The sequence below is a fragment of the Ornithodoros turicata genome, chromosome 2 (genome assembly GCF_037126465.1).
Source record: "Ornithodoros turicata isolate Travis chromosome 2, ASM3712646v1, whole genome shotgun sequence".
Lineage (NCBI taxonomy): Eukaryota > Metazoa > Arthropoda > Arachnida > Ixodida > Argasidae > Ornithodoros > Ornithodoros turicata.
The window spans coordinates 142485699-142601695 of record NC_088202.1 but is presented as its reverse complement, the minus strand read 5'-3'; the positions used below and the strand labels follow the sequence as shown (position 1 = coordinate 142601695).

The 115997-nt window shown below is 45.8% G+C and overlaps 5 protein-coding genes and 1 non-coding gene across 15 annotated transcripts; 3 read left to right on the top strand and 3 right to left on the bottom strand.

The window, feature by feature from the left end:
• Positions 1-1039: 1039 nt before the first annotated feature.
• LOC135386271 (protein masquerade-like) lies at positions 1040-27739 on the bottom strand. Of its 2 annotated transcripts, none has more exons than XM_064616090.1 (8): positions 27520-27739; positions 18965-20431; positions 17306-17641; positions 15856-15974; positions 14123-14214; positions 9923-10200; positions 9024-9178; positions 1040-1245 (listed from the first exon to the last, which is right to left on the bottom strand). In XM_064616090.1, exons 1-8 carry the CDS (start codon positions 27602-27604, stop codon positions 1078-1080), a joined length of 2700 nt encoding a protein of 899 aa, XP_064472160.1. In that variant the 5' UTR covers positions 27605-27739; the 3' UTR covers positions 1040-1077. The 2 variants fall into 2 exon arrangements, with proteins under 2 accessions (XP_064472160.1, XP_064472159.1); XM_064616089.1 differs by having other exon boundaries at positions 15856-15977; positions 27520-27737.
• Positions 27740-28083: 344 nt separating this feature from the next.
• Positions 28084-28156, bottom strand: Trnat-ggu (transfer RNA threonine (anticodon GGU)). Its single transcript has one exon. It is a non-coding gene; the product is annotated as a tRNA-Thr (tRNA).
• Positions 28157-34999: 6843 nt separating this feature from the next.
• LOC135384179 (uncharacterized) lies at positions 35000-38748 on the top strand. Of its 2 annotated transcripts, XR_010420279.1 has the most exons (5): positions 35000-35493; positions 36355-36495; positions 36601-36712; positions 36773-36989; positions 37073-38748. XR_010420279.1 is itself a non-coding variant. In XM_064613398.1 (4 exons), the coding sequence occupies exons 1-4, from the start codon at positions 35191-35193 to the stop codon at positions 36838-36840; spliced, it is 624 nt and encodes a 207-aa protein (XP_064469468.1). In that variant the 5' UTR covers positions 35000-35190; the 3' UTR covers positions 36841-38748. The 2 variants fall into 2 exon arrangements, 1 of the variants encoding a protein (XP_064469468.1); XM_064613398.1 differs by having other exon boundaries at positions 36773-38748.
• Positions 38749-45095: 6347 nt separating this feature from the next.
• On the top strand, positions 45096-56884 carry LOC135386269 (CRISP/Allergen/PR-1-like). 3 transcript variants are annotated; one of them, XM_064616083.1, is made up of 9 exons: positions 45096-45199; positions 45700-45958; positions 48686-48773; positions 49619-49788; positions 49874-49971; positions 50123-50244; positions 52967-53107; positions 54426-54703; positions 56637-56884. In XM_064616083.1, the coding sequence occupies exons 1-9, from the start codon at positions 45111-45113 to the stop codon at positions 56721-56723; spliced, it is 1332 nt and encodes a 443-aa protein (XP_064472153.1). In that variant the 5' UTR covers positions 45096-45110; the 3' UTR covers positions 56724-56884. The 3 variants fall into 3 exon arrangements, with proteins under 3 accessions (XP_064472153.1, XP_064472155.1, XP_064472154.1); XM_064616085.1 differs by lacking the exon at positions 45096-45199 and adding an exon at positions 45216-45327; XM_064616084.1 differs by lacking the exon at positions 45096-45199 and adding an exon at positions 45389-45443.
• On the bottom strand, positions 56500-78347 carry LOC135386270 (PTB domain-containing engulfment adapter protein 1-like). 3 transcript variants are annotated; one of them, XM_064616086.1, is made up of 12 exons: positions 78268-78347; positions 74632-74706; positions 71478-71542; positions 65491-65562; positions 64888-64986; positions 64108-64245; positions 63431-63547; positions 63187-63288; positions 60880-61002; positions 58514-58643; positions 58207-58358; positions 56500-57300 (listed from the first exon to the last, which is right to left on the bottom strand). In XM_064616086.1, the coding sequence occupies exons 1-12, from the start codon at positions 78326-78328 to the stop codon at positions 57220-57222; spliced, it is 1215 nt and encodes a 404-aa protein (XP_064472156.1). In that variant the 5' UTR covers positions 78329-78347; the 3' UTR covers positions 56500-57219. The 3 variants fall into 3 exon arrangements, with proteins under 3 accessions (XP_064472156.1, XP_064472157.1, XP_064472158.1); XM_064616087.1 differs by having other exon boundaries at positions 74632-74761; positions 78207-78324; XM_064616088.1 differs by having other exon boundaries at positions 78207-78324.
• Positions 78348-78569: 222 nt separating this feature from the next.
• On the top strand, positions 78570-94970 carry LOC135386268 (SH3 domain-binding protein 5-like). 4 transcript variants are annotated; one of them, XM_064616081.1, is made up of 12 exons: positions 78570-78747; positions 78926-78988; positions 79073-79201; positions 80387-80542; positions 82801-82931; positions 85239-85304; positions 86311-86353; positions 87761-87946; positions 88010-88111; positions 89629-89867; positions 91506-91674; positions 91731-94970. In XM_064616081.1, the coding sequence occupies exons 1-12, from the start codon at positions 78664-78666 to the stop codon at positions 91737-91739; spliced, it is 1377 nt and encodes a 458-aa protein (XP_064472151.1). In that variant the 5' UTR covers positions 78570-78663; the 3' UTR covers positions 91740-94970. The 4 variants fall into 4 exon arrangements, with proteins under 4 accessions (XP_064472151.1, XP_064472149.1, XP_064472148.1 ...); XM_064616079.1 differs by having other exon boundaries at positions 91509-94970; XM_064616078.1 differs by having other exon boundaries at positions 91506-94970.
• The last annotated feature ends 21027 nt before the right edge of the window (positions 94971-115997 follow it).

The window sequence follows — 115997 nt, the reverse complement described above, 5'->3', positions numbered from 1 at the left end:
CGCGGAATTATTTTTCACGTTTTTCGCGCACACCTCCAAAATCGCGAATTTAAGTTCCCGCGAATAACTCTGGCCATATGAGGGCGAAAATCGTTCGGCGTTCGATCGACGCTATACCGCGACTACCAGACCCTTTCTACTCCATGTAGCGTAGGCAGTTTAAGCGAGCGCAGAAGATTGTTTTATCCCATCAGGCGAGATGAAAAGAAATGAAAATTCACCATGCTTTTGTTACTCCTATAAACGCTTTGCACTATACATGCAATATACCACTACACCACGAAGCCAGAACATGCCTTTCCCCGCATTCTCAAAAGCCAGCTTGAATGATAGTACCACATCTCAACCAAACTGGTCAGTGCCCCGAGTGATAATTAATAACAACTGCTAAAATAAACTGGCTAACCTGCACACGGCCAGTGCTATGGCCTCCTACAGGGTCCCTAAAGGCCATTTGACACGGCCTTTCCTCCCATCTCTGTGACGAGAAGAAAGGAATAGACCTACAATGCCGCAATCCACGTGAACAACGAATGTCTTAGTACGTGCCCAAAATATGCCCGAGTATTGACGGCGGCACGATATGCAAGAGCAAAGCACTCCCGGAAACCTGTGTCGCGAATTTAAAGTTCTCGCCAATCAATCCACAAAGCAGGTCTGCTCGAAAACGCGAAAATATTTTCCACACGGAAAAAACCACTTCTACAGTATCCGTCGCTACAAGGCGCGTCACGATAAACCCAGTCATAGCACACGTTCACATACAGTCAAACTCCTTTATAGCGAACACCTTTTTAGCGAAAATACCACTACAGCAAATTTTTTTGCTGTCCCGCTGGAGCCCTATAGGTCCAATAATGGACATCCTTTTTAACGAAAATACCTTTACTGCGAATTTTTTTTTGCAGTCCCCTGAGTTTCGTTGTAAAGGAGTTTGACTGTATATGTAAAATGCCGTGATCGTGCTATGGAGTCCACCAGGGGCAGACCTACGTTGAGAACTCTTCGGGACATGAGTGCGCAGCGAAAGACGCCGTGATGAAGTGACAAATGAAATGTGGTTTAATAGCAATGGGACTAGAGGTTGTTGACACTGATGATCTGATTGATCCATCCGATGAACGAAGACACTTTCACGTAGACTCCCGGAACGTCAGGTCGCCCGCAACCGAAGCCCCATGACACGAGACCCGTCAATTCGTAGAAGCCGTCCACTTGGCACACCATTGGTCCTCCACCGTCACCCTGTCCGTAAAGAGAGCACTATGGTAAATGTCCAGGAAAACACTAGTGGGCACAATGCAGAAAAACCGTGTCATTCCTGTGGCAACCTACGTTGGTTGTCATAGAAATGTGTATTTCTGTGTTCGCAGATTAATATGCCGCTTGCGTCGATCCCGTCGTATGTATGTGTGTAGGAGTGAGAAAAATGTAAGAGTGAAAAGGGGGGATATGTTTATTACGAAAAAAAAAAGAGGCAGGCAAAAAGGAAAGGTCAGCCAGGCAGAAGCCGACTTGCTATTCCTTGTAAAAAAAAAATAATAACAGAAACAGAAAAGGAAAAAGACGCAAGCGGCACATGGGCAGCAGGGGGGATGAGTGAGAGAGTGGTTGGTTTGTCCTTTCAGATGACGCGCCCTTGGAAGTCGCTGGGGAGGTGTGTTAGCTTAGCTCAATAGACGAGTTCAGAAAATCCCAGAGTGCTTAGCTTACTAATACGAAAGAAACGGTTGAGCCTCATATGCACCAAATGCTCATAACCTCCAAACGCTCAAAACCTCCGAACGCTCATATGCACCGAAAAAAAGTTGGTGGTTTTGAGCGTTTGGTGGAAATGAGCAGGAGGGGAGAACCTGCTCATAAGCACCAAACGTCCAGAACATCCGAATGCTCATATGCACCGAAAGGCGGGTGACCACAAAGGCCGGGTCTTCCTCTCCCGCATTTGGAACAAGGTCATAGGGTGAGAAAGGTGGAATGAATGGCGATTACCAAGACTTGTCACTTTGAAGTTTATGTAACAGCTTGGTCCTGCTTGTATGTAGCCAGAACGAACAGCGCCTTCTCGTTTATGGATTTCAATTTGACCTTTATTTTCATAGACATGGAGGCAGCCTAGGACAAAAGACTTGATTCTAGCTCGAAAGGCACTCGGCTCCCAGGGCTGTAGCAACAAAAAGCGTGGTCCCCTCCGAACATATGTCCGGGTTCACTTACAGTGCAGAAGCTGGAATACGATATTTATATAGGGTTTATATTATGCATACATAGGCCTGCAGTGAACATTTGCGCAAAACCCTTCTTTCGAACAAGAGAGAAACCAGGAAGGTAATCCAGAAGATGTGGGTTCGATGCCTACAGCTGGCTAACCTTTTCAGTGACTTTCATCTTTCATCCTTCTTTCGAGCCTTGTTCTTCGCAAGTTGGTTAATCAATGCATCATAGTCCAGAGATATGATAACCATGTTTTCGGTTGACTACGAACTCAGAAAGCCTGACATCTCTTATGGTTAATTGAGCACAGGATATTCTTGATCGGTCACTTTCATTGTGCTGAGAGTTCTTTCAGCATCAGCGACAGTAGCTGGTGTGGTCAGAAAATAGAGTGCTGACGCAAATGCATCGTGTACGTTAAAAATAGTTTGGCGTCTCTTTGTTTGGCGTCCTCTCTTTTTCTCAATGACACAAAAGGATATTCCATTATAAGTTCGCTGGCATCGATGTCTACCCTTTTTACTTCAAAATTTTTGCTGCGATTCTCCAGTTCAAGTTCCCATTGACGCTGCCCCAAGTTGTTAGCGTTTTACAGAAATCCAAACAACTTTTACCACTCCACGAGTTGGTTGACAAAACAGAAGATATGGCCTGATCAGTGAGAATAAGAAAGAACTGAGATTTGAATTTTCGTTCTGCAGAAAGACGACTGTTCCTTTTTATTATTATTTTTTTCACTTTTAGGAGGACGTAGCAGACATTGCAGAACTGCTTCATGATCTTGTCGCGTTGTCTGTACTCCGCAAAATAAAGAGAGGAACAGAAAGAACAGACCCAATTTGTACAATACAAGCGGTGCAGCAAATGGAACCGCTTTTATGTTCCTCATTAAATGGCGTCCAGCCTTTATTGTTCATTAAGATTAATGCTAATTTAAAAAAGCATGTCTTCAAATTTCGAACAAATGAGGAGTGCGAATGATAGCATTTGATTGGCTATGATTCGGTTTATCAGATGTCCACAACGACGCTCCTGTATTTTTGGGCGCACGGAACCGCGCGGGACCATTTCTTCCGCCACGCAACCAGGGACCAATTTTTCCGGGACGAACTTTTCCGGGACTATTTTTTTCCGAAACTCCATCCAACATGCTCTACACATTCTCGCTCCTATAGTTATTCTACCTTCGGTCTGGAAGATGACTGGTTTGGTTCTTTGGATGATTGGTTTTCAACTCATTTCTGTTTGCTCACCGTTTTTAGGCATTCAAGAACAACATTATTTCCTCTTATAAGTAGAACTCGGAAATTAACGTGCCAAAACCATGAAAATAGACAGATATTTAGACAAAAAAAACCTAAACAGGCAAGAACATGCAAAAACAGACACGTTGTAGCACATGCCAAAACTACTTCTAATGTACGCTTCACGACACAGACTTTATACTGTGGAACTGTAGCGAATGCTACAGAACCATTCGATGACGCCAGTGCCTGACTGCGACGCTGTGCAGCGTCAATCCTCCTTCCTGCACCGCTAGTTCAAGCTCACTGGGTGTTATCGTTGAACCTCTAACATATATTCAGTTTAATGTTATTTCTTCAGTTTATTTTTACTACTCGTTTTCTCTTGTGTTTATTCGTTGGAGTCGACGGCGTTCAATGTTGATATCCGTTCATCGGCCACATTTTCTCTTACACGTTTTGTCAACCACACTCTACCTCAGGTAGGCGAATTTAATTCACTGTGGTGACGATGAAAGGTCTCGCCGTTGTTGGCCTCACAGAGGTGGGCAACGTCACGACTGACGGCCTTGGGGAATGTGCATCCTGGTCGACTTCTATAGGAACTGTGCCGACATATGATTTGGTCGAAAGACATTTAATCGAAGATCGAAACGGCAGCGGTCGTTTGATCGATTTTTTATTGGTTCACTTGGAGTGTTGAACGCCGGAGTTCTAAATGCCGTTATCCTAAGCAACATTTAACTGCGTGTAACCCGTTTGCTCGTAAACACATTCCTCATGCTAGCCCACTTTGTCAAATAATAATTATTTCAAGTATTAAACATTCTTGGCAAATAAATAAAAATAAATTAATGACATTTTTCGATTATTTATTCCTGTTGAATGTGGATAAATTGTAACTGTATTATTGTTTCTGACAATCAACTGACCATTGTATAGGAGAAAGAACAGTTTTAGTTTATTTACTTTTCGCCTATGTGCAGGTGAATCTAAATTTAGTTCTTGCAACAGACATGTAACCGAAGAAGTCCTTCGAAACCTAGACAAGATAAGCAGGGCAGCAGATCTTTGTACTTTCTCTATTTTTTCGGATAGCGTGCATGTGTAGTGACCCAGATTGCAGATGCATACACTAAACGAGGTTGAACTAAGGTTTTATATGCTGTTAATTTAATATCTTTCGTTGTGCCATGGCGAAATTTCCTTCTTAGCATCCACAGACTTGGAGTGGCTTTCGCGCACATATGGCTATCCCGTTTCAGACCGTTCCCTTTAAATATGTCACCAGCAATGAGAAGGGTGCTCAGAAGAAACACAGACTATCGGCTGCTCCCAACCTGGGGCAACATTCTTCAACATGTGTCCGACTAGTTCGTAAATTACAAACGTCTGCAAGTAACCAGCGGTCTCCCTGCAAAAAAAAGAAAAAGAAAAGAAAAGGAAAAGAAATAATAATAATAAAAATGAAAAAAGCAGAGTACCCTGATTGCCAGCTCCGTATGCTCGAGTCAAAAGTTACAGAAAAAGAGGTGAGGATGACACAGTGCATGCAGTTTTGAACTCCCTTCGAACAAACGTCTTTCGAACAAACGGCATCGATCAACCGGCTTTCGATCAAACGGTTTTCGACGAAGCGGCGTTCGATCAAACGCCTTCGATCAAACGTCATTAGACCAAACGGCGTTCGACCAAATGGGCGGACACTACGGCGTTCAAACACCAATTGACTCACGATAGATAAAAATAAACTTCCATAAAAATTCGTTCTGACTACATACAAGCAGGACCAAGCTGTTACATAAACTTCAAACTGACACATTAAGCGGCCTTGGTAGTCGCCATTCATTCCACCTTTCTCAAACTATGACCTTGTTCCAAATGCGGGAGAGGAAGACCCGGCCTTTGTGTTCTCCACCAGCTCCGGTGGCGCAGCGGTAACGCGTGCGCTTGGAGACTGGGAGGTCCGCGGTTCGAATCCGCGGGCCGGCTGTGCCGTCTGGGGTTTTTCCTGGGTTTCCCTCAGATGTGTAATAGGCGTATGCCGGCACAGTTCCCCTGAAGTCGGCCCAAGGATCCTCCCCCCGAGCGGATTCCGCTCGGTCTTCCACTTCACCCTTTCCTCTCCTCCTCTCCACCACCTTTCCCTTCCCGAGAAACATGCCGCCTAATCAGGCAGGCAGACCTCTCGGGTTCCTTCCAACGACACTCCTCCCCCCTCCTCCCCCGCCTTTGTGTTCTCCCGCCTTTCGGTGCATATGAGCATTCGGATGTTTTGGACGTTTGGTGCTTATGAGCAGCTTCTCCCCTCCTGCTCATTTCCACCAAACGCTCAAAACCACCAACTTTTTTTCGGTGCATATGAGCGTTTGGAGGTTTTGAGCGTTTGGAGGTTATGAGCATTTGGTGCTTATGAGCTACTACCGAAAGAAACAGGTGGCCTCCAAAGTGTTTCGATTTCTCTCCTACCGGTCCATTGTCCACGACCTGTCAAGGTCAGCGAAAGCGAAACGTGAGGGATTATTCTTCGTTCCTCCACTCAGTAAGTGCCCAGGATGCAATGCGTGCGCAAGGAGCAGTGGGATTTTCTGAACTCGTCTATTGGTAAGAGCCCTGGACCGGTAATCCAGAAGATGTGGGTTCAACTCCTACAGCCTGGGTAACCTTTTCAGTGACTTCCATCTTTCATTATTAATTTCTTAGGCACTTTGACGCTTTCTATGCATTTGTCCTTTCTATGTGTGTTCCAGCCAGCCTCAGAACATTGATTTCTCATGTAAATGCCCAGTTGCTCACACAGGATACCGCGAAGCAAACAAGAAACGGACAGCACGTTACGACGTGGCAGTCCTCGAAACAGCCAGAGAGCGGCAGGAATCGCACCCATACCTCATGATTGCCGGCCAAGTCAGTATGAACACGGGAATCCGAAGTCCAGAAATGGTCTTGGGCAGACCACATGGCCAGACAGACGCAATGAGTTACAGTCAAACTCCTTTACAACGAAACTCAGGGGACAGAAAAAAAAATCGCAGTAAAGGTATTTTCGTTAAAAAGGATGTCTATTATTGGACCTATAGACTCCAGCGGGACCGCAAAAAAAAAAAAAAAAAAACGCTGTAGTGGTGTTTTCGTTAAAAAGGTGTTCGCTATAAAGGAGTTTGACTGTATTGCAAACATCATCATACATTTGATCACAAAAAAGCTCAATTAACCAGGTAGAGCCCAGGTTGAGTTCATCCTTAATCTAAGATTACCAGAATACGAACAAGGTGCCCGAGTATAAGCCTGCCATTGCTTCAGATGGCCCGTACTGTCTGACTCTAACATTTTTTTAAAGTTATGAGATGCCCGCGTCACATGTATTACTTGTAATAGTGAATTGCTACAATCAACAATAGGGCATACAGTTGGGAAATGACTTTGGAACAGCATCTGTTATGCGTCGCATGCTACTTTGATGTCTTTCGTGACGCCACTTTTACTCAACGAATCATCGGCGTGTTAACACAAAAAAGTTAACTTAAGTTAACTTAAGTTAAAGGTTTGTGCCTTTTGACCTCTTGGTTGCCGATACAAAGGCATAGAAAATATAGGCGATGTCAAGTTGCCGGTGGTGAGTAAATCAAAGAGTGATATTAAACGGTAGGAACAACTTATTTATTTACACATGGTAAACAAGACTTTCGTGCACGAGACTGCACTTCTTCAGGTTACCGTGCCACGAACGAGCTGAAGCATGGCGCCCATTATCTGCAACGTCATAGCAAGCGTCGCCGGTGCGTATGACACGCGAGGCAAGCTGCGCAAAAAAGCCGCAGTAGAGTGTGTAGCGTTTAGCACGAAAAATGACATTAAGTGCTCGACACCGTTCGTCTTAATGCCATTCGTGCGGTGCCACACACTAAGATATTTAATGACATTTGTCTAAATGACTTCGCCGCAACTTGTTCGTCGATGAAATGCCCACTCTCGCGCTCCCGTTGTCTACGCAATTTTATTCTCGCATAAGACCACTTCCGACCACGCAGGACAAGATTATTTCGCGCAATTATTTCATAATTTGGGGTTACACGGGTACTCTTTGTCGAGGGACAAGCTGGAGTTTGAAATTTTCACCGACAAAAGCAAAAGAATGCATGACTGCGCCAAAGGGGCGCCATCGACGCAGGTTTAATGTCATTACAAGCTGACAGGTGGCATGACATTCGTGGATAATGTCATTCGTCACCCCAATTGCATTGGACGATAATGTAATATGTTCTGACCACGCGGCATAGGTCAGAAGCAGAAGAAGGTTAAGTGATGCGTTGTCCTTGAATAAAGTCACTTGATAGTTAAGCAGTCGTCCTGTTACGTTGTTTGTTCACCCAGTTCGCATCTTTGTGATGTCTCGGCGCACTCGGATGACCAACATCCCAAAACCTTTTCAATCAAGAACAATTAACATTGCAGTTATGAGAAACTGAGTGCACGCAATGAATTTCTTCATCGCATATATAGGAAACTCGAGGTGTCCAACTTCGAAAATTATACTGAGACTTCCTGTGCTTTCAAAAGCAAAAAAAGAAAAAGTGAAAAAGTGTGCGGCAATTTGCCAAACCCAACTGCAGTTCGCTTCGGAAACAGCTCTGACGTGACTCCAGCGGATTCGACGAGGACGGCTGCCGGCTTCGATTGAAAGGCGTACGTCGCAGTTAGCATCCAATATAAATAGTAGCTCGATGGAACGTTTCGACCCACAGATCCAGAGCACAGATTTGTCCTCAAGCGCAGCCTTTGGGTGGGCGAAAGCAAAATATAGGTTCCCGGATAGAAAAAACAAACATAAAAATGAAGCGCTCCGTCCCGCTCCTGTCGACGTACTCGGTCCTGTACCATTAGCGCTTAATTGTGGAGCACACTATGAGCCAGTACCAATTATTCCAATTTCTTGCTCTTATACAAAACATGAGGCCACGTCGAAATACAGGGTGTGTGCAGAAAAACATGACCCGCATTTTTACATGTAACTCGTTGTCTACTTAGCCGAGGAACTTCCGGTGGCGCACGACGGCGTATTTATGCGTGCGAAAGCTACAAAAAAATCCTGGAAGCCATACTCAGTGTAAAAAAATAAACAGAGCGCGAAAACATGGGCTTCCATGCATTAGAATAGGGCGGTCATGATAGTGCATGGTAGTGCATTTCGGTCTAATGAGAGTTATGTGCAGGCACCGCTAGGGGTACTGCCGATGAGCATCCATGTGGGACATTGTTTCGATTTATGCACCGATAGCTCCCCTAGCGGTACTTGAACACAACTCTCCTACGAGCACCGTGTTGCCCTTTCACATACACCCTGTTGTGCACCATGTTGCCCTATTCTGATGCACGGAAGCCGACGTTTTCGTTGTTCCGTTTATTTTTCAAGCTGAGTATGGCTTCCACGATTTTTCTGCAGATTTCGCACGCATAAATGCGCCATCGTGCGCCACCGGAAGTTCGTTAGTTAGGTAGGCAACAAGCTATGTGCCTAAATGCGGGTCACGTTTTTCTGCACACACCCTGTATGTGCACGCGTACCTGACAGGCATCGTTGCCGTCCTGTCCTCCAGCGCAGTACGTGGATGCCGGTAATATAAATAGTTTCTCGGTGACAGCGTTGATCTGTTCCGTGCAGCGCTTGTCGTCGACGATGGGCAGATGCGCTTCACGAACCTTCAGGGAAATTGGGCCGTCTGCGCAGTCAGGAAAGAGGGTGAAAAAGAGGAAAATTACAATGTCCATTCTGTTCTACCGAAATGGATCAGCACACAGGGTATAGTGGGGTGCCCAGGGATGAAATGGTAATGGGTATATACCAATCATTAGGTTATACGGGCAGGCGTACATTCTTTGCAAGAGAGTTGGTGATTACCCGACAAGTAATTACCAAAGAGTAATTAATCATTCGCTTAATTACCGTTTTTTCGGACAGCGGCGAGATAACAGAACTGGAGGCAGTTATGCAAACACATCCAAAATACTAAAAGGAGTACGCATTTTGAGGTAACCATTGTCAGGTTCTCAGCACCAACAAATAGTACATGAGTCTACGCCCCGAAAGGGGGCTGTCCATCTTAGCGCTTAGTTTCGGTTTTGGCTGATCTGCATGGCGATATCTGGTAGCGGACATGTCAATGTACGCTTCGTGGCTTCCCCCAATTCTGCAGTCTCCCACGTGCTTGAAAGTCTCCAATGACAGAACAGCTAAATGAATTTTAGTTTATCAATCATCTGACATGGTTAAACACTCCCTTGAAAAGAATGTTCGCGAGCCCTATCATTTGCAAATGGCACATGTGCTGCTCTCTGGCCTTTTTTATCAAATAATCTGTATCCAATAAAACACGTACACGGCATACCCTATATGTATGCTGCTGCTCATATCCAAGCATGGGAAGCATAGCCCGAGGGCACAAGAAACATATCGCTGCTCTTACTTTCTGAGATGTATCCATATCCAGTTACAGTGCATCTGTTTCCCGGTGTCCTGGAAGATCCTCTGGCAGGTAAGCAGACGACACAGACTCCGTCATTCATTTGGAACGGGTTCTGCATCTTGAGCAGAGCGATGTCGTTGTCCAGTGTCTGTCCGTTGTGATTGTGGTGAATGTAGGTTGTGGCAACCTGCTGTGTCTGGGCTCCAGGACTGCCGACAGCGCTGCCCAAGTCGTGGTCTCCGACGCGAACGAAGAAGGTCTCGCCATTACGTACCAAGCTGCGTGGAAAAGAGCGCTCAGGCCAGGGTTGCGGAGCAACCAGTGCAAAAGCCCCCAGTTTGGGAACAAACAGAAGGACGACACTAGCACACGGCTCTAACCACCGAAAGTTTAATTTCCAAACCGCATGTCACAGACATATCAACACACTGCGGGAGAAAAATAAGAGGAAAAATTTAAAGCGCCCAAACGCATGTCTTTACACTGTGGAGTTGCATGTGTGTGTACTTTACACTGTGGAGTTTGTGCACCAGCAGGTGGTGGTGATGGTGAAAGGGCTTGCCGTTGTCGGCCTCACGTAAGTGGGCAACGTCACGACTGACGCCCTGGGGGTGCGTCCTGGGCCGACTTCTAGGGGAACTGTGCCGACATATGTCTGAAAGCGACTGAGGAAAACCCAGGAAAAACCCCAGACAGCACAGCCGGCACGGGGATTCGAACCCGGGTACCTCCCAGTCTCGACGTGACATGGCCAGCACGCTAACCACTGAGCCACGGGAGCTGGTGTGCACCAGCAGGCCTGCATATACTCGATTCATACTGTTGGACCAACCAGGTACAACGATTTCTAATACGTAACATTCTATCTTCTAACCTACTCATAAGTAATTGTAAATGTGCCTGCAATTTACAACGAATGGTAGAACACGGTAACAGCACACAAGCTATCGCATGTGTAATTGCGACAACCGTAGCATCTCTTGAGTTTGAAGAGTTCCGAAACACGAGTTTAGATTTGAAACGAGTTTTAATAAAGAGTTGGAACAAGTTTGAGTATATGTCTCATCCTGTTCTTCGCCGATTCCTCGTTCAGTTTCTTCCTTGCTCCTGAACTCTTCCATCTCAATGACACGCTACGAGATGTTCATCGGGCGAATGTTTTTTTTGGATTCCGTCGAGCATATAGTAAAGTAGGATCTCGATGATACGAATCTCACGGGGTAGCGGAAAATATTCGTATCAAACGAATTAAACGAAAATAAAAATTGAGGCAAGAAAATAGACAGTGACTGTTCATTTTCCGTTACTGTCAGTGAACGAGGTCGGTCGTAACGTTCTTGTGTCTCCGTTTCTGATCAATGCTGACCAAATTCGCGAGATGATTCAAAAGACCCAGCGGCGTCCGCTCAAGGTCGTGCTGTAGACTGGGAGGTGATGGGTTCGAATCCTACCGCCGGCTGTGCTGTCTGAGGTTTTCCCTGGGTTTTCCGAAGACTTTCCAGACGAATGTCGGCACAGTTCCCACTGAAGTCGGCCCAGGACGCATATCCCCTGTCCCCCACCCCTTCCTGCTGTCCTCTCTCCATCTGTCCACATCTGTACGCCGCTCATAGCCACGGTTGCTTCGCGGCGCTAACACGCAATCAAAAAAAATAAAAAATCAAAAGACCCAGCACGTGCTTTCCATCCACCCCCCGCGAGTCGCGCGACAGTGTTCTAAAGCGAGCTTCTCCTAAAGCACGCAGGCGTTAGGTGAAGCCGACTTGCGGAATAGTGACGCGTAATGTTGCCCGAAGTTGTCCTGATATGTTCCCTCCACGTGTTCTGGGTCGCTGTTTTCCGCCAGAGCGATGTCACATAGCTGCGCGGTTTATTGCTGCGAGGGGGGGTAAAAAGGTCAAAACAGAGATAAAGTGATAAGGTTCCGGGAAATGCAATCCCTTTGATCTTATCTCCTCCACCACCACCAAAGGGAAAGTCAGTCATTGCTTGCATTGCGCAACATGATGTAAGCGAGTTCGTGGTGAGGATCGCCCCCACCTTTTTCGAAAGAAGGAGCAGCGTGACTAGCGCGCTCTCGCGTCACGGGGGGAACGACCTCTGCCGCCATCCTCGGCTCGTTCGTATCATCCGTAAAGGCAAGATAACGCGTTCGTATCATCCGAACTCGAATACATGGGAAGAATAGGCATTCCGGCCGGGACCGGAAAAGAATTCGTACCATCCGTGATCGTATCATCGAGATTCTACTGTAACGGCATGCGATGTAGGATATCGTAGGAACGGCCACGGTGCAAGCAACAAGAAAGAAAAGACCACTGCTCTGTCTGTTGCACAGGACACAGGTGCGCGTGCCATCGCCAACCGTTGAGCTGCACGAGAGCGTGTGGAATAAAGCATTCTGTTCCACATCATCATCATCCACTGCCCACTTGTCTCTTATTCGCGATCTCTAAAGCTTCATACAAGGTCTAATGCAGGTTCAGACTGATGTTCAAGTCGAGGCATTTGTCAGGATACGATACCCCAAGCAGCAAAATGTACTGAAAGTCGAGTGCAATAGGGGTGGACGGTATGTGTCTTATCAATGTTCTTTAGTTTCAAGAGTCTGTTCAAGGCCTTCCACCTACCCGTCCACCCCTATTGCACTCGACTTTAAGTACATTGTGCTGCTTGGGACGATACATAGCCTATACTTGGATTGTGTATACAAGAGAATTTACAAGACCATAATACTATCCAAAATGCTTCTATCGCGATGCTCTCATTCCTATTTTTCCCACATGGTACCAAAGCTATCCCGTGAGTGCGGTGTTTGTGCACCGGGTCCTCATCAGCGATGCCTTCCTTTGTAAGAGCACATAAAGATGTATTTCCAACGTGAACGTCGAACTCTTTTTCGCCGTTCAGTCTCCTTTCCCGACGGCGACGATCATAAGCGGACGGGATGGTATGGAACGGCTCGTTTGCGCTCACCCCGCAAAGCGCGCCTCTACATAGCCCGCCTGCCGCTATGATGATGACCCTATGTCAACGGAATCTGTGACGTCGCTGTGAACACGCCCCTGACCATTCAACGGCCTCCCACACTCAGGGGCGGATTTTAGGGTATGTCATGGGGGGGGGGGCGGTCTTAAGGAAATTCCGTGCTTTGCGGCACAGCATCGTCCAGGAGATAGGGTTTTTACATAGGGAACACAGCCGTATGTGGGGGGGGGGGGCGGTCGCCCCCGCCCCCCATTAAATCCGCCCCTGCCCACACTGCGCAGGCGAAGGCGGAGCAAAAGCGAACTTGCGAAGCTACAAAATGGCGCGGAACGTGCCCCTGCTGTAATCGACGACGACGAAGAACAAGACGAGACAGAGTAGGGGAATACAGTATTTGTAAGTAAGGCTGTTCACTCTTCGTTAGGTTGCCTGTTGGCAGTGAGTGCCTGTCCTTGTCTCCGTGTTTCTTCTCCTTTTTGCTTGTACTCCCACACTCTTAAACCCTTCTAATATGTACTACCAACAAGCCGAGCAGTTCGACCTGCTCAAGACGGAGTCCATCTCGTCTTGTTCATCGCCGTTTCTTCGTCCAATTTGTCCTCGGTCTTAACTCCTCAGAGTCACCAATAAGCTCTAGAAGCCCCCAAACTCAAGGAGATGCTACGTTTGTCGCAATCACAATTACACAAGCTACATACGAGTAGCTTGCATGCTATTACGCATGCATTATTTCCTTGCCCGCCCACGGGACCGGTTCGGTGTCACTCTGAACAAAATACCTGGGGGCTTAATCGCTTCATCGTCGTTACGGTCGTTACAAGCTAACGAGTGGCGGGAAATTCAAAAAGGCGCGCGGGAAATTAAAAAAAAGTGGGCACGTGATAAAACACGTGCACGGCACTCTTCGCGCGATACGTGAAGGCCGTGGTACACGTCACGCGCAATGTGTCACGTGCCCATCTTTTTTTAATTTCCCGCCACTCGTTAGCTTGTAACGACCGTAACGACGATGAAGCGATTAAGCCCCCTGATTGGTTACCCACACTGTATATTTTAATGCGTACTATATTGCAAGCATGCGGCATCTACCTTGAATTTATATATTTAAATGTGTCTGCGCTAGGCCATCGTCTGCTTCCCTTTGTGAAACAGCAGAGCAAAATACGTGGACTGTATGTACGTCCGCGTCATCATATGACCGAGTATGCTTACTTTGTGACGCAGTGTGCAGCTGTTAGAACCCACTGGTTGCCGATGAGTGCTCCCCCGCAAAGGTATTGATTCTTAGTGTTCACCAGCGCCGCCTAGCATAAAAAACAACAAAAATCAAGCGATTAAGCAATCAACAACGATCAACTTGCGTGACGTAGTACTAATCTTATCACTTCTAACCAATCTTCGATTTCCGTGACCAGGCTGCGATAAAGTGCTCGGATGGAGGACCGCGAGGGAAGCAATAAGTGTTGGACTCGTCGAGGGGGGTGAGTGCGACAGGGTAGTGTGTGTCGCATAGACGGGTGCTCACATAAGACCCTCGTTCGCACATAAGACGCATATTAGTGTAACTGTACGCAGCTACCTGGACCGCGCGTTCCCTGGAAGAGCGGACTCGTTCATATTCGCCCCCAGACCAATGCAAAACCGATTTCTAAGTGGTGCGCTGCAGTGGCGCTGACGTCAATAATTGCGTCGTAAACCGTTTATAATAAACCGTTTATAAAACCCGATCTTGAGGCACACGTTGTGCCTGGTGAGATGGGGCCTCGCAAGCGGCCACCACCTACACCAGAGGAGCTCCTCGACCGGAAACTGCGCACGGCGACGGGACAAGTTGCTCGGACATGCTGGGGTGGTGCATGGTGACATTTTATCGCACGATAAATAACCCTAAGGTGGGCACAAGCATTCCACAGCCAAACCGCTGTGGCATTGCTCGTGGTCTTGGTTGGCCTGCAGTGGTAAAGCCTCAAATTATTATTACCTCGTTATACACCTGGTGGTCCTTCAAGCAGGCCATCAAACCATTAGATCCTGTTGGAAATGTCCCAAATTACGATAGGCCATTAGACCTGGTGGTGTAACAAGAGAACCAACAGGCCATTACACCTGGTGGTCCAACAAGAACACCAATAAACTGTTAGGCTATTGGAAATGTCCCAAATTACGATAAGCCATTAGACTTGATGGTCCATTAAGATGAGCTTGATGGATTTTTCGAGAGGGAAGACCAAGTCTGTGTGTCGCTTCAATGGCCCATGAGAGAAACTGGCATCCTCAACCCAATACTGAAGCACGACGGTAACAAGGCCGGCAATAATGCAAAGACGTTCAAGAGCGTCGCATAGGTATAGTGCCGGCGCAATTGCGTTCTTGTGTTCATAGTGAGCTGCGTCGTGTGTTGCGACGTGGCTATCTGTCATCGCAACAAAATCTGGTCTCTTCTTGTACGTAATGTCGTGAGTCTTCATACACGATGCTTCGCATATCGTAGAGAACCAGCGAAATGGTTTCTGCAGTTTGTTTGTTCCTTGTCCTGCCAGCAATCACCTCCCGAAGTTTGCCTTCATTGCTTCAGAACACACCTGTACTTGTGGTATTCGTACGGGATCACTTTGCGCCTATACTCTGAGGCGTTCTTATAGTTCTACTTTAACACAGTACAAACCCCTTTTTCTTTCTTACTTCCGGTGTCAGCAATCTTACTACCTTGCCAGCTCCCAGCACCTTCTAGCGAGTCCAACATTGCTTTCCTCGTTGCCCGCTAGTCGGGCGCTCATGTCACGAGCCAGGCAGAGCCGTTTAAATGGCTCTGGAGCCAGGTCACGGAAACGGGATATTGGCGAGAAGTGGCGAGAACAGTTACTTTAGATGAACAAGTACAATCACTGATGGTCACAAGAAAACTCAATATCATGGCCGAGAACGTGTAAGAAAAGTGTACAGACCTGCCAACACCACTCCCCGGGCAAAGCGTCCCTGCCGCCGATCACCCTGGGATGATCTCGATGGGAGTTACCTTTGATACCACAAACGGATGGACGTCGGCTGGTACTGCGAACAGGTGCTGCTGTAAGGTGGTAGATTGTGAAGATGAGGTACCCCTCAAAACAAGCCACCGAGACGACAAAATCATTACAAAATGTAAATTGGTTAATGGTAAAGTGTGAGGCTATGTGCAACCGTTCAACGCTGATTTAAAGTTGATTTTACTGGCACTCTTTTTCTTCTTTGGGAAGGTGGATAGTGGAGCTTGGAGATCAACAACCGGCAAAGGGTGCACAAGAAGAACGCGGGTATTCACAACGATAAGCGAGATTTTATCTATCATCAGCGATGGAGAGTACTTGAAGTAGCAAGTGCTAAGTGCTGCTTTAAATGCACTTCAAATTGTTCTTTAAGTACTTTTCCGTCAAGCACTTAAGTACCCAGCTGGTAATACAAAAAAAGTAAAGAAGTACTGTCTCTGTCAGCAAGAGAGCAGACGCCGGATGTTGGGAGTATGCCGGAATTCCCTCTCTGGAAAAAGGCAAAACAGTCGAACTCGCGGAAACAAAGCAGTATGTCTCCTCTGCGCGCCCTCTCACGCCTCCTCCTCCTCCTCCTGTTAGGGAGGGACGTCACGCTGATGTCGTTGCCGCCCTGGCCTCCGCAGCTGCAGAAGCAGCGCTGATCTTCAATATTCGTTGATTTAATATCTAAGCGCTTTTCGCACGAAAAAATTTGCCAGGTAGGTACCTATTCAGATGCCGAATATAGTGACATACCAAACAACTCAGAAAACAGGTGCTGATGCCGGGATTCGAACCTGCGCCTTCTGATCTGTGCGTTCGAGGCTTATGTGTTTGTGACCCGCTTAAGCTAATTTCTCGTTGTTTACATAATGATATATGTTTCATAGATGGGTTTCCGGATGGACTGTCCCTTTAAGTACATCCGCAGTACAGGACTTTGCACTGTACTTCAAATACCAATGATGCCAGGTACTTTGTGCTTTACTTTAAGTACACTTTTGAGATACTTTGCCCATCCCTAAGTTGCACAGCATCAGTACCGAAATCTGAAGTTTGTCATAGCTCAGAAGCAGAGCCGTAGCTAGGCAGGTTTGCGCCCGGGGCAGGGTAAATCAAAAGCCCCCCCCCCCCCTCTCCTACTGCCGTCAGACGCCCTATAAACAAAAAAATGAAACGCTTGTTTGCGCTGTCGAGATCGTACATCATTCAAAATTTCTTCGTTCCCACGTTATCTTGTCCAGCCAACCTTCTAGGGCCTGCCGTTCGGCGCCCTCTCAGGCGAGGGCGCCCGGGGGCGGCCGCCCCTCTCGCACCCCCGTCGCTACGGCTCTGCTCAGAAGCTCCTATTACTCGAAGTCAGGACACACTCCTGTCCCTAACTCACGTGTAGTTGTGACCGCTGGAGTCGACGGACGTGGTGGAACTCTCTCCCCTGCCTGGTCTTTCTGTCCTGCCGCAGGATCAAAGGGGAGTGGCATCCGTTGCACTTGATCTTTGCTAGCGCAGCACACGTGACCATCTTCTCTGCACTTTAGTCCCGTGTACAGGGCGTTCTCTCCGAAGCAGGTGAAGCCGAGAAACTCTGCCACACATTCTCCGGGGCAGAAGACAACGAGGGACCCTGGAGGCGGACGTTCTGTGTTGGGTGGCACGGGACGCTGGGGTCCGGGCCGAATACCGTGGAAAGGCGGGGTCATGGCGGACGTGTCTGGTCGGAGCCCTTTTTCCATAGGTAATACGTGAATGAGAAGTATACCAATGAAGTCATTGAAAAAGAAAGACAAAAGCTCGACGCCCACAAGTGTTCGGAACGTTTGCACGTGTTGCGCGCTCCAGTGATCATCTAAGGTATACTATACTTATATACAAGGAAGTTTTGCACATGAGAGAGCGAGAGAAAAAGTGTGTTGTATATGTACTTGCCAACAGTATAGTGTGAGCTATTTACATGTGTGATTGAGTTACACAGTGCCTGTGGGACACGGACGTAATCATGAAAGCATTCTGTCTTCATGTAGCCGTCCTTGTCAAAGGCTCCCTACAATTCAGTTTACAAGATCAACGAATGATCGACGCCCTATACGTGAGGCAGCCTCGAGTTCAAATACAAGCAAACACTGTGACCATAACAAACCGTGTTGTTGCGCACAAGGGTAGATAATTATACTATAGCTCGACAGATAATAGACAGAAGATAGGTAAATATAGTATGCTTCCCGGAATTATAAGGAGGTGCAATATGTCATAGTAATGAAGGACAAGTGTCTCTTTTTTTGCACCAACTAAATCACTTGCAAAGCTTCGTTTACTGCGATTACGTTGCAAGCCGTATGGCATTGCCATGTGCCAAGCGCAACCACAGAAGAGTGCCACTGTGAGTCCCCCGTCGGGCACTGTAACACTGAAATGCGTTGTTGCAATCCTCGTATGCAATCACCGTATTTAGACCACGACCTACTAGATTATAACGACCATGTCATAGGCACCCCTTCCCAGCGCCGCATTTGGAAGCTAGCGGTGGCGCTACTCATCGGCACGGTTATTATTTCCTCAGCTTCGATAATACTTTGTACTTCAGTTGGCCTTAGTATTTTTGTACAAGCGGTGGATATCCCACGGGAGTGGGATTCTAAAGTTGATTATCATCATCATTCTACGCATTTTCATAGGAGCTGTTGCTGTCGTCTGCTACGGTAGCCGTACGTCCGCTTCTGCGCCTTCAAAATTCAAATTTCCATCGTCCAATCATGATGTAGATCTCGCGGGCCGATGAGTAGCGCCCCTAGCGGATCGTGCGGACGGGCTCCTCATAGGGGTTGCCGATTATGGCATGGTCGTTATAATCTAGTAGGTCGTGATTTAGAGACACACGCCCGCCGGCAGAACGCTTAGTGAGACGGCGAGCACCGCCGGTACTCGTTTGGGTATCAATGTGCATTGGTCCTGTGAACGCAGAGACCGCGGTCGGTAGGCACTATACATGTACCAGATTGCGTGATTTTGAATGCATGAGAACTACAATAACAAAATACGGATTCATTACCGTTGTGTGGCAGTCCATGAGTGTCGTTATCCTCGTTTAGGAAATTCCCACCGAAATCCGGAGGTCGACTTTCGCCGGGAAATTGGTTTAGAGGGCGTTCCTCAGGTCGAGCAGGTCTTTGCGGTGGTCGTGGTGGTCGCCTGGATCCATCCTGGGCTTGATCTGGATGCGGTCTGTTTCCAAACTGACCAAAATCTTTCGGTGGAAGATCAAGAGCAGGCATTGGAGGCACCCGCGACGCATCTTCACCTTGGTCTTGATGCGGCCTGCTAATGAAGTGAACCATGTCCTTTGGTGGCTGCTGTAGCACTGGTCTAGGCCTCTGCACCTGCCCAGTGGGATCATCATGTCTGTTGGGACCATCAAAATGTGCATCTGGTCGCGGAGGACGATGTGGAAATATCTGTCCTTGGTCGTGTGGTGGCCCGTCGTATCCGAAGTGCACAGGTTTTCCAACTGGTATGACGGAATTTATTTGATCTTGGTGTTGTGGCCTTTGATGTGGAAACAGCCCTTGAGGCGGGAGCCCATGAGGTGGAGGACCACGCGGTGGGGGACCATGAGGTAAAGATCCGGGCGGTGGTGGCCTGTGAGGTGAATGGCCAGGTGGTGGAGGGCCATGAGGAGGGGGAGCATTTGGCGGCGGTCTTCGTTGAGGAGGAGGTGGTAATCGACCTCCCTGTGGGGGAAACAACGGCCTCTGTGGGGACTGCTCCAAGCCCGGAAGTCCTGAACAGCAAATAGTACTAGAAGGACAAGTACTCGTCCCCAGAATGAGCTCTGCAGGTTTCTGACAAACACCAGACAAAAATGCGGGTATACACCTGCCTCCACATGGAGGCGGGGGAGGTTCGGTAGTTGTAGGATTTTCCGCATTAATACAACAACTACCTCCACTTGAGCACGTATGGGCAGTGGATATCTGATCACACAACAGGCTGAACAGCGGCGATACACATGAACCAGGACACTCTGGAAGAGCATCACCTTGAGACACCGACTCTTTCGACGGAGGTGCCTCGCTATCGTTCAACGGTGGCTCTGTGGCGTCGGCAGAGGCGCAGCAAACTGTTCCTGGACCGCACGAGGGTAAGGTTAACACACGGTGACAGTACTGAGACAAAGTCATGTCCACGCAGACACCAGGGCACGCGTTCCTCTCAGATGGCACATCTTCGGTGGTGGTTTCGATGATGGTTGTCGTAATGGGCGATGTAGGTGGGGATGTTGCGGCGGTGGTAGAAGGAAGTGTTGTCGGGGGAGTGACGGAAATGTCTTCGGTGAGTGGCGCTGACGTCTCAACGGCTGTTCCGAGACTGAAGTCCCGGGGAACGCAGCAACGGAGGAACGTGGCCCCGCACTGGATCTCGTCCACAACGTAGTCGCACAGCAGGGCTGTGATTGCATGTACGCACTCTCCCGGACATCCGCGTGCTTTCGTCGTGGATGTGAGGGACCCGAGGATACCTGCAAAGAAGTCAACAGTTGCCGGTCATGCATTGGATATGTCGATTATGGCGTTGCAGGATCGCTTGGAGTCGAACTGTGCAATGAAACGCACTGCGGAAGCGACAACGACACGCCTTTGTTTTGAAAATTGTGCTCTTTGGCTTGGGCGTTTGATTTCGCCACAGTTCTCATCATGCAATGTCGCCCACTGCCCATCGAGTTCAATTGTCGTGAGTTCCGCGGCATAGGCACCAAGCAGTGGTCTAATTGTCGTGTTTGCGGATAAAATTCGTGAAATAAATGGGGACGCGAGTGAGCGACTAATACATAAAAGATAATAAATATAATTAAAACTTGGACAGGAGGCAATTGCAATCCAACACCATTCGGGAACATTCTTGAACCACAAGCGATCGCACACCGAGCAACTGTACACAAATGGGTCCTCCAAATAGACCTCTGCCCGAGAAACGTCATCATGACGTTGGTAGACAGACTGAAACCGAAACAAATCGGAGGGGGAGGATTGGGTTCCACGAATGGGCACTTGTTTGCTGCTTCCTATAGAAAGAAAAGTAGGACCGAAGGACGCGTACCTATCAGAGACCGTCGTAATCCCCTCAAGACCCTGGCTCTCGGGCGCGACCTTGTTCGCCCCCTACCTTCGAGAGTAGTTCAACTCTACAAAATTGGTGGCGCTGTCGAACACTATGACGTCATTTGTTTACAAATAGGGAAAGGTCTATTGCCTATAGTGAAGCCCTTCGTGGCTCCTTCGGCTTTCGTTTGCCCCTGACGCCTCTTTGCCTCCGCTTCGGCGGCACGTGCTACTGTGGTGCAGGGTCTTACCGCTGAGTCCGCCTTGCCTCTGCTTCAGAGGCACACACTGCAGGGTCTTCGCGTCTATGTTGTTTTGCCTCAGCTTTGGCGGCACGCACGTTGGGATTCTGACGTCGTACCCTCTTGTTTGCGACCTCGGCTGCACGACGAGATGGGCCTTCGGGAGCTCCGCGCTTGCGTTCGCGTTTTGGTACGTCGAAGAGAGGGTATAGTTACCATGGTGTACTTGATAGCATCTGTCATCGGCAATCAGAGGGTGTGGGTTCGATTCCCACTGCCTAGTGCCTTTTCTTCAACTGCCTTCATTCAACTGAACTTGTCGGTCACGGTATGCCGGACGGGACACTGAATTTAGGCTCTGGGTCTATATTGTGTGGTAGGGATGCGCGCGACTGTTGACGTGCAACCATTGCCTTCTACTCGTTGGAGTTGGACGGACTAAAAATAATACGGAGAGGTTGAACTTGTCACCTGACAAGTTCTGCTACTCCGAGAAAACAAAAAAAGAAAAAAAGAGAGAGAGAGATGACTAGGCTAGGCTGTACGGCGCAGTGTTCACGGGCACATGACCGTCAGAGGATCGCGCCACACAGGAACCAGGGCGTCACGTACAGATGAACTAGTACTGAACATCAAGAGAACAACTTGAGATGAAGCCTACGAGAGCCTTGAATGCGGCGTCTCTCTGGTTGGCGTCCCACGTCCGTAAGACCTTCTCTATGGAGAAAGCTCTGTTGTCCAGACGAGTTAGTGCGGCCCGCAATGTCTTGCGTTGCGACTAATGTCTTCTGCACTCCATAAAGATATGTTCGGTATTTCTACTCGTTTTTCGCGTGTGACCCGTCTGTTTCGTCGATGATACATGCGCGATATCTGCTCCTTCATCTGCGTCCTGAACGGCATGCCTATATGTCCAGGAATCCCTTGGATTCATATGACATTGCCTGTATACGTGCATGTTGATTTCTGATATTCTAAGAAGTTTTCCCAGAGTATTAGGCGCTTTATGTATTTTCTTTTTTACTATAGGCTTCTCTGGATATGTCGTACGAGAAGGACCTCCCTGATAGAAGGAACAACGACTGGTTGGAATATTGGCATTCAGAAGGCATCCGACCATACAGAACTAAGCAAATACGTGGAAGTACTCGAAGGCACGATCAGACTTGTGCCCGTTACTCGAAAAAGAAAAAGTAATTGATTACCGTTACCGTTACTTCTACGCAAAACGTAATTGATTACGGTTACCAGTTACTCGGCTTCAAATGTAATTGAGCAACGAGTAGAAAAGTAACGCGTTACTCCGGTCGTTGCTTTGCATTCACGCAAATTATACCCGTCTTTGTGTGCCTCAGAAAAGAACACACACACCCGAAACAGATGAAATAACACGAAAAACAAAAAACGCCTAGGACAGGTATAAATCTGTACTGAATCTGTTTATCGCCCGGGAAGACGTTGACCCGATTGCGAAAGAGCATTGCGTGGAACTTCCCCGTGACTCACTAAAACTCCAAAGCTAGCACAAAGGTACCCCCACACTGGTGTAGGAAGAGATTAAGGAGAGAGACCCTGAAATTCCAGAACGTTATTACAATGACCTCTGATTGGTATAGCAGAACGCCCCAACGAATGCTGCCACACGAGGGGCTTGCCTTGGAGCAGAACATCTGAGAGATAAGTTAATCCCTGTCGGAAAAGTAATCAATTACCGAATAGTTCATTACTCCGAAAAGTAACTCAAAAAGTAATTGATTATAGTAAAAGCGTTATATGCACAGTCTGGACACGATTAAAATCAGAGGGCGTGGCGTAGCCCTTCCGTTTTGACACACTGCCCAGAGTCACCCGCGTTTTGATGGGAAAGACCCACTTGCAGAATTCCGTACTCAGTGAACCATTTGCATTCACTTCCTCCGTATGGATCACCACACACATTGAGGGTGGGAACTGGATGACGTCATATCCGGCCACAATGTATCTCTTCCTCTTATCGTGTGGCACTGCGCCCTCCCGGAATCATCTGTTTCCGCTATACAATGCCATTCCAACACTGATTGCGGCTGGCAGACAGTGAGATATATGGTCCCTTTCGGTGGGTGACTGTCAGCGGTATCGCATCCAGTAATATTTCTGGGCGAATAACGGACAGACAAAACTAAGTGGAAGTCAGCTAGAAATAATTTCGTGGAACGTCACATATACATGTCACATAGAGCATTTTTTTAGTACCGTATTTTCCGATGTATAACGCGAACTTCTGTATAACGCGCACCCCTAAAAATGGGCCGAATTTGAAAAAAGTTCCATGTATAACGCGCACCGCAATGTTGCTACAAGCTTCTGCACTGCCACCACTATGCAGTTTCACGTCCCTTCTCAGTCACACCAGCCGTCTGCAATGCATTCAGGATTATTGACTGCCCAATAGCATCCTTAAGCAGCATCATTAATTTTTATGAAGTCCAGCGCCCTTTCGCCGGCTTTGTCAACTGACCCTATGAGAAACTCACAGCACACCCTGGAAGAGGCTAGAATTTGTACGACACCGACCAGAAAAGGAACTCTGTAGGAAAATATTACCGTGTGTAACGCGCACTGTTAGATAACGCGCGCGTTATACACCGGAAAATACGGTAACTAAAAGTATGTTTCTACTTTTTTAACGATTTTGATTCATGAAGATCAGGGGTTCAGGAAAAAATGTCACCGGAAAGAATGTCCCTTGTAAAACATCCGCTTTTGGTACGTGTGTATACTGGTTGACTTCGGACCGATTGACTTTATACTTGGACAGTGTGACTATTCGGATTTTTCGGACACCGAAGCGAGTAATCGTATATATTCTATTCGATTTCCGAAACAAATATGGAATTCAATGTTCGAATTCCGAATGGAATTGATGTTTCTTCCAAACCGAGTATACTTGAATAGTCCCAGGGAAGGCATAAAACAAAGTGAGAGCTACTTCATATTCAGAGCCGTATGCGTATCTCACGCATATATGCTGTACTTGTTTATATCCCAACATATGTTGTATATGTATCTGGAACGGTTATTCAACGAGTCGCTTGATTTATTCACATTCAATTCCGTTTTAAAACGACTATTCACACATAACCTTCATTTGCCTATAGGGTGGTCAGTGTGGGTGCATTTACTCAGTTGTTCCTTGCAATGAAGAGGCCTGTACAGTCAAGGGGCTTCCGAGGCGCAACGCGTGACGCCGTTAGATACAATTAAATACGTCTTTTGCTTGCCAATTTGCTTGCTTTTTTTTTCCTGCATTTTATTTTCCTTTTTACCTATTACAACGCACGTCGAACCGCCCACAACTTGATACGCTCCTAGTCATACTGTGACACTTACAGTCACTATATAAGCTAGTGACACTTTACATTTGTGTTAATCGGTAGAGAAAAAAATCTTTAATTTTTTTTTGTTAGCCCAGCGAAGCAACTGTTGCTGTGCCGTTGCAGAAAAATGTAAGTCCCACTCTTCCCTCAAACCAGCAAGGATAGCTATATCCTCCCTTTCTGGTTACACGCCACTGGCATAGGTGGGGAGTAACGCGTTAAAAAGTAGTGCGTTACCGGTAACGCGTTACAGTTGAGTAGTGAAATATGGTAACGCATTACATTTGGGAGAAAAGCAACGAGTAACGTAACGTCATGACATGTTTTAAACTAACGCGTAACGGTGTTACGCGTTACTGCGTGTTCGGTAACAGTGGTTCATCGTCTAAACTTGACTCGACCGCACGTAGGATACATTATATTCAGTGAAAATTTATTAACAAGTCATTTTGAGTCCGAGGACTTCAAGACGGAAAATACCGCAATCGGGGATTTCGCAACAAGTCCACGCGTACCAAAAGTGGATGTTCCTCAGGGGACATTGCTTCCGGGAACATTTTTTCCGGTTCCCGAAGATCACATATCGAACCTTCGCGACATTTTTCACTATGCATAGCGCGCGCGCAGTATTATAACTCCGAAAATGATTCGCATTAAACTAATTAACAATGACAGAGGTAATCCAAAGGTTGATTAGCTAGCAACTAACTTGCAGATAGCTCGTAAAAATAGTAACTGAGTTATAGGTACCTTTTCAGCCAGTAGTTACAATTCTGAAAAATTTCATTATAACATTTGTACTGTCCAACCGCAAATTAATTACATCTCATGCTTGTTATACAAAAATAGTAGTGTTTAGTAATTTTTTTTTCTTTAAAGCTGTGTAAGTTCATAAATACTATTAGGGACTGTGTGCCATCTAGCAATGATGGCACACATGCCAAAAGGCTGTTTTCTTTTCAGTGTGTAAAACCAGTAAATTAAAGTCATAATTAGTCTTTAAAAAAGGTATTGCTTTTCCGAGTCATCGTTATAGGCGTCGATCGCTTCACACATTAAAAGACAGTGCTGGAAAGAATACCCCTATAGAATTTAACAAACATCACCTTCACGATTAGAAAGGCGTTCACAGCATTCAAAGACGCCGTAAAAATAGGACACTACAGAACAGAAGTCACTTAATCATAATAATATACATATGACAGTTGCTTTCACCGAAACTGGGAACCAGTTACAGCTACTACTTTACAAGCTGCTTCTCCAGAAAAGCAATATTGATTTTTTTTTTATGTACGGGACCGGTTGCTACGTATCACTAATACTCGACGACAATTACAGAAAAGGTGACGAAACTACACACGTCGCTTTTTTTGTTGTTGTTCGTTTGGACTTAAGAGTGGTCAGCCTAGGAAAACCTCACTTTCTTACTGTTAAACAGTAACCACATACAAATACAAACTAGTACCATGGTTATTACCAAAGACTGCTCCACATTACTTCGAATAATCTGCTGAAAGCCCTTCAAGCGTTATCTTATTTTACTAACTTTCTAACAACCAAAGTAGCGTGAAAAAAACGTTAAAAAAAAGTATCGTCGAAGACATTGAGCACAGATATCTCAATCAATGCACTCGTAGTGATAAGCCATTAGCGACCGGAACAAACTTATGGTATCTGTATTCCAGTCGTAGGCGTGAGAACTTGACACCCTTTTTGGAAAGAGGCGGAAAATGACCTTGTCGCTGAAGAGGATGAGTTCGTGTTCCTCCCACATGCATTAGAAGGTCAGGTTTATTGTAACGAACCGCCCTGACGTCACCCAATGAACTCAAAAAGGCTGCCGGAACTTCCGCGCGTGCCGTACCTATTATCCGAGTTCCGCGTTCTCACTAATAATTGTTATTTTTTTAGTCCGGTGATTACGGTACGCTAGTTATCAAGTACGTTCTTGAACCATGACTCCTATAAGGTAATGTAAGTACTCTCTATGTAGAAATCCTCAACGCATGTTGGAAGTAAAGTAAAAGTGCGTGCATTGGACAGACTATAAAGCGGTAGACCATCGGAATAGTTAAACACAGTATCCGGAAAGCCACGAAATGTGACGTTCATGGTATCACAGACATTTTACGGTGTGGCGCTGAGTAGTATGCAACATTTCACTTAGTGATTTTAGTGAAGCAAAGTTAAACCGCAGTTCCTTGTAGCCTGGCATATTATTAATAGTAGCGCTGCGCCTATATATCCCCAATTTATCCGTACGTATTACTTTCACAATAAACAAAAGTGCGAACTGTAAATTTAGTACGTCTTCACCGATCCAACGACTATGCGATATTGGAAAAAAACACTCAGACCATGACATATTACAAATTCACGGCAGTTTGCGCTGGCGCGAACAATTAACATTCAAAACGAAATAACATACGCATCGAGATGTTGACGAAATTGTGTTGGAAGGAAATCGGAACGCGACTAGAGTTTTTAGTCCCCTAAATTGCAATTATACCCCGTTTTAATCCCCCTACCGTGAAATTCGCTCCCCTGCATTGCAAGTAGTAGTCCTAAAACTCCGCATTAACTTGCGATGCATCCAGACCCCAGAGGAACCAAAAGCACTCCTTTTTTTCCTTAAAGCGTATAGGACCAGTTGTGACACCGTCGGTATCTTTCCTGCCTATCAATGAATAGAGAGTTTTAGTTCTACGTAGCATATACGTAATCGCTTTACGTACGCGAGGAAATAGCGCGCTCACTCTGCGCACGTGCCATATACACAAAGCCGCACGCGCTATTTCTTTCCCGTATAGGCATAGTACTAAAGCTCCCTAAAATGTTCAACAGCAGCTTCCAAATTTCCGCAGTTAACGGAACTCGCCTCGAACGGGAATGAGGAAAATATTCGCTTACCCGAAAGTATGGCCGAGGTATCCTGCGCGCGTACCACAGAACAGATCCCCAGGAGGGCGACCAGCGCAGCCAAGTTGGCCCGCATGGCAGGCAGACGGCAAATGAACCGGTCGAACGGAACTACACGGAGTGTTCCGGAAGCGTCACACTCCTCGGGTGGGTCCACCTCTCGAGGGGTTCGTCGACCTCTGGGTCATGCATTTCCAGGTCAGCCACTTTCGGCCATAGGGAAGGACGACCTTGAAGAACGCTTTCCACTGGTCATGCTACTGTCTTCCTTTCCGGGGACACCGTTGTTGTTTTGCCCAACGGCTCGATTTAGCCGTTAGGGTTTTGATAAGTTATTGTTATCGCGTTTCTTCTTCTTATTTCTTTTTTTTTTTTTGTAGAACTGACCTGAAAACCTGACTTGTGGAAGGACTCGTACACGTAGGAGGCATTGTAGCCTGAACAAGAGATAAACTGATGTTCTGAGGCTGGAACAACATAGAAGGGACAGATACAAACAAAGCCTCAAATTGCCTAAGAAATCAACAATGAAAGATGAAAGTCACTGAAAAGGTTAGCCAGCTGTAGGGATCGAACCCACATCCTCTGGATTACCGGTCCAGGGCTCTACCAATTGAGCTAAGCTAACACGCCTCTCCAGCGACTTTCGGGGTCAGAGGATGTGGGTTCGATCCCTACAGCTGGCTAACCTTTTCAGTGACTTTCATCTTTCATTGTAGCCTGACCATGTCACAAACGCCTCGGACAAGAGTTACTTTCGTAGTTACCGGAGCATGAGCGTTCCCAGTATTTTTTTAGGGGAAGGCAAAGAGCTTAGGGGGGGGAAGGGGAAGCGTGCACCCAATGGACACTATTGACGGTAGAATAAGGATAATTGAAACTTCCGCTAAAGTACGTGCAATTTCCGCAGGTGATCTTGGAGATCCCGGCGAAAGCAACCCCCCCTCCCCCTTTTCTCAGTACGTCCATGATTACGTGTTGCACCCGCGTAGGATTCTTTATTGTTTTCGGGTTTTATGTTTTTTCAAATTCGGCAGGGAAAAATCGGGTGGTATTTGCACACGAGAATTCGGGAGAAATCGGGCGCTATATGATCTTCTGTTTAACATGTCATCGGGGAATTTTCGGGTGAAACGGAAGGCATATGAAACGAGCCACTATGCTGTGACACTGTGACGAGAAACGAGAATCTTTGTGTACAGTGAACCCTCGTTAATATGACCCCCGATAATCTGACATACGCGCTTTACGACCATACTCCTGGGGGACAATGCAGTGTAACCTCTGCAAATCCCCCCCGTTAATATGACAATTCCGCATTATGACCAAAATTTTCAGGAACGACCACGGTCATAATAACGAGGGTTCACTGTATTTCCGTTCGGAATTGGGGCATTTAATGACCGCCGTATTCGAACACTTATCCCGAGCTGCACAAAAACTCGTCTTAGACTCCTGCAGGAGTGGGGGATCATAAAAGAAGGACAAATAGGTTGTCACAAATAGCTCTCTCTGCTGATATTACGATTCACTTTTCGGACGGTTTACCCAGAATGACAAGTGGAAGGACCGCGAGGATTTCGGGTAGATATCGGGTTTTACCCGAATTCTTAAAAGCCTGTTCGGGGCGAACTATCGGGAAAAATCGGGTTTAACACGAAAACAAAGAACCCTATGCACGCGCTGTACTGCACAACAAAAAAAAAAAAAAAAAAAGAAAGAAAGAAAGAGAAAAACAGCTGTTTTTCTACGTGGAAACACACTTAGAAGGCGGAAACTCAAATTAACATGAGATGCACCCTGGAAGTCGCTGAGAAGGCGTGTTAGCTTAGCTCAATTGGTAGAGCCCTGGACCGGTAATCCAGAAGATGGGGGTTCGAGTCCTACAGCTGGCTAACCTTTTCAGTGACTTTCATCTTTCATCACTCAAATTAAGTCAAAGAATGAAAACACCAAAGAACCACAAGGGCTTGAAGGTCAATTTAACCACAAGGAGGAAAGCCGAAAGGGCGAGGACTATCGTAAGGCGGAACAATCAGAAGCGAAGATGAGTCGAACTGCGATATAAATTACCTCTACAAAGTTGAATGTGATGTTACTTATGATGTAATGAATGACTCAATCGAAGGTAACGTTACATTGCTGACTTTTAAAAACTGTCCAAAGGCCGGCACTGCAACAAGAAAACGATGACATACTCGACGTTTCCCGAACCAGTCCAATTTCCATCATCATGATGAAATGGCTTACATATATGGCATAAGTACGTGTTAAAGGTAAAAGTCATAACGTCAGCTTTGACAAACCGGCCATATTAGTTAACTTTAGTGCGTCGTACGCAGCCGCCTTCGCGTTTCCGGTTTTTATCGAAAAACACCGAAAAAGATACGCCGTTTAAATTTTCCCTCATTCGGTTTCAATCGAGAAACACCGAATACAGAGGTACATTCCAAGAGCGATGACAGGGATAAATTGCTGCACATGCCCAGCAAATTGTTGATGCAGATCAGAAAACCATACAGAAATACGATGGTTGTGAAAAATGTCCGTATACTTTTTCGTTAGTCGTAAAACGCCACCGAAGACATTCGGCCGTATTGAGACATCGGCCGTAATCAGACTTCGGCCGTAATGAGATACAATCGTTGAATGCGCGTCGCGCGGAAATTACATTGTGATTGCTATTCACCGGTAACCGCCGGGTAAACCATGTAGGCGCCAGGAAAAACATGGAAAAACGCCGATTTAGTTGAAATTAATAAACACCGAAAAACATACGCCGAATCCGTCCAAAAATAAAAACCGAAAAGGCGGAACCCTAGCGACAGCGTTGGCGGTTCTGCGCACTGCGCGAAGCTCTGTATATCTGTTATGGGCGTGCGAAGAACTACCAACGCTATCTTTTACTACTAAGACTCTCAATTAGCTCATGAAGATCGTTGGGAGTCCGAAAACAACTGGAATCTTGGCTTATCAAGAAAACCAACAACACAATCAACAAACCTCCAGGCTCTCTATCGGAATGTTATTTGCCTTTAACAGATAGATACCTGTCCCAACCAAGTCCTTTCATGAAACCAGGACTGTCGATAATACAGCATTTTGCTCACCGTCCGAACACTCCAGAAGGACAAATGCTCACCAAGTTTGTTTACGTGCTTGTTCTGTTCGCAAGTTGCGTCGCGTTTATTGGTAGCACAATGTAAAAGAAAAATGTTTGTCGCAGGAGAATATACTTTGTTGTGGCTAGGAGGCATGACTGGTGTCATGTTTTCAACCACGCGCATGACTGGAGCCCCTTAAAGGGACCATGAAAGGATATTTGACCAGCCCACGATCATTTTTAATTTCTTCCCCTTTACTACAGCATTCACTCTGTGAAATATGAAGTTGAAAATGGGTAAAATAGCGAAGGTATTATATATTAACCATGGGCGCGAACAGCAGCTGCTACGGCACGCCTCCGAGACGAACTGGCCGTGACATCATACACAGAACATGTTGCCGATTCGTGGACGGGCTTTTGCGAGCAAACTGCAAAATTTGCAAACAAGCTCGCATACTTCGCCATGAAATACGTTTTAATTTGACCTGGAGACAAGATTGTATCTAACCGTTGACACAGGATCCTACAAGATGACAAGAAGATCCTAAGGGATGAGAGGACCTACAAGAAATGTAATATAGCCGTTGACTGTCAGTACCAGAGTTCGAGGTAACTCGTTACTGTAACTAAGTTCCTTTTTTTTGGGTAACTTGTAACTTAACTCGGTACTTTTGCGCCGTGGTGACTTTCAGAGGAACTCGTTCCTTTTTCAGGTAACTTTGCCTAAGTAACTTAAGTTAAGTTCCTAGTTACTTTTTACTCGCTTTTCACTCACATCCACATATTTTCTTGCTTTCTCTCCGGTTCCTTCATGGCATTTTTTGCCATGAAACGAGATATTCAATCAATGACAGTATTTTATTCAGAAAGTAAGAACCGCTGACATTGAAATGAAGCTGAACCATTGTGTACCCACGGGGAGTAAGATGCAAAGCATTCGAATAGACCTCTACCAGAGAAACGTCATCATGACATTGGTAAACAGACTGAAACCGAAACAAATCGGAAGGAGAGGGCTGGGTTCCACAAATGGGAGTTGTTCTCTGCCTCTCATTGAAGGAAGGGGAAGATATCGTAGTCGCCCCAAGACCGTGGCTTCCGCGCGCGACCTTGTTCACCTCTAGCTTCGAGCGTAGTTCAATTCTACCAAATTTGTAGCGCTGTCGAACACTATGACGTCATTTGTTTACAAACAGGGAGAGGTCTATTGTTGGACATAAACGACAACCGTCTAAGCGTGTTGCACATGACAACGATCTAAGCGTGTTGCACTCCTCCGCAGGCAACTCAAGGTCTAACTCAGCTGCTCATGCGCGCTACACCTGCGTAATGCTATTTTGTGTCTGAAGTAACTTGGAAGTAACTCGTTCTTTTTTTTAAGTAACTCAGTAACTGCGAGTTACGTTTCAGGCTGAAGAACTTCGTTATTAACTTAGTTACATTTTTCACACGGTAACTTAACTTGTAACGAGTTCTTTTTGGCGGGTAACTTCTCAATCTATGGTCAGTACCACTGATCTCTATGTATAAAGGCTGGATCGCGCATGGGAGAGGGGCTCGTGGGGGAGAGGCCTGCATTCGGGCCGCCATGTTGGAGGGCCCACTGGCGCCGGCTGCTCCCATAGGAAACAATAGGAAGCGATTTGATTTGGAGTATTTATTGCGGTTTAAACTGGTATGACATGCCCTTTAGTTTCAAGGAAATTTTAAAAAATACGTGAACTAAATGCAGACCCGCTTGAACTAAATGCAGACGACAGAATACGTTGGGCCCACCAATATGGCGGCCGGTGACCACGCTTTGGAGAACCCTATGCGCGATCCGTGGTCAGTACTGTCAGCATGGTTACCGGAGCACGTTTTCCTCTCTCAACTTCTTCTTCGTCAGAACATACCTCCGTCGGTGACATTTTACGAGCTGCTGAGTACCGAACGATCCATAGACGCTGTGTGTGTCGCATAATCTCTTCCTCCATCGCCGACAATTTGCTTTTCGCCATATTTCGAGTGATTTCGACGGCAGATATACGATGTCGTTGTTGTCCAAACTGAAACCATGCATCCACATGGTCCCGCGGGGTGTGTGATCCTCGTCGTTCACAATTGGCTGAGAGAATTGGATGACGATGACGTAAGCCCGCTTCGAAGGCATATATGGCATATATCCAGCGGTCACGCCTTGCTATTTTTATCTGATTACTGCGCCCTTGTTGTACTGAATACGGTTAAAAGTCGATGTGTGTGCGATAGTGAGGGATCATGAGAACGGTTTCCTGCAGGGTACTCGGAATTCACGAAAATAATTTCATGGTCCTTTTAATAGTAAAATAATTCATACATGTGCACATGCATAAGAAGAAGAAGAGAAATTCGATCATAAGCGACACCACAGTGCAAAAATACTCCAAAAGCCGGGAGACGACATAACTGGACAAAAAAGTAGAGAACTCCGACTTAACATAACAAAATAACAAGGTTTACTCACCTGAGTAAACCTTGTTATTTTGTTATGTTAAGAGTTCTCTACTTTGGTCTCTACAACCACCACAGTGGTTAGGCGCGTGGATTAAATTTCGACACAAGCGTAGAAGCATTGTAGGACTCACGTGGTAGTGGGTTATGTCGATAAAGGTGGAGCATGGTTGTCCTATCTTTTACTTCAAAAAATATATTTAATAGTTGCGAACCAGACTGATATTTGCGAAAATTTCGCGTGCCTGACAAGCGCAAAAGCGTATAAAAATAATGCGTATCAATGCTCTTCTTACGAAATGCTGTAAGGGTAATATTGGACTAATCCCCGCCACAGATTTTAGCCGAGACTTCGCTTCGTGAAAATTTGGGGCAGCGAAATTAGTGTTTTTCTTTGTGTTTTTTAAATACTAGTATGAGACGCTGGGAAGGTTATCAGTACATTCTGTCCGATGAATCCATAGCGTAATCCTGAAAGCAATGGAAATTCAAGTTCCCTGGGGAGGTCACTTCGGAAAAGTCTTTTTGTACTTGATATCTCAGGGAGCGGCCCTGCTTTGTGCATGTGAGGTGGTGTTCTTCCTTCTATTCCCCTATACAGATGACGAGCACTGGGAGGTTTTTGAGAGATCCTCCTGGATGGAATCCTCCTTGGAAAACTATGCCGGCTACATATTTTACTTTCAATGCCACCAAACAACAAAGAAAGCGAGCCGTGGACTCGGCTATAAAAGACCGAAACGACTGACAGCACCCACGACTGCCATACCAATGAAGAGGCTCACCAGGCTGTCCTACGGGGACATCAGATAGCTTCAGCCCACTCTATCATCTTGCCCAAAGGTGACCGTCAGGCCCTTGTCCGTGTTATCTCTGCAGACAAGACGAGATCACAGTGGCTGAATGACATATGTCACCCTACACTGTAAACTGGAAAACACCCTTATGGGTGTAAATGGCTTGTCCTATAACTGACACCTCTTTTTGCACCGTACATGGTCTGGAACACCCTTTTTAGAGGGTGTATTCCGTGTAAATCACCCCTGGAAAGGGCGCTTTTATTTGAAAATGCCCTCTTTTGCACCCTTTAAACACCCTTTTAGGAGGGTGTAAGATCGTTAAACACCCTCCTAAAAAGGTGTATAAAGGGTGCAAAAGACGGCATTTTCAAGGAAAAGCGCCCTTTCAAAGGGCGTTTTACACGGGATACACCCTCTAAAAAGGGTGTTCCAGACCATACGGTGTAAAAAGAGGAGTCAATTATAGGACAAGCGATTTACACCCATAAGGGTGTTTTTCAGTTTACAGTGTACTCTCTGCTCCACGCAGTGGATCCGTCTCTCTCTGCGTCTTTTCCTCATCGCCTTCCGCGACAGTCTCTTCTTCACCGTATGCGGTTGAATATTGCATTTACCCCAGTTACCCCAGGCCGTCAGTGACAAGACGTTGCTCGTAATAAATACCCTACTCCTTTCTGTATTGTTCACGTCTCGTTTATTTTGTATTTATATATATCAGGGCGTCGAACCGAACTCGAACCGCAATTTTCGAGACACTGTTCAACCCGAACCGGACAAAATACTAGTGGTAACCGCGGTTCACAACAAAACGGTTCGGACATGAAAGAAGTCAGCATAAGAGTTCAAGTGCCTCTCAATCCCCGAACGAGGACACATTGGTCTGCATGTCATGCATTTCGCAAATTTTCACCTAGCAGTCAAATGAGGACGTATAGTAAGTACGCGGGTGTGGTTTCCAATGCAACACCCACACCACAAAATTTCCTAGAGCTGCTGCATCGTCTCCGCAGGCCGCACGGAAGCGAGGAAGAGTAGAGGGCGTTGAACGAGTCACGTGGGGTAGGCTGATAGCCGGCAAAAAGACTATGTCGGAAGCAAGACGGGCGAGTGAATACTTGGGCGCCTGAGCCGGCTACACTGTGGACTATGGGCTACATTAAACTCCTATACGAAGGCAGGCGCTGTGCTGTGGTGCAAAACCTTGTATGTGATGTGATGTTATGTGCTATGTGACAACAGGATAGTCACTATTCGTACAGGCGGTACTTCCTGTCGCAACTCGCAATGCCGTCGGTATGTGGTGTTCGCGGGTGCATGAACAGTGGACGGAATGCCCACGGATATCGTCGGCATACGGTCCCGTGGAAAGAACCAGCACGGACTGCATGGCTAGAACTGATAGGACGTGATGAAGTCCTGCCGAGAACTGAAATTGCCGTCTGTGGTTTACACTTTCGGTCGGACGACTACGAACTCAACATGTCACTCGCTGAAGCCTCGGGAGTCGGGAAATTCAAACCTAGACTGAGAGCAGGAGTAAAGCCGTCCTTGAACCTGCCTGGTCGGCACGCCGCGTCAGAAAATGTGGTACGCATGTCGCCTGCAATGATACATACACTGGGGATATACCTCTTCAACCTTTGCAACTTGGCCAAATTTCTCTTCCAACAACAGCTTACATGTTAAATACGCGAGTTTTACAGACTTGCACTAATTCGAGCACAGCGCAGGCGATTGCCTGCGAGGCCGTTGCGTTCACATCACAGTATACAGCGTTTGCAAATATAAACTTCGGGGTTTGTAACGAAGATAAAACAAAGAAGAACAGTGTCGGAAAGCAAAGGTAGATGTTAGAGGACGTATTATGCCCCACAATTTTATGTCGATACTGTCGTAAAAAATTGTGTAAACTAGAAAACCGCCGCTGCCTAACCGGCTGTACCTGTGTTTCAGCTCCTTTCCGCCAGGTGGCGAAACGGTCGAACGCGGCGTTGCGGACGATACCGAAACCAAGTGAACAAGTGTAACTAAATGCAGAGTCGTATACGGAGGGAATTCCGGAATGCTCTCCACATCCGTCGTCTGCTCTTGCCATGCATTACATCAGATTGATCAGATTAGATTAGATTGTTAGATTAGATTTAGATCATTAGATCAGAAACAACTCCACTAATTCACGTCAGATTTTTGGCATTATTGTTGAGTTAAAGTGGCACTGTAGTTTCGGAATCAACCGCAACAAATGCGATAGTCCCCTAATTATCTCGACCAGCATTTTGCCCTGCATCACACGATAGCAACAACGGGCAAGCAGCATGATCTTTGCAATGCAATACAGACAGCAGAAATCACGCTTACGTGCAACTCGCGAGCTGTGGCCTGTGACAGGATTCTCGAGCCCGGTGGTGAGATACGAAACCGGTCGAATAACCCATTATCTGTTTGCAGGGGATGGCGTACACGTGCCCTGGGGTGAACCCCGAGTCGGTACTCTGTGTGTACACGCCCACCACTACAAAATGGTTTGTCCCGCTGGTTTCGCATCCTGCCACCAGGCTCGAGAATCCTGTCACAGGCCACGGCTCGCATGTAAGTGTGGTTTCCGCTGCATATTATCGTTGTCGTGCTGGTATGTTGTTCTCTTGTTATCGTTGTTTCACGAAGTTTGAAATGAAACCGACAAACGACCCGCAGGGCATGAAGTGTGGAGCCGGCGTACCTTCGGCTCAAGAAAAAGGGATGCAGTGCTCTCTCCGAAAACAGTCGAAGTGGACCCAAACAACAGTTCCGCAAACAAGGAGAGCCGGTACGTAACAACGTGGCACTATAATGGCAACATACAGCTGATACATTTCTCAACTTCTAGGCACACAAGCAAATCATAACGTTGTACCTTTACGAACATCATCGACTCAAACGGGTGAAGATTTCTGAGAATCTGGGTTCATCACAGCATTCGGGCATCTAACATGGGGACCATTATGTTGCTCTACACCACTTGTGGATGTGACAGAGAGCAGTATTGATGACATTGACAATCCAGCAGACACCAGCTATGTACCGCAACATGACAGCCTTCTTGGGTAAACGCCAAAATGCTAATGCAGCTGCATTTGTATTTCACTGCTACATTGGAGGCTCGTAATTTCAGTTTTCTTTTGTTCAGCTTGAGGACGTCGGCATGCATGGCCTGGAAGAGCACATCTGAAGCCGGACTATATTGTAAAGTGCGCTTCCAGCACAAAATCACCACAAAGGCTGCACACAACACTGAAAGCAACACTGGGTTCCACGTCACCTGGCAATTCTCAGCATTGCTTCGTTCATCCTGCTCGTGTCTTTGAAAAAAAAAAAGAAACTTTTTCTAAGCATTGAAATCAACATCATAATGCATCAATAATCAATATATTGCATAAGTGGTTCAGGCAACAGATCTCACCATAAAACGGGAATGGTGACTACCTCGGGGCATAGTGCAAGGACGACACCTTTCGCATCTAACCTCATCAACAGCTACAGAACTCTATGTCATTCTGTTCTTTCTGCAATGCATCGTTGGTTTTAGCCAGCGAGAATGGACAGTGTCCACCGACTCAAAATCTGCACTGCAATCTATTGAGAACACAGACACACGAGACTTGTCAGCACCCTGGTGATGGGCGTGTCAGTGGATTACACCAGCACGCCTATGAAGCAGGACACAGGCAAGCTCTCCAGTGGGTTCTAGCCCATTGTGGTGTGGTGGGGAATGAAGAGGCTGACAGTGCCTCAGAGGCAGCTCTCTCATGTAAGAGGCGGATGACCAACGGCTCGTCGGTGGTAGCCAAGGTCCTGCTGAAGACTGGTGGGTTCGACTCATACCACCGGCCGTGTGGTCTGAGGTTTTCCCTTGGTCTTCCGAAGACTTTCCAGACGAATGTCTGCACAGTTCCCCCTGAAGTTGGCCCAGGACGCATACAAACCCCCGTCCCCCACTTCGCGGCGCTAATATTGAATTTAAAAAAAATATAGGCGGATGAGTACTGCACTGCTGAGAGGAGACTGTAGTTCCGTCTTTCGACGACTAGCGGCACCTTGGTTATCCGCCAGTGGACAACTGACACTCTCCCCTCAATCTATGCTTTGCCAGAGTTTATCCTACGCTCCCTTTCCGGATGCCACGAAACAACTCTCGTCAAGACGCTGCATTAATGCTGCGGATGAGACTCAACGTGGCTCTTACAGCTGAGTGGCGTTTCCGCTTACGACAGTTTGACTCTGCGGTCTGGAAGATCTAGCGCACGCTCTTTTCCGTTGTTCGCACTACCACCTTTTTAGAACCACACTTTCAGTGTCACTAAATCGGCGGGACTCTCGCCCTCTCACTCACCCTCTGCCCTAAACGCACATCTAAACCTTTTTTTTTTTGTAACACCGCGGGACTTTGGTGCCCACTGTGAGGTGACTGATCATAATCAGCTTCGTCATGCCTGTGGTTGAAGACAGTGGAATGCTGTTGTGAATTTGGTACACATCTTGTCCTAGCAACGCGTCCTTGTCAGTTTTCGCGGAGCGCACAATAATATTGAAAGTGTTTATCAGGTACAACACGCACTGCCGTAGCCCCTGGACCTCCACGTGATGTGATGTGGTGTTTTGCCTTAGGATGTCCTGCCCACATGCGACCATCCTTTCTCGTGGAACCTTGTGTCTACAAACAGTTGTCCCTATTGTAGTCGTGCCAAGACAAACAACCAAGTGCTCTATGAGTGTCATACGGTCAAGGATCTTCTGGGGTCTTGTTCGCCATCACACAAAACGTCGTTTGTCCTGTGTCATTAAAATGTTGTCGTCCGTCTCCCACAGCCTAGTGTTCTTGCGGTGCCGACATATTGTAGACAGCGCATTGTAAGGTAGTTTCACAACCATGGCACAACGTTGGAATCGCGTGCCGTTGTTGTTGTTTGTGTGACGCTGGCGTCTCATGAGCTCCCTGCAGTGGGAGCTACTCGTGCTCAGGCGTGATCTGTTCAATAGGCTATGGGAGCGCACCTCAGCTTGTGTACAGGACGGGGAGCTTAATTGATTGTACATAGTGTGCATCGTGTAATTATTTTCCTTGTTCATACTTTCAGCCGTACGGTATACATATGGTATAGCATATAGTCCAGGCCCGTATTTGCCAATGAATTATGGATGTATATAGTGTACATATAGTTTATCCTGTATAGTGCCTGTGTTTTTTCATGCCTTGTACATAGTCATTAGAGCCTCTAAAGTTCCTAGTGCCATCAGCTTGTGTTGTGTACAAGTTGTGTATTACGTACATAATAAATTTTCCCATAACAACCACAAACAACAGTCTTGGGTAGTAACTACATTCCAAGTAGCTTGTAACTTTATCTACGGGGTTAGTCTAGCAAATGTTACATTTCGATCGCGTTGTAAAAATAGAATACGGGGTTTCACCCATCTCATGTTTTGCAGTCCGATAGCCATTTGTCTGAAGTTTTATTGGAATTTTTTTGTAAGTGCTATGGGGTCGTGTCGAAAGAAAATTAAAAATCGAGCAAAATCTCGCCCCATACATTTTCATGGGCCTATCCCACACAAACGTACGCCACAAGTTTTTATTGTGTCTGCTTCACATCCACATCACTTCACACAAGCAGCGCTGCCTATAAGGTCGTGACATGCCCTTTCTGACGTTATTCTGTATGTAGGTGCCACCTGTGTGTGGTGAAATGAGAAAGAAGTACACAAGAGAAAACGGCAGCTGAGATGGGCATTAGAAAATACGAAAATGCATGGAGATATTTTGCTCAATTTTTAATATTTCTTCTACAGCACCATAAGGATTACAAAAAATTCTAACAAGACTCAAGACAAATGGCTGCCTATCCGCAAAATTTGGGGTTGGCTGAACGCAGTCTTCTATTTTACTTTCTGCAGTGACTAGTTACTTTTCTACAATGGTAAGTTGTAACTATATTTACTGCTTTTGGTTAAAGTAACTGCAAAATGTAACTCGCGTCAGTTCCCTAACGTCGTTTCGTCGAGGATTCAAGCACCCTGCCATTCTTATTCTACGAACTTTTAGGGTCAGAATGTCCTTAGATTAACCCGCATCATGCTGTTAGGGTCCATGAGAAATCATCTGTTTCTAACATGGTATACTATGCTAGGACAGTACAACTGCTGAACAATTTTTTTAAAAAGTTACATTACATTACTTGGCTGATTTTTCTTCCTTCACCCTCGTGTGTGAACCAGCTGGACAGCTGAGCGAAAGAGCCCATTGGTACGCTGCTCCACCGGAACCAATTGCCGTAAAAATCCCACGGTGCCCACTTGAGTGCGACCAAACACGGCAAGCTACTTCGACCCCCCCCCCCCCCCCCCCCCCCGTAAAAATCCCCCCCCGAATCCCGGACAAAAGCTCACAGGGCATAAGCTCACCGGACAAAAGCTCACCGCACCGTACTCCCCAACGTGTGAAATACGTAAAAGGCTCTTTTGACCTAACCCTGGTCAGTCTCGACGGGTGCAGTCCCGGTGAGCTTTTGTCCGTACCCCCGGCGCATCCCATTCGCAGAGCTGGGGACTGTTTTGCTCCGGGAAGAGGCAGAAACAGTTCCACTGGCAGAGGAGTCTGATCTATCGTCGAATGTTACGTTGGCGGAGCAAGGGTAAAACATTTGCTCCAAGGGGCCATAGTTTCCTGATCCAGCGATTTCCTTGGAGCATATCCAGCGGAACACAACAGAGGAGAAGAGACATGCGCGCGATAAGTGAGGCAGGTGGTATTAGGCCATTTTGTATTGCCAACTGCAGGATGGGACTAGCGTAAGCTTGCCCACATCACGGCTCAAAAATAGTACTGCCCTCGCCCTAAAAACGAAGAGCAGGCATGCACTACATTGTCTCCCTCCACGGCGATCATTAGAACGCCGATCTGAAGGAAGACGGCCGCTTCGAGCTTCTTCGCTCTCATCGGCACAGCGTAGGGATGGTTAGGCCATTTGCAAAAGTTCCGGGGAGCAGCGCGCGCCCTGGGAGGGCATGCCGGGAAATGCTGTGCAAAACGACAGCGACGGTGCGTGCACCAGTACGACGACGACGACGACGACGGTGGGAGACGATAGCAAATCACTGTCGTTTTGCACAGCATTTCCCGGCACGCCCTGCCAGGCCGCGCGCTGCTCCCTGGAACTTTTGCAAATGGCCTACTGAGTTCTTTCGATTCTTTATTATTTTTATTTAATCTTCTTTTTTTTTGTCGCTTGTCACGTGGTACCCGTTGTCGGCATCACAGATGTTGGCAACGTCACGACTTATGCCTTCGGGGGAATGTGTGTCCTGGGCCGACTTCTAGGAGAACTGTGTCTGGCAGCATCTGAGGAAAACCACAGACAGCAAAGCCGGCGCAAGGATTCAAAACCGGGTACCTCCCTTTGGTACCACCTCCCGGGTGGTGAAAGGGATCGCCGTTGTCGGCCTCACAGAGGTGGGCAACGTCACGACTAACGCCCTGGGGGGAATGTGCGTCCTGGGTCGACTTCTAAGGGAACTGTGCCGACATAGCTGTCTCTGAAAGCGTCTGAGGAAAACCCAGGAAAAACCCCAGACAGCATAGCCGGCACCGGGATTCGAACCCGCGGGTACCTCCCAGTCTTGACGTGACATGGCCAGCACGCTAGCACCTGAGCCACGAGCTGGTAACACGGCTGGTGGCCACGTGGAGTTGTTCTCGTATTGTCATGCCTTACTTGAGAGCGGTATGAGATCGTTCAACGTGCTCGACGGGAAAGCTGAGGGGCTGCGCGAAAGGCTAACCTACTTGCATAGTGCACTGGACAGCAGGCAGCACCGTGCCAACCGTGCGCGGCGCTTTCCAATAGGCGCGGTTCGATTACTGATCTTTACACTGAACGAACTGACCCTTCTTGTCCTGTTGCAACCTGACCACGTGCTGTTGAAAGATGAAAGTCACTGAAAAGGTTAGCCAGCTGTAGGCGTTGTATGTATTTGTCCCTTCTATGTTGTTCCAGCCTCAGAACATCAGTTCTTTCATGTTCACGTGCTGTTGTTGTCGGACTGTCGTACCTTACTTGAGAGCGGTCCAATGAGACCGTTCAACGTGCTCGACGGGAAAGCTGAGGGGCTGCGCGAAAGGCTAACCTACTTGCATAGTGCATTGGACAGCAGGCAGCACCGTGCCAACCGTGCGCGGCGCTTTTTAATAGGCGTGTTCCTATTATCTCTACACTGAACGAACTGACCCTCTCTGTCCTGTGCCAACCCGGCCGACGACGGTAGCTGTGGAGGAGGTTAACACTGCTTCCAGCGCCGTGTCAGAAATCTCCGGCGCACGTCAAAAGAACTCCAGGTGGTTGAAATTATCCCCAATCCTATCCTGCGACACGTGCAACATCACCGAATCCTATGCCGTTTGAAGACGCCCTTTTCTCTTTGGTTTGCTCTCAAGAACCTGGGATACATGCGTACTATTTCTGGCTTTTCGCTCTGTGGCCAAGAAGGCTCACAGAAAGACCAAAGGAATACAGAAGCGGTCTAGCAGGACAGCCGCGTTCTGATTAAGGACGCTACGTTGCGCCTATGCGTTTACGTCGCGAGACAACTGAGATCGTGAGCGACGCCACAGCGGTCGGTCTGTGGATTGCTTTTGCCCACCTGTGGGTTCTTTAACGTTCTTTAACGAAAGCTCATCACACGGCACCCCGTATTTAACGTCCCTCGCGGAAGACGGCGTGTCTAAGCAACTTGTACCCTGCCACCAAGTTGCTGGCGTCCTCGGCCGGGTTCGAACCCGCGATCTCGTGATCAGAAGGCGAACACGCTACCGACTGAGCCACCGAAGCCTGCCTATGCCAAAACGATCGTGCATGAAAACTAACTATTCTCAAAGAAAATCACTACACCAATAACTTCGGTTATATTTTGGTATTCCTGAGAGATGAATCTTGCCTTGTCACTTGAAAAGGTGTTGTATAGAATGCGACATAGATTGTATAGAATAAGCGATACAAAGTAATGGCGCGAATGAGCACGTGCGCACGTACAAATGTGGCACGCGTCATATTTCAGCCGCACTGGATATGTGCATATTTGTGTCGAATAAATGTATACGAGGCAGTTATTCCAATCCAAATAAATCCATTGACGAAAATTCACCCCGCAAGTTCTGCTGGCAAGAGCACACATTCTATACAACACCTTTTCACGCGCCTCTAGCGGGAATTTTGATTTTTTTCAACGACATTTAAGCAGCGCAGAAGGCTTCATGCACGTTTCCACAGCCCATGCTATGGTTCAACATACCATATTCATACCCACGCATGGAGTTTTTACTTTTCACTTGAGCCGGGCCCTCATACAGCTTTTCGCGTTCGCACTTACGGGCAGATAACGTAAGAGGTACCTTTCTGTTCGCTCTCCCTCTCGCCACCCCCTCACACACTTTTCCTCCCTTCTGCTATAAGGTGTAGCTACCTTTCTGGGTCGTGTCTCCGAATTCTGTTTTTTTTTTTTTTTCGTATTCTATAAAAGAACAGCGTATACACAGCCGATATTTCGAACGCGTAAGGTCAAGAAGAACTGTTGGAAATATAAGCGGCTCTTGTCCTAAGCCTTGTGGTGGCCCGTGGAAGACAGGAGGTGCCTCTGTTGGCGCGCGCCACTGCGCCTGCCAGCCAGTTCTACCGGCGCCGTCCTAGCGTGAGGCCACGACCATCTGCCCGCTGGGACATTCCATCATCGCCGGTCAGGACTCATGTAGAGGAAAACCATCGTCCTCTATATTTGCCCCTCTACAGCCTCTAGATTTTCTACTTTTTCTTGAACCGTATTTTTCTTTCACATATATCCAAGCAATCTTGGAGAGAGTATCTCCGTTAGCGTTAAACCATCCCAGTCATCAAAATAAGGATGTTGCCCGTATGTAACCTTGGATTGGATTGGATTGGGACCTTGTCTAGTCGTTTAGTTAAGGTTTCTGTGAGGGGCTCCCGACGAAATATAAGAAACACCGATTCCACAAATTTCGATGAAACGTTCCGGAACCATATCATGCGCATTGATAACGCGGAAACAGTAAGCTATATGGCTGTTGGGTGAAAAAAACACAAGGTTGGTTCCCTTGTAGTGGTTTATTACTGAGCGGTCTCCCTTCCGATATGGCGGCATGTTGTGGACCTGGATTCGAGTTCAGACTCACGCTGTGCTGTCTGGGTGTTTCCCCTGGGTGTTCCTCGGACGATTTAAGACAAATGTCGGCACTGTTCCCTGTAAAGTCGGCCCAGGACGCACTGCCAGCCAGCTTAATGGGCCGACTACAGTTGTATCACCACCACCACCATCGCATGTTGGCAAGATTTTGCGTCCTGGGCCAACTTCGTGGGGAACTGTGCCGAGATTTGCCTTGCAGTGTCTGAGGAAAACTCTGAGAAAACATCCGGACAGCACATCCGGTGCCGGCGCTCGAACTCGATTCACAGTCACGGCTTGGGGATGGCGACCATCCAGTACGGACTCGGAAAACAGCGTTTATTTCCTTTGGTTCATGAAAAGAAGCTGCCTATACGCAAAATTTCAATCCTGCTTACGAACGGTGCGCATTTCTGTAAATTTTTGGAAGACCTGCTGAACCTCCACAAGTTTCGGTGACGCGAGGAGCAGGTGACGTAATCATAAGCCCACAAATTGTAATGACGTCATGTTCTGGAGAAGGCACTCGTCTCCTAGCACACGACGCCGGCGTCCGGGGAGGGTCACGTGGTGGAGAAATCACGTGACTCTGATCGAAAGAAGGGAAGAAAGGGAGAGATGTCTTCTCACTCCTTTGTGTTTTCTCGAAGCTCGGAGCGGTCGGAGGGTATGTCACGTGGGGAGGATATGTCACGGTGTTCCGCTAACGGAGTGCAAAAAGTGAGTGCCCGCCGGAAGACACGAAGGGGAGCAACGTTGCCAGATGAGAGCCGCGTGCTTCGTCGGGGCGTCACATGACGTCGCAGTTCTCAAAAATAAAAAATAATTTTCTCTAGCTTTCGCGCCGGGCAGAGCCAAAATATTTTGCAATATGCAAAATATTTTGAGTAACGTAACTCTGAAGACACGAGATTTAGTCCTTAGCGGCACTTAACTGTCAAGTCACGGGAGTTGAAAGAACCCCAGTTCATTTCCAGCGTTCACTAGTGCGTGCGATTATGGCCATGCGAACAACATATCACCATCAACATGATGATCGTCATCAGAGCATGCGCCAATTCCTGGTTTTGTGCAGGATGCAGCCGGGGTAAGTATAACTCTCGAGTAAGGTTAACGCCCGGACGTGGCAGTTGGGCATGTCTCATTGCGGGAGGCACGAGGTGAAAGGCGACTACTGCCTTACCTGCAACAGTGAACAGGATTCGTATGGTCTGCGTGAGATCTCTTAACAATCCTAGAAGCAAGCGTTGCTGAGCAATTTGCAGTCGAATTGCCGTCAATGTCCCACGACATGTGTAGAACAGCATAGGGATGCTCTACCTACTACAAGGGTGGCCCAAAATACGGTTTCTTACGCACATATGCCGTTGGAAGGCATCCGTAGCAGCACAATGTACTGAAAGTCGAGTGCAGGGGTGGACGGGTAGGTGGAAGGCCTTGAACAGGCTCGTCCAACTAAAGAACATTGGTAAGACATATACCGTCCACCCATATTGCACTCGACTTTCAGTACATTGTGCTGCTTGGGATATATGTGGTCATAGCGCCGGTTGTACAATCGTTTTATCTTCACTACGTGTCCTGCAGTGTCGGCTGGGTGCTGCTGGTCCTAATGGTGTACGAGGCCGCCAGTCAAGAACAGGAGAACTGTCCAGCATTGTACCGTCGCTACAGTGCGAAGCACACCTTCTGTGCTGTGCCCCTCAAGTCGTGCCATGTCCTCGATATCGGCGTGGCCGACAGAGACAAGGAGATCATTATTGACATGCACAACATGCTACGCAGCCGCATTGCGAGGGCCGAAGGAGGTTACGATATGCCTGCGGCGGCAGACATGATGCAAATAGTACGTATAGCTTCTTCCATCGACTTTGCGCATATTTTACACTCGGAAATGCGGGAATCAGGCACTTCGCACTTACTATCACTTACTATCAGGCAAATCACACCCTTGCAGTGAGGACCTTGCTATATGCATAGGGCCATGCCAGACTTGTGCCCGTTACTCGAAAAAAGTAATTGATTACCGTTACCGTTACTTGTACGGAAAAAGTAATTGATTACCGTTACCAATTACAGGACTTCAAATGTAATTGAGTAACGGGTAGAAAAGTAACGCGTTACTCCGGTCGTTATTCTGCATTCACGCAAATTATACCCGTCTTTGTGTGCCTCAGCAAAAAAAAAAAAAAAAAAAAGAAGAAAAAGAAAAAAGGAAAGTTCAACAGTGGAACAGCTGAAATAACCCAAAAATATGTACGTCTACTGTATAGTTATCGCCCGGGAAGACGTTGACCCGATTGTGGAAGATCATGCGTGGAACTTCCCCATGACTCACTAAACCTCCAAAGCTACCACAAAGGTACCACCACACTGGTGTAGGAACAGATTAGGGGGAGAGACCCTGAAATTCCAGAACAAAGGCTGACGGCACGAAGATCTTAACTTGGGGCAGAACATCTAAAAGATGAGTTAGTCTCTGCCGGGAAAGTAATCAATTACTGAGTAATCGATTACACAGAAAAGTAATTGATTACTCGAAAAATTACTTTGACTTTAAAGTAACTGATTACTCGAAAAATTACTCAAAAAAGTAATTGATTACAAGTAACGCAATTACTAGTAACGCGTTACGCACAAGTCTGGGCCATGCAGAACAAAGAGACTGCTTCGCTGAAAGCCAGAAAGTTGTCGTACACTCTAAGAAAAAAAGGAGTAAAATGGGGAGTAATTGCAGCTTCTACTCCCCTAGTCTGCAATTACTCCCCATTTTAGTCCCCTAACCCGACATTTAGTCCCGACGTTTACTCCCCAGGACTGAAAATTGTCACTAAAGTTCGCGAATGGTCTCCTGAATGCAAAAGTCTACGTAAATATGTGCTCTTGGTCAATTTGAACGACATAAGGCTGTATAACTCACACAACGTAGCAATTTTCCAGCCACACAGAGTAAGAAACAGTTAGCGCATCTTTCTTCGCAAATTGTGCCCTAGTATGGGGCAAGATTTTATATCACTCGATATATCACGGTTGACGGTTTGCTTCAAAGTATCTTCATGCATGCGCACCAATTATGTACCTGGGACTCTTACAACAGCGCGTGAAATGCGGTCTTCACTCTGTGACATTCATTTACTCCCATGCATTTACTCCCGAAAGGGACTATTCTTTGTGGCAACGCAATTACTCCCCAAAAGGAGTAAAAGTACTCCTTTTTTTTCTTAGAGTGTAGACGGATATGCTTTGACCTGGCATATGCCCCGACGTCCATTGTGACGATTCTTTCTCGCGATTTATAGGGATTAATTTCGAGAGGTACGGTATAACTTTTTAGAAAAAAAAATGCAGCTGGACAAAGTTGTTAATGTGCGGTTCTGGAGTGGTGTTTCAGTGCTGCTTGTGTTTATAGTGCTGGTTCTTCAGTACACTGAAATACCGACAGTTTTAGAAAACAGAGGGAGTTCGGACAGTCGTCAAACAGTTGGAACCAAGTTGTATGTTTCTTGAGTGCGAGATAAACGCCCACATGATACAGAGGGGAACAACAGGTCGGTTGCGTAACAAGCAGCGAGCGCGCGCGCAGCAGTTTGTCACAACGGGTCCCGTCATTGGCTAGAAGTCCGGAATCTCCCGACCTCAAGTGACTGCAATGCACGTTTGCTACACTTGCGAGACGTGTGACGTAGATGCTCTCCGAGAAGGAAAGAAGGAAGGACACACGCGGATTATGCTCTTTGAATGGTATTGTTTCATGGTAAATACGCTCGTACAAGTAAAGGAATTACATATTCGGATATTGTAAGCCATGTTCTTTCATGGGGCGCATGAGAATTGGGAAATGTTTGGTGAGCTCTTTAGTGTCCCTTTAACGAGATTGGCCATGGCTGATCAAGGTCCCATTATTTCTATTGCCGGCCCTGGACCACAGCCATTTGCACTATGTTCTGTGCCGCTTCAACGGGCTTATGTTCGCTCAAACGGGCAGGTTTCCTAACTGTGAGGCCTATCGTGAGATTTTTACAAAAATTACCTCTGGCAGTGGGGTAGGTCATCGCCTGTCAGGGACGAAACATGTCTATCATAATCACTAACATAAAGTGTTGGTGGGCTGCTTTTCTGGCATACGGAATGCTTTGACAGGATAGCCTCCTCACCCCATGCAGTACCAGAGAACTTTATCTACTGTACAATACCCCTATTGGAAAGAAATGTGGGAGAGATAACCGATCAGGATCAGTTCCTCGGTAGCCTCGAGACTATGTATCATCTATGTAAACAGAAGGGAGTTGGGGACATGGGTTTAGTGTACGTTCCAGAAGCTGTTCAGGGGGAGAAGTGCAAGAATTCTACAGCACGTTGAAAATAAACAAACAAAACAACAACAACCGACGTTGGAATGCCTGCCGGCGATCACCGTGTTTTGTCCTCTTGTCCCACCGTAGTCACGTCTTCAGTTGGAATGCCGCAACGTCCACGCAGTGGCATCTTCACTTGTCCTGTGGGTGCGGAGCCTGCACCCATACTACTATACTACAACGTTGATGTTAGGGTAACTGAGTCATCTTCTGTGCAGGAATGGAATGACGAGCTGGCTGACGTGGCTCAGAAGCTTGCATCTCTGTGTTCTGTCAAAACTGACTGTGCAGACTGCAGGCAAGTAGGTATGAGATCTGCAAACAACTATCACTAAAGGCTACGTCGATCGATACGTGGGAGGCGAATCCTCCATTTGCCGGTGGTACTGAGGCGCTCCTCGGCTGCGACGCTACACGTCTAAATTTTTAGACCTCCACATGCACGTAACAAGAAAACGATAGATGTTCACCTAGTTTTGCTGAAATGTCACTACGCAAGAAAAGCCACAGTTTCAGCCGTTCAGCCATTATCTTGTGGAATATATCTTCATGGGAAAGGGGATCCTGTACCAGGGTACGGGACGGCAAAATGGATTGCCACTGTGCAATCCTAATCGACATCACACAAGCACGTAAAAAGTATTAAAAATTGTCGCTGAACGCCTAGAAAATTTATCCCCAGACTATGACCCAATGATACTTTCCAGTAGCTCGTCAGGAACCATTTATGACGGAAGTTAACAAAACCACCACAACGATTGTGACATAGCAGTAACCCTTGGGGTGTCAGGAACATACATACGAAATATCGCGTTCCCAGAGTGCGCATTTCATTCGAACGAATTATTACGAAGTAAGCGCTTCGCCTGTGTGAAGCAAGAGGGCGCTGAATGCAACAGTGCCTACATCATCCTGCATGAAAGAATACAAGCTTCGTAGCAGACGACAATGCCGGATGACGTCACAGTATCTTCCTCCGTGCGAACCGCCGTGCGCTTTGCATGTTGGTTTCGGTTTTGTATTGTCATCATTTACGAATTAACTACTCGCACAAAATGAATGCGAATGTTGTATTCCGGCATCAAGGAAGTAGACGAGTTACCTGCAAGAGTATACGCCAATTCAAGTACGCCCTCGTTGTTCACCGACAGAAAACTTCGCCGTGGGTCAGAACATATGCAACTACAAGGTGCGGTCGAAGGCACCACCTGCCATCTACTGGCGCTCAACTATCAACTTCTGGTACGAAGGCATCAAGCAGTTCCCCGTCGATTTTGTGGAGCAGTACGCGTACAAGACACTCTACGGGACTTTCACGCAGGTAGGACAGAGGTTCCTAGGGCAAGCTATCGCCATATTTCGCTGGAGACACACGTATTCTGAAACCAGATAACCCGTTCCTGCAGCTCGCATGGGCATCCACGTGGCAAGTGGGCTGTGGCTATGCTCTTTTTACTAAAGGCAGCTGGTACGTGCAGTCCTACGTCTGCAACTACGGCCCCGCGTGAGTTAATCATCCGATTCTTGCTTCACGATTGGCTGAGCTCCTGGCGATGTTGGATCAGGTTGTTCAGTGCGGAGGAGCATGACATATAGGAGTGACTTCCTCCCTTTGAACTGGTAAGCTAATGGGGGTTTCCTTGCACGGGATGCAGAGGCAACTACATTGGAAGCAGAATGTACAAGCCGGGAACCGCCTGCACCTCCTGCCCACCGGGAACTGCATGCATAAACAAGACACGGCAGTTGGACGCCGCTGTTTACAAGGGCCTTTGCAGTAAGTGCACATAGAGGATATTCGAGTGTATGTTTCGAAATGGCACATGTATAGAAACAACCTTAACGCTGATAAGTACAATGCTCAGTATGATCATACTGAGCATTGTACATATCCGCGTTAAGGTTGTACTTCTTCACAACACTTCTGTCACACTTTTACTGGAAGACGACAAACGATACCGAAATTGAAATTTTAATGCGCGCGACTTCGACTGTATGTGTCAATTAATGAAATTTGGCACTTAATAGGCCTCGTTAGTGCTTGTCATCAAAAACCAAAAACTTTATTTGATGATGATGATGATTGGGAAGTTTCATCGCTTGAGCTTGTCATCAAAATGTGCATACTGTTTAAATATCTATGATTTCAACAGCCAGTGCGTTTGTCAATAGGAATGAAGGAGTCTTTACAGACAGCAGAAATAATTTTGCGTGTCTCTGCACATTGGCTGTAGTCACGATAGTAATAGTGTGCGATGTGATGGTAATCGTAGCACTTCTAACGAATATCAGCCAATTCAGAGTAATTTCTCAATAAAATTAAACGATGTAAAGCATGTTACACGGTATTTTGCGAGTATTTATTCGCTCCTTCGTGGCACACATGGGCGTGGTATAGACAGCAAACCAGACTACTGCATACAAACTAAAGCTTAATCACATTCGGCTGAATTTTGCCTACGCAATCCCAAGGTTGCGGATTCAATCCCGCCTGATGACGCCAGCAACTGCTGGTACAAGCTGCTTATCTACAGGTGTTTCACCTAAAGTAAAATAACAAAAATTTCATTTAGAGTTGTACTAGTCTGAAAAGTATGGTGTCCACGTTATATATCCCGAGGGATCTTTCGTCATGACATCCGGGTAGGCACTTTTGAATTTGAATTGAGTAGAAATTAAATTTTCTGAATTAAACTCCGAAATTTGCAAAGTCAACTAGTTCTCTTTTTTTACAGAAATGGAAAGCGTATGTCGGATTTATCCCCATTCCATTGCAAAATACGTCCCTACCACAATGGTAATAGCCGAAAATAAAATAAAAATTGCTAAAATCGTTATTTCGAGGCGCGCAAATTGTCGGCCGAGCTCGCGGCGGAAGAAAACAGTAGCCTGCTTCCTCCTGTTTCCTTCTGAGCCTCTGACTGTTGTTTCAGCCACCTTTTCGTTGATACCGCTATCAGCAGAAGCACGGGAAAGCAAAAAGCGAAAGGGAATTTCCATGACTTCCTCGCGTCGCTTGTTTCCGAGATCTGAGCGCGGCCGACTATTGGCGGACCTCGAAACGACGGTTTTCGGATTGCTTGCTTTTTTTTTTTTTTTGCTATAACCATTTTAGTAAAGAATGCCCCTTGCAATGGAATGGAGTAAGTCAGACATGCGCTTTCTCTTTGTGATAAAAAAGAAAAAGAAAACACGATTAGGTCGGTTTGGCAATTTTCGGAGTTCAGTTCAGTAAACTCAATTTCTGGGAAGTCGTGGTAAAAGCTTCTCGAGATAGTAGCGTTTACCAAATACGCTTTCTAATATCATTAACACGTTCAGTGAAACACCCTGTATATATTTACTGCGTTGTATGAACATATACTACCTGTCACGCAAAATATTTCCTTTCCACGCATCTCAACTGTGGCAGTATCCCTCGGTTCCTTCTGGCGCGATGTGACGTCAGATCATCCGAGTACTTTTACTGGCAGCCGAGAATAGTTTGCTACGGCGCGAGAGCCCTGCTTCACACGTGGGACGGGCGGCGCCAAATACAACAGCAAAACGACAGGAGAGCGAGGGGGAAAAGAAAATGCGCGCCTTCCTATTGGACGGATTGTGTGACGTCACAAGCCGAGGGAAGGGGCTTTTCTGTCCCGCGAGATTGAGAGCTCTCTTGCTCACCAGGATTGCGCACTGCACTTGAATATGTTTCCCCGGCCACGTAATCGTAATTTCTACTAATCCCGACATTTTTTCCCGGTTCCTTTCATGCTCTTTGAAACACGGTGTGCCGTGTGCCGAGATTGGTGGGCTCAGGTGGGCCAAATTAATCCGCTGTGGCGTCGCTCATTATCATCGCCGTCTCGCAGTAAAGCCCCGAACTATCCGCATTGATTGTATTTTCAGGGACGTGGTCTGCTTCACGTGGCGCACGCTGTGAAACCATGTGCTGCTTGCGACGGACTAGTCTAAAACCTGAGTCACGCTGCAAGTACTGGCTGTATAGACCTCTCCCTGTTTGTAAACAAATGACGTCATAGTGTTCGACAGCGCCACCAATTTGGTAGACTTGAACTACGCTCGAAGCTAGGGGGCGAACAAGGTCGCGCGCGAAAGCCACGGTCTCGAAGGGATTACGATGGTCCCTGAAAGGGACGCGACCTTCGGACCTAGTTTTCTTTCAATAGGAGGCAACGAACAAGTGCCCATTCATGGAACCCAGCCCTCCCCTTGCGATTTGTTTTGGTTTCAGTCTGTCTACCAACGTCATGATGACGTTTCTCGGGTAGAGTTATAGTATTGCTTTCTGAAAGATTAAGCTGTAAGGGGGCAGCGACGGTTCGCGCTATGTCACCGCGCCGCGCTGTCCACTGTGGGTGGCATGTTTTTAAAAGGCGACACTGACGGTGTAGCGGATACTTGAGGAGCGGCTCGAGATTTCAGACGAGTGTGTCGCAAGCAGTACGTTTGCGCATTTTAGTGTATTGAAATATAAAAATGACGTATATCTCCAGAGTCCTCAAGCCCGGACGGACCCCAAGTGCGGCTTCCTCCGGAGGCCTATTCTTTCTGCAATTTCCAAAACGCTTCGTCCAAGGACTGCATTGTCCAAGAGCAACCGTACGGCGCCTTCCAGACACGTCGCATCTTAGGAGGTAACATTACTCCTAAAAGAGTACAGAGGGCCTTCCAAAAACATTTCAGATTAAGACGTCAGATGAAAGTGTGTGTGCCATTATACCGGATAGCGCGAAAGGTTTTGATGTATGTGTGCAATTTGTTTCCCAGAAAAAAACACGCATAAACATGGCTCCGCGAGTTCACCCTTAACTCGCCACTCCAGGTATAACCAGGATGAGAAGCTATGACGTCACGTCACCGGTGACGTTATAAGGAGAACTCGTTCTGGTTCGCCTGTTAGTGGGGGTCAGCGCCTCGTCCCTTTGCCGCCGTAAACCAGTTTTGCCAGTTCTCCCGGAGAATAGCGGTTAGAGGGAGCGGCCGAATCATTACTGAGCTAGGAGAAAGGCTTTTTCAGAACCGCAAACAACCGAGTAGCAGACGACAGCGGAGTAGCGGACATTTCTCTAGGCCAATCAGCGAGCGTTCTCCTTATAGTGTCAGCGCGAGGTTCCAGGCAGATCGAAGGCCGGTACGGCTCTTCACCACCGTTGCGCACGGTCGCTTTTTGCGGCGTATTTTAAATTCAATTTCTGCGATAATTATGACTCTGTGGTGTGAATTACTTCGCGTGGTGCATCTTACTGGCCTACTTAACAGTTTTATAGGAACAAAACAGGGTGTTAAAAATGAATTTTGAAAGAACCCGCAAACTGGATAGTTTCGAAATCTCCAGGTATAGGTGACGTCATAGAGAGCTCTATAGCGTCCGTCTCCTAGCAACAGCGTGCGCACCTTCACGTTCCCCGCTCCACGTTGGAAAGATGCCAGCAGCTGTGGTGAGGCGGCGGAAATCGGCTTTCGATGTTTAATGCTGCCAGACGGACGATAAATTCTGCACACTATGACGTCATGCCCCACAAAAACAGAAAATTTTGATACTTCCGCGCCACATAGAGAAGCGATATTTTGGGAGAACAATGTGAGACACATGGACTGTAATGGTAGAAATTCGATAGCCCGTAGTAGCAGTGTCATTACTAAAAGGGGAGGGGGTGTACGAGCGGGCCAACAGTACCGCTGCTTCCTTTCTCTGCGGCGCGGTGACATCAAAAACAACATGAGGTGCCCTGTGAGAGCACGTGATTTTTTCTTCTTCTGCGTGTGGTATATGATATTGTACGCGTATTATTGTTTATCGCCTGGTATGGGAAGGGATTCTTTTTGGGAGTGGGGGGGGGGATGCAAAGCGCTCCCGTACCGTGTGACGCATACCTTAGTGATGCCACTGCGTACAGTGGTTCCTTAAAGGGCATGTGCAGTGGCTGGATTATGAATATAGGATCGTTCCAGGTGGTTACCTCACAGCGACTGCGAGTGGCGGTGAAAGTGCATCGGTCACTTTCCAACGCCCTTTCGTGGTACCGTCGGAGGAATCCTTTCCTGAAGCATCGTGCCTGCGATTTCGGTTCAGGAAGGGTCCACATGGAGCCGGGACGGGAGGCCAATCTACGCTACGTATTCGTTTGGATGTACAAGACAGTCACGTCGTGAAGACGACGGATATCACCAGAAATTATCCTCACTGGGCCACATACAGTATTAGTATCACGAAGCCAATAAGTATACAGGTGAGCTCGGTTGAGTGCGCATTACAACGACGTTGATTGGAACGCAAAATCAGATAGGCCTCTCCCTGTTTGTAAACAAATGACGTCAGAGTGTTCGACAGAGCTACCAATCTGGTAGACTTGAACTACGTTGCGGTAAGACTACTACGATGCGGAAATGAACTTTGTCTTCTACTCGAAAAACGTGTTCTTCCTACCTCACACGACCGTGTCAGCAGTGCTGCTGAGTGTTGTAATCGGAAAAAACATGTGCACTATGCTAATAAGTCATATTCTGCTGGCCATACAGAACATTATTTTAAATATTGTGGTCGTTCAGCAGTACGATAATCACGATCTAGGCTGCACCACCGTACAAAGGTAACTTCGCCCATCCTGGCGTCGCCATGAAAGTCCGACTCGTGAAAGTTGTTTTTTCCTGCACGAAAGCCCTTGTGCATGCGGTGTCATATAGAAAAAGGGGGTAATATCATGCTGCTGTGTTTTGTTCAATTCCTGCTAAGTCACATACCCAGAAACTATGCTAACGGGACATGCATGTAGAGTAGACACGTGCATATATCATACCAGGGTGGTCCACCAACCATGATAGAAATTCATAGTAAACAACGTAGGCCCCGGAGAGACATGCGGTCAAGGGATTTTTTTTCTGCCAATAACTTTTGCCACATATTGTTGCCATTTTTATTTCATTTCAGTTGACGGAAAGTTAATTTCTTGAACTGAACTCCGAAATTTCACAAGGTAACCTAACGTTTTCTTTGCGGAAATGGGGTCCCCGTGGACATTTTACTCAGTATAGCACATAATCCCACTCGTAATGCAATGGCAATTGCCAAAATAAATTTGCCGAAAATCCGTGGAAATGAGCCCTTGGCTCCGCCTCTTTTTTGACGGCTCGTAGTTTGAGCGCAAAGCTGCGAAGAAAGGAGGTTACATTGACACGCCACACGAGGGGGGGAAAGGGTTACAAGCCTTACCCACGGAACAAACATGAGCGGTGAGTGCGGGAATCGGAGCTATCTTATCAAAAATGAGGTCACCCGACGGCTTGTAACCCTTTCCCCCCTCGTGTGGCTTGTCAATGTAACCTCCTTTCTTCGCAGCTCAACATGCCTGCTTCTGCATATGGTAGTACATGGTAGTATTATGCCTTATTGACAGCAGAGGACCAAAAATAGTCGTTCGAAGTTTAAAGCGATTGAAATCCGCAAAAATTACACAACAGATTCTCAAATTTTCAATTTTCGTGAAGCCCGCCACATGTACTTTTGACTGGTTTCGATGTCAGCTTCACCACATAGCATACTCCTAGCCAACCACCATTCCAAATGACGATGTTCTCACCGCAGATTTGTTGAAAACTGTAGGCGGAGCCCATTTTTTACCCATTATGCACACGCACGTGGTCAAGCGCCTTTTCACACCACTAACCGCGGGCACATTCACATGTTTGAACTACTGAGCGATTTCCTCAATTGAAACACACGGCTTTGTTGGGACCCAAGCGTCAGTTCGAATTGTCCGGAAGTTCCAATTAAGAAATTTTGAACCAACAGCATTGCACATATATATATTCACGTATGGTATATGGTATGAGGTATATGGTGTACGGGGTATATGGTGTACGGGGTATATGGTGTACGGGGTATATGGTGTACGAGGTATATGGTGTACGAGGTATATGGTGTACGAGGTATATGGTGTACGAGGTATATGGTGTACGAGGTATATATATGAGGTATATAGTATTCACATATGGCTGGACACCAAAGGGAGGGGAGACAACAATAAACTGGTACGTAAAAAAATGGGAGCTTTATTTCTGCCGTAGCGTACCATTAGATACAGGATTGAAACTTACGAATGCATAGGTTTGAGTAGGTGGAATGCCTCTTGATAGGATGTAGTAAGCTTCTTCTCTTTCTTCCAGCTCACGCTCATTCTACAGGTGAAGCCCAAGGGCCCACCGCACTACCTCGATGTCACAGACGTTCTCTTGACGAAAGGATATTGCTAACGATTGTTGTATTACTTGGAATGGTCCACCGTACTTTGCAGCCAAACGTACAAAATCTCTCTTCTCTCTCTCGGACATGGTCCACTTGTTGCGATGACGTCAAAGAAGGAATGTAGCAACGCGTAATTTCAAAGATATTATATAAAGGCGGTGCACCTCAAGCATGGACCCTTCTTTACAAGTAATGATAGTGAAGCGCATGTTGGATAATGTTAGATATTACTTCCAATAAAGTATGTACTTTGTATAACAATAACAAGCTGTTGTGACGCCCAAGAGTATAAAAACCTGCTGCGATAGAATTCGCGGCTTGTTGTTACGCACGCCGCCCACTTCCTCGTGAAACAAGAGAACAAAGGAGGACTGGGTCTTCTAGCGTAGAGAATCTGGTAACAGGGATTGCGTGTGGTAAGTTCGGGGAAGTGCTGCGATGTGTCTGGTAGCTTGGAATGGGACGGAATCGTTGCTTTTTCTTCGGCGGGAGATTTTCCGAGACTCACGCTTGCTTGTGCAGGGGGTCCAGGGCCTCCAGGGAGAAGTCATCATAACCGAAGGACAGTCCTCTGCTGAAACCGTCCTAGAAAGTAGCGGATGAAGGGGGTAAATTTGCCGCATTATTGAGATTGGCTCTCAATGGGCAAGTTTTATAACCGGGGGACGGCAGCGGTAATGGTGACGGACACAGAAATGGTGTCCTTATTTTAGTTTCATTTTTCCTTTAGGGCTTTATTCCCTGTAAAACATGTCATGAATGCCACATGAGAGCATGGGAAGAGACATAACAGGATTTCATTAGGCACCTGACGCTCGTCCCAATCTATAACTAGGGCCTGACTTTTTCGGGTTTTATTTTTGGCCAAATTCGGGGGGTAAATATTGGGTGATATTTTTCATTCGAAAATTCGGGTGTATTCGGGTTAAATCCCGTTACGGCATATTCTGTCGTCTGGAATTCGGGTGTATTCGGGTGATTTTTTTGTTTAATAAAAATTTGTCTTAACATGGAACTAATGTTTAGCAATGTTATCAAACTTTATTTTAATGTACGCTTATGAGTGTGCCACGCGACCCAGATGTTTTCGGGTAGATTCGGGTTAAACCCGAATTTTACAGATTTCGTTCGGGGGGTAAATATCGGGCGAATACGGGTTTAACCCTAAAAAGTCAGGCCCTATCTATAACTCACAACGCAAACACATGCAAAGAGACTAGAGCCTGGCATGGGCCTGGTCCAACTCCGAACATACTTAGACAAAAGGGGGGGGGGGGGCCTGACAGCAGCCCCTCCCCCTTTTGTAAGGGCAGGTCCATTACCGGAAACCGTAAATGTAGCCCAAAGGAAACTAAACTAGTGGTAACAAAGATACGTCTGTTACCGTTCCCTGGATTTGACACTACCCCATGCTGTTGCCCACCAGGAACGGCGCTTCCAAAACTACGGGTCACTACACAAAAATACAAAAATTTTCTGGCGGATCCTTACCCTCATTTCGGTAAGCTTCTTGTCAATAATGCCTATGGCATTCTCCAGCTCTTTAGCCCCGAGATGCCCAGGTTCAAAGCCTCCCATGCCAAACGGATCTTCTGCCACAGGTTCTTTGGGTGAAAAAGGCTCTGCTCCAAACAGGTCTTTACCTGTATTGGAACAGCAATTGTATTACACGACTTTACTCTCGTACTGCTCAAAAGGCTCGGCCCAAGAACTCCTTTACACCGCAATTTTTTCAGCCGTGTCCTTAGGGCGACTCGTCAGCGGGCCGGAACAGCTGGACACAACGTGATTAGCGTACCGTTGGCGCAGCCATTCTTCATTGATGGTGGAGGCGGCGTTGGGGCTCGAGGATCAAAATCTTCCAGGTCATCCACTGCCAGATTTTCTAACTTGGTCCCAACAGTTGGCATAGTGATGTCAAGGAGGTCCTATATATACATGGGACAACCAGACAGGGGAACTATAATGACAAAAAAAATCTCCCCAAACATGTGTGCGTGAACTACAAAAAAACATCGAGTTCGTCCGATGTCTTTCTATACTCTATAAAAATCGTAATAAAAATCTATAAAATCGTGTATAAAAATCTATAAAAATCGAGATCGTCAGATGTCTTTCTATACTCTATAAAAATCTTTCACATTGGTTTTCCTATGGGCAAAAGTGGTACTGGTGATGACAATGATAAGTTCTCTGTGCAACAGCACCTATGGCTATAGTGAGGGTTTCTGGTTTTGGGCACTTTCCGAAAAACGCCCCGTGGCACGTACTGAATGACCTCTTGCAAATTCGGCATATACAAAAAAAAAAAAAGAAAAAGGCCCAATGTGTGTCCTTAAGTAGTGAACTGTATTCTGAACATAGTATTGGTATCACCAGTGTTGGCACATCTACAGATTTTCGGAATCTCAAACGGAAAATTGTGCCTCTACACCAATTCATCGCGCTGCACTACTCCGTGTGGCAGGGAGCAGAGAGATGGATGCACAATTTGAAGTATATTCCCCTCGGTATCAGTTATTTGGTGGGCTCTGATTCCAATAACTTTTGGCTTGGTTCGCAGAGTTAACAGCTGGAGAGCACTAATGCTCTATGCTTAAGTCCACACCGGTGCTATCTGTCAAAGGAATCATCTTATCATGATCACACGACCGCTGTACGTTACGAATCACGTCACGTCACGACGTCCTCGCGTTCTGAGACGCCCTCTTTTCACGAGGGGAGGATTTCTTAAAGGTGCACGGTACAAAGACGCTGCACGCGCTTTGTAGGTCACCTGCGCTTGTCGTTCTTTCGTAGGAGCTTGTTTTGTTCGTTGCAGAACACTCCGAGGGCAAAAAAACAAACAAAACAAAAACATTTTGGGGCCACCTCGGTGCTCCTCCAAGTGCTTCAGTGGAACTTCAGATTTTTTTAATAAGCACACGTGCGACTTGTGTTATTTATGTGAACAAATATGACGTTCGCTCCCTCTAGGGCTAAAACAGGTTTGCGTTCGTCATGTCGCCCTTGGCGCTAAGCCGAGTTCGCTGGAATTAAACTTGTAGGGTTGTAAGCACGTAGACTTTCTGCAAAGTGTAGGAAAATTACATACCCTCTAAATGAAAAAGCTGTGTACCCTTCCAAAAGATAGAAGACCTTCATTTACACACATATAATATGTTTGGCAACGTGGCAAAAAAACATGTAATAAAACACAGCGATGTCGCGTTGCAAATGGTGTATGTACAAACAAAGGCTTGAAGAGGATGCACACAATTGCACGACTGAATGGTTGTTTCCCAGAACGTGCGCTACTCAGAGGGGGTCGGGGGATCTTCATCACATGGCAGGCACAAACAAAACAAAAACAACCCAATATACGACGCAACAGAATAAAAATATGCAATTAATTAATATCCAAGAACATGAGTCAGTAGCAGACTTGTGCGTAACGCGTTACTAGTAATTGCGTTACTTGTAATCAATTACTTTTTTTGAGTAATTTTTCGAGTAATCAGTTACTTTACTGTGAAAGTAATTTTTCGAGTAATCAATTAATTTTTGGAGTAATCGATTACTCAGTAATCGATTACTTTTCCGGCAGAGATTAACTTATCTTTCAGATGTTCTGCCCCCAAGTGAAGCCCCTCGTGCCGTCGGCCTTTGTTGTCGCAAGCGCAGGTCACTGTAATAACGTTCTGGAATTTCAGGTCTCTCCCTAATCTCTTCCTACACCAGTGTGGTGGTACCTGAAGCTTTGGAGGTTTAGTGAGTCATGGGGAAGTTCCAGGCAATCTTCTTCCACAATCGGGTCAACGTCTTCCCGGGCGATAAATACAGTAGACGTAGAGATGTACCTGTCCTACGCGTTTTTGTTTTTCCTGTTATTTTAGCTGTTCCGCTGTTGAACCTTTCTTTCTTTTTTTTTTGTGAGGCACACAAAGACGGGTATAATTTGTGTGAACGCAGAGTAACGAACGGAGTAACGCGTTACTTTTTACTCGTTACTCAATTACATTTGGAGTAGAGTAATTGGTAACGGTAATCAATTACTTTTTTGCGTTGAAGTAACGGTAACGGTAATCAATTACTTTTTTCGAGTAACGGGCACAAGTCTGGTCAGTAGTTCTTCAGTTTTGAGCCGGTTTCATATGTGTTTGTCATTGAAACAAAATTATTCACCACAGAATGAGACGACTGCTCCAGCTTTCTTGGAGGGACGGGTGGTGGCAAGGGTACGGGCGTCACGGCACTAGAGGTCTTGCCATTGGTTAGTGGTGGGAGCGGCAGGAGCTGGGTACCATTCTGGGGGTAAAAGGTACTTTATCAACAACATACACCCGAAAGACCTAGATATATGGCTAGATATGGACATATCTACAGGGTTATTCTAGCAAACGTTACGCATTTCGATCGCACCTTAAAAATAGAAGACTAGGTTTGGCCCATCCCAAGCTTTGCAGACTGAGAGCCATTTATCTGAAGTTTCATTCGAATTTTTTTGTAAGCGCTATAGTCACGTAGAAAGGACATTAAAAATATAACGCAAAACCTCGCCCCACGCATTTTCGATGGCCTATCCCACACAAACACCGCCATTCTTTTCTTGTGTCTGCTCCACGTTCACATCACTTCACACAGGTAGCGCCGCCTACAACGATCTGACGGGCCGATTCTGACGTTATGCACCAATCTTCTTGTTCTCTATCCTGATTCCACCTGTGTGTGGTGAAATGAAAATGAAGCGCACACAGCAGAAAACGTCGGCTTTTGAGTGAGATAGGCCATAAAAAATGCACAGAGTCAAATTTTGCTCGATTTTTAATTTTTCTTCTACGGGACCATAATGCTCACGAAAAATTCCAACAAAACTTCAGACAAATGGCTACGAGTCTGCAAAGTTTGGTGTTGGATAAACCCAGTCTTCCATTTTTACGATGCGATCAAGATGTGTAACGTTTGCTAGAATAACCCTGTAGATACGAAAGAACAAAAGAAAAGACTCATAGTGCAAGAAAACCTTGAGCATGAGCCCAAAATCCCAGCTGTTTTTCGACACCCCAAAATCCGGGGATTTGCTAAAAAAAAATCCAGGGATTTCAGGATTTTTTTTCCTCATTCGGTGTTCGCTGTGTTAAGTAGCCCCGGAGAGCTTTCTCGAAAAGATTCTGGGATGTCAGTCCTCCCGCGGAATTACTGCGAAGCTACTGCCGGTGCAGTACCGACCCAGAACTGTGGAATACTTAAGAGTTGTTTAATTTGTAGCACGAATTTGGATTATCTACAGTTATTTGCCCCTTAGCTGCATCTGAAGCACCCTATAGTTGTGTTCAGCTAAGAAGGACAAGAAATGTAGTCCGTCATCTACATACGCCGTTGGTGATAAGGAGACACAGAGAGCACCAGGAGAAATACTGCAGTGCCATCCCAGGGTAGGCATCCCAGTACCCAGGGTAGGCATGGGGTAGGTATGTCGGTACGCATGTCGGTAGGTATGTCCGTAGGTATGTCCGTAGGTATGTCCGTAGGTATGTCCGTAGGTATGTCGGTAGGTATGTCGGTAGGTATGTCGCGTATGTCATGCGGCCAGTCTTAACAGCCAATACAGAAGCAGAGTGAGTGGGATGGATTACATTGTCTGGTGGAGGAGGGAGAATGACGTCTTCATGCCCAGCCATCCTTTCTGTGGCGCAGTAATATTTTGAGAGCTGACGGACTACATTTCTTTTCCGTCATAAGTGGAAGTATTAAGTTGAGGGTTCAGGTTCTTTTTCCTGTCTCAAGTTCGTTTTTTAGTCTGAATGGGAATTCATTAGTGGGACTATGTAGCCCGTGAAGCAACCAAGATTATCAACCTGTATTAATTACTAATAGATTAACCAAAATTACTATCGTGTTATATTACGGAGAACTTTCTTAATTTTAATTAACATGGTGTCAACCCTGAAAAAAGAAAAATAAAGGGTGACAAAATGATTATTGCATAATACAGAGAGCTTGCACTGTAGGGGAAACGGCTGTCTAAAGTCAGTACTCTGTGATTTATCTTTATCAAATCTCAAGGTATTCCAAGATTATTTCTTTGGATCAATAAACATGTGCAGCACATGGTACACCTTCAAATACAACATTGGCACAACACTTCCAAGCGCAACAGAGATAATATGTGATGGTGAGGTACTGACAGGCGACTTTACCTAGCTGTGTCCGCAACAGTATATAACGCAACACAATACAGAGTTCCTTCACCTACTGATCAGAGAGCACAGGATCAAAGCATTCAAACGAGTTAACGGAACGGACACATATTTTTCAGAGACCACAACTGATGCAGTAAATTAATGTGCAGCATATCTGAACTGAAGAAGAAAAAAAAAAAAAAGGAGAAACAGTGTGCTCTCTGCACAAGGTTCAGATGAGAGACAAGACAACAGAGAAATCTGGGATCTCCTGGCTGCGCTTGATCTGTTTAGTGTCTTGGCTACATACCTTTTCTTCGTGAGCATCTGTTGGAGACGACATTCCTTTTGCACCGTCCAGGACAGACAGACGTTGACGCAGCTGTTCGTTCTCTTGCTCTAGGTCTTGCACCTGGGCAAGAACGGCAGGGATGTAAATGGAAGCGATGCGTGCCCGGCCATTTAAAAAAAAAGCACGCTGTGTACTCAGAGGCCAGAGAGTTATTTGACATATCGCGGCATTTATTATCATTACACGTTGGAGTTGCTCTTACCCTCTTTTGGAGTATCATGAATTGTTTCTTCATCTCCAGATCCCTTCCAGACGTGTCCAAAAATTTTCTGTATGCCAGATCAAATGCCTGCCCTATCGTCAACGTAATTTCCTCAGCCTGAAAAAATGAGGCACATCATGATCCCAGCTGGTAGCTCCTATCACCAGTAGCCACGAATGTGCAGTTTCAAGCGCAAGTATGAGCAAGTATAAGCACCATGTTCAACGAAGATTTAGCCATTCCCACTACATATATATTGATGATGACGATGAGTAAGGCCCTCGGTTTTCTGCTGCGGCAAATTCAAAATTCCGCGGCACCGACTCGTAAATTCCGCGATTTTTTTTGCGGCGAGCAGTCAACAGCTGCTTGAAACGGGAAACACTATTTTCTTGGATAATGTGGGAACAAAAAAATGTTTTATAAAATTACTGATTCAAAGCACTGTTGTGGCTCAGCATTACATACATGATATCTCGTGTTCTCCTCTGATGTGGCCTGCTGAATGATGTTTCGCAGTATCTACAGATTTTATAGGAACTTTATAGGAAGGAGATTAGAACACATACCCTGGGGAAGTTATATCTTTAGGATACCCTTTTTTTTGTTCCTGGGCTGTAGGCATTATTTAAGAGTCTTAACTTTTTGACTTTGAATCTCATTCCAAACGTTCTCACCAGTTTCTCACTAGAAAAGACGAAGCAAGAGTGCCGCTCCCCATCAGCTTCCTTGGCGATGAAGCTGAAGGATTTCTTGTCTGTCTTGTCATCCGCACAGTACGATATGCGGTGCAGCGGATGCTGATGGAAGATCCGCTAACGGGGACAAATGTTTTTTTTTAGAAACAAGGCTGGAGACATCCAGAAAAGAAAAAGGTTGATGTCTATACACACACACAAAAAAAAGGTAAAAATAAATGGTAATAAAAAATGGTAAAGAAAAAGAGAAAAAAAAGGAACTGCACAGTTACTAAAATTTGTACCCAAACTATGAGGTAACTGCTCTTAAATATGACAGGAGACATCCAGAAAAGAAAAAGGTTGATGTCTATACACACACACACACACAAAAAGGTAAAAATAAATGGTAATAAATAGTAATAAATGGTAATAAAAAACGGTAAAATAAAAAAATTGTAAGAAAAAGAGAAAAAAAAGGAACTGCACAGTTACTAAAATTTGTACCCAAACTATGAGGTAAATGCTCTTAAATACTATGACAGGAGACAGTCAGGAAAGAAAAAAGTAGACCTACATGGCATGCAAACGTCACCATCACCAAGTGACATATAGTGGTCATAAGTGGCCGTGCTGCTTCAAGTGCCAACAATTATAAAAAGACTAGTGATAAAAATTTGAACTGTCCTAGATATTTCAAAATATACAAGCAAATGTGCAGTCACGAGAATTAAGTACCAAATTCTCGCGATCAATGACCAACCTCAACTTTTCTCATACCTTCGTTTTCGGCTCCTGCACTGCAACACCATCAACAGAGATGGTCAGTTCAACCTTGGGTGCTTTTGTTCCTTCAGACCGTTTCAGCTGCTGGTTGAACTGGATATAATAAATCCCAATAAGATCATAATGACATTCTAAAATGTACAATTGTGATTTTTTTTAGATCTAGCATTTACTGGACCTATGGTGAATGATCCATAAAAACATTTGGTTGGCTAATGTACCCAACATGCTCTACAAGCTCTCCTAGTCATGCACCAGTTAGTCTGCACACTCTCTTTATTATCGATGCTCTACAAGGTGAAAAGAGTGTTTAATGGAATGGGACTAATATCAGTTAGTTTTGCATAGATTTTGAGTTGCACAAAAAAGCTTCTACGGCTGTTACGTAGTCTTCCATTCGTACATACTAAAGCAGACCTTTCTTAACAGGACCATATCCCTAAAGTGGAAGAGTCACTTTACTGTGGCCATCCTGTAACGGTGCCACGGCATTTTCAAACTGTGTCTGGTTGCTTTTTTTGTTTTATAAACTACCAATTCCTTCTAGTACTACCAGTTGCACTGCCATTACTGAGTTTATATGCAACGAAAGATTACCTTTAATTTCCTAATGCCTTCTTTGACAACTTCAATGCCCTTGGGATGGTCCACTTCTGTGAAGCCTAGGAACTGAGCAAGAAATCTGAATATGTACAATAGTTGACATGCCAAAGGCCCATTATGCTGTCTACGCTCTTAAACAAAAAGGGTGTACTTTAAACTCCTTTTTCTTGCCACACATACTATTACTCCCTTTTGGAGAGTACAATTACTTTCAAAAAGGAATCTCCTTACTCCCCTCGGGAGTAACGTTACTCCCTTAGTCCCTACCGGAGGGAAATATTACTTTCCAGTGACCCCAGAGAGTAACCCAACTCCCTAAGGGGAGCGAGCGGACTTCTTTTCGAGAGTAATTGTACTCTCCAAACGGGAGTAATATATGTGACAAGAAAAAGTGGTTAAAAAGGAGTTAGGGTTACTCCCTAAAACGTTACTCCCATACTCCCTACCAGAGGGTAATATTACTCTCCATTAGGGAGCGAGAGCGTAACCCCACTCCCTAAAGGGAGTAAACAGACCCTTTTCGAGAGTAATTGTACTCTCCAAAAGGGAGTAATATATGTGACAAGAAAAAATGGTTAAAAAGGAGTTAGGGTTACTCCCTAAAACGTTACTCCCTTACTCCCTCCCGGAGGGTAATATTACTCTCCATTAGGGAGTGAGAGCGTAACCCCACTCCCTAAAGGGAGTAAACAGACTCCTTTTCGAGAGTAATTGTACTCTCCAAAAGGGAGTAATATATGTGACAAGAAAAAGGGGTTAAAGGAGTTAGGGTTACTCCCTAAAACATTACTCCCTTACTCCCTACCGGAGGGTAATATTACTCTCCATTAGGGAGTGAGAGCGTAACCCCACTCCCTAAAGGGAGTAAACAGACCCTTTTCGAGAGTAATTGTACTCTCCAAAAGGGAGTAATACATGTGACAAGAAAAGGGGGTTAAAAAGGAGTTAGGGTTACTCCCTAAAACATTACTCCCATACTCCCTACCAGAGGGTAATATTACTCTCCATTAGGGAGCGAGAGCGTAACCCCACTCCCTAAAGGGAGTAAACAGACCCTTTTCGAGAGTAATTGTACTCTCCAAAAGGGAGTAATATATGTGACAAGAAAAGGGGGTTAAAAGGAGTTAGGGTTACTCCCTAAAACATTACTCCCTTACTCCCTACCGGAGGGTAATATTACTCTCCATTAGGGAGCGAGAGCGTAACCCCACTCCCTAAAGGGAGTAAACAGACCCTTTTCGAGAGTAATTGTACTCTCCAAAAGGGAGTGATATACGTGGCAAGAAAAAGGACTTAAAGTACACCTTTTTTTTTTAAGGGTGTACGGGATGAACGAAATAAAATGTTTACAGGGTGTGCAAGATTTTTAAAAAGACTGTGCGCTCTATGGGAATGAAACCAACAGAATGTTCTCAACAGTCATGTGCCATATAGTCGCCAACATTTCGTTCATGTTGTGAGCAGTTCCTGTTGCTGCACTTGTGTTGCCAACTAGATAAGCCTTCATCTAAACGAAGCACGGGGACAAGAAATACCGGACACGACCTCAATGAACTACAACCAACTAACCCAATCTTCTGCACAAAGTTAATTTATTTCTTGTTCATCTCGCATCATGTGTGTGTCTTCCTCTGTGCCTTCCTTGCTTGTGGACAGAATCATTTCTCTGTGGTGCCCTTCTGGTACCATCTAAAGCCTTCGTGTGCTGCCGACTCTGAACCACGGAATGAACTACAACCAACTAATCCAACTTTCTACTCTGAGTAGGTAAGCTTTGTGTGGTTATTTTTGCCAGCCTAATAAGCACAGTTTTGTCACTGACAATAATGTTTTAGTTCCTCTTTCTGGTACATAAATAACAACCTTTTGTATTCATTTCCAAACTACATTCAGCACCAGTTTCCATTCCTGAAGCAGTATTTCATTTCTGCTTTTTATTTCTAAGATATTTTTGATACAGGTCTCAGTTTTCAAATCATCGTTGCGCACGTTTCTGGCATCACAGTATTTTGTAGTATCCCTTCTTGATTTCTATCAGGGTGTCGGAGCGAACCGAAAACCGGAACCGAAAACCGAAAAAAAACGCTATTTTGGTGCGAACCGGAACGGAATCGAAACCGTATACATTTTTTTCACTCATGAGAGAAACCGAAAAATATATTTAACGGTTTTCGGTCCAAGAAAAAACTTCATCGCTTTGGACTACGGATAGGCGAATGAAACAGACGTCGTGTGCTCTGAAGTCATGTTATGGATACTATACGAGGGTTACGGTTACGATGGAATGTATGTCGGTATACTATGGCCCTTAGGCTCCCTTTGTAATGGTTTATCGTTCGCGCACGCACACAGACTTAGAGGTACATGTGACTGACTCTCTAGCAATGTGCCGTAGTGTTCGTTTTAATTTGATCCCCGCAAACTCTCCTCAACTAAACAGCGACCCAAGGGGGCTGCATAACGGCTTCTTTATCGGCAATGTCGCGCAACGCGTCCCTTGTTGGAGAGCAGCTAAGTTGAATACATTTACGTATACGTGAGGGCAAGCCCGTGCGAAGTGGCAACTCTTTTGTGGACAGGACACGAAGAAAATAAAACGGAGCCGTCGAGCGCGTTTGTGAGTGAAGGTGTTCCTCGATTTGCGTCCTACTCGTGCGGTGGTGCTTGCTTACAGTAGCAAAAGACATTCGGATGGGACGCGATCGCTCCAATCTAGCAAGAAAGTACTTTACGTATGACATCACGAATAACAAGTCCGTTTGTAGCATGTGCTTCAAGAAAGGAGAAAGCCCATTTGAACAGACAGTAACCTACAGGAACCAGGAGCTACCAATTTCACAGCTGTCTATTAATATTAAATACCATGTATGCGGAATAAACGGGTTTACATTTTGTAACATTGATTTTTTTTGTGGGGATGAATATTCCCAGTAGAAGCGGAACCGGTTAAAAACCGGTATGAACCGTTATTTTTTTACTCCGGAGCAGAACCGGTACCGGATCGTTTATGATGTAACCGGAACGAAAACCGGAACGAAAGTCGTTTCGGTTCGACACCCTGATTTCTATAGCAACACGCAGTAAACAGATGACGACACAAAAAATGCAAAGACAGCCGTGAAATCTGGTACAAATCACCACCTGTGCATTACATCATCCAAGATATCTGCCTCCATCTTGCTGTGCATCGGTTTGACAACTAATAAAGGTCCAGAAAACCAACATTTAACTGACACATGCGCGACTTGCAGGGATGTACCATGAAAGCAGCATCCATCATGCTGCACCAATTAATTCATTAATCCTTACGGAACTACATTCTTGGTGAGCGTGGCTAAGGTCATCATATAGTATGGCCTTGATCTTGACCAGCTCTGCCACCAGTGCGGATCAAGCTTAACTGTCTCTCGCACTATATTAATATTTATGCATTTACCCATAAATTTAGGCTGAATGAACTGAGAGTGGTGAAATATAGAGTGGGAGTACGGGGGGTCTACCTTCTAGCCAAACTTGGTTTCAGTTACTGTCACCACCTTTGGATATCTTTATCGTTTATATTCCGGTTTCCGGTAATCAGACCAAAAACATTTTTGTTTCTATTTTTGGTGACAGTTCCCCCGTTCTCATCTCATTTTCCCGTGGCCATCGCGGTGTTTATGGACAAATCAATAAATCTATTTCCGGTAACTATAAGCCTGCAACATAAACACAAAAAAAAGAACGCATGACAATGTGCACCGCAGTTGCAACCCGCTCTTAAACACGCTCCGAAGGAACGACATCCATCTGATATGTGAAGTACGTATTGCCCAAGACAGGGCTTGTGTTGTTGATGAAAGATGGAAGTCACTGAAAAGGTTAGCCAGCTGTAGGACTCGAACCCACATCTTCGGGATTGCCGATCCAGGGCTCTACCAATTGAGCTAAGCTAACACGCCTTCTCAGCGGCTTCCAGGGTGCGTCATCTGAAGGGACAAACCAGTCATTCTCTCTCACTCATCCTCCTTTCACTCTTACATTTTTGCACACTCATACACATTCATACGACAGGGATCGACGCAAGCGGCAATTGTCGTATGTCGGGGTAATGTCGGCAATTGTCGTATGTCGGGGTAATGTCGGCAATTGTCGTATGAATGTGTGTACGAGTGTGCAAAAATGTAAGAGTGAAAGGAGGATGAGCGAGAGAGAATGACTGGTTTGTCCCTTCAGATGACGCACCCTGGAAGTCGCTGAGAAGGCGTGTTAGCTTTGCTCAATTGGTAGAGCCCTGGACCGGTAATCCAGAAGATGTGGGTTCGAGTCCTACAGCTGGCTAACCTTTTCAGCGACTTCCATCTTTCATAGTTAATTTCTTAGGCAACTTGAGGCCTTGTATGTGATTGTCCCTTCTATGTTGTTCCAGCCTCAGAACATCAGTTCTCTCTTGTGTTGGTGTTTGCCTCAAGGTCAGCGTCAGCAGCTGCCGAATTCAGCTGGTTTCATCCACGCAGAGCGCTCGTATTTGTCTTTTTAAGACTTGGTGCACGTTAAAGGGACTATGAAATTTCGCGAACCCCCATACTTTTTTTCGATGGAAACTGTTCTTCCCGCAGAGAAACTAATATGCCACAAATTTTTCCGGACGAAATCGCTCCACTCTGCGAGGAGCGCGCGCTGGAAATGTCTCTTCCGCGTTCCTCCTCTCCTGCGCATATTTCCCTGCCGATGGTGTAACTGTACGGACCGCTCTTCGGTTCCCCGTTACGTCACCGGTGTTGCACAATGGCAAGTAATGCTGCGAGCTCGCGCTGTGGCTGCCGCCACTGCCGAAATCTGCCGATCGTGCGAAAGCTGCTGTCATGAAGATTTCCACTCCCGATGAACGCATACGCGGGATCCTACGGCGCATGCTCCTGGCGGGATTCCTCGGCTCGGCAACATGTCACGATGACGTGTTGCTGAGCCGGCCATGGTCGCGTCAAGTTACCCGTTGTGTCTCCGCTCGGCAGCTCGTCACGGCGCGGCGCCAGCTGTCCTCCCTTCGCCGCTCCGTTTAAATTCGCTCCCGAGAAATCTGCTCGCGCGACGAAAGTAAAATTTCGGTTCTAGACTCAGAAAAATGTCTTCTTTCGAACGAAACGAAGAAAAAAATCGTTTCATAGTCCCTTTAAGCAGGGATACGCTGTATACTGCGTATAGGAATATAGGACAGCAGGATGGTCTGCTAACCAGGGTCATAGAGTGAAAAGGACACAAGTGTCCAGTCACTCATAATTTGACACATATTCACTTGGCAGTTTCCAATAAGAATGGTTGTAACGATTTGATTACATCATCCTACTGGCACTAGACTGGTCAAAACGAATATTTTTGTGGAACAAACTGTGCCTTTGTAATATTTGCTCGTTATTCGCCACCCAAAAAACAAGCAAAAGGCAGGTACAGCAATGGATAAAAATCTCAGAAGGCCAAATACCAACAGTTCTATTTAAAAGGAATGATGCCAGCACAGCCGATGTTATTACCACCACTCGTGCTACGTACAACTGAAATGTCACATTTTTGTGCCAAGGCGAAGGTCTCGCAGAACTACTAAAAAAAAAAAAATTAGGATGATACCATTTTATGAACTTTCAGCCTTGTTGGGGGCAATGATGTCACAAATAATTAATGCTCTTACATTTACACTGAAACGAGAACAAAGCTGAACAAGATATGACAAAACAATACATGTCACTGACTGTATCGTGTCTGGGGATATTTGATATGTTATCTCTCACGTCAGTTAACACTTTTGGACATTCGTAACAATCACTGCCCGTTCATTTACCAAGCTTCTGTGCATCTGCGTCCCTTTGCATCTGCAATGATGTCAGAGAGTGGTGACAGTAATCACCGTGCTCCTGGGGCAAGCTGATACAGACTGACCGTCACTGGTGGCGCACAATATCAGGGTGCTGTGACTTATGCACACAAATATAAACGAGATTATCTACCTTCACCAAGTAGGCAACATGGCCTTTCTGAAGTGCGTCAGGGGGATGAATCCACTTCCTTCCACCTGAAATTAAAGTTTATAGCCTTTTAAACTCCGTACCACAGAGCTGGTTAACATTGAATTGTTACAGTGGTGCACTAGGATGCATAGACAATCACCCTTGTCAAGCAAAGCAAAAGGTTCACAGTGCATGCTCAAGCAGCATACCAATGGTAACTTATTAATTGTTAATTGCTTATTGTTTTTTTGTTTTTGTTTTTTTGCCTGTTGTTGTCAATTTACGGTTGTAAAATTGCCGCAGAGACAAGAAATGAAGACGACTGGGTTGTGATATCAAACAAAAAGGTTTCTCTAGTATGACATGCGAACCCTGACGAACACCCAGTCTCTGGGTTTGTTATCATGTTATCATGTTATCAGTTATCAGTTATCATGTTATCAGTTATCATGTTATCAGTTATCATGATGAGTTATGACCAGTTATCATGACCAGTTATGATCAGTTATCACGAGATCTGTCATCACGAGATCTGTCATCACGAGATCTGTCATCACGAGATCTGTCATCACGAGATCTGTCATCACGAGATCTGTCATCACGAGATCTGTCATCACGAGATCTGTCATCACGAGATCTGTCATCACGAGATCTGTCATCACGAGATCTGTCATCACGAGATCTGTCATCACGAGATCTGTCATCACGAGCTTGCTAGCTTTTTAGCTGTTCTTTATGCACTGCATTTGTGAAATACCCTTGTCATGCAGAAAAACAGTATAGGACAAAGGGATGGTGCGTTGAAGGGGCAGTCAACTGCAGGCCAGACTTTGTAAAAAAAATGCACAGAGTTAAAGGAGTTTCATCGCACCTAAATACAGGGTGTTCAATGAGAGGATGTTATTTAATTCTTAAAAATAGGTTTCACTACATAAAAATTGGAAATACTTGGGATGCACTCGAAAGGTTTTTGCTACACATTACGGAAGTTTACATTCGTGTTTTTTGTAATCAGTGCATAATTCTGTTAATTGAACTCTTAAATTAGCCAAGCAAAGGTAGCATTTTACTTCATGAATTAGGGAGCCCATGGCCATAACATAACACACTTTTTTTTCAATCAAAAGTGCAGGATTTTTCGCAAGATTTCTGCAACACTAATTTGACAGCCAAAAATCTGTGACTGGGCGAAGCACACTCGGTGATGCTTACATTTGTAGAACAGTTGGCTTAAATCTGCGCAGATTAATTTATGCAGAAATGCATAAAGTATATACAAGATTTATTGCAGCACAGATGTAGTTGGTGCACAGTACAAGATATACACATCAAATCACCCGCTACTTGTCACAGGCGTATAAGCTTTTTTTTTTTCCTCATTCATTTAATTTTTTACTGAAAATTATAAGAGAAAAAGCAACGCAAAACCCTCTGGACACATGTCGGAGGATACCCCACGCTCGTTTCTTCTATCTGGTCATTACTCAGCGTCAGAAGATCACTGATAGCGCTTTGTCTGAAATAGCGTGTCTACCACTCCCAATAGAGTGATAATATTCTGAGTCATGCATACTGCCATTGTTTCTGGCAGGTACAGTAATGTCAGGGTGATGTTATAAATCCCAGGAATTACTATCAATGATGTCACCAACGATGTTATCAATCGTATTTGGCAATAGCCGACACACTATTGTTAAAGACGGGTTGGAAAAACCGAGGATTTTCCTTGACGCTGCGGAGTGCAGCGAATATTCAGTCGGTTTCGAGCCATTACTTAAACTTTTTTGCGACAAAATTTTTTGATAAAACGTTCACCGTCGGCAACATATCGCGATGCATTTAAAAAAAAGTGTGCCTCATATACCTGTTTATTGCCCCTTTAAGTGATAATGTTGCGTTTACACATAGTCATGAGAGCTTTGCATCTGTCACAATTTCTACTCCCGCTTTTTTGTTGTAGAGCTAAATAGTGGTTGTAGAGCTTGTCCGATTCCAGTGTAGCTTCTATTGGTTTGCACCAGTGTATACGACATTACGGTCATGTCTCGATTCTTGTGTACTTGTGCTTTTTTTTTGTTCCCACGTTCACTCCTGCTTGGACTCATAGAGAGCCTGCTGTATCTGTTAGATAAGGAATAAAAATGTAATTCATTACCAGTTATGCAGGACTCATCATCTCAGGCTTTAACGTGGGAGTTACGAATTTTATGTCGCACCCACATCATCCCAAGTGGTCTAGTAACTAATTTTAACTCTATGAGAAGTACCCTTAGAGTATATTTGTTGCAGAACCTATCAGACATAAATATTTAAATGTTTGAATTTTTGCTTAACCGCACTGTTGTTCTGAGCAAAGTTAGTTGTTACATAGTCTGTATGCTTCCTAATTTGTGGATATAGTTAGTTTCGTTCTTGATCTTAGTTGGCCTCTAAGTTACGGATTTGTTTTGACATCAGGTCACTATATGCTTAAATGTACTGTGTATTCTAACGTTTAATTATATCGCACAAGGCTGTACTCTGTATTATTTTCACTTTTCTGTTGTGTTAGGTGGATTGCATTTACAGGCTTTGACCTCGCAATCCAGTTGGCATTTTGTCTATACATTGTTTATTGTGCATAAATAAAATCTGAAAATCTGAATGTGAAAATATGTTCACTAACAGTGATATGTTAAGTTGGTGTAATTAATAGGAGACGACCGCGTATGATGCCGCCTACGCCTGGAGAAACCAAAAACTACGAAGATTTGCCAGTTCTTAAAAAAAATATTATATATATTAAAACAACTGCATAATGTTCACTGACGGCATTTAGATCATGCGAACTAAGCAGCTGAGCAATGTTCACTAATAATGTAAAACAAAATAAACACCTATTTTCTAGACTTTGAAAAACACTCCAGCGGACAAAATTACCCACAGCGGGCAGAGAACCCACAGATGACTGTGGTGTCGCACATATGCTGAGAGCTGTCTCAAAATGTAAAACCCCAAAATTATTACGATTGTTATCACATATTTCTTTGTCCCTTGAGAACCCCTCGGAGCACTGAAAACGCATCATCTGAAAAAGCAACTCCTCCCCCGCACTGTAATGCCTCGCTGCAAGTGTACGCGGCATGACCATGTACGGAGCACATTCCACACTTACTTCCTTTAACGGAGCTTTTTGTGTTCTGTGCCCACTTGAGGAAAGATGACTGCTTGATCATGTTGATGCTTGGAGCTAGACATGGACACAGAAAAAAAAAAGAAAACTGTCAGCAGTTGCAGTCTCTACCCTGAAACAGGAAGACAATTGATTTACAATGTAATTATAATAATTGGGGGTTTAATTGGGGGTTTACAATGTGTATATGAAGGGCTAGAGTTCTTGAAGGTGGCACTAGAGAAAGTACCACGACCATTCTTCCCACGGCCACAATTGTTATTCGCACATTAGTTGGCAGGTATTGTTAGTTTCACCAGTAATGACCTATTAAATGGGATGATAGTACGTCTGGCACACAAAGATGGAGACCAAATGTCAAACTTGAAACCTGATCAACAGGCACAGAGCTTCGCAAACGCTGAAAGGGTTGTTAACTCCAAAGTTTACTTCATTTGTGAACAGGCCAGAACGCCAGAAAAACCAAAAGTCAAATCAAATCATTCGTTAACATGCTAATGAATTCTATGAAAGGTCTGTGGTATGTACCATGTGATGTAAAAAAATATTGCATTTTGATCATTTGTATTCTATACATGGTTTACAAATGTCATCGGAGGGCATGCTAAAGCCCCAAGAAACTAGGAAAGGAATCTAGTGACATTCCCAAAGCAATACCATGTCAGGCTTCCACACTACCAAAGCCAAACACAAAATCTGAAGCAGAACGCTATTTACAGTGATGGCCAGCGCAGTTAACTACATGTAGTTAAACTACCTGATTGTAGTTAAAAAGTAGGTATCAACTACTTGCAGAAATGTAGTGGCAACTACTAGTTAAACTGCTATTTTAAGTAGTTAGGTTACTGAAGGCGCCAACTACTTCCGATTTTGCCGCAAGCTTTACGGCAAGACTGTGGTTCCGACTTTTACCTCGAGCTACTTGTTTGATGAGAACGGAGGTGCAGAGCAATTGTGTCGTGCATGTGTACTAAATCTTCACTGTTAATGCTTGTCTAGTGAAGCCTGTGAAATTATTCTGCAACTTAGTTTATCGTGTAGGCACAGAAAGAATCCCGCCGCAAGTTTGTATTTGACGATCGTAGCAATGGCTTGAGCCAAAGTTTACTATTGCTTGTGATTCATATTTAGGTGTCCAACAACACTACAAGGGGACTGGTGTTGGTGGACAACATTAAGTAGTTACAGATGTAGTTAAACTACATTGCAGTAGTTAAAAAAGTAGTTTTAGCTACTCCCCTGAAAAGTAGTTGAACTACTAGTTAAACTACTTAATCACAAAGTAGTTATAGTTAAACTACTGTAGAAGTATAGTGGCCATCACTGCCTATTTACAGATACAACATCGACAATCAATCTGTCAACATTACAAACAGCTATTCAGAGAGTTTGAACTGAACGTGTGTGCTTGCAACACCATCACTCACATGCCTAAGCCATATTACATGAGACAAAAATTAAAAACCTAAGACAACGCACAGATGACAGGTGCTCCAGTGATAGAAGCCCACACTTTTGCATTGAAGGCCACAATCGCATATGGCATGACACAGTACTTAACTTCTTGGGTTTGTCTTTCTTCAGGAATCTCGGCATATCAGCATATTACATTTATCACACAAGTGAAGATTCTCAACAAGAGATAGTGCTGCTCTCGAAGTAATAATGTAGGCGTAGCTACAACTATATAAATGCGTAGCTGTCATGAGGCTGAAATAATTGAAGTGCCAGTGGAACAACAGGTGCAAGGTTCCCCGAAACCAGAAACTGAGGGAGATACCCTGTATCACCGAACTGATATTAGATCTAGAACAAAGAAGGAGATATAGACCTCCCTTTGTGTCTTCTCATTACTCAAGGAAAAGTAATGTACAAGTCCACTTTACTAGTTCACAGGAAAAATGCAGTCACACGAGACCCCTCAAGTAACACTGAGCAATATTACTTTGTATCTATACCACTCCTACTCTGCATCAAATTTAAATTGTACTATACTACAGTAAAACTTAAATTACTGTAATATAAAGTAATTTAAAATGTGCTGTACTACAATACTACATTAGAGAGGGGGTGAGCATTTCCACACAAATCAAGTACAGAAGCAAAATAAATATCGAACTACAAGCCACAGCACAAAGATTAAATTCTGGAGGAAAGGGGACACATCCACTTTTCAATGCCCAGAATAAAAATTAGTTGCTAAATACTCCAACACAAGGCAAACAATTTCAACTGTAATGTGGATAGCAAAGAAGTTTCTGCTCAATGTGTAAGTATTAACGCAACACATGCATGTGCAGCAGGAACTTGTGTGAAGTAGTTGTACACGGCAACACTCAGAAAAACACGCGCCAAACTATGTCGTGCACCTCGGCTGGGAAAGCTGACAGCAAACAACAGATTGAGTCCACGCTGCCAACTCCATGCCAGTACGTGTTACGCAGCTGAATGCGTTGTCTGAGCTAACATCTACTATGTACTACCGAGAGAGGGTTCTTGGCAAGAGCTCAAAATGGAAAATGTCACTGACGCACGAAACATTTGAGGTATATATATTTTTCTGGTGCCTATTAACAACTGAAACAGGCGACCCTGCATTTAAATTGGTAACATCGAAGCAATGTATCAAAAAGCAAGCACAGTACAAAATTTTCAAAAAGAATTCTCACATCATTTGTAACATGCAAGCGCAATTTAAAACTTGCAATTCAACAGTCGAGAGGCATTTAGTTATTTTGGCTGTTTCTCTTTTTTTACAGCGACTGCTCCAGTGCTACGAAGAACGTCACAATGCACCGTGAAACTGAAAGCAGATACTTCTTATATAATTTTTGAGTAATTCATTTCTGCGCCAACGTTCAGATGTGCGGCAGAGGTCGTATACATTGTAAGTTGGAACAAAAAAAGCAACAGCTATCTTTTTTAGGATGCGCCTGTTCCGGAGAACAATGTTGCGAAATCTCGTCTTTCCTTCGTGACGATAAAATGCGCAGACAAATGTCAATTTGATTGGGCAGGTCAAAGCTATTTTGCAGACCCGCTTCTCACGACAGAGCCGTCCCGCTCCGCTGGCTGTAGGGTCACATCACATGCAAACGATGGTAGCTCAACAAAAAGTTATGCGGAAAAAACAAGTGTCATAATAAGCAAAGGCGCAATCCCGTTCAAAGAAGTGCCAGCCACAAATCCCCAACCATGTCCGGTGCTGCCAAGGCCAAACAAAACAATCCCACAACTTGCGAGGTAGTTCGAGGAAAACGTCTTGGCAAGATAGACTAATTGCTTCATCGAAGAGATGCGCTGGGATTTTTTTTTTTTACCGTGATATGTCAGGCCAAGCACATGCCCAAAATATGCATAGTCACCATATATAAAGTAATTATAGAAAGCAGAGGTGCGTCATTATTAGGCTTACCTCTTCCCTTACAAAATAGCGAGAGCTCAGCACAGGTGGAAAAAAAAGGTTGCGAGTGGTTACTACGGGGGTTACACAAGGGTATGTTCATGCCGTGTATACCTACTCAAAGCAAATGCAAATGTAGCAGGGTCGCACTTACTTGTTTTAGAAGTAGCGACGCATACTTTTCGCGAAGAAACATGCAAACAATTACTGCATACCCATTACGCCCACTGCTCCGTCAGGTACCTCCAACAGCAACAGCTGCGGAGCTCCATACATACCATAGCCATAACTTCCGTGGTCGCCTCACCTTGCGGCGCCAGTCGTAATTCGCAGACGACATAGTTGTGACATTAAATAGAGCGTGCGGTAAAGTCTAAATCATAATATTGTTTTATTTTGTATTTGATTTATTTTAAAAATATTTTAACGCGATACAAAAGGATGCGAAGTAGTTGCAGATATTTTGGTGATTCCGAAACTGTCAAATTTGCAGGTAATTCAGTTCGCCATTTTTAAAGGTAACGATATGTATGCTTGACGTTGCGTTCTACCGCTTATGATCAGTTTTATATGGGGAGATGAGACCCGTTTGAGACATATAATAGTGACAAATGACATCGACAGAACAGGAGGAGCGATTGACGTCTCCGGGGCAGGATTATAAGGAAGTGGAATTCATAGATCCGCGGGTACAGGTAAGCGGTCGAGCGCGGTGCATGGAATAATGAACCATACCGAGCGATATTGCTGATATCGAGCACACGAACTGCATTTGGGTTGTTTCGTTATGTATTGGTTCATTGAAAGCGGACGTGTTACCCTGCGTTTGCATGCGTGAACTGACAACTGACACGTTCGTCCCGTCTTCAACAGTTTGAACTGGAACGTTTGAACACTGCAACAGACTTAATAAATAAGTTGGAAATTGAGCTTGACGTGAGTACACAAATTTTATTATGTTCACGCGTTCTTGTAGTTGTTAGAATCTATTACCATTTATATTTCCACATTTTATTACAGGAAGCCCGATCCAACTTTCGCCTGCTTCTTACAGAGTCATCCCAGAAGATTAATCAGCTAGCCAAAAAATTGGGCAGTCATGTTGACAAGGCCCGACCGTATTACGACGCACGCATGCGAGTTAAAGAGGTACTCTGAACCTTGTTGCTTTGCTTAAACGAGCGAAATATGAAGTATAGTCGATATAATTACTCCTCTAGCTCGAACACTAGGCAATGGGTGTTGCCTATTTGTCGACCTTTGAATGTTTTGTGGGTTTGAATACAGAGAATTATAAACTATAGAGAGTTCCCTCTCAAGTGAAAATAGCCAGCTGGAACCATGTAGTATGAACTTTGACTGGTTTGAATGGTACATCTTTGAACAAATTTACGGAACACCATAGGTTATTACATTTCTCCACTGGAGCGACACCCTGGCAGCAAACAGATCGATGTGATAGACAGTCACCCATTCCTTATTCAATCTCTTCATTTTGTTCTACAGCAGAATGCTTTCAGTGGTGCCTTATACACATAGGGCCCTGCGTTTCCGGGTTTTATGTTTTTCGAAAATTGGGGGTAAAAATCGTGTGTTATTTCATTTATTCATTTATTTCATTTATTTATTTTTAACTTACAGTGGTGCCTTATACATAGGGCCCTGCGTTTCCGGGTTTTATGTTTTTTTGAAGATTGGGGTAAAAATCGTGTGTTATTTCATTTATTCATTTCATTCATCATTTATTTCATTTATTTATTTTTAACTTACAGTGGTGCCTTATACATATATGGCCCTGCATTTCCGGGCTTTATGTTTTTCGAAAATTGGGGGTAAAAATCGGGTGTTATTTCAGGGCCGTAAAACACGGTAGAGTCTGGCAACATTGGGTCGAAAAGCAGATTTTGGGGGGGGGGGAAATTAAAAAACAAAGGGAGTGCTTCTCGTGTTTTACACAAACACGAGACGCGGAACATAGCGTCCTCTATAGTGCCGGTATTGGTGGGTGGATGTGCACTTTGCCAAGTTAGTTTTCGGGTTGTACCCTAAGTAATAGAGTAAGCGTTTGGGCTGGTTGGTTCATATTGAATTAAAAACAATTAAAAACCCCCAGTGCTGGGTAGGACAAGGACAGAGGATAAAATCAGTGCCGGTCCTTGTCCTTTTATCCTCTGTCCTTGTCCTACCCAGCACTGGGGGTTTTTAATTGTTTTTAATTCAACCCTAAGTAACGCTGGTGCATTTCGGGGGTGGGTAAAAACAGGTTTTACCCTAAAACACAGGGCCCTACTTATACAGCCTGTATTCACGTGGAACACATCTTCTTGCATGCAGCTGCAGGGAAGCGTGGAGAAGTCAGCCCAGCACTATGAAAGGGCCAGCCTTGCCCACTGCGCAGCCAGAGACATGGTGGCCATGGCTGAGGATGGGCTGCGGCGGCGTTCCTGTGACCCCGTCTTCCAGGACATGCTGAATAGGGCCACTCTTAGGGTCAGCCACAACAATTTCTTGTAAATTCGTTGAATTTCCGTAATTTCGTGCGCATAATGCACAAATTGTGTATTGAAAAAAAGGTTTTTGATGCCACGCTTTGGCTTATCTGATGAAGTGCTCTCCGTAGAACTTTTGTAACACACAATTGTAACGAGACGAGCTTGTTAGAATTGTTCCTCATGTGTGTCTAAGGGCAGTTGGTTTTCTTTCTGTTAGGCACATGCAAATATTTGAATTTTCTTAATACCGAAGCCATAATAATCCCATATTAATTCGATTTCCGAATATGAAATTTTATATCTGAGTTTTTGAATTGAATTCATGTTCTTTTCCAAACTGAATATATTTGAACAGGTTTAAAGCTGCAGAAGTAAGGCCGAAAACAGGACAAGAGAGGGCGTAAAACAGAACAAGCATTACTTAATATTCAGATTTGTATTAATATATTGTGTATACATGCTGTACACATGTTTAGATCTGTATACATGTGCTGCATGGTTATGTACAACTACTTTTTGCTTCATATTTGCTTTGACTATATGTATCTATTTGCTTTGTATCCGCTTCATTTCTAAAATACTTATTTGCACGTGTCTACTTTCTGTTGTCCCCTTCCTGGCTCAGTAATGTGGTACCTAGTGATGATTCGAGCCTCCTGTGAAATGTGTTCCCATTTCTTCATTTCAATAACTTTTTTTAGCCTTCTTTTTTTTTCAGAGCAGGTTAATAATGGGTCTTCTGTACAGCTGATAATAATAACAACAACAGTTTATTTACCAACGATTTGGTGGGAGGTTCAGACAAAAGCAGCTATTGAAAAGTAGCTTGATTAGGTTTTGACTTCCCAAAACAATAGTCACCACGCATGCTATAATTTTGTTCATGGGATGAAATATAATGGCCCCAGTTTCCTTGTATTGACTTTTAAACAATTGTTAATGGACTAAATGTTAAAATGGATTGGATCTGAAACTGACTTGCCTTGTAGAAATGGGCAAGTATATTCTGAGTGTAAATTTGATGTATTTTGATAAAGAAAATGTTGTCACCAGTGTAAAAGATAAAGTGTAGCAGCCCCAGGATGCTCTGATGTGGTGAACCAGTTGTAATGCAGAGTGTATTAGAACATAATCAGGGTTTCAATGAACTGCCTTCAATGCTGTAGGTAGGTGCATGATTTAGGAGGTTGAACGCCTTAAAGTAATCTATGAAAAATCCCAGTATAATAAGTCTTGACGACTATCCTTGCGTTTGCTGACCAAGAGCGAGGGAGGCTCCGCCCTCCTCGACGTGGGCCAATAGGAGGATGCGGAGGGCGGGCACTTCCCAAGCCTCTGCTCTCGCCTAAGAGATGGCGCTGTGTTACCGTTGTTTAGTGTGTGGGAAGGCTTCTGCCATCGCACATCAATCTAACCACCGGATTTGCCGTCCGTTAACCGGTGTATGCCCGACTCCCGCTTGGCCTCGTTCCCACGTTGACGGATGGCGAACCCGTTGGTTAGGTTGGCCTGCCATGGCAGAAGCCTTCCCACACACTCAACAACGGTAACACAGCGCCATCTCTTAGGTGAGAGCAGAGGCTTGGGAAGTGCCTGCCCTCCGCGTCCTCCTATTGGCCGGCATCCAGGAGGCGGAGACTCCTTCGCTCTTGGTCAGCAAACGCAAGGATAAGATATTAAGCATATTAAGAAATTATATAATCTTGATGACACACGAATGCCCACTGAAAATGAGTTGGCACAATTAGGCTCGGTTTCATCAACGCCGATTAACATTTGGACCGAGATCAACTGGCCCCCAACTTGAATTTAACGCTTAACTCTGCTTCACTAAAGGGAGCTATTCATTGAAACATTCATCACGTCAACAACTAACATTTCTAAAAAAAAAGAATCGAGCGTTAACTTCAAAGTTTTAGCAACCCTTGATCTCCATTCAAAGTTAACCAGCGTTGGTGAAACTGGCAGTTAAAGGTTCATTCACTCGTATAGTTTGTGTGAACACGTCCCTGGTGTCCAACACGACTTAGTTCTTGCTTCCTACCCACAGTTAACCTTACGGTGTGGCTTATATATGTTGAAAACACTGCCACAAGTTTGAAAACAACTGCCCTAGACACATTCCCAGTGTGGCTTATACACGTGAAATTACAGTTAATCGTGTAGGTTAGTGGTAGGCTTTAACGGAAAGTATTTGTCTGCTTTAGTGGAACAATGCTGCGTTGCACTTAGATGGCACTGATCTTCCTGTTCCAGGTGAATGAGGCAGAACGTGAACGCGTCCTGAGTCGAACGGAGCACCAGCGTCTGTCTCGAGAGTGTTCCGAGGAGGAACAGCGTGTGGCCGACATGCAGGCAGCCCTGCGCAAGTCCATTGCCAAAGCAAGGTGAAGCTCGTGCATATATACCTTCACTTATACTCTCAGTACTGAAATTCGGTAAGACTTAATCCACTGACAATTGCAAATGGTTCAACCCCGAAACTGCAGCAATACGAATGGGCAGAATCCCTTTCACAGACGCCGTCCGATTTTTCGGACTCGGCGGGGATCGCGCAAGAGTCCGAATAATCGAGCAGTCCGAAAAAACGAATTTCGCTTCAAAATAAACTTTGCTAAGCCCTAGTAGGGTGGAAAAATTTGTCGATGCTTTCCTAACGCGCTGCCAGCTCTGCCTGATAACATCAGCTTCTATTTCCCGAAGCGACATTTCGTCACTGTAAGCACACTGACAAAGGCACCGCCGTCATCAAGTCCGCAAGTCGGCTTCACCTAACGCATGCGTGCTTTAGGTGAAGCTCGCTTTACAGCGCTGTCGCGCGGCTCGCGGGCGGCACGTGCTGGGCCGTTGGCCAAAAATGAAGACGCAAAAGCGCTACGACAGACCTCTTCTACTCAGAGGGATGGAAAATCAACAATCATCACTGCCTATTTTTTTGCCTCAATATTTTAGTTGGTTGATTTCTTTTGATACGAATTTCGGATGATACCAATGTTTTCCGTCACCCCATCAGAGAAATTCGCGGGTTGGGCAAACAGAGTCCGAAATATCGAGCGACGGAGCTGCACGGCGTCCGAAAGTTTTGACGTTCTTATACGTCACCTCTATGGGACCCGCGGCCGTTCCGCGAACGAGTCCGAATAATCGAGCATGTCCGAAAAATCGGGGTCCGAAAAATCGATCGGCGACTGTATACGGGGTGTTTCACACAAAGTGATAAAAAATTCTAACGGGTGACGTACTCGCCGGAGGATTGTGGGACTTTTGCCAATTTCCTTTCTTGAAGCTTTTGAGGCCACCATTGGGGAAGGCGTTGGACAATTTTTAATTGTGGGAAATTTATTTTTTGTCAATTGAACTTTTAGAAATGCCAAGCGAACCTCAGTTGTTTTTTTACAGAAATATGAAGTCCTCCACGAATGACCACAGACCCAACAAAAACTATGGGCAGTATCGCGACAGAAATAGTCAAAAAAAATTAGTAAAAATTCCGCTTTAGCCCCTCCTGCTTGATTGATCGACAACCACCACATGGTTGACGAAGCGTTCTTGGGAGGCCCCCTGTTTTTCTCTTCTTTAAGTACATGTACACTTTGTCAAGTAAAAACCTGTTTCCCTGCCTCGATTGAGACATAAGGAGGTTGATAACCAAAACGTCACACTACCAGCACTGGACAGCTGTTTATTGGGCCATTGTCAGCAGTGTGCAGGTACGCAACGTTTGACTGGGTGACGTCGGAATGTCACATAAAACGTGAAGCCCTCCCATCAGGGTGAGAGCCTCCCCTCTGAACGCCCTGTGCAAAGCCAGTGAAGTCTGTAGGAAAAAAAGAAGAAAAAAAAAAGAATGTTGAGAGTTCAAACTTGGTGGTGATGCACAAGTTACTGAGGCATGTGCGTAGTTCCCCGAGAGGAACATGACGATACCGAGTGCCACGTTCCGAGATTTCAGCGCACGTTAATGAAACGCTCAAGTGTTACCATATTTACCCGCAAGACCGACACGCTTTATTGTAATTAATGAACCCAATACCCAAACGTTAGTCTACGTACTTTACTCACCTCGCATATTCAATGCGTCTAGCAGCTTGTTCAGTTTTTTCCTCATGTAAATAACACACTCCACCTATATGGTGCTACACTTTTGGGTAAAAAAATGCATTAATTATGCACAATTATTATGCATAATTATGTCACACATTGTTGATTATATGCACAATAATTATGCATAATTATGCATTATTAATCACACATTGTTGATTATATGCACAATAATTATGCATTATTCATCACACATTGTTGATTATGCACAATAATTATGCATTACTAATCACATTGCTGATTATATGCACAATAATTATGCATCATTAATCACATTGTTGATTATGCACAATAATTATGCATCATTAATCACATTGTTGATTATGCACAATTCATAATTATGTACATGTAACACGATGTAAAACTTAATTAATAGTGCAATTAATAGTATCAGCAACAGTAATAATAACAATAACATTTGACTGATGAAATGTGGATGCAGGTTTTGTCAGACCACTTTCCTTATGCATTCCTTTCCCCTTTGCATGAATGTCTTGGGTGATACTACAAGTAGTGTTCAAAGTGACCCGCATATGTTGCACGCTCCCTGAGTGCAAGTGTGTCCCTCTCTTTGTTTCTCTCGCCCCATATAGTTTATCGGCGCGCAGAAGCATGCTTCAGATTAATGCTATAGCCAATCAGCACGAACTTCAGTTGCTGTGAGTACTTTTCTCCTGTCTGCTTCTTTCCTTTTTTTATGAAACGTTTTACTCATTACACTGCCCAAACCTCCTGAGGTGCAAGCTGCATTGCATGTTTTCCAGTCTGTTAGCATTTATGTGAATGGGATCCAAAGTGCATACCTATGAAAAATGCAAATGTGATGACGGTGATGGAGCAAAAATTCCTCTCATTCAGATCACAGTATATATATATCAGAACCGATTCTAACAATAAGCTGAGGAAATGAGAGCATGATGTCCTCTTGATGTTCAAAAAAAGAGTAAAAAATAAAATATGAGTCAGTCAGTAAAGTTTGAAAGTGCAACTTTGTTGTGTTTTCGTCTCCATCCCCTCGTCACTTACTTCATGGCATGTCTTTGCATCGGTTTAGTTGATCCCTTTTCTGTTCCTTGGTTCCAATTTTTAGAAGTATATTAAATTTAGCACTTTTTCTAAGACATACATACTTTGAATTATTTTGATTTTTTTTTTATGGCGCAAGAATGATATGTACGACATACTACGTGTACATAATGTACGACAAGACTTCATGGTCTGCTATATGGAGAATATGTTCTGGTTAATTTGATATGATTAATTTCATTATATTAATTATGATTCGAGTCTGACCTTGAATAAACCAGTCTTCTCTGAAGCTCCCTTTTTCGTACGTGCATGAAAGAGAGATAAATGGGGATGTATGCACTCATTTAAATGCACATTTTGGTTTTTGCATGCACACTTGGTTGTGTGTTCACAAAACACATAATTATGCCAAAAGATGGTCAGGAAGTGACAGTTACTCAACTGTGTTTGAGTCATGGCTCTGATAGTGACATGGGAGATTTATTAATGACAGGTTAATCAATTGCTTTTTTTTTTGCAATTTTTGGGTCACATTGGCTTTGAACTGTTGACAGAGGAAGCATATGTGTACCTTGCAATTGTGCAGTAACTGAATGCTCATAAAAAAAAAAGGATTAAAATATGTGATTGTTTCAGGCCATACTTTGAACTGAAATCACGATTGAATGAAGCGCTAGAGGTGGGTGAAAAGACATTGTCCATATTTTTCTTTCCATTTTTTTTTTAATTTAATATAATTGGCACAAAGGTGCATTTTCATGAGAAAGCAGTTTAGTCTCAGCCCATACTATTGCAGGTTTGCTAGACTATATATACCGTAACATCGGTTAGCCATCATAAGTGTGGATTGCACATGTAACTGAACATATGTCATGGGTTATGTTCTGCTGTATGAAGTAATGGAAAGATTACCTATAGTTAATGGCCCAGGTGCATCATTATTTGAAACGTAACATTACTAAAAAAAAGATCAGACTGTGCCAGTGATGCTCGTGTATACTGCATCTGTACTACACGTTTTTTTTTTCTAGATATACAGTGAAACCCGCGTATAACGATATTGACGGTAACCGCGAATTCCATCGTTATACGGGGTACATCGTTAAACGAGGGTTGACCTAAATAGCGCGTCCCCGAAAAGTCGCGCGCCACCCCGCGTGTAGCAAAAGAAAAAGAAACAGACGCTAAAAAAACCGCGAAGCTGTGTGACATCGCACTGGCTTGGGAAAACAGCGACCAGAAGTCGTGGAGGGAACGGACAACTTCTGGCAACACTACATGTCACCATTCCGCAAGCCGGCTTCACCTAAAGCCTGCGTGCTTTAGGAGAAGCTCACTTTAGAACACTGTCGCGCGACTCGCGGGTGGAAAGCATGTGCTGGGCCTTTTGAATCGTTTCGCGAATTTGAGCAGCACTGGCCAAATACGGAGACACAAAACCGTTACCACCGACCTCTTTCACTGACAGTATTGAAAAACGGACAGTCGCTGTCTATTTTCTTGCCTCAATTTTTATTTTGGTTTAATTCTTTTGATACGAATTTCGGATGATACGAATTTTTTCCGCTACCCCGTGAGATGCGTATCATCGAGATTGTACTGTATCTTATCGCGGCGATTTTCGCCGCGAGCTTACGCGCACGGGACAGTGTCCAACATCGTTATACGAGTACTCGAACCGCGGTCTCCATCGCTGTACGCGGGTCGTTTCCCCATAGAAACAATGTATATTTTGACGATAAAATCATAAACCATCGTTGTACGAGGGATATCGTTATACGCGATATCGCTATCCGAGGGTTTTACTGTATAGCAATGCAAAGGTTAGTAACTACAGCACCAACGAATTGAACAATAAGCCTGCATGCAGACCTATGGAAGAGGACGTGGCATGTCATTAAGGTTTCTGTGGACACATTCATTGTTTAAAGTAACTGCTCCGTGATGTAACTGCTCCGTAACGTGATGGTCCTTCTGGATTAATTACTTTGTTTCTGCTTAAGTTTTTAATGGTTGCAATAATAGCTGTCACCCGCGAAGTCGCATTGTTATTGGAAAAGATTTACGCGATGATGTCGTTTTGCAGGAACAGAAAAAGCGGGTATTTCAAATTGAAGAGGACGTGATGAGAGTGAAGTTCTCTTACGCTGAAGCTCTACACAACCTCGAGGAAATCAGCGACGAAATGCATAATAGCAGGCAAGTGGTGCAAACCCCGCAGGGAGATGTCCCCACACGTCTAGTCAAGTCATCCAGCTTATCCAGTTCAGAGGTAACGTTTTTCTCTATAACTGCGTGTCAGACGTACTTAACACTGCTTATATTTTGCTCGTAGATGCTTAAGATCTACGAAGACATCTGTCAAGATGACACCTACATGAAGCTTCCAGCCGAACTGGCTTCTTCCTCGTGGAAACTCAGACGAGCGTTTTCGGAGGTGAGGACTCTGACAAAGATGAGGCCGGAGTGCATAGGGAGTCAAAGCAAAACGTTACCTCGAGTGATCTGCGGTGAACCCGAGACACAGTTTTTCTGCATTCGTCGAACCTGAACCCCGAGTAGACCTATACACAAAAACGCGATTCAGGAATGGGCGGCGCCATTAGTGCTGCCTCCCGGTGGTAGTCACAGAAACTGTGCATGTGTGGGCTGCCGTTTGCAGAGTTCCTTCATTATCCAGTGCGTGTTTTCGTTCATTTTCGTGCCTGTCCACGTTCATTTCGTGCCGGTTCATTTTCTCCCGCCTGGGAACAGCTGTACAACAGATATTGCATCGGCCAGCACTCCTCACATGCACGACTGTGCATATCGCACGCAAAAGCAAAGCAATCTTCTTTTTCCTTGATCTTTTGAAGGTTGATAACGCTACTCAGATGTTTACTGGATGACTAGTTACATGAAATGCTACGTTATCGTCAGTCATATACTCATTAAAGACGACGACCGTGAGTACTTAGCCCAATGTGAAGAGCAATTTTGGCAGTCCACCCCTGTTGTGTCGTCGCTGGGAACGAGGCTAGCGAGCGCACGGAGACTAGTGGTGTGAGAGTAACGCGACAAGGTCTATACAGGGTGTTTCACCTAATGTGATAAAAAATTCTAACTGGTGACATACTCGCTGGAGGATTGTGGGACTTTCGGCAATTATCTTCTGGAAACTAAGCTTTGGACAATTTTTAATTGCGGGAAATTAATTTTTTTCAATTGGACATTGAAAATTGCCAAGCGAACCTCACTTTCTTTTTTACAGAAATATGAAGTCCTCCACGGATAACCGCAGACCCAACAAAAACTATGCACAGTATCGCAACAAAAATAGTCGAAAAAATGAGTAAAATATCCGCCTTAGCCTCGCCTGCTCGATTGTCGCAAAGAAGAGCGCACGGGAGGCGCGGGGAGAGGAGGAAGTGTTCCCGCCTCATTCCACTCGTTTTTTGAGGAACTGTTGCTGTCGTCTGCTACTGTAATCGTCCGTCCGCTTCTGTGCGTTCAAAATTCAAATTTCCATCGTCCAATCACGATGCAGATTTTGCGGGCCGACGAGCTGTGCCCCCTAGTGGATAGTGTGGACGGGCTCTTCATTGGGTTTGCCAATTATGACATGGCCGCTATAATCTAGTAGGTCATGATCCACCCATCAACGCTCTGCGCTCAAAGCTCTTTTGACCTTTCTGGACATTGTGGGACTTCAATCCTTATTATGAATTCTTTATATTTCTTTAAGAAACTTATTTTTAATACTTTTTAAATAATATAATTATATAATATAATATGTAATTATATAATTTTAATATTTTATAATTTAATTTTTCAATATTTCATTCCCACATCACCACCAGCAATGTATCGCCTCTGCCGATGAAACATCCCATTCGTCATCTTAAATAAAATTGTTGTTGTTGTTGTCAGCGTGAAGGACTTGTCCTTTAAATAGGATGACTCTTCTTCCCTTAGGACAACCATTCATCATCATGTGCTCAGAGCCATGCGGAGCCATTTCGCAGCCGTGTGTCTTCCCTGGTTGGTCGAGTTTTCCGGCAGCAGAGCACGCTGGTGGGGTCGCACGGAGAAGGGAACCCCCGTGGGCGTGTGCCCGCTCTCAAGGTCCTGGTGGCGAACGTCGTAGACGGCATGTTTCCAGAGAAGCCAGTCAGTGAGTCCACAACAGTGAGTCCAGGCAACTGCTTATCAAGGTACTTGGCGCTTTGTACAAAGCATTGTTGATGATGCATTAAAGTAGCACAGAAGTAATTTTTAAAAACCAGTTTTCTTCCTACAAAATCGTTAAGTGGGCCAGTAAGATGCACCGCGCGAAGTAATTCGCACCACTGAGTCATAATTATCGCTGAAATTGAATTTAAAGTACGCCGCAAAAAGCGACCGTGCGGAACGGTGGTGAAGAGCAGTACCAGCCTGTGATCTGCCTGGAACCTCGCGCGGACGCTATAAGGAGAACGCTCGCTGATTGGTCTAGAGAAATGTCGTCTGCTACTCGGCTGTTCGGGGTTCTGAAAAAGCCTTGCTCCTGGCTCGGTCGTGCTCGGACCCTCCTTCGATCCCCAATTCTCCGGGAGAACTGGCAAAACTGGTTTTCGGCGGCAAAGGGACAAGGCGACCCCCACTGACCGGCGAACCAGAACGAGTTGTCCTTATAACGTCATCGGTGACGTGACATCATACCTTCTCCTCCTCGTTACACCTGGAGTGGCTAGTTAAGGGTGAACGCGCGGAGCCATGTTTATTTGAGTTTTTTTTCTGGGAAACAAATTGAACACATCAAAACCTTTCACGCTATTCGGTATAATGACACACACACATTCATCAGACGTCTTAATCTGAAAGTTTTTTTGGATGGCCCTTTGTACTTCTTTAAAGGTCTGAACAAGTAATTTTATTGACAGTGCATATCACAAAAGTGGCTGGTAAAGCTATGATTGAAATAATCAATATAAATTGACAGGAATATATGTAACTATATACAGTAACCATGAAAATAGTCCAAATTCCGGGGGCTGACATCTTTAATGAACATATACACCGGCAAACAACAATGTAACGAAAAAGTTTGACGTTTCAAAACTCATTCGAGTTTCATCATCAGAATAAAGAACCACATGCTGCAGGTCCCTTGCAGGTCCCAAAAAGGGACCTGCAGCTTGTGGTACGTTATCCTGATGATGAAACCCAAATGAGCCAAACGTGAAAAAAGCTAACTTCTAAAGCAGGGTGCCTTCGGCATTAAAATGGGTACTACCCCTTCTGGGTACTACCCCGCGGCTGATCACGGTGAAGCGCAAAAGGACGCTGTTTCACTCCCATGTCCACCAATGAATTACGTCCTTAAACCAGTGAATTACACCAATGAATTACATCCTTTTGCGCTTCACCGCGACCAGCCGGGACAAAAATACGTAAACCGAAACCAATTAATTACTGCAACAAATGACCCACTTCGGTTGCAGATTTTTCTCTAAAAGGTGTCCACTGAAGGTCCCAAAAGGGGTAGTACCCATTTTAATGCCGACGGCGCCCTGCTTTAGAAGTTAGCTTTTTTCACGAAACTCATTTGAATTTGTATTTAAATAATGAGCGCCTCCCGCTCATTCACGCAGTGCGCATCTTGTAGGCGGTATTGGACAGATACATGTAAAAAAGAAAGTTATTCGATTGGTGCACCGGTTCGTGAATTATTTAGCCCGGGGATTTAACTGAGACACCCGGTATAAGGTTCTTTCCACATTTTCGGTACAAAATTTTGTGAACGTTAGTACTATTGGCAGATATAAGGAAGTGCAGCCACTAAACACGATTTCTGTTTTTTTCTTTTTCAGCAGAAAAAAAGACCTGGATATCCCGATACCTCTGGCGGTGCCAGAAGATCTCTCACCCATGCTGACCCCAGACATAGATAGGCTGGTACAATCCGCGAGGGAGCTCTACCTGGACCAAGCGTCCAGTGTCCTACGCACTGTTGAAGAATGCTCGGATTCCGAGAGCTTGGTGAGCACGACGGGCACTCTGGACGACCATCAAATTGATTGCTTGCTACTGGACAGGGTGCTTGAACTGGACTACCAAGACGTGCTGAATTCTTGTAGAGACCCGAGCTCGTAACTGACGCCGTTATTTCTTGCACGGGGTGAATATTGCAGTACTTATACTTGACAACCACGTAGGAGAAGTAGGTATATAATGCATTCAAGTCACTTCAAACTTGACAGTGTAACAGCAAGTTTTTCTCTGTCTGAGGTGAGTTGAATGACATAATAAAAATATGTAATGATTGCATACAATATTCACTCTGTATTGCAATGTAGAATATGCGGGGCCTCCCAACTAACGTGCACAAGGATAAAAAAAGAAGACACCGCCCTCAACGTGAACGAAACCAAATAAATATTGTTAGTGGTCGTGTATTTACTTTATTATTTATTTATATAGTTATTTTATGTGTAATTAATTAATTAGATAAGACTAGTTAGCTAGCTTTTAAAATATTGATTTAAGGGCTGAGATGTCAATTTGAAAGCTTTAGAGTGCCTTGAAGGGACTATGAAACGATTTTTTTCTTCGTTTCGTTCGAAAGAAGACATTTTTCTGAGTCTAGAACCGAAATTTTACTTTCGTCGCGCGAGCGGATTTCGCGGGAGCGAATTTAAACGGAGCGGCGAAGGGAGGACAGCTGGCGCCGCGCCGTGACGAGCTGCCGAGCGGAGACACAACGGGTAACTTGACGCGACCACGGCCGGCTCAGCAACACGTCATCGTGACGTGTTGCCGAGCCGAGGAATCCCGCCAGGAGCATGCGCCGTAGGATCCCGCGTATGCGTTCATCGGGAGTGGAAATCTCCATGACAGCAGCTTTCGCGCGATCGGCAGATTTCGGCAGTGGCGGCAGCCACAGCGCGAGCTCGCGGCATTACTTGCCATTGTGCAACACCGGTGACGTAACGGGGAACCGAAGAGCGGTCCGTACAGTTACACCATCGGCAGGGAAATATGCGCGGGAGAGGAGGAACGCGGAAGAGACATTTCCAGCGCGCGCTCCTCGCAGAGTGGAGCGATTTCGTACGGAAAAAATTTGAGTTTCCATCGAAAAAAAGTATGGGGGTTCGGGAAATTTCATAGTCCCTTTGAGAAACACCTGACTGACATGTTAACAAGAAGGTTTTCTACTCCACTGGCTTTCTTTTTAGAACAGAAAAAAAACAAAAAAATGCCACAGAAAGCATACCTTGCTGGAAACAGGTCGGTTACGTGTTTGTCAAGGCGCGCTACAACTTTCCAGTTCATAATGCTGCCCTTAAACCAATATTTGAAAAGATAACTACAATTACACTTCTCTGTTTGTAATTAATTGATTTCACAAACTAAAAAATCCTGTTGACTATGCTATGAGACAGCTGACAACCATCAATTAGTTTTATTTATGTAGAGTGTTTTTTTTTTTTGTTTTTTTTTAAAAACAAATCTTGGTTCATCCTAGTTGGTATGCTCCCATATTTGTGTATCATAGCATGCTGCTAAGTTATGATCTCCGATGTTCCAAAGCTTTTATTGAGGACGTATCTATATTACGTTTGTGTCTCGTTTGAGTGCAGTGTCATCCAGTATACAAAAAGATCTCTGGAAGAAACAACTGCAAAGGTCAGAAACTCCGTTTGCAGTATTACGCCTCATCCGTTGTACCAGTGTCGGTTGCATACAGTATTGTTACAATGTGTATATTATAAGAGCATATGGGCAGCTCTTTCAACATCAGTAGGCCACATTATTGTGACTTAAATGTGTGGCATAGTCCTGTGCCCTGCTAACGAGGCCTGTAAGACATGACCGTAGAGAGACCATACAGTACAGAGCCACGACACAGTTTCGACTGGTGACAATACACTGGGTGATACCGGTGGTACAGTGCTCTGGTAATGCTTATTTGCGCAGTATACCATATTTAGTTCCGTATGAGGTACACAGCTCTTTTCGCAGCTCACAACCTGCTTGGCATCCTACCGAGACCACTTTCCATCCAAAGTCTAATGGTTGTGCAACTACAAAAGCACTGTCCATTCGTGTTGGACGTACAGCTCCCTTCAACCTTAATAATAACAACGGAAAAATATGGTCTTGTTCCCAAGCACGATTTCAGCAACCCTTGGCGACGTGAAGAAACCTTTGTTGAACAAAATTATTGCGTTAGTTTAACACCATAATTTTGTTCATTTGACGCTCCACCCGTTCCCCCAGTGTGGCCGTTATCGCGCTCGGAAACGATACCAATTTTTTTTTCCACTGTTATAATTAAGGTTGACGGAAGCTGTACAAGGAGCTACGTGTATATTGAAATAGGCGTGCTGCTCTAATTTTTCACAAATGTGATTAGGTAGAGTGAATATTTACTAAACATGGTAATCTTTTAAAGCACGTTCTATCTCTACAGCTGGCATGCGGTGGCAAACGCATGGATAATTGACCATAGCGAAGTACAAAGAATGTTCATTGACTTAAGGAGGTGATATATATGCTTGATGCGCAGAGAACCCTATTTGCTAACGAGGATGAGCGTCATGCACAGGTGTTACATCCATGATGGCTATTGAGGTACATTAAAACCAACAGAGACAGACGATAAATTTGCGATCCCCTTTTACCTCATGCCTCACCGCTTTTGACTCTTTGTTGGTGAACTCTTATATGGTACCCTTGGTGCTTATACTAACAGGATCATAGTGACACAATACCCCGTCCATGATAAACAGCACGTACTAAAAGAGATAATAGTTTGGTCATCGAATGCTTCTCCCGCAAAAACACCTGAAGTGGCCTATTTTAATCCTCCCAAACCTGCTCTGCAAACGGAAGATAAAAACGTCCACTTCTTACTGTACAATGTGGATTGTAGTGCAGCTGTACGAGACCTCTACGTGTGCTTTCACGGTATCATAATAATTTTGCAGTTACACAATTTACAGTATGTCAACTCCAAAGTGGGACCTATCACATTCTTGCCAAATTCATGACAACTTACTGTCCTTTTTTCTATCCAGTATGACTTGCATTTCTGTTAAACCTTTCTCACGTTGAAACATGCTGAAATTCCACTGTGATTCTCACACTGACAAGCTAGGATGTTGCTTGAAATGAATGGAGCGCCGGAAATGAGTGTCAGTGTAGTTCCTTGGTTTTATGTGTGCTCTGGGGGCGATAGAGGAGATTGCTAAGTTTATTTACGCTGTCTGTTGTAAGTGTGACGACGGAACAACTGCAGCTTCTTCTAGTCAAAATAAAAATGCTCCCACTTATAGGAATTGTGTCCTTTTTTTTCTCTCTCTCTCTTCTTTTCTGTGTTGCAGCTACTGCGCAAGCACCAGGACCCACTAGGGGGCAGAGTTTGGCCATTCTTTGTAGGGAGCCTCCATGGGTTGCTGCGGCTTCTCCGCTTTTCAGGGAGGAGACACCCTTTAACCGTGCCAACGCCGCCTTTCCTCCTCGCCCTTACGCTGAGCGCGCATTTTGACTCCCAACTTGCTACGCGCTGCCCATTGCCGGCTGTGTATTTTGCGCGTTCGAGCGGCCATCCGGCACATATACACGCAAGTGATTGCATTTCTTCGGTGTCTTAGCGTAATTGTACGTTTTGGGAACAAATATCGCAACTCATCCCTCCGGAATTTTAAATTCAGCGTGCAACAAGCGTGTCAGAACTTCCTCTATGACAGCTGAAATCGGTCGTTCCACGAGTCATTTTCTCGGGTAATACCAGAGTTCCAGAGATTTTTTTCTGCGTGTACCACGTTCGGGTCACAGTTCTTTTGCATCGGAATTTACGCATGAAAGAGCTCCTTTTTTCTTTTCTCTATTTCTATCAACCACTGCTACTGCTCAGTTCATCTCCATATGGTTGGCATGGGGTCGTTGATCTGATTAAATTGCGTTAAATCTCCGCAAAGCCACAACAAGCTCATTGAGCTTCGTGAACACGTACGTGGTGCAATGAATCTTCGGTATATTTCGGGCAGCGTGAGAAATGTGCTACACGTTTCTTCGTACAAATGTGAAGAGGCATTCGTCTTTCATTCATAATAAAGTGGACAATAATCTTCGGACTTGTAACCAACACAAAGAAGAACTATGTCATGTAATCGTGGGCAAGTTTGTACAACTGCGATTAAGGGTGCAGTCGCGACAGGAGCATGTCGGTAAAAACAACGTCGTTTTCAAGCACAACGGCAGCTGGCGTTGTACTTGAATGGGATGTTATAATAAAATCTGCTTGCAATTAACATATTTCTGTTGTCTATACACATTCCCATGTTTACTATTGTAATTCGCTGGTCGAGACGCGACCGCGTGTCCAGGTGCAGTGACGAGTAGACAAACGTTACAAAGCATTAACAACATATTTTACAACCCATGACCAGCTCTACTAGCATATATGACAGTTTTGCTACGCTAGTATCCTTCATTCCGCTTTTACCCCCTTTCTGTCGCGAAAAATCGAGAAAAACGCAACCCCGCCGCTGACGCCCAATGCGATGTGGGAGTCAAGATGCCGGCGCTCGTAGCAGACGACAGAGTTGTCGCCTCCCTGAAAAGGGAACGCACATGCGGAGGCTCCCTAATTCTTTGATCTGTTGCCGCCTCATAGGTGGAGCCTATTTTGACGTCAGAGTCATCGTTGCGCCGCCCAAAAAGCCTGAATCCGAGCGGAATCCGCTTATCAGCCGTCTAGTCCGCGCTACTGTAGTCCGCGCCATATTGATGCTGTCCTCCAGCTGGTCCACAGCTTCGTGGTCGCGCTGAATGTAATCCACAGGAATAATCGCCTTATGACCCACTCGCGCCAGTGATAAGGGGGGCTTCGTTGCCGAACCGAAAGAGTTCAAGGACGAAAGGCTTTCGAAGCAAGAAGTTCGACGTGTCTTCTCTCCGTGGATTGTAAACAACGATCAGCGTCAATATGGCGTCGGCGACCGGCTGACGACGAGGGAGGTCGTTTAGCCGTGACGTCGCATGACGCGCTTTAAGTTAGGCTCCTCCTAATGGCCAAACGAGAGAGGATATTCTGTGACCTTTTGCCGCACAGAGATGGGGACCTGCCGTGACGTCAGAGGCGTCATCGCTCCGCCCACTTGGCCGGAATGAAAGGCGAGCCGCGGCGGCGCGGGGCGATTTCAAGGCAGTATACATCCGCTCCAAAATGGCAGTGGGAGATTCAAAGGCGGTAACCCTGATCCAAAATGGTTCCACAGTGCCGTGTATGCCAAAGAGAGTCTGGCCATTAGGAGGAGCCTAAAAAAAGAGGCTCAACCTGTCAATCAAACTTAGGCGCATTCCATTGGTTACCGTTTTCCGTGGAAGCTGCCATGACACCAAATTTTCTCCAAGATGGAGGATGGTGCTTGGAACGGCGAAGCGGAGATTTCGTGACAAAAACTTTTCACAGACTACTTTATAATCTCATACTGTGAGTATATATCCTCATGTACGCATCTGCAAAATCAGCTTCAACTTTCGTCGCTATTTCGCATGTTTCGTCACTAACGTTAGACCTAGTTAAGACCGTGATACCAAGAAAATAGCAAGAAGGACGTCCCTTATACGTAGGATTTTGCATTATATAATTGCATTTTATTTACACATACATCTTTGCTAATTTTTGACTCCCTTTGGCATACACGGCACTGTGGTTCCACTGGCGTCAGCGCCGCCCAGTGTGTGACGTCAAATGACGCACTTTAAAACACGCTCCACCCACCCAATGGCAAAGCTCTCCTAATAAACGGCTCTGCTGCGGGGGCAGGTAGCACATTGGACCCACTGCTTAATTCACCAAGCAAGTCTATCAGGAGCAACCATGCAATTCTTTTTTTTTTTTTTTTTTTCACTGAACGATGGCTTATCATCCCAGAGTTCAATTTACAAGAATGGAGGTGCAGCGCCCAATCTACTGCCGCGAGAGCCCAGCGTGAGCTCACTTTTCCCACTGACAAATCAATCCCCGAAGTTTGAATGTCGCACTTCAGGAAGTTTACCCAGAATCTGCCTTTTCTGAAAGAGCTGGCGCCACTCTGCGCTTGGCTACCACCAAGCGCCATCTACGGGAGTGGGAACGAAGAATGAGAGAGACCAAGAAGAGAGGACAATAGACCCACAAGTGTGTCTTCGAAAGACAGTTCCGTGTGAAATTTAGTCCTGAGGCGCCGCCCAGGTACCCGCCCGTCTCAAAAGGGCCTTAGGATATTGAACTAACTAACTAACTAACTGGCAAAGTATGATGAACAAATCAGGTAGGTTCAAGTGAGCTGGTGGGACGGCAAGAGCGACAACATTTCCTTGAGTCTGAGGAAGGACGAAAGGCAGAGGTTTGCGTCGATTTGAGTGTTTGACCAAGGCAACAGAGTCCTGTGTCGCCCGCTGCGTCCCGCGTTCCATCTGTCTTTTGTCGTTCCTCAGACTCAAGGAAATGTTGCCGCTCTTGCTGACAAAGTATGGTTGTCAACCATGGCACCGGGGTGCAACAATGCAACATTGTACATGGGGGTACTCATCTGTTACCACAGGCTGGAATGAGGTTATTACCGGTGTTCCGTGCCAACCATATGGTGCCAACAAACCATACAGATGCGCCGAAGTTCAGAATAATTCCGTGTTAGAGCCGCGAAGCAACTGTGGCTATATAAGCGAAGTTCAGAATAGAATACGCCACTGTCTTGCGCATGCTCCGTTAACATTTCATGAAATGGCGGATTTAACCATGCATTTACCGAGCCGCTTGTCCTTTCCCGCAACTGCAGCTGGTGCACAAGTTCGTATGCATAACACAGCACCTCACGATAGATATTCCAAAATGTTCACATTTTTTCACGGTTTGAGGAGTTCAAAGACAGAAAGAAACACTTCATTTAGTGGGCTACAGCATTCAACGCAAATTCTGAAGTCCAAACAAAACTTCAAAACCATGCATATAGTTCAAAACATGATGACGATGCTGATAGTAGTGGCCGTAGTGGCCAACGCAGCTGGGCATCGCCATCGCAGTTTTTCTTTGCAGTTAATTCTTATATTCCCACCGTGTCCCATTCGATTCGGAATCGAATTCTACGGATTCTACAAATGTACAAATAAGATTGGGAAGGGGAGATTCCTCTGCAAAACAGCACTATGCGTGCGCGAGTGCCGCGTTTTCGATGTTTATTTGTTTATTTTCGGGCGGATTCGGCGTATGTTTTTCGATATGTTTATATTGATTTTGGTGAAATCGGAGTTTTTCGATGTTTTTCCTTGCGTGTACATGGTTTACCCGACAGTTATCGGCGAATAGCAATTACAAGTGCTGCAAGAAATGACCGGAAGGCATTTGCTTTCCTTGTTCGTTACGAGGATTCTTCAGATTCATGTGACGCCGCGATTGCACGTGCGCCGATATCACGACCGATATGCGCGCCGCACCTCTTTCACAGCCCACATTAACTGTCACGCGACAATACTTGCATACGACATCTTCTTCCTTGCCTGGGAGTTCAAAATCTTGATTTCCGCAAAAACAGTCCGAGGCCCTCTTCCTTTTTCTTCCCATCTCGGGAGCCGCAGAAAGACAGGACCGCCGTACGCGGAAAGTGCAGGCGTATGTAGTGTCTCAACCTCTCCACTAAACAACTAAAAAGGTCGGTGACCGAGATTCTACTTGACGTCACGTCCCTAAAAGGTTCACAAGCGCAGTGGGGAACCTACAATGGCAGAAGGAGGATATTGCGACAAGCGCACCCGATCCCCTGGAACACTCAATGTGGTCGCAGCCTTGCAGGTCATCCAACCCTAGCAAATACAAAAAAAAAAAAAGAGTAATAAAGGAAAGCCTGCCTGAAATGTTCGTCTGTATTCGATGTTTTTCGATTAAAACCGAATGAGAGAAAATTTAATCGGCGTATGTTTTTCGATTAAAACCGAAAACATGGAACCCTACCTATAACAGAGGCCCGCAATCACAGGCTGCGCAGTGGAGCGCGAGATGTCTTCGTGCCCCTGATTTCAGGGAATTAGCATGTTCACGCTCCTCCCTGTCTGCCCTACGTACGACTTGCCACAAGTCAACAGAATGTCATAAACGACACCACTGCGGCATTCCACAAACGGCTGCCTGTGGCTGACCCGGCACGAGGTTTTGCTACCCGCTTCTCCCTGTTCACCTAAGGGCACAGCTCGCCGAGTTTGCATGGCGCAGAGGATACCAGACGGACCCCAATAACACGTCCTGCAGCTTTTCTGATTTTGTGAGACACTCCGTGCACATATGGAATAACCGCTGCCCTCGAACTCTCTTTCTCCTCTCGCTGCCCCAGAGTCCCCAGCCTCACCCTCCGCAGGAGAATCTCAACGATACCACTCAGCAACACCAGGGGCACTCATAGACCCGCAGGGTATCGAACATGGCACGCTGAGGAAGTCTATAGTCTACGATGAAAGATGAAAGTCACTGAAAAGGTTAGCTAGCTGTAGGACTCGAACCCACATCTTCTGGATTGCCGGTCCAGGGCTCTTGAGCTAAGCCAACACGCCTTCTCAGCGACTTCCAGGGTGCGTCATCTGAAGGAACAAACCAGCCAGTCGTTGTATGTATTTGTCCCTTCTGTGTTGTTCCAGCCTCAGAACATCAGTTCTTTCTCTATAGTCTACCTTGCGAAATATTGCGAAGTTATCGTCGAAGGCTAGCTGCGCCTTTTTCGCGGTACGTGCCCGATGGTATGACCACAAAGCCACCCTCCTTGTCGGACTGGACCAGCTTGAGACCCCTCCCGCAGGTACGGGTCTGTGAGGCATGCAGGAGCTCTGATCTGGCTGGCGTCCGCAGTCAAGAAAGCAAAAGGCGTCAGCCTCAATGCGTTCTTTACGGCAAAGACGCATAAAGAAGAAGCACCCTTCCGAATCATCATTTCTGAAAAGGGTTGTTTGGATTTAATCCACATGGATTTTATCCGGTGGACTTTTTTGGATTTGATGCACACAATTTTATCCGGAATTTTTGGAGACTTTGTCCAGATGTGATGTGAAAGACAATCTGACTTCAATGACACATGGAAAGCTCCCGGTTTATTTTATTGTAGCGTGCTGGCTGTTTACAAAAGCCCAGGTACGCGCTTTTCTAACTTGAACTTTTCTAACTTTGTAACTTATAAATTTTTCAGATTACACTTTTTTTCCCGCTCTCTTCTACTTCTGCCCTCTCAGGGAGAGGCTTTCTTCCGCTTCCTGGAGGCACTGTAACTGAAGTGCACCGGAAACACGGCAGTAGGGCCTGTTCCGACATATAGCGATTTGATATATAGCGCTACAAAATAGGGCGATATTTTCCTCCTCGCAGTGCTCGATAACGCTAAAAATTAGTGCTTGCCGGAGTTGAGCTTCTCCAGGCGTGTAGGATCTACACCACTCAACCACACGTGCATGGAACTCCACTTTTCGGAAAACAATAGAAAATTGATACAATGTTGCTGGGACAGGCAGTTCCGTAAACCGAAACTATGAGAGGTCACCCGAAATCAAGAACAGCAGAATACATTCGTTTTTACTCTGTATCACATTTCTAGGCTTGTATATATTCTCCAAAAATATCCGGGTGTTATCCAAAAAAGCCCAATGAAGAGGATCTTTTTAAAAATATCAGGGTTTTTTTTTTCAACTATGTTTCTGAACGAGGCTCCTCGCGCATCATGCCGTGCGACGTTTCTTGCAAAGATCATTGGCATCGCTCAACTTGGACGACACTTTCCTCGTTAGAGACGCAGCGGAATAAAGCGTCTGACTTCTTCCGAGCCAACTGCCTGATGCAGACGTGATTGCCTTTTCGGTTGACGTGAAAGACAAGTATTATTCTCTGCCGCACGGTGCGCTTCGTGAGGTGGTTAGTGACGGCATAGATGCGTACGGGGTCGGTTGTGAGATTTTAAAATGAGTGTGGTGTGGGTGTGGACTAGTTTTTCGCCGTCCTGAACCAGTATTTACACTCTTCCCTGGTCCAGTACCGCGGCCAATACTACGTGCAAAAGGCTGGAGTGTGTATGCTCCTGCCTAGCCCCCATATTGAGTGACCTTCTGCTGGCACGGAGTGATAAGGCACTGGAGAAGGCATTCTGCGCGCATTCAACCACTTGAGTTTTCAGATTTGTGGACGATTTTTCTTGTAATAGTCTTCGACGCATGGCGAGTGATCTGCAGGAGAGCGTGACCAGCACATATTCTATGTCTTCGAGGGATGCGTTCCAGACTTCACACTTACGAAGGAGCAGTGTGAGAATAAACTCAGATTCCTTGACCTGGAGCTTACTTTTGACCATCAGCATATGGGTGTTCGAAGTATGCATCGCGGTCTAAGTAAGGGCCTTTTGCCCTTCTCTTCGGCACATTCGAAGATGGTCAGCCGTGGAGTAGCAACTTCGGCCATATGACGAACGCGCTCGGAAGATCCTGTGCTCACCAAATTCGTGCAGGCCTTATGTCCCAATTGAACAGACTTGAAATGTCCAGTTATCTCCTGGTCTTGGTGAGTGGCATCGCTGACATTTTCCCGCGGAGGGTGAGGCGGGGGACTCCGCGGGGCAGCGAGAAGCGGAAGAGTGTTCAAGGACAGCGGTGATTACATATGTGCACGGAGCGAAAAAAGTTGTAGGACATGTTGGGGGTACGACTGGTATTCTCTGCTCCAGGCAAGCTCCGCGGGCTGTGCCCTTGGGTGAACAGAGAGGAGCGAGCTGCACCCTCGTGCGGATCAGCCACAGGAGGTCGTTTGTGGAATGCCGCAGTGGTGTCGTTTATGACATTACGTTGACGTGTGGCAAGTCGTATACGTATAGGGCAGACGGGGAGGTGCGCGAATGATAGGCTCCGTGAACATGCTAATTCCCTGAAATCAGGGACAGGAAGCAATCACGGGCTCCGCTGCGCAGCCTTATGACTGCGGTCCTCTGTTAGGGAGCACTCGGGTTATCGCCATAGATACAGGGATCAACGCACCAGGTAGACATTCGGGTCTCTCACGATGCATAACAGACAAGAAAGCTCTGTCAGTGCATCATCCATTGAACTTGAAGGACGGGGGATTGCCCATCTAAACGTTTGATCTGTGTAACCGTGCACTCCTTCGTTTTCCTCCTATTTCCTTCCTTTCCCTTCTGTTCCGGTTCTTCTTGCGGTTCGCAGAATAAACTTCAGTTGTTAGTTAACGCCTGTGTCTGTCCGACTCCTTCCTTGTCCCCGTTGTTGCGCTGTATCGTGTTGAATACGATCTTCTTCGATCCGTTTCTCGGGGCACGTCCCTTCTCAGGTTGTTCTTCCATCATCGAAACACCCTTCTCGGTAGTTCAGTCGGTAACGCTCAACACCGCCGGTTCAAACCCGGCCAAGGACGGTAGCAATGCGGAGGAGATAAACATTGCTTCCAGCACCGCACTCTAAGAAAAAAGGGAGTACTTTTACTCCTTTTGGGGAGTAATTGCATTGCCACAAAAAATAGTCCCTTTTGGGAGTAAATGCACGGGAGTAAATGAATGTCACAGAGTGAAGACTGCATTGTAAGAATCCCAGGTACATAATTGGTGCGCATGCATGAAAATACTTTGATGCAAACCGTCAACGGTGATATATCGAGTGATATAAAATCTTGCGCCATACTAGGGCACAATTTGCGAAGAAAGATGCGCTAACTGTTTCTTACTCTGTGTGGCTGGAAAATTGCTACGTTGTCTGAGTTATACAGCCTTATGTCGTTCAAATTGACCAAGGGCACATATTTACGTAGACTGTCGCATTGGGGAGGCCATTCGCGAAGTTTAGTGACAATTTGCAGTACTGGGGAGTAAATGTCGGGACTAAATGTTGGGTTAGAGGAGTAAAATGGGGAGTAATTGCAGACTAGGGGAGTAGAAGCTGCAATTACTCCCCGTTTTACTCCTTTTTTTCTTAGAGTGCGGGTGTCGGAGTTTTCTCAAGAGAATCTCAGGTGATCGAAATCATCCGCGCACTGCAGCCTGTAACGTGTGCAGCTGTAACATGTCGCCACGACTATACAGACAAACATTACGTGTATATCACGGCAGCACCACCCATCGAAACTATATTGCGTTTGTAACATACTATATCAATCACATGCCAGCAGCAATTGGGAGCAATTTCGCCATGTTACTGTTTGGGACTACGTGAGAATGTACCATGGTAGCATATACGTCGATGCTTGCAGTCTACCCAAGCAACAGGAAAACCTTGGGCCAACCTTGGCACTGGCTTGGCCAGCCAACCTGGCCACGCTTGGCTTGTGGTTGGCCAACGACGTCGTTTCTTGGTACGGATCTGTTCCTTGGCCAACAATTTGCCAACATTTGGCAAGCCAGTGTGTTCCCAATCTTCAACCAACTATATACTGCTGGACAGTGGCAAGAGATCCGAAGCTTGAATATATGCAAGGGCCAATTACAGAAGAACCGAGCAGCCAGTGAATCAGGACAAAGATTTGTTCAGTGATTCCCAGTACTGTTTAGAGATTTAGTAAGAATAATTACCGTAATCGAAAGACATCCAAAACGTCGTGCTTACAAAGATGGCCGCCGATCGCGGGCGCGGCCATCTTTAAGGTCACGTGTGCCTTGACGTTTGCTGTGACGTGCGACCAGGACCTGTCCAGGATGCATTGCGTTCGCCCAGCACGCTTTCGTCTATGGAGCAATACGTTGGATGCCACCCCTGTGTTCGTCTCCATCAGCGTGAAGTCTTGTCCGTCGGCAGTGCAGAAACCGAGCGCCTCTTGTATGGAGCATAGTAAATTTAAGTACCGCCCTGTTTCTTTTAAATGAATTTGGAAAAGTTTGCCGAAGTAGTGCTGCTTAAAAGTTATTAATAGAATTATTTGCATTATATACACAAGTTTACGAAGCAGCAGCAGCAGTACGAAGGTTATTCAATAGCGCGGGAAACTCGTTAACTGCTTCCGCTGTCACAACTGCGTTCAGCAGATGAAGATCAGCAAGAAATGGCACATTTCATTTCTGTATACCATATACGTTTAAAAAACTTGAGAACCTCGTGTGTTACCTACAAAGTTTACATTGTATATAAGCACGAAAACTCTTCAGTGCCATAGAAACCGGAGCCAGTTGACTGTTTTCATTGTCATATTTGAATTCAGCACATTAAAGGAGCACTATAATGCAAAAAACACGATATAAAAAAGATAGAGAGAGAAAAAAAAAAACCCCGGAGGGGATAGCTTTGGAAGTTTCCTTGTACTTGTTGTTGGTGTCAGTATGTATTTGCAGCAAGTTCATAAGAACGAAAACCATTGTTGAATTCCAATGGCAGAGTCGGAGCAAGTGGCAGACTCGGCAATGGAGCGGCTTGATCTGGCCTAGAGCAAATGATCCGAATCTGCGACTGGAACACTTGCGCCCAACTTGGAGTTTAGCCCTGGCCAATCTCCCTTGGTGGGTGACGACCAGAGACGGAGGAAGAAGAAGGAGAAGGTACTCATGTTCCATTATAACGCCATGTTTTGCAACATCAAGGTCCTTAGAATCTCCTAACGTTGCCATTGTAATGTCTGACTTATCGCTTCCTTCATGAAACAAAATCGCCAACGTACGACGCGAAAGATTAGTCACGGCGAAGCACGGCGAAGATACGTTGCGAAGCGGCCATGTTAACGAAGCAGAGACAGGAAATAGGAAGCACGAGCGACAAGTGACACGTCACATAGAGTTCCGGTTGAATCTGCCTATTTGGCGGAGCAGTCTGGGTTGCTCCCTGGAGCGACCTTGGCTCGAATGCCGCTCCGAAGCTCCGATTGGAAGACTCCAGAACTGTTCCCAATGTGCCAATCGAACAGACTTGCTCTCGGCGGAGCAACAAAACTTGCTCCGGAGGCGCTCCGAATATGCCATTGGAATTCAACATATATGCACACCTCTATTGCCAACTTTGGACATCCCATCACCATCGTAAGCACCGGTCAGCCGTCACCAAGAAGGAAGCAGAAGTAGCGTCAGTATAGAACACTCGAAATCAGCCCTGTAGTATGCATCCCGGAAACCCAGATACCACGACAGGGAAAGCAAGGTCACGATCGCCTCACAAGACGCGATCGGGTGGTGGGACACCGGGGTCGCGGCAATCTCCAATAGATCCTCAAGCCACGCACCAGGAAGTACACCCACAGCTTCCCACGGCTCAACAGCATCTTCCCGCTGATGAAGAGTCCCCAATGGGCCACCAGTCTCCTCTGGGGCACCAGGTACCGACAGGCCAAGGTGCTCCCTTGGTCCAACAGCTTCCCTACGACGAGAACCAGTTTTCCGTTGCTGAATATGCTTGGGCGGGACATCAACCTTTGGCGGAGCAGCAGCTACAGATGAACCAGCAGCAACAGATCGCGCCAACAGTTCAAGTGCAACCCCAATCGTACGACGAACCAAGTCCTATTGTACTCTGTATTCTTTGGCTGTTAGGCCTCTGCGGGTCCTGTTGCTGTGCGTGCATTGTTGCCTTCGGGCTTCTCTATCTCAATGTTGGAGCCTTATTGGCTGAGAGATACCACGAAGGTGGTGAAACCATAACGAAGATTACGTACGACCAAATCGCCAGCAACGTCACCTCACCGTGACGTTGTCGTCAGGACCTCTTCGGAAGGTTGGTGGCTGAAAGGATATAGTCATTGGGCCGGGCAGTCCGAGTGGCTCAGAGCTTAGACAGAGCGACGAGTGGCTTACTTACTTGCTTACTCTTACTTACTTGCGTACTCTTACTTCTCTGGGCCACTCTGTCGCCTAGTCAGCGGCACGCGCTGCAGTTCATGGATATCGTAAATACAATTTGGTGGGGTTCTTCTATGCTTCTTTTCCCCTCTGTCATTTTATATTGCACACAGACGATACAGGTATACTGGGCAGTACTGGTAGTGATATTTTCGCAATCGACATTATCGGTTTTATAAAAGATAACGATATTTTATCGATGTGCACGTAGTCGTAATTAGCGAAATTTTTATGTTACTACTATACTGATTGATTTATTCATCATTGTCATCACTATACATTTACACCACGTATTGTTTACATGACACGTATAATTTATTTACTTAACTGTCACACGCTATATCGCAAATTACATTACATGCATTATTCATTCAAGCTAACGTCCATACATATGTATCGATAACGTTTCAGTATTTATCGGTATTTGTCGATATTCAAAATTCCGATATTTTTGTACACCTGCATAGCGGCCACGCACCAAATAAACCGTGTTTTCATGAACCACAAAGCTGTTCTGGCGAGCACAGTCCATTTCACATTTCATCAAAGGAGTAGCGAAAGCCATCTCCATAAGCTTCTCGTCTTTGGCTGGATTGTGGAACAAATATAACACGCGCACTTGCACCAGAACAATGCTTGTAGATCACCTCCTCACCTCTAGCGTGAGAGTGATGTTGACGTCAGTCCTTGGCGTTCAGACGATCTGAGCCCCTATATAGTACGTCATTGATATGTAACGCCGCCGCGCAAGGTCAACACCACCTAGATAAAGAAAGCCTTCTTACTTGTCCACGTGACGTAACAATAAACCTCTACCTGAGAAACGTCATCATGACGTTGGTAGACACAACGAAACCAAAACAGATCGGAAGGGGAGAGCTGGGTTCCACGAATGGGCATTTGTTCGTTGCCTCCTATTGAAAGAAAAGTAGGACCGAAGGTCGCGTTCTTTCCAGCGACCATCTTAATCGCCTGAAGACCGTGGCTTTCGGGCGCGACCTTGTTCGCCACTAGATTTGAACGTAGTTCAACTCTACCAAACTGGTGGCGCTGTCGAACATTATGACGTCATTTGTTTATAAACAGAGGTGTATTAAGAGTCAGCCAATCAGGACCGTGTTTTCAACGACGGTAGCCAATCACGGATGTGGCTTCAGCGGTCGTGTCTATGAAGACGAACCACACCGTCGTCTGCGACCTGTGATTGAACGTCTCCGCGTACTAAATGGGAAATAAAGCGCAAAACGGTCTTAATTTTTTCTGAAAACTGATTTTCGGGAACGCGTCTTGCGCTTTTTGTCTAAATATTTAGGCCTGCATGTTCCAGGTGAGCTGCAGTCATTTGCGGGTTCTTGAATTCGCAGAACATTGAATTGCAGTAGCAGGGCGAATTCAGACTTGTATATGTCCACGTAAAGCGGAGGAGGGAGAAAAGGCAATGAGCAGGCCTTCTGTATCTATAGGTGGCGTTGTTCTTGCCCCCCACAGCCAAGGGAGGGAGGAGAGGGAGAGGAGGCAATGAGCAGGCCTTCTGTATCTAGGTGGCGTTGTTCTTGCCCCCCACAGCCAAGGGAGGGAGGAGAGGGAGAGGAGTCACTGAGCAGGCCTCGTGTATCTATAGGTGGCGTTGTTCTTGCCCCCCACAGCCAAGGGAGGGAGGCAGAGGGAGAGGGGGAGCGAAGGAGTGACAGGAGGCAATAAGCAGGCCTTCTGTATCTAGGTTGCGTTGTTCTTGTCCCCCAAAGCCGAGGGAGGAGAGGGAGAGGAGGCAATGAGCAGGCCTTCTGTATCTATAGGTGGCGTTGTTCTTGCCCCCCACAGCCAATGGAGGGAGTAGAGGAAGAGGAGGCAATGAGCAGGCCTCGTGTATCTATAGGTGGCGTTGTTCTTGCCCCCCGCAGCCAAGGGAGGGAGGCAGAGGGAGAGAGGGAGAGGAGGAGCGAAGGAGTGACAGGAGGCACAATAAGCAGGCCTTCTGTATCTAGGTTGCGTTGTTCTTGCCCCCCACAGCCGTTGCCACAGCAAATGATAACTTCGAACCGGTCTTCCAGTGACGTCACATATGTTTGTAAGCAGAGGGCGGGTCGTCTATAGGGCACGCCTCAAGTAGCGCTGCACTGGGTAGTGCACCACCGGGTCCACAGCAGATGAATTTTTATCGCAAAATGAGAAAACCTCGCGGCTTCATGCGCGACAGCATGGGGGCACCCGTCGCCGCCAGTGCTATAGCGCTCCCTGGACAACGAGCCAACACCTGGAATGGCCGCTTCTGTACCTGCGGCTCCTCTCAGCGTCAACGTGACCACGGCCCGCTTACGTCCGGGCTTTGTGCCGGAGGCACCCGAATGGACGCCCACACTTCCGCACTCTGTAACAAACACTGCGCATCAACACAACGAACTGCAGACGGCCCGGCAAGAGGAAACGCTCCCCGCAGGACCACGACAGCGGGGTTGCCTACAAGGTAATCGCGACACCGTTTGCCACCGATGCGGCGGGGTCGGCCATCTAGCGCGGGACTGTGCCACAGGGAGGACTCGCAACCAACGACGGTGCTTCAACTGCAACCGACAGGGCCACTTGCAGGCGCGGTGTCCGGGAAACGGACGGGTGTAGCGGCCATCCCGGCTATAGCAGCTACGCCACTTCCCTACAAGTCTTGGCAACAGTCGGAAGCAGTGACTTCCCCAGAAATTCACTGCTGGGGGGGGGGGGGGGGGTGCCGAGCTTTCAGGGGGGGGGGGTGCTTGCTGAAGGTTCCACTTACGGAATTTTTCTTAGACACAGAAAGAATCGTGGCACAATGGTGACATATCTCCACAGTTTTCCCGTTTTATTTGTACATGTTATTACATTAGAACACAGTACAGTAGAATACAGATTCATTATGAACGGCATTTCAACATTAAGATGCATAATCACACGACCGGCAACGAAAAAAGCCTAGCACATTGTCTCACGAAACTCAATGAACACCTAGCAACCAACGATGAAAACCTTAGACGAAAAAGCAGAATACTTCGCTTGGTTGAGTTGGGCGCAAATGGTTCTTGATGATCCAGCACATTGAGTTTGCGTGCCCGCAAGCATTTTTGCTCGTATATGCGCGGAATATATGCATTGAACAGCCACTTTCAAATTATTTTGGAGAAATGCATGGTACGATGATCTGCATGACTGTGGTCCTACAGCCCAAGTTTGACCGTACAGGATGTAATTCGCTGCGCCGGACTCACTACCAGAACGTGTTGGTGGACGAGCTGGGTGGTGTTACCTGAGAAATTTCAGGGGGGGGGGTGTTGCAAAAATGCAGGGAGGGTGTACACCCCCCCTGAGGGGGGTGTAGGGAAATCCCTGGTCGGAAGTAAAGAACCACAGCTAGAAGTATCAATTGGTGACAGTGTTTTCTTCGCGCTACCATAGACACGGGTGCCAGCGTAAGCCTGGTACGGGAGCGAGCCTTTTTATCGGCCGTCGGAGCTGGCGCCGTATACCCAAGCAAGACAAACGGGCGCTGCGCCTCGCAAAGGTCAGAGGCCGGGAGGTCAGTACGCTGCCGAATTAAGGGGCACGGAACGTCAAGGAAACAACGATTCCTGTTGCTGCTCGAGTTGTATCATGACATTGTCCTGGTGAGGGGCTTGTTGGAAGCAACCTATCCTATGCCAAAAACAGATTGGGTTTTTGCTCAATTGAGACGTGCACTTGGTTCAGCAGCATGGATTTGGCCCGAGGATTCTTCCAGGTGCCCCTTGCCCCCGAGGATATTTCGAAAACTGCCTTTCTATGTCACAAGGAATCGATCCAGTTTAAGCGGATGCCATTTGGTGTAGCCGGGGGTCCAGCGACGTTCTGTGCACTGATGGATATAGTACTTCATGACGTTAAGCATAACTATGTTATGGCGTTCCTGGACGACGTGCTGATATACTCGGAGACCTTTGAAGAGCACATGCAACACATCAAGGATGTCCTCGGTAGGATTGAGTCTGCGGGCCTCACAATGAACCCATCAAAAGTGAGCTTTTGCAAGCAGTCCTTGAAGTTCCTTGGGCATCTCACCGGGTATCTCACTATCTCACCTTGGGCATCTCACCGGAATCTCACCGGGTGTGTGCCGCCCCGATACCGATAAAGTGCAGGATGTATCGGAATATCACACACACACACACCTAAAAATGTGAAAAGACCTCAAATGTTCCTGGGTATGATGTCATACTACAGGAACTTCATCCCTTGGTCAAAGAAAAAAAAAAGGGCGTTCCTTCACGAATTTTTTGCGGTCGATCTATCGAACGGATTTTTGTTCTGAAAACGGCTACGATATCAGGTGACCGAAAGGAACAGATGTTCTCATTGGGACAACCTTGTAGCTTTTATAATTAAAAAGTTAATTAATGAAAAATAATTAAGACATTGCCTTTGGACTTTGCTAATGCCCTCCTAGGGAGTGCCCTTCAGCATATGCTATATTGCAATTGATTTCATCTTGGAAAAAGTGTTATATATATATTTTTAAAAAATATGTTTGCAGTTAGCTGGGACACCCTGTATCGTGTAAATGTAGTGACGACACGTACTAAATCAATCAGTATAGTAATAACAAAAATATCGCTAATTACGCCGACGTACACATCGTCGATTAAGTATCGATATTTTTGAAGCACCGATAACATCGATTGCGAAAATATCGATACCGATACCCGGTATACCTATAGCGTATTTGTGTATATATAGCGTGCAATGTAAAACGACAGAGGGGAAAGAAGCACAGGATAACCTCACCCAGTATCTCAAATTGTATTTACGATATCCATGAACTGGAGAGCGTGCCGCTCACTAGGCGACAGAGTTTTGCATATTTTTTCGCTTACTTCTAAGCTCTAAACCACTCGGACTGCCCGGCCCAATGACGATTCTTTCAGCCACCAACCTTCCAGAGTGGTACCCGACGACAACGTCACGGTGATGTGACGTTGCTGGCGATTTGGTCGTATGTAATCTTCGTTATGGTTACACCACCTTCATGAAATCTCACATTGGCTAAGGCTGCCATTTTGAGATAGAAAAGCCCGAAGGCAACAATGCACGCACAGCAACAGGACCCGCAGAGGCCTAACAGCCAAAGAATACACAGTACGATAGGACTTGGTTCGTCGTACGATCGGGGTTGCGCTTGCACTGTTGGCGTCGTCTGTTGCTGCTGGTTCATCTGTAGCTGCTGCTCCGCCGAGGGCTGCTGTCCCGCCCAAGCGTATTCAGCAACGGGAAACTGGTTCTCGTCGTAAGGAAGCTGTTGGACCAAGGGAGCACCTTGGCCTGTCGGTACCTGGTGCCCCAGAGGAAATTGGTGGCCCATTTGGGGCTGTTCATCAGCGGGAAGATGCTGTTGAGCCGTGGGAAGCTGTGGGTGTGCTTCCTGGTGCGTGGCTTGAGGATCTATTGGAGATTGCCGCGACCCCGGTGTCCCACCACCCGATCGCGTCTTGTGAGGCGATCGTGACCTTGCTTTCCCTGTCGTGGTATCTGGGTTTCCGGGATGCATACTACAGGGCTGATTTCGAGTGTTCTACTGACGCTGCTTCTGCTTCCTTCTTGGTGACGGCTGCTTACGATGGTGATATGGGATGTCCAAAGTTGGCAACAGAGGTGTGCACTGTTACGTGATTTTCGTTCTTATAAACTCGCTGCAAATGTACACTGACACCAGCAACATTCGTTATTGCAACGGTACTCATTACTTTCTTAAAGAGCTGAAGTACAAGAAAAGCTCCAAAGATATCCCCTCCTTTTATTCTCTCTTTCCCCCCCCCCCCCATATTGCGTTCACGTATAAAATTTCTGTAGAAGTTGGCAGTGCTTTTTGAAGCCGCAGCTGTGTCAAATCCGGTAAAAATGCCCCTTCGCGGAGGAGACCAGCCGTGATAAAGAGCACCGGGCCATCCATTGGTCCGTTGTGGGGTACCACGGGAGACAATAAAGAAGCAAGGCAATGGGGCACGGGGCTCATCTCTGTTCATAACAAGAGAACTATGCACTTCTGCGTTCTTACAACCATCAGCAGAGAAAGGTACGGGGGCGAGCTGAAGTTCGCTGGATTTGTACAGTAACAACATTTTCTACACAGAAGAGACCTGTGGTTGTGGAAAAAATGTTAAGTGACAATCCAGTGCAGAATGAGCTTAAATATCAGCTTCACCATATACAGTAAGAAGTTAAGCAGGCAATGACCAGCCTTTCTCTGTATGAGCACCAGACCGAGACGTAGACCAGACCAGACCGAGACCAGCTCCCGTGGCTCAGTGGTTAGCGTGCTGGCCATGTCACGTCGAGACTGGGAGACAAATATGTTTGCAGTTAGCTGGGACACCCTGTATATTGTTTACATGACATGTATAATTTATTTACTTAGCTGTCACACGCTATATTGCAAATTACATTACATGCATTAATATTCACACTGACGTCCATATAATATCGATAACGTTTCAATATTTTAATCGGTGTTTGTCGATATTCAAATTTCCGATATTTTTCTACAGCTGCATAGTGGCCACGCACAAAATAAACCGTGTTTTCATGAACCACAAAGTTCGAATCCCGGTGCCGGCTGTGCTGTCTGGGGTTTTTCCTGGGTTTTCCTCAGACGCTTTCAGGCATATGTCGGCACAGTTCCCCTAGAAGTCGGCCCAGGACGCACATTTCCCAGGGCGTCAGTCGTGACGTTGCCCACATACGTGAGGCCGACAACGGCAAGCCCTTTCACCACCACCACCACCGAGACGAGTTTCATGTGTTTCGTGTCAGAGGGCACGTGCATGGCGCTCTTTGCGCGATACGAGAAAGGCACCGTATACGTCACGCGCAATGTGTCACGTGCCTATCTTTTTGAATTTCCCGCCACTCGTTAGCTCGTAAGGCTGCGGTTCCACTGTTTTCCCGGAAACGGGGGTTTCCATAGCAAGATTCCACCGCTCGTCTTTGCCCGTTCTTAATGAAACCGATATGATTAGAAAGCTGCTTTCCTTGGCTAGGCGTGTACGTTCTCCGTTTTCTTGTAGAGACTAGGATAACGGTTTTATAAAACTGGGAACATGACGAAATCGACGATAATTGTTCTTGTCCGCATAGCAAGATTTGGCGGAAACAAATCAAGATATCAGGGTCGCTTTTTTTTGCATCGAGTAGCTTCATCATATCGGAAGGCACGTACGTTGCGATATTTTTTGGTATACGATATTTATAGTTTATTCACCAGCTTGTTTTTCACGATGAAAAACTGCACTTCTTGCGCTCGTCATTTCAGACTCTTCTAACGTCCGGCGGAGGTCAAGCTGCCTCGTGGATGCGAACGATTATGTGTTTAACGGATCCTGAAAATCGTAGCGCGATAAATATATTAATAAGCAAGTTACGACGCTTTCAAATCACCGATGGAAAAAAGGAGTTCAGCGCCATTTCCGGAGCAGGTCATCCATCCGTCATCAATCATTACCCGAAGTTGAATATTGGAGAATGACCAGGGTGCCTTTCGGGACGACGGCAAGTCCTATCTTGTTGACGACTACCCTACAACATCACTTGGGATCTATCGGCGAACCAGACAAAGATCTAGCAAACGTTTTGAAAAAAAAAAAAAAAGGAAAAGGAAAACGGAAAACAAAAGGAAAAGAGCTAGTCATGAAAACAGAAGCCATCCTGCATAAGGCAGCCATGAAACTAACGTAGTGGACTTCGAACGCTGCTGAATTGCAGAGTTTGTTTGCGCATATACACAGGTCGACAGAGCAAACGAAGAGATGTCATTCAGTGTATCTTCCCAGAATAAGGCCCTCGGAGTGGTGTGGAACAGATGCAATGATGCGCTGAAATTCTCACCAGAACATTTAGTAGATGTACGGTACTATCCGGCATATGAGAGACATCAAAAGAGGCATCCTGCAAGCGTCAACCAGGTTCCTCGACCCGCTGGGCTTCCTGTCTCCCTACACGGTCAGGTGAAAATACTGTTCCAAGAACTTTGGAGGGCCCCAAAGCTTGACTGGGACTTCAATATTTCATTGGAACTGGGAAAGAAATAGAAGGCGTGGTTCACGGAGATACCCGATACTTAGAATGATCTCAATCGAAAGATGCGTGCTTCCAGATAAGTGGGAATTTGTACGTTTACGAGCCTCATGTGTTCACGGACGCTAGTCCGCATGTTTATGAGGCCTTCCTTCGGGTTACCGGCGAGACCGGACAAACGAGGGTTCGTCTGTTGTTTGCGAAATAGTGAGTAGCACCCTTAAAAGAGATCAGCTTACCTATAGACTGGAGTTAATGGGAGCATTGTTGGGGGGTGCGGATAGCGAAGTTCTTAACTCAAGGTCTGGCCTCAGTGGCCCTTGACATCAGGTACTGGACTGATTACACGATAACACTAAACACAGAGTGACGCAACCCAGTGGAAACCCTTTGTGAGAAACCGCGTAGCTGAGATCCAGGAGAACAGACAGCAGCAAAAGTGGAAGGATTGTCGTGGCATCTAAAACCCAGCGGACGCCTTAACGAAAGGAATGATTGTTAAAACGTTAGTTCAGAACAAACACTGGTTTGAGAAGCCAGTCTTTCCGAACCTCAGCCTTCTTTGCCGGGTGCATGTCCAGCTGGAAGTGCTTGATGAACTCAAGAGCGTTGAGGAAGAACAGCTGAATACGTCAGTTCTCACTGTGGACGGCACAGATGAACCAAGTCCCCTGTTCGAGCTTTCCAAGTACAGCATCTATAATCGCGCGTTGCGCTTTGCTGCGTGGGTTAAGAGATTTGCACGTACCAGAGATCCACTTAAAGGGTCGCTTTGCGCTAACGAAGTGGACAAACATGTAAAGCGGGAGCTCTACGCAGGGGAAGTACTTGCTCTTGCCCACGATCAACAGATCAGCCCATCATCAAAGATTCCCCGGCTGAATCTTTTCTTGGACGAAAATGGAGTGATGCGCTAGACAGGACGGCTGCAGTACTCGGATAACACTGAAGACGTCAGGCATCCTATTCTGCTGCCGAAGGAACACGCACTATCCAAACTCCTCGCCCGTAATGCTCATCGGCGCACACCGCACGGTGGGGTACAGTTGACCATGTCCACATTGCGAGAGAGGTGGTGTATCAGCCAGGTCAGGCAAATGGTAAAGTCCATCATACACAGTTGCAATGTCTGCGCAAGATTTCGTGCAATTCGAGCTACTGCAGCTATTGCACCTTTGCCAGCAGCTCGGACTGAACCGACTGGGATGCGATTTTGCAGGACCTGCATGCGTTAGTACGCGGGGTTCACGATCCTTCTGTAAATCGTTTGTTGCCCTCTTCACATGTGCCACAACGAGGGCAATTCACCTGGAGTTATCGATCTGACAGCGAAAGCTTTTCTCGTGGCATTCAGACGATTCATATCAAGAAGGGGAGCCCCCTGTGTAATCTATAGCGACAATGCCCTTGCATTCAAGAAAGCGTCGCAGGACATTTAAAGGGACTATGAAATTTCCCGAACCCCCA

Bases quoted from the DNA above. Each gene is read 5' to 3' on its own strand.
- LOC135386268 (XM_064616078.1), top strand. From the start codon at position 78,664: ATGACATCGACAGAACAGGAGGAGCGATTGACGTCTCCGGGGCAGGAT. The intron at 80,543-82,800 runs GTCAGCCACAAC...TTCCTGTTCCAG, and splicing joins TGAATAGGGCCACTCTTAGG to GTGAATGAGGCAGAACGTGA. The intron at 89,868-91,505 runs GTACTTGGCGCT...TTTCTTTTTCAG, and splicing joins CCAGGCAACTGCTTATCAAG to CAGAAAAAAAGACCTGGATA.
- LOC135386271 (XM_064616089.1), bottom strand. From the start codon at position 27,604: ATGCGGGCCAACTTGGCTGCGCTGGTCGCCCTCCTGGGGATCTGTTCT. The intron at 15,978-17,305 runs GTGAGTTAGGGA...ACCACCTTACAG, and splicing joins TCCAGCGGTCACAACTACAC to CAGCACCTGTTCGCAGTACC. The intron at 14,215-15,855 runs GTCTGTACACTT...TTTTTATGCTAG, and splicing joins CCGGGGAGTGGTGTTGGCAG to GCGGCGCTGGTGAACACTAA.
- LOC135386269 (XM_064616083.1), top strand. From the start codon at position 45,111: ATGGCCATGCGAACAACATATCACCATCAACATGATGATCGTCATCAG. The intron at 48,774-49,618 runs GTATGAGATCTG...GTTCACCGACAG, and splicing joins TGCAGACTGCAGGCAAGTAG to AAAACTTCGCCGTGGGTCAG. The intron at 49,789-49,873 runs GTAGGACAGAGG...CCGTTCCTGCAG, and splicing joins TCTACGGGACTTTCACGCAG to CTCGCATGGGCATCCACGTG.
- LOC135384179 (XM_064613398.1), top strand. From the start codon at position 35,191: ATGCCGTCGGTATGTGGTGTTCGCGGGTGCATGAACAGTGGACGGAAT. The intron at 35,494-36,354 runs GTACGCATGTCG...ATCTGTTTGCAG, and splicing joins ACGCCGCGTCAGAAAATGTG to GGGATGGCGTACACGTGCCC. The intron at 36,496-36,600 runs GTAAGTGTGGTT...AACGACCCGCAG, and splicing joins TCACAGGCCACGGCTCGCAT to GGCATGAAGTGTGGAGCCGG.
- LOC135386270 (XM_064616086.1), bottom strand. From the start codon at position 78,328: ATGTATGGAGCTCCGCAGCTGTTGCTGTTGGAGGTACCTGACGGAGCA. The intron at 63,548-64,107 runs GTGAGAACGTTT...TCATTTTTTCAG, and splicing joins TCTTTTCTAGTGAGAAACTG to GCTGAGGAAATTACGTTGAC. The intron at 58,644-60,879 runs GTGAATAATTTT...ATGTATATATAG, and splicing joins AGCAGTCGTCTCATTCTGTG to GACCTCCTTGACATCACTAT.